General features: G+C 46.2%; 3 protein-coding genes across 7 annotated transcripts; 2 read left to right on the forward strand and 1 right to left on the reverse strand.

Moving 5' to 3' along the window:
• The first annotated feature begins 1,125 nt into the window (after positions 1-1,125).
• On the forward strand, positions 1,126-73,753 carry DLEC1 (DLEC1 cilia and flagella associated protein). Its single transcript, XM_014790604.2, has 37 exons — positions 1,126-1,608; positions 2,631-2,781; positions 14,945-15,055; positions 16,413-16,612; positions 16,835-17,055; positions 17,895-17,973; positions 33,175-33,262; positions 33,941-34,114; positions 34,867-35,003; positions 36,240-36,332; positions 39,325-39,415; positions 40,143-40,305; positions 41,505-41,697; positions 42,520-42,578; positions 43,189-43,357; positions 43,795-43,888; positions 44,122-44,252; positions 44,358-44,516; positions 47,318-47,457; positions 57,582-57,735; positions 58,383-58,493; positions 59,490-59,620; positions 60,106-60,297; positions 61,233-61,303; positions 61,772-61,923; positions 64,722-64,840; positions 65,379-65,449; positions 68,053-68,249; positions 68,344-68,454; positions 68,547-68,672; positions 68,774-68,868; positions 69,088-69,172; positions 69,355-69,573; positions 71,771-71,932; positions 72,786-72,939; positions 73,212-73,335; positions 73,419-73,753. The coding sequence occupies exons 1-37, from the start codon at positions 1,225-1,227 to the stop codon at positions 73,540-73,542; spliced, it is 5,235 nt and encodes a 1,744-aa protein (XP_014646090.2). The 5' UTR covers positions 1,126-1,224; the 3' UTR covers positions 73,543-73,753.
• A 54-nt stretch (positions 73,754-73,807) lies between these two features.
• On the reverse strand, positions 73,808-83,902 carry ACAA1 (acetyl-CoA acyltransferase 1). 3 transcript variants are annotated; one of them, XM_004419506.3, is made up of 12 exons: positions 83,629-83,902; positions 83,319-83,412; positions 82,247-82,304; positions 80,211-80,290; positions 79,877-79,919; positions 77,819-77,917; positions 76,793-76,873; positions 75,431-75,621; positions 75,126-75,305; positions 74,758-74,813; positions 74,504-74,649; positions 73,808-74,173 (listed from the first exon to the last, which is right to left on the reverse strand). In XM_004419506.3, the coding sequence occupies exons 1-12, from the start codon at positions 83,803-83,805 to the stop codon at positions 74,098-74,100; spliced, it is 1,281 nt and encodes a 426-aa protein (XP_004419563.2). In that variant the 5' UTR covers positions 83,806-83,902; the 3' UTR covers positions 73,808-74,097. The 3 variants fall into 3 exon arrangements, with proteins under 3 accessions (XP_004419563.2, XP_087286847.1, XP_014646080.2); XM_087430721.1 differs by lacking the exon at positions 83,319-83,412 and having other exon boundaries at positions 83,629-83,807; XM_014790594.2 differs by lacking the exon at positions 82,247-82,304 and having other exon boundaries at positions 83,629-83,807.
• A 1,426-nt stretch (positions 83,903-85,328) lies between these two features.
• Positions 85,329-90,512, forward strand: MYD88 (MYD88 innate immune signal transduction adaptor). 3 transcript variants are annotated; one of them, XM_087430722.1, is made up of 6 exons: positions 85,335-85,737; positions 86,624-86,758; positions 87,180-87,360; positions 87,549-87,640; positions 87,917-88,093; positions 89,244-90,512. In XM_087430722.1, the coding sequence occupies exons 1-5, from the start codon at positions 85,386-85,388 to the stop codon at positions 88,069-88,071; spliced, it is 915 nt and encodes a 304-aa protein (XP_087286848.1). In that variant the 5' UTR covers positions 85,335-85,385; the 3' UTR covers positions 88,072-88,093; positions 89,244-90,512. The 3 variants fall into 3 exon arrangements, with proteins under 3 accessions (XP_087286850.1, XP_087286849.1, XP_087286848.1); XM_087430724.1 differs by lacking the exon at positions 89,244-90,512 and having other exon boundaries at positions 85,329-85,737; positions 87,180-87,369; positions 87,598-87,640; positions 87,917-88,074; XM_087430723.1 differs by lacking the exon at positions 89,244-90,512 and having other exon boundaries at positions 85,332-85,737; positions 87,180-87,341; positions 87,917-88,074.
• The last annotated feature ends 23,933 nt before the right edge of the window (positions 90,513-114,445 follow it).

Raw genomic sequence — 114,445 nt, forward strand, 5'->3', positions numbered from 1 at the left:
TACCCTCACGCTCCTCTGGAGCCAACACTAGTTCCCATCACCAGCTCCTGGCAAACACTGATGTGTTTTCTGTTTTGCATTTTCTGAAATATCCAAGTGGAATCATTCAGCATTTGTGTAGCCTTTTGAGAATGGTTTCTTTTACCTAGCATAATGTATGTGATATTCATCTATGCTGCTGTATCAATAGTCTGTTTCCTCTTTATTGCTGAGAGTATTCCATTGTAGAGATGTACCACAATTTATTTGTCCTTTCACCAGTAGATAGCACACTTGGTTTTTTTCCAGTTTGGGGAGAATATGAATAAAGCCACTATAAACATTTGCATACAGAGTTTTGTGTGCAAATAAGTTTTCATTTCACTTGGGAAAATACCTAGGAGTGGGACTGCTATAATGTGTAACTTTATAAGAAACTGCCAAACTGTACTCCAGAACTGCTGTACTAGTTTGTATCCCCATCCCAATATAGGAGAATTCGAGTTGCTCCACCTTCTCTCCAGCACTCACTTGGTTTGTATGTGTGTGTGTATGTATGTATTTCATTTCTTGACATTCTACGAAGTGTGTGATGGTATTGTATTGTGGTTTTAATTTCCACTTCCTTGAGGAATAATGTTGATGAGTCTACTCATTCTTTTAAATCTCTGCTTGGTCTTCACTTCTTCCAAAAAGCCACTCTTCATGCTCACTCTGTAGACTAAGTTCCTGCCCTTTGTGGTTCCATGACAACCAACATTTATCTCCACCTTGGCCTTAAACCACTAAACGGCAACTGATTTCCTGTCCCCTCCCTGCTCACCACCCTGGAGACGCGCGCGCGCACACACACACACACACACACACACGAATGTGAGCTCCCTGAGGGCAGAAGCAGCATCTTACTTCTTTTGGCATTTCCAGCTTCCAGTACAGATCTGAAACATAATCTTTATACAATATATATTAAATGAGCGAATTAATAATGCCTGAAGAAATCAGAGAATGGACGCGTGAAGGTAAACAGTTAGGAACGAGGTTTTGCAATCAGACTGGTCTGGCTGTGCCAATTAACCCTTTCTTCATTGGTGCCTCACACTAAGCTCACTTTAGTAAGGGATATGCCGACGATCCGAATATTTACCACGACGCTTGTACAGAAGAGGCGTTCGAAGAGGTAGGCAAAGCGGAAGAGGCGGGGCCAGAAGCGGAAGTGCGGCAGGGAGCCAGCGCGTCTCAGTTGCCATGGAGACTGGACAGCCCAGAGAGCGGCGGTCCACAGAGTCTGGGTCCTACGCTTTCAGGGGGGCAACGTGGACGCCAACTTCGCGTCTGCGCCGGATCCGCAGCCCCAGCCAGTCCGCCGGGCTGTCCTCCCTCGCCTACTCCCAGGCCTTCCACTACGACTTCAGGGGCCGGCCCCGTCGCATCGCGCCGCCCCCCGAGCCGCACCTGCTGCGTCTGCGCCCCACCTCGTTATGCACCCAAGACATCTCGCACTTGCTCACCGGCGTCTTCCGCAACTTGTACACGGCCGAGGTGATCGGCAAAGACCTGAGCGCGAGCTTGATCAAGGCCCGCGGCAGCGAGGATGCCCTGCACGAGGAGTTCGTGGACGAGCTGCAGCAGGTAACGCGGCACCGGTCCCCTGCGCGCTTCCTGCCTGTCTCACGCGGGGCGCGGGGTCGTCGCGTCTGCGGACAGTGCGGGGGACCCAAGGCGCGCCCGCAGAAAGGCGGGCTCCCACAGGGCGCAGCTGCTCGGCAAATGCCAGCACCTGCCGGGTGCCAGGCGCTGTGCCAGGCACTGGGGATGCAGTTGGGAAAGAGCAGACCAAATTCATGCCGCAGTGTATCGGACATTCTAGTGGAAGGACACTCTATACACATGCTTCCATAAGCCGTATATCTGTAGCACCTATCTTTATTTCTCTACACACAATACACACATTATATGTTGCACATATAAATAAAATGACTGAGGCAGGTAGCTGAATAGTTGTTGTTCCATGAAGATGATAAAGCTAAAAGTCACTCCCACTTTGGGATGCCTGCCTTTGTATCACAAACCACAACAATCTTAACCGAGGCGTTCATGCCCAGATTTTAGGAAGCATGCCCAGCCTCTGGAACAGCAACTGTGCTTCCTCATCTGTACCAGGAAAGCAGCGGACTTGGATACTCTCTGCTGAGTCTGACTGCTGACAGCTCCCTTCAAGGGAGTCTCAGGTGAGCGCTTTCAAGCAGCTGAGGTAAACTTTGAAGGGGCTGACAGCTGGAGACTGTCTACTGGCTAGCTTTCTGCAGCTAGGTCTCCAGTCCTTCCTTGAAGGAGAGATCTGAGGGGCACAGCGCTTTGTCTACCACAGATGGTGTGCTCACTTGTATTTGGTATTTCGGAGTTTGTTTACCATGAAACCAGGAGTCAGAAGACAGGGTTTCAGGCTTGGCTCTGTTACTGACTTTACTATGAAACTGTTAAGCCATTTCCCTCTGTGGGTCTCAGTTTTCACCTCTGTTAGGTTGGACCAGATGGTCTCTATAGTTCTGTGACTGTTCCATGCTTCGTGGGAAGCCCTGATGCTGGAGTGAGGTTGAGTAAAGCTATGTGATCTCACCATATTCCTGTGCATTTGATCATCTACCTGCCAGATTCGGGAGCTCTATAAGCAGCGGCTGGATGAGGTCGAAATGTTGGAGAGACATATCATTCAGGCCCGCGCACGGGCCGTGGCAGAGAAAGAGCGGGTGATACGCCAGGCCGAAGTAACAGTCGATGAGGCCTTCATCAAGATGCCTCCAGGTGAGTATAAAGAACTCCCATATGCTCTTCACCCTCATTCCCCAGATGTTAATATATTATTGTATTTGCTTCATTGCCCACTCTCTAGTCTTCTTCTGAACAGTTGGAGAGCAAGTTACAGACGTGATGTTTTATTACCAAAAACACTCCAGTGTGTGTGTCCCCCAAACAGGAACACTCTTCTATATAACCAGCATACAACCCTCCAAGCCAAGAAATCAGCGTTGATACGACATTAACCACCAATTCACAGATCCCATTCAGTTTCACCAGCTGTTCCACAGTGGCTGTTTCTCCTCTTTGGTCCAAGATCCTGTCTAGGAAGTCATGTTGTGTGTAATCGTCACATGTCTTTTTTAGATTCTTTAGTCTGGGACAATTCCTTGATGTTTTCCTGTCTTTCATGTTCTTGACGGTTGGGGTTTTTTTTTTTTTTCCAATTTTCTTTTGTTGTAAAATGCACATAACAAAATTTACCATCTTCACCATTTTTAGGTGTACAGTTTAGTGGTATTAAATACATTCATAATGTTGTACAACCATCACCACCATCCATCTCCATAACTCTTTTCATCTTGTAAAACTGAAACTCTATACCCATTAAACAATAACTCCTCATGCCTCCTTACCTCAACCCCTAGAAACCACCATTCTACTTTTTGTCTTTATGATTTTGACTACGCTAAGTACCTTATATAAGTAGAATCATGCAGTATTTGTCTTTTTGCGACTGGCTTATTTCACTTAGCATAATATCCTCAAGGTTCGTCCATGTTGTAGCATATTGCAGAATTTCCTTCATCTTTAAGGCTGAATAATGTTCCATTGTATATATGTACACCACATTTTGCTTATCCGTTATTTGTTAATGGACGCTTGGGTAGCTTCCACATTTTGGCTATTGTGAATAATGCTGCTGTGAACACAGATGTAAAAGTACCTCTTTGAGACTCTACTTTCAAATCTTTTGGGTATATACCCAGAAGTGGAATGGCTGGATCATCTGGCAGTTATATTTTTAATTTTTTGAGGAACCACCGTACTGTTTTCCACAGTGGCTGTACCATTTTACATTCCCAGCAACAGTGCACAAGGATTCCCATTTCTCCACATTCTCACCGACACTTGTTTTCTGTTTGTTTGTTTTTTTTTATAGTAGCCATTCTCTTGAGTATGAGATGTTATCTTATTGTAGTTTTGATATGTATTTCCCTGCTAATTAGTGATGTTGAGCATTTTTTCGTGTGCTTATTGGCCTTTTGTATATCTTCTTTGGAGAAATGTCTATTCAAGCTCCCCCCTTTATTTTTTGTGAAGAAGATCAACCTGAGCTAACATCCATGCCAATCCTCCTCTTTTTGCTGAGGAAGACTGGCCCTGGGCTAACATCTGTGCCCATCTTCCTCTACTTTATATGGGACGCTGCCACAGTATGGCTGACAAGTGGTGTGTCGGTGCACACCCGGGATCCGAACCTGGGTCTCCAGAAGCAGAGCGCACGCACTTAACCGCTAAGCCAGGGGGCTGACCCCCAAGCCCATTTTTTTGTTGTTGTTGTTGAGTTTTAGGAATTATCTGTATATTCTGGATATTAGTTCCTTTTAGATATATGATTTGCAAATATATTCTCCCATTCTGTGGGTTGCCTTTTTACTCTGTCGGTAGTGTCTTTTTTTTTTTTTTTTAACTTTTTTTGGTGTGTGTGAGGAAGACCAGCCCTGAGCTAACATCTGTTGCCAATCCTCCTCTTTTTGCTGAGGGAGACTGGCCCTGGGCTAACATCCGTGCCCATCTTCCCCCGCTTTATAGGGGACGCCACCACAGCATGGCTTGAGAAGTGGTGTGTCCACGTGCGCCCGGGATCTGAAGCTCAAACCCCGGGCCGCTGCAGCGGAGTGCACAGCACTTAACTGCTACGCCACCAGGCTGGCCCCAGTAATGTCTTTTGATGCACAAAAATTTTTAATTTTCATGAAGCCCAGTTTGTCTATTTGTCTTTTCTTGCCTGTGCCTTTGGTGTCATATCCAAGAAATCATTGTCAAATCCAATATTGTGAAGCTTTTGCCTATGTTTTCTTCTAAGAGTTTTATTGTTTTAGGTCTTACATTCAGGTCTTGGATTAATTTTGAGTTAATTTTTTTTATATGGTGTTAGATAAGGGTCCAACTTCATTCTTGCATGAGCATATCCAGTTTTCCCAGCACTATTTGTTGAAAAGACTGTCCCTTCCTCATTGAATGGTCTTAGCACCCTTGTCAAAGGTCATTTGACCATATATGTGAGGGTTTATTTCTGGGCTTTTTATTCTATTTCATTGGTCTCTGTGTCTGTCTTTATGCCAGTACCATATTGTTTTGATTACTGTAGCTTTACAGTAAGTTTTGAAATCAGTAAGTGTGATTCCTCCAGCTTTGTTGGTTCTTTTTCGAGATTATTTTGGCTAGGGGAGATTCCTCAAGATTTCATATGAATTTTAGAATGGGTTTTTCTATTTCTGCAAAAAACATCATTGGGATTTTGATAGGGATTGCACTGAATCTCTGTGTTACTTTGGGTAGTATTGACATTTAAAAAATATTAAGTATTCCAATCCATGAATGTGGACTGTTTCCATTCATTTACGTCTTCTTTAGTTTCTTTCAACAATGTTTTGTATTTTTCATCGTACAAGTCTTTCACCTCCTCAGTTAACTTTTAAGTATTTTATTCTTTTTGATGCCATTATAAGTGGAATTGTTTTCATAATTTTCTTTTCAGATTGTTGTTAGTGTATAGAAATGCAACTGATTTTTGTTTGTTGACTTTGTGTCGTACTACTTTGCTGAATTCATTTATTAGTTCTAACAGTTTTTTTGTGGGATCTTTAGCGTTTTCTATGTATAAGACCATAGCATCTGCAAACAGAGATAATTTTATTTCTTCCTTTCCAATTTGGATGCCTTTAATTTTTTTTCTTGCCTAATTGCTCTGATTAGAACTTCCAGTATTATGTTGAATAGAAGTGATGAAAGCAGGCATTCTTGCTCCTGATCTTAGAGGAAAATCTTTCAGTTTTTCACCATTGAGTATGATGTTTGCTGTGGGTTTTTCATCTATGACTTTTATTATGTTGAGGTAGTTTTCTTCTATTCCTAGTTTTTTGAGTGTTTTTGTGATGAAAGGGTGTTGAATTTTGTCAGTTTTTCTGCATCAATTGAGATGATCATGTGATTTTTTTCCCCTTCACTCTGTTCTTGTGTTGTATTACATTGATCCATTTTCATATGTTGAACCATCCTTGCATTCCAGAAATAGATCTCATGTGGTGATGGTATATAATCCATTTAATGTGCTGCTGAATTTGATTTGCTAGTATTTTGTTGAGGATTTTTGCATCAATGTTCACGAGGGATATTGGTCTGTAGTTTTCTTTTCTTGTAATATCTTTGTCTGGCTTTGGTATCAGGGTAATTCTGGCTTCATAGAATGAGTTAGGAAGTGTTCCCTACTCCTGAATTTTTTGGAAAAATTTGAGAAGAATTGGTATTAGTTCTTTAAATGTTTAATAGAAGGCACCAGTGAAGCCATTGGGTCCAGAGCATTTCTTTGTCAGGAGATTTTTGACTCAATCTCCTTACTAGTTATAGGTCAATTCAGATTTTCTAATTCTTTATGATTTTGTCTTTGTAGGTTTTGTGTTTCTAGGAATTTGTCCATTTCATCTATGTTATCCAATTTGTTGGTGTAGAATTGTTTCTAGTACTCTCTTATAACACTCTTTATTTCTGTAGAATTGGTAGTGATGTCCCTACTTTCACGTCTGATTTGAGTCTTCTCTCTTTTTTTTTCAGTCAGTCTAGCTAAAGTTTTGTCAATTTTGTTGATCTCTTTGAAGAACCAACTTTTGGGTTCATTGATTTTTCTCTTTGTTTTTCTTTTCTTTCTTTTGTTTATGTATGCTTTAATTTTTATTATTTCCTTGCTTCTTCTAGTTTTATGTTTAGTTTGTTCTTTTTCTAGTTCCTTAATTTTTAAAGTTAGGTTGTTGATTTGAGATCTTTCTTGTTTTTTAATGTGTTTTTAGCTCTAAATTTCCTCCTTAGCACCACTTTCACTGTGTCCCATAAGTTTTGGTATATTGTGTTTTCATTTTCATTTGTCTCTAAGTATTTTCTAATTTCTCTTCTTCTTTGATCCATTCTTTTTTTAAAAGTATTTTGTTTAATTTCCACAATTTAGTGAATTTTCCAGTTTTCCTTATGTTGTTGACTGCTAACTTCATCCTGTTGTGGTTAGAGAAGATACTTTTATGATATCTATCTTTTTAAACCTATTGAGACTTAATTTGTGGCCTAACATATGGTCTGGGAAATGTCCCATGTGCACTTGAGAAGAATGTGTATGCTGCTGTTGTTGGGAGGTATTCTGTATAAGTCTGTTAGATCTAGTTGGTCTACTGTATTATTTAAGTCCTCTGTTTCCTTGCTTATCTTCTGTCTGGTTGTTCTATCCATTATTGTAAGTGGGGTATTGAAGTCTCCAACTATTATTGTAGAACTATCTATTTCTCCCCTCAATTCTGTCAATTTTTGCTTCATTATTTTGATGGTCTGTCATTAGGTGTGTAAATGTTTATAACTGTTATATCTTCTTGCTGTAGCAAACCTTTTATTAATATATAATGTCCTTGTTTGTATCTTATAACATTTTTGATTTAAAGTCTATTTTGTCTGAAATTAGTATCACCATCCCTGCTCTCTTTTGGTTACTATCTGTGTGGAATATCTTTTTTCATCCTTTCACTTTCAGTCTCTTTGTGTCTTTGGATCTAAAGTGAGTCTTTTGTACACAGCATATATTTGGATCCTGTCTTTTTATCTATTCTGCCAATCTCTGTCTTTTGATTGGAGAGTTTAATCCATTTACACTTAAACTAATTACTGATAAAGAAGGACTTCTGTCATTTTACTATTTTTTCTATTTACCTTTTAGCTCTTTTGTCTCTCATTTCCTGCATTACTATCTTCTTTTGTGTTTAATCAATTTTTTGTAGTGAAATGTTTAAATTCCTTTCTTATTTCCTTTTGTGTATATTCTATAGCTATTTTCTTTGTTATTACCATAGGGATTACATTTAACAGCCTAAAGTTATAACACTCTAATTTGAATTTATACCAGCTTAACTTCAATAACATGCTAAAACGGTGCTTCTTTACAGCTCCACACCCACCCCTTTCAGTTCTTGATGTCACAAAATTACATCTTTATACATTTTGTGCCCAGAAACATAAACTAATAATTCTTTTAAGTGCATTTTTCTCTTAAATTATATAGAAAACAAGGCCTGGAGTTACAAACTGAAGTTACTATAATACTAGCTTTTAGACTAATAGTTGTTTTTTTTTTTTCCTTTAAATATATTGGTCTCTTAAATCATGAAGAAAACTTTTATGATTTCCCACATATTTACCTTTATTGAGATCTTTATTTCTCTATACAGCTTCAAGTTACTGTCTAGTGACCTTTCATTTCACCTTACAGGACTCCCTTGAGCATTTCTTGCAGGGCAAGTCTTAGTGGTAATCAACTCCCTCAGCTTTTGTTTATCTGGGAATATCTTAATTTCTCCCTCACTTTTGAAGGACAGTTTTGCTGGATATAGGATTCTTGGTTGACAGTTTTTTCCTTTTAGCACTTTGAATACATTGGCCCACTGCCTTCTGGTCTCTAAAATTTCTGATGAGAAATCTGCTGATAATCTTATTAAGGATCCCTTGTGTGTAACGAGTTGCTTCTCTCTTACTGCTTTCAAGATTCTCTCTTTGTCTCTGGCTTTCAAAAATTTGATTATAATGTGTCTTGGTGTGAGTCTCTTTGACTTCATCTTATTTATAGTTTGTTGAGATTCTTGGATGTTTATATTCATGTATTTCATCAAATTTGGGAAGTTTTCAGCCATTATTTCAATATATTCAAATATTCTCTCTGCCCCTCTCTCTCTCCTTCTTCTGGGACTCTCACATGTGTATGTTGGTCCACTTAATGGTATCCCACAGGTCCCATAGGCTCTGTTCACTTTTCCTCAATCTTTTTCCTTTCTCTTTCTCAGACTCAAGAATTTCCATTGTCCTATCTTCAAGTTCATTGATTCTTCTGCTTGCTCAAATCTGACTTTGAATCTGTTTGGTAGTGAATTTTTCTTTTCAGTTATTGTAATTTTCAGCTCCAAAATTTCTTTTGATTTCTTTTTAGGTTTTCACTCTCTTTATTGATATTTACATTTTGTTCATACATTGTTTTCTTGACTTTATCCATATCTTCCTTTAGTTCTATGAGCATCTTTAAGACAGTTTTTTAAAGTCTTTGTCTAGTATATCTGCAATCAAGTTTTTTTCAGGGACAGTTACTGTTGATTTATTTTTTCCCTTTGAATGAGCCATACTTTCCTGTTTCTTTGTATGTCTTGTGATTTTTATTTGTAAACTGGATATTTGAATCTAATAATGTGATAACTCTAGAAATCAGATTCTCCCCCTCCCCCAGAGTTTGTTGGGTTTTGTTATTGTTTTTGTTTATTTAAATTTATTTAAATTGTAGGCCGTCTGTGCTGAGGGTCAGCCTGAGGTTTAAACTTAAGGTCTTCTCAGGTCTTTTCAGAGCCTTTCCCTGGGCGTGTGTGATCATGTTCTAATTTTCCCCATATATGCAGTTGTTTTTGAATGTCCTAGTCTTTAATGTCTGGTTCCCAAAAGGGGAAAAAGAGAAAGATGAATGGGGAAAAAAAGGTGTTGGCTTTAAATTCCCTGGAAGTCACTTTAGCTGGAGAGGGAGGGGCTTGCAACAATCAGGAAGGTGCAACAACAATGGCTGTTGGCCTCTTTGTCTTGGACTCCTGTGATCAGAAGCAGTAATCTGCAATCAGAGCATAGATCCCTGATATATGGAGACCAGAGTCCTTTTTGCTCACCCTGGCTCCCACAAACTGTGTGCAGGTTGCTCCAGGAACACGTGCACAGACGCCTGCCATGGGGCTGGGGATGGGGGAGAGGTAGCTGCTACTGTGCTAAGAGCTGAAGTTAATTGCAATTTACTGTCCAAGTCTTCCCCTAGAAGTTACAGGCCTTCAACAGACTCCAGAGTTCCAAAATAGTTACATTAGGCTGATTCTGTCAGTGCAATTGTTGTCTAGGTGGAGAGACAGATTTCTGATGCTTCCTACTCCACATCTTCCCAGAATCCTCTTTCTTTACAGTTCTTGACAGGCCTTTCATTCTGTAGGATGGTTCTAATGTTTCTTTATGACCAGACTCAGACTCATTCTTGGCAGCAACATCACATAAATTATGCTGTGGTCTTTTCACTGCAGCACATCAGAAGGCATAGGTAATGTTAACCTTGGTCAGCTGGTCAGATTGGTGTCTGCTGGGGTTCTCCACATTAAATTCTCCAAATTAAAATATAATTGATTAGTATTTTGTGGAGAGGTATTCTCAGATTTCACCACTATCTTGTTCCTCATCAAAGCTCCATCACCACACCACCAATATTCACTGAAAACTCTTTTCTCAATCAACTATCTCTATGGTGATACTTTCTTAAATCAATTTATTTGTTAAAGAAATTGGATTATTTTTCCTATAGACTTGTCTATAGTCTGGATTTTGCTGATTTCAATGTTGTGTGTCATTTAACCTGTTCTTATGATCCCTGTATTTCCTGCAATTCAGCAATTAGTTCTAGAGACTTCATGAGGTTTAGGTTCAATTTTGGGGGGGAAAGGGGCAAGACCACCTCATAGGTGGTCCTGTGTGCTTCCTTCAAGAGGTACATGATGTCTGATGTTTCTCTTTTTGTGATGCTGGCAGCCTTTGTCTGGATCTATTATTTCATTAGGGGTTGTAAATTATAATGAAAAGCTAATGGTACTGGAGAACTTCTATAAAGAGAAACTTTTCAGCCACTCCTTTGATTATCCCAAGGTATGGACAGAATTCATTCTTTCACCTTATTTGCCAGTTTTTAAAATAATGAGTTAGTTCCCCTGGCATCTTCCGAAGGTGACTAATGAGGTTTGTTTGGTTGATTTTTAGTATCATTGTGAACTCATGGATTTTATAACTACAGTTGTATTTATTATCTTTATTGATGTTCAAGTTCTCCCATCTTTGGCCAATTGGAGCCATTTAAAGTTGACTCCTAACTCTTTTGAAACCACATCGGTTGTCTTTGATAACATTCTTTGCTTTCTGGGATGGTCAGATGTTCCAGGCTCATCTAATGTTTTTATTGCCCCAGACCTAGAATCAGCAATTTCTCCAAGAAGCCTTGGTTCCTTTTATTCCCCACAAGACTTGGATCTGTCCTCCTGCATCCCTGAAAATCATCATTTTCTTTTTTTAAAGATTTATTTATCTATTTATTTTTCCCCCCAAAGCCCCAGTAGATAGTTGTATGTCATAGCTGCACATCCTTCTAGTTGCTGTATGTGGGACGGGGCCTCAGCATGGCCGGAGAAGCGGTGCGTCGGTGCGCGCCCGGGATCCAAACCCGGGCCGCCAGTAGCGGAGCGCGCACACTTAACCGCTAAGCCATGGGGCCGGCTCCCTGAAAATCATCATTTTCCAGTGCAATAGGCAGAAGACACAGTGCTTTTAGGGTTGGAAGACCTGACATATCTGTTGCCTAGAGGGAGGGAGAAGTGGAAGATATCGTGGCTCGGAAAGGCATTACACTTGTGGGGTCCTGCTACACTGGGGTCCATTACACTTATAGAGACCAGATGTTGTGTGAGATGCTTTGCATAGGTTATCCCACTGGATCCTTCCAACAACCCTGCGAGATAAGTTTTCTTTCTGTTTTATAGGTACAGGAGCTAAACTTAGAAGATAAAATAACTTCCCTAAATTCCCATAGCCCAGAAGGGCTGGGACCCAGGTTTGAACTTGAGTGTGTCTGCTGTCAGAGCCTAACTCTTTCTTCAGTCAGGAAGAGGAGGAAGGATTTTTGACCAGGCGCAGTGTCACACAGGAATAGATGACTTCCCTTAGGGTGTGGCTCTGAGAGTGAGGCCCTATCCTTTGTCAGGCCTGCCACCTTTGAGAGTCAGGTCCCATTATGGAGTGAACACTCAGCACAGGTTCCATATCTCCTCCTGTTTCCCCCTCCACTAAGCAGAGTCGTGTAACTGCTGGGACCCCTCCCTCAATTGTGAATTTAGGCAGACATTATTGGTAGCAGATTCTCAGGAGGTTTTATTGGTTGCCTGACATGTCCTGAGCCCTGGGAGTCAGATACTGTCCTGTCTTTGGTACGATTCTTTTGCCTGGAGATCAGGGGAGACTAAATAATTGTTTGTTTTTTAATGAAAATGAAATAAAACATTGAGAACTGGGAAACAAACATCAGTCAGGAGAGTTTTTCAATGACCTTCCTTTTATTTTTTACCCAAGATAATATTAAGTCATAATCAGACATTATCTGCCCTAGTTTCTTAACCTTCTGCTGGTAATGTTTCTTTTATTTCAAAAGTAGCGGAAGAAGAGACCTTAATCCAGTTCCATGGACACCCCTCTGGTTCCTGCTTTTCAGGGCGGGGCGAGGTGACCCATGAACCTTTTATAACTTAGATGATTCATGGTGAGGACGTGCCCCTGCAACTTTTCTTATTTGAGACACAGAGGCAGCCTTTCTGTTTGCTAATACAAATGTCACAAGGTGGAAAACCTACGTAAATTCTCCAGACAGAGGGAGAAAAATCAAAATTCTGCAAAACATCTTGTGCTTTCATTCCCTTCCCTTGCTGATAAGTGGTCCACATTATCTTTTGGGGAATGGAACAGCCAACTTCTTGCAGAGCTGTGCTCAGGAGCATAGGGTCAGTGTAGAAAGCCCACCCTTCCCAGGTGGAGGAGGATGGTCACAAGGCCAGTGCAGGGTTTTCCAAGACTCACCTGGTGCATAGTCCAGGCTTGACATGGAGAGTGACTTTCCAAAGATCCGATAAACAAACTGCCCCCTGCTTCTGCAGACATAACACCTAACCGCCCACACCCTGGGGGAGGACAGTGGAGAGAATGGTATCAGAAGAGAGAGGGTACATCTCCTTCCCACATGGCCTTTGCTGTTTGTGTGGAAGTTTTCTCTTTTGGTATTTCAAATAGGCCATCTCCAAAGTCCTTGGGAACTGGGCTGGATTGTGTCAACTTGGCATTTCTGCCACTCCCTGCTGAGGTCTCTGTATTGCAAAGGAGAGGCCAAGGACTGCATTTCCCAGAATGTACCTTTCCTCGATGGTTCCAGGATAGGTCACTGATGAGAGGCCCTTGGTGAATTTTGGAAGGGGAGGCCACTGTTCTCAAGAAGCAGTAGCAGGCAGATGACTGAGTAGCTGTGAGTTTCACAGCACCTTCCAGATAACTTCTTCAGAACCCTCTGCCTTGGTGCTGCTGGTTGAAGTTATTAATAAAGGCTTCCCTGACCTCCTCTCTCCCACTCCATAACCCACTGCATTCAACCCCTTTATATATGACATACATAGAGTGATTTCTGTTTTCCTTCTCGAAATCTGACTATTAAAATAACTAGGTCATGGGCCGGCCCCGTGGCTTAACGGTTAAGTGCGTGCGCTCGGCTGCTGGCGGCCCGGGTTCGGATCCCGGGTGTGAACCGACGCACCGCTCCTCCGGCCATGCTGAGGCTGCGTCCCACATACAGCAACTAGAAGGATGTGCAGCTATGACAGACAACTATCTATTGGGGCTTTGGGGGAAAAATAAATAAATAAAATCTTTAAAAAAAAAAATAACTAGGTCAACCTCAAAATTCCTAAATTAGCATATATGATGGGAGAAACATATATTCTTCACTTTTCTCACCAATACCCTTGGTTTTAGGGAACCTCCAAAGGGAAAGGCCGTTTCAAGATACCATGTTGGTTAATGGAGCAAGCAACAAGTTTGAAAACTTCCAAGTCTTCCATTCATCCTATCTATTCCTTAATTGTTATCAAAATATTAATATACGTGGTTTAAAAAAATCAGATAGTTTTAGAAAAGCTTCTAATGAAATATAAAAAGCCTCCACCCGTGCAGGTCATTATAAATTTGTCCAAACCCACAGAATGTACAACATCAAGAGTGAACTGTAATGTAAACTGCAGACTTTGGGTGATAATGATGTATCAATGTAGGATCATCAGTTGTAACAAATGTTACTCTGGTGAGGGATGTTGATAGTCGGGGAGGCTATGCATGTGTGGGGGCAGTGGGTATTTGGGAAATCTCTGTACCTTCTGCTCAATTTTGCTGCAAACCTAGAACTGCTCTAAAATGTAAAGTCTATTGAAAAAAAATCCTCTGTCTCACCTCTCCCAACCTCAGTCCACTTGCCAAAGGTGGCCATTTCTAGCTTTAATTCTTCTGTGAACTTCTAAGTAATATGTCTTTACTACTGTTTCTTGGCTCATCAACCACAGATATTAATGATCAACTTCCCGCTCTGTTAAATGAGATTTTCTCCCTCATGGGTCAGCAGGTCAGTTGGGGATTGGCTGATCTAAACTGGCTTGGGCTTGTCTGATGAAAGCGACTTCAAGCTGTGGGTCCAGCTGAACTTGGCTCTTTGCTGCAGGTTGGGCTCAGGTCTGCTCCATGTGGATTCATACTGGAGTCCAAGATGAAGAGGCAGGAGCTCCTCTCAGGGGCAGGGAAGCTCTTCTCATGATGATGGCAAGGGCACAAGAGGGAAAGCTCAGCTGCGCAAGCATATTTCACACTCCTGCCAACATTTCATTGGCCAGTCAAGGGTGAAGAAGTTCTCTGAGATTGTCATAGCAGGAACTGCAAAGTCACGTGGCAAAGGGCATGCTACAGAGAAGGGTGAAGATTTGGGGCCGTTTATTCAATCTACCAGACTTCTCTTAACTCTATAATGTTATAGACCTCTCCTCAAGTGACAATATTTTAGTTCAAATAATACTACAACACAGCCTTGTCCAAAGATTGGCTTCTTTTAAGTGGCTGGTAAACACTTGCTGATTAGTTTCTTAAATCTCACAATTACCACAGGGTTCTGAGAGAGAATTTTGTTAGATGGTTTAGGCTTGGAGGATGAAAAAGTTTGGGTGCAGATTCTTCAATGTCAACCTGGCTTGAAACACCTTTGTCCTCATTCCCTTTTATGTAGTGAAGACTATCTTCAGATGGTGTGTGGACAATGAGTTGCTGCAGAAACATCATTTGATCTGCCCAGACGATTACTACAGCGATACAGTGCCATTTTGCTCTGCACCTAAAGGTAATGCTTCTGTACATTCTTAGAGCCTCTGATATCATTGCAGAGAAGTTCTTTAGTAGCAAGACCACATCAGCCACCTTTGCTGCCATTTCCTTGTTCACAGATTTTTCCCCCCTTTTCTTTAATTTTGATAGTGACTATTGGGAGGGTCAAATCTGAATATGCCACTTCCTTACTAGTTCCCTAACACTACAAGACAAAAGTCTCAACTCCTCAACGTGGAATATGATGTTCTTGTCAGCTGCTCACTGCCAAGAGATATGAAAATGTCTAGAAATGTAGTTGAATGAACCAAGAGAGGGAGGGTCTGAAGACATCAATAAGCAAGGGAGCAAGTTCCTGATGGAGTCAGACATGGACCTAGGGGTTTTCCCGTACCCCATACAGGAAAAGCACAACTTTTGAAGGTTGGGTAGGGAGGCAGGGAAGGATGTGTATGTGTGTGTGATATTGGGCCAGTTTCTTGTCATATGGGAGGCAAGATCTTCTGAGAATGAGTTGGTGGAAGGCTAGGTTGTGGGCTTAAGCAGGGCGTTAGATTTTTGGAAGAGTCACTGTGTGGATGAGGAGAAGTCACTGTGTGGGTCCTGTGGCCAAACTTCAGGATGGCCTAGTGGTGCCAGGCTTGGAAGACAAGCTTGCCAGCAGCCCCCATTGGTGGGACTCTTTGATGATCTCTAGGGCTTTGGAGCTGAAAAGGTGTTTGGAGTGGAAGAATTGGGATCCAGAGAACTGAGGGTGCTGAAGAGGAAAGAGTTCCCCTGACAGCCCAAGCCACATCAAGAAGTTAGGCCAGAAAGAGGTAGCAGAATCAAGTGTCATGGGACACTAAGTTGCTTAGTATTTTAGTTAGTTGGAAACTCATTGTTTTACGCAGATAAATAAGGATGGAGTTACCGTGTATTGAGGATTTACCAGGCATTGTGCTAAGAAATGTGTGGTGGTACCAGTTTCATTGCATTCTTGCTAGCAATGAATGTTCTCATTTAACCTTTTGGGGATGGTCTTATAGATATAAAAAGCTAATAAAAACTTTGATTCCTTGTGTGAGCTTTTTAAAAAGCATGTTCACATATGGGATGTGAGTATATGCATGTGTGTGACAATGGTCTACTCACTTTCTTTGACCGTGTTCAACAACTGAACAAACACTCTAGTCCTAAGTCTCGAGTACATAGAATAAGTTCCAGGAGTAATTTGTATGCCTGAAGAGCAATTACATCTGGTGTAGTAAATATGACAGTTTAGGAAAAAATATCAAGCTAACTGTAGCTTTGGTGGTTTTATTTAGTCATATGAGAAACGTCCACCTCCTCACCTTCGAAGGGTAATTTAATTTGTTTCCTTGGTGCCGTAGGCATCTTCGTCCCTGGGTATTCAAAACTGACATTTAGTTGTGAGAAACGTTCCATCTCAAAGAAAGAGCTGACCAAGAAGCTTGAAGCTCCATGCAGGAAGAGAATCACTAAATTTGAAGATGAGTTAGACTATACTATGGACAGCCTGACATGGGACTCATCTTTAAAGGCCAAACACAAGACCAAAGAAACTGTCAAGGTTAGTGTTGAAGCCTGTGCGCAGTGGTGTGTGTGGGCAGTGAAGACAGGCAGATGATGAGGGGGAAGGAGTTCCAGATGATGCAAGAAATTGTGATGAATTCACAGCAAAATAGAGAGGAGAGTTTGCATTGGCCGTCTGTGGGTTATGCTGTTGGCCAAGATGTCAACACACACAGTCCCTCTGCCTGTCGTTGACTCTCTACTTTTTTGTGTTTCAAAGAAAGCAGGTCCACCGAAGAATAAAAACTGGATGAACCACTTACGTGTGCCACAGAGAGAACTGGAGCGGCTTCTGCTTGCCAGAATAGAGAGTCGTAACCGCTTCCTAAAAAACCCTCGGTTTTTCCCTCCTAACACTCCGCATGGAGGCAAGTCTCTTCTGTTTCCTCCCATGAAGCCAGCACTGAAAAGGGAATTCCCGAGTGGAGAGCTGGAACAGAGGTGTGTCTTTCTCTGACTTATATTCTCATAAAATCTGACCCTTTAGAGTATAACCCAGAAGGTCCTGGGTCTGGTCTGACTTATGGAGGATCCTAGACTTTTGGGGGGTGGGGTGTCAGTATCAGGACAGAGCAGGGCTTTGGGACTGGCCTGTGGACATTTCCCAGAGTCCTGGGTTTGTGCTTTCCTGACCTGCCAGGGTCTTGAGGAATAGGGGTTAGTGTTGGCCCTTTGTTTACATCTTAACAGTCTGGGTCAAACGGGAGGAATCGCTATAGCCATGTGCTCCTCTCGTTGGATTCATGTGTCTTGGAATATGAACTTAAACATAAAAATGTTTAAAATTTGATTAATTACAAATAATTAGTAGAAATTGTGATTTTTCTTTAAGAGAGTGCCTCTGGCTATATTTCAGTAATTGTCCTTATGAAGGGAAAGAGTTGCTTCATAGGTTCATAGTTTCAATGGACTTAAAACTTTACATTTCTTTATTAGACAAATAATATATTTTTATTAAGAAAAATTAGAAAAGACTAATATTTGCAAAGAAAAACAGCACCTGTATTAAAAACCCAGTTAACATATTGGTGTTTAAGCTTCCAGAGTTTTCCCTATGCATATTGAAATGAAATATGCGGCACATACAGTATCTTGACAAAGATTCGCTCATGCTATAAAATTATTTTGTGACCTGCTTGACAACAACAACAAAACCAAACAAATGACAAATTGCGAATATCTTGAGCTTAGATGTGTTTATTTTACATGAATCAGTGGCTATGTAATATCTCATCACATGGATGACATTAACAGCCTTTCTCCCCCTCCCCTTCCCACAGTTGTGCTGATGCGCCAGTATTTCTAGCTAAGCCATCAATCGGGTTTTTCACAGATTATGAAATTGGACCAGTTTATGAGGTAAAAATCTTGTTTCTTCACAGATCCTGCCTCATCAGCTTCCTTTAAAAAAAAAACTTTATTATGGAATTTTAAAACCATACATAAAACTAGAGACAAGACTATAATGAACCCTTGTGTGCCCATCACTGAGCTTCAATAGTTATCTACATTCTGCAAATCTAGTTTCGTCTGTTACCCCCACAACTTCTCCGTGTATGTGTCTATGTGCCGTGCATACACTGGGGTATTTTAAGGAAAAGCCTAGACGTCATGTCATTCTTCACTTTACACTTTAGTAAGTATCTCTAACAGATAAGGACTTTTGAAAATAACCATATCACACCCAGAAATATTAACTGATTCCTTAATATCAACTAATATCCATCCACATCCAATTTTCTTCCATTTGTTAAAAAAAAGAGTCAATTTACAATTGGTTTCTTTGAATCAGAATTCAAACATTGCATTTGGTTAAAATAGCTCTTATTTCTCCTTTAATTCATAATAATTCTTCCTCCACTCCCTGCTGTTTAAAAATGCCATTTATTTGGCGAGGAAACTGCTCTCTCTTACATCCTGGATTTGGCTAATTGCATTATTGTGGTGACATTAAACATGTTCCTTTATAACAAGTTTTCTATAAACTTGTAGTTAGATATAGATGTTTGATTAGATTCATGTTCAATTTTTTTTCTTCTTTTGGCAAGAATACTTCTTTGGTGGTGCTGTGTATTTCTCCTTGCCTCCCATCAGAAGGAGCATGATGTCTGCTTTTCCCATCATCAGATGAATGGCTTCAAGTGTTGTGAGCCTCACTCATCATTTATAAAATTCTGATCAACCTTTTATTTAATGGTTTTAGTAGCCTTAGATGATTGTTGCCTAGATCCACTTATTTTTTTAATTAGGGGTTACAAAATGGTGATTTCTAATTCAATTACTCCTTCTGCATTTATTAGCTGTGATTTTTTAAAAAAACTTTCCCTCTAACTTCTACTCTTTCCCCTCTTCCTTGTTCTCTCCTTACCCTACAGATAACTATTTCTATTAGTTTGGGTTCTTCCATTGTTTCTTTCTGGACTCGTGGGAGTATATGTAGATATATTTGAACCCCCTCTTCTTCTTACTGTCCTCTGCGCCTCGCTTGTTTCACTTAACAGTATATCTGGTGATTCCTCCGAGAACAGTATGTAGAGACTTGCTCCATTTTTTTTTCCAAGCCTCCTTAATTCTAGCCTCCTACCATCCAGGGGAATCAGATCAAGATCAAGCTAAGCAGTTCCCAACTCTGCTCACCAGGTGCAAAGACAACTAGGCCTAATGATGACAATCCCTTCACACACATGTGGATTGTACTTTACAGTTTAAAGAGCACTTGCCAATCCATAATTCCTTAGGAACTCTCAACCACCCATGGCAAAGGCAGACAAATATGTCAGTCCTATGTGCTAAATGTTAAAGAAAGCATTTTGTTTCCTTCTTGAACTTAACAGTTATGTATTCTCTTGTGGACTTCTGTGTCTGGCTATCACATTTCAAAGACAGTTGGAGAAGTTGGCAAGGACTCAGAGAAAGGGAGCTAAAATAATTTCAGTCGGGGAGTGGAATGGGGCAAAGGGAGAGCTGCCCAGGGACATATAAAGATATGTATAAGCAGGACTGGGAGGTGCCAGCTGTGAAAGCCTGCAGATGAGGCGAACACAGCCTGCATGGAACAATCTTCCCGCCCATCTTTGCCTACTTGTCTGCTGCTCATCCCTTTCCTCTTGCTTAGTTGTCACTTCTCTGGAAAATCACCCTGATTTTTTTTCCTGACTGGATTAAATGTCCTGAGGCAGGCTCTTTTTGTACCGTTTGCTCTTTTGTGGCACAATTTTATATTTATCTTTCCCACTAGACTGTAAGCCCAAGAGCAAGAATTATTTCTAGGTTTGTGTTATCATTTTAGTATCCAGCATATTGTAGGCCCTCAGGAAATATGTGCTGACTGAATTATATGAATACTTGATTATGGGTCTGCCTCTCACCCTTGCCTATCCTGATAAGGTAAATCAAGAACAAATGAAAGGTGCCCTGTTTCACACACACACACACACACACACACACACACTATATATATATATATATATATATATATATATATATATATATATATATAGTGTGTGTGTATACACATATATGTGTGTGTGTATATATGACTTCCCAAGGGGTTTTGATAAGTTGGTAAATAATAGCTCGCAAATGGATTAGTACAGCATTTATTCTTTTAGAAAGTTGCTAAACATGAGAAATGTTAAAATATATATGGGGAAGTATGTGTAAAATAATGGTAAAATTATACAAAGTACAACATAATGATTATGACTTTGTAAAATTGAGTACATATTGCTGGAAGAAGCTACTCATAGTGCACAGAGAATCATACATAATTTTAGGGAAGGACTTATGGGTATCATTTTTTTCATAAACTTGTATTGATATTGATGAAACATTTTACATTTAAAAAATATATGAATGAGAATTAGGTTTTTCACTGTTGTAGAAAGAAGTTACAATAAAGAAAGGGGGAATGCTAGAATGAAATTCATGGTGCTAGATTATAGTTGGAGGTATAAATATGGATTCATGATTTAAAAATATGTGTGTATATGTGTGTTACACATATTTATACAGATGGATAGATACAAGAATAAATATAGATGTATGTGAATGTGTAGGTTAGTACACTTGCGTATATTTCCTTGTTGTATCCACTGAGAGTGATGGAAATAGTGATATTCTAGTAGCAGATCTTGGTTTCTAAGTACCGTTCTCCAATAAAAGGAACCAGGTCTCCTTGGAAAACTAGTTGATTCCAGAGTTGAAGGAGGGAGAATAAAAGATGAACTAGAGCATCTTGTGGTGCCGGAAGGTAAGGAAGTGCTGAAAAAGAGAGAGAGAGATGAGGAAGAGCGTGTCAAAAGGACACAACTCCCAGTAGCCAAAGTTGGAACAACTCAAGCAACGAAATAAATAATAATGGTATTAGATTATAACCCAAAGAATAAAATAAATATCCATGAGTCCATAGGGATATGAGTAAATATCTGAATAAATAAATAGATGGGGAAGAAGCGACAACTCTTTGTTACAGAAGAATTCTAATTAATAATATAGAAAGAATGAGAGAAATAAAAGATCATTGTTAGATATCACACTAATCAAGCCTGCAGGTAAGATATACCAATAGATGCTAAAATTAGTGGGTAAAAGTTTAAGCAGAAACAGATAATTGCATAGTCTCTCCCCAAATATTTAGTAATTACAAAGGAAAAATAGTAACTCTAAGGGGGAGAATCCTGGCAGACACCACTTTAACCAGGTGATTAAGGTTATGTTCAGCTGTGATGTTCACCACTAAGATGACACATCAATAGCATATACCCCCGATATGACATGCTGAGAAGGGCACATCGCTTTTGTGGTATTCTTGCAAATATTGCATAACCTCAATCTAATCATGAGTAAACTTCGGACAAACCCAAACTGAAGGACATTCTAGAAGGGCATTCTACAAAATAACTGGCCAGTACTCTTTAAAAGCCTCAAGGTCATGGACAACAAGAAAAGATTGAGGAACTTTCACAGGTTGGAGGAGACTAGGAAGACATGACAACCTAATGCAACTTCAGATCCTAGATTGGATCCAGGAACAGAAAAAGGATGTTAGTGGACAAACTGGAAAAGTCCACATAAATTTGTGGGTTATTTAATATATTGTACCAAGCTTAATTTCTCAGTTTTGATCATTTTTCTATTGTTGTGTAAGATGTTAACATAAGGAGAAGCTGGGTGAAGAGTAGATGGGAACTCTCTGGATTATTTTTGTAACTCTCATAAGTCTAATATCTCAAAATAAAGCATTAAAAATATATGTGTATTGGGGAGACGTCCAGTTATGGTAATATTGTAACTAGATAACCTGAAAGAACAGGAATCTACAAAAAAATGAAAATTCTAGGACTGAAACTAAGTACTCACTAGAAGGGCTTAATAGCAAATTAGACAGATGAAGAGAAGGCTTGCAGATAGGTCAGTAGAAATGATCCAGAATAAAAAAGATGAAAAAATACAGAAGATAGCATTTTAAAATGTGGGACATAGTAAATAGGTCTATTGTGTAATTGAAGTCCCGGAAAGAGAGGAGAGAGAGAGAGAATGGGACAGAAGCAGTATTGGAAGAAATAATGGATGAGACTGATCTACAAGTAATGAAGATGTCAAGCCACAGAGTAAGCACTAACAACCCTAAGCAGAATGAAACAAAAGAAAACCATACCTAGGCACATGATAGTAAAATTCTGCTCAACCAAAAGGGGAAAAAAACCTTAAAGCATTTAGAGAAAAAAGACCCTCCATCTTCCAACAGAAATAAAATAAGCTAGAAAATATTAGAATGAAAGCTTCAAAGTGATGAAAGAAAATAACTTTCAATCTAGAATTCTAAACCTAGTGAAAATGCTCTTCAAAAATGAAGACATTCTCAACAAACAAAAACTGGTAATTCATTACCAGATAATAATAATTCATCACCAGAAGACCTGCACCAAAGGAATTCTTCAGAAAATGATAGAAGGAGTGAAAAGCAACAGTAGGGGTACGTTTGTGGAGAAATGTAAATTAATATTAAATATAAAGTAACCATAATACTGTAGTTGTTATAATAATAATATGTGCTATTTAAAATATATGTAGAATTAAAGGCATGACAACGGTACCCCATAAGTGGGAGGGTAAGTGGATTTAAAGTATTCTAAGATCCTTGGATCATCTTGGAAGTGTATAGGTGCTAATTTATATGAAAACTTTAATAATTCAGGGATGCTTGTTGTAACCTCTGGGCTAATCATTATTTGAATAGTAAAATAATATAAAAGTGACAGGCTATTCGAGGGGGAAATGTTCAAAAAATACTTGATTAATCTAATGGCAGGCAAGAAAGAGAAAAAGGAACATGACTGGTAGTACAAATAGAAAATAAAAAGATGGTAGATTTAAACCCAGATTTATCAGTAATTACATGACATGTAAATGGAATAAGTGCTCCAATTAAAAGAGAAGGATCATCAGCCTGGGTAAAAAAACAAAAACCAACTAAACACTGCTTATATGACATAACCTCAAAAAGATTGAAAATATAAGGATGGGAAAAGATATATCAGACAAACTTAAGCAAAAGAAAACTGGTATGGCTACACTAGTTTCAGGGCAAGTAGACTCTACGGCAAGAAGCATTAGTAGAAAGAAAGAAAGAAAAAGGACATTTCACACTGATCAAAGGTTAAAACAAAATCTATCCAAAAGGTACTATTTAAAATCTATATACACTAATGATTTAGCTTCAAAATTTTACAAGACTAAAAGAAAAACAGATACAATAACAAACATGTAGGAGATTTTAACATTTTTTCCTCAAAAAAACTTAAAGAGCAGATAGACAAAAAAATCAGTAAGGAAATAGAAGAATTGAACAGTATAATTAACAAACTATCTAACTGAGTTATATATAACACTATATCCAGCAATTGCAATATACATTTTCTTTTAAAAGTGCACATGAAACATTTACCAAAATTGTCTAAGTGCTGGGTCATAAAGCAATTATTAAAAAATTTCAAAGGACTAAAAACATACAGAATTTGAAGCCAGTGGACTTAATATAGAAACTAATAACAAGAATATAACTAGAAACTCTTCAAATATGGAATTTAAGCAACTCATTACTAAACCCATGCTTCCAAGAAGTCATAATGAAAATTAGAAAATAATGAATGGTCATTTTTAAATGGTACATCAAAGTTTGTGGGATGCAGCTAAAGCCATGCTTAGAGGAAAATGTATAGACTTATATTCACATGTTAGAAAAGAAATAGTTTGAAAATTAGTTATCTAGATATACATCTCAAAAATTAGAAAAGAATAGCAAATTAAGCCCAAAGAAAGCAGAAGGAAGGAAATAATGAAAACAAGGACAGGGCCGGCCCCATGGCTTAGCAGTTAAGTGCGCGCGCTCTGCTGCTGGCCACCCGGGTTTGGATCCTGGGCGTGCACCTGGGTTCGGATCCTGGGCGCGCACCGATGCACCGCTTCTCTGGCCATGCTGAGGCCGCGTCCCACGTACAGCAACTAGAAGGATGTGCATCTATGATATACAACTATCTACTAGGGCTTTGGGGGAAAAAAATTAAAAAAAATAAACAAGGACAAATTTTAATGAAATAGAAAACAAATATGCAATAGGATCAGCCAAGCCAAAAGTTAATTCTCTGAAGAGATTAATAAAATTGATAAATCCCTAGCAAAACTGATCAAAAAGAAAAGAAAGTACAAATTTACCAATATCAGGGAAAAAGAAGACATCATTATAGATCCAATAGACATTAGAAAGATAAGAGGTTTATGTAAAACTTTATGCCTAGAAATTTGAAAATGTAGATGAAATAGACAAATTTTCAGGAAAATACAGTTTACAAAACAGACACAAGAAGAAATAAAACATCTGGACAGTCCTATATTATGACATTGAATCTGTAATTTAAAACCTTCTCATAGTGTTCTAAAATTAAATTATGGTGATGGTTGCACAACTCTGTGAATATACTAAAACCATTGTATTAAACACTTTAAATGGGTGAATGGTTTGGCATGTGAATTATATCTCCATATAGCTGTTTAAATAAACAACAACAAAGAAACCTTCCCACAAATAAAAATTCTGGCCCTGATGGCTTCACCAGTGAATTCTTTCTAATATAAGGAAGAAATGCAACATCTTTTACAAACGCTTACAGAGAATGGAAAAAAGGAAACACAACCCAAGTTGTTTTATGAAACAAGTGTAATCTTGATACCAAAACCTGAAAAGAATTATTATAAGAAAGGCTAAACTTTGTCATGAAGAAAACTACAGAATTCCTAACAAAACATTAGCAGACTGAATTCAGCTTTACATAAAAATGATAAACATCACAACCAAGTTGGTTTGCTCTAGCAATGCAAAATTAGTTTAACCTTTGCAAAGCAATCAATATAACTTCCCACATTAACACAATAAGGGAGAGAACTCCTATAGTAATCTTTCAATAGATGCAGACAAAATTCAATATCTCATTGTAATTTTTTAAAAACTCTTAGCAAACTAGGAATAGAATAAAACTTTCATAATTTGACAAAAGATATCTACGAAAATAAAAATAAAACTGTTATTATTCACAGATGACGTGATTGTGTACCTAGAAATCCAAATGAATCTACAGATAAATTATTGGAATTAACAAGTGAATTCATTAAAAGTCTTGATGTAAAGTCAATATACGAAAACCAATTTTATTCCTATGTACCAGAGCAAACTATTATAAAATGAATTTAAAACAAGATACTATTTACAGTGCATTAAAAACAAATCAAATTTAGGGGGCCAGCCCGGTGGCGCAAGCGGTTAAGTGCGCGCGCTCTGCTGCGGTGGCCCGGGCCAGTTCGGATCCCGGGCGTGCACCGACGTGCCCCTTGTCAAGCCATGCTGTGGCGGTGTCTCATATAAAGTGGAGGAAGAAGGGCATGGATGTTAGCCCAGGGCCAGTCTTCCTCAGCAAAAAGAGGAAGATTGGCAGATGTTAGCTCAGGGCCGATCCTCCTCACACACACACACACAAAAATCAAATTTAGGAATACATTTAAATAAATATATACAAGACTTTGGCAGAAAACTAAAAATATAATTGAAAGAAATTAAAGGAGGGTCCAGCCCAGTGGCGCAAGCGGTTAAGTGCGCGCGCTCCGCTTCGGTGGCCCGGGGTTCGCCGGTTCAGATCCCGGGCGTGCACTGACGCACTGCTTGGCAAGCCATGCTGTGGCGGCGTCCCATATAAAGTGGAGGAAGATGGGCATGGATGTTAGCCCATGGCCAGTCTTCCTCAGCCAAAAAGAGGAGGATTGGCAGATGTTAGCTCAGGGCCGATTTTCCTCACAAAAAAAAAAAAAAAAGAAATTAAAGGAGACCCGAATAGATGAATAGATATACCCAGTAGTATGCTGGAGCCAGGTCGTATTAGCTCATGAGAGCTGACTGCACATCTCTTCCCAACTCCGTGTTCAGTGATGTCACATTGGTGTCTTGAAATCGACCATAATGAGAGTATTTACACCACAGACATCAGCAATCACTATCAAATCAGGGCTCTCCCCCACCCCCAAGAGTCAGTTGTTAAACATTTACCAGCACATTGTTGAATATGCTTTATTCATGGATTGGAAGACTCATTAATAGAGAGATGTTGTCAAAGAATAATTCAGAGGAATTAGTTATCTGCATGCTCATTTGTGGAGTAATAGTCAATACACTGTTGTCAGTGAACAAAGGCAAAAACAATTTATAACTGAGAGGAGAGAGAAAAAAATTGTAGTCTGGAAACAGTGAATCTTGTTTGCATATTTTTGGGGCAGCAAAGAGGCCAGTTGGGCAGTCTGTCCTTAAGCAGACAGAATAAGGATATCAAAACAATTCCAGGGTTTTTAAAATGAATTTTCCAGAAAACCTTGCAAAATTAATTGTGGAATATATGTGAAAGACTATCTTCCAGTGTCCTCCGTTAGTATCTCTGTCTTAGTCCAGGTCTGAACTATTTCCCTGATGAAAATTTCTCAACTCCCCCCATTTTGGTCAAAAGTTCCCAAAGGAGAGGATTTAACCATAAGGGCTTTAGTCTCTGATGCAGAATCATTATTGGATGTTAACTTGATATTGGCAGAATATAGCAACATTTAAACACCCGAATATCAAACAGTAGAGAGAACAAAATATAGGAGGGCAATGATAAATATTATAAGAAACATTTGGAACCTATTTTGTTTCCAGTTTTTTGGTCAGTGTAGGTCTAATCAGGAGACCTGAAAGATCAGTTTGGTCAATTTTAGTGAAGTACTTGGTTTTTTTCCCCTTGATTGATTGTTTCATCTTTTTCAAAATATGTATCCGGGTATTGTAAAATCTATTAGCTGTTGTATAGAGTTCATTCTGTTGGTTGATATTCAAACGCACATCTATTTAGACTCATTCTAGGTAATGAAGTTATTTACTCGAGCCTAAAATGACTTATTTCATTTAAAGTCAGTATTCATTTTGCTTCTGAAATTATCCCAGATTTGTCCAGTGGGAGCCTTGCAGGTTGTCTCCTGTGTTCTTTTGACATGTCCTAGCATTTTTTTGAGCACTTCCTTACATTCTGGCATTATAAGATGTTTCAGGTTCATCTTTTTTTTTTTTTTTTTTTTTTTTTTTTAATTTATTCACTTTTTTCCCCCCAAAGCCCCAGCAGACAGTTGCATGTCATAGGTTCACATCCTTCTAGTTGCTGTACGTGGGACTCAGCCTCGCGCTGGACGGAGAAGCGGTGCCCCGGGGCGCGCCCGGGATCCGAACCCGGGCCGCCAGCATCAGAGCGCGCGCACTTAACCGCTAAGCCACGGAGCCGGCCCTCAGGTTCATCTTGTACTGTATTTGTCCCAGTTCTGGAGTCAGTTTCTAAGATTGCCTGGTTTCTTTTAGTGGAGCATGGTATTTAGAAACCAAGATCTTAGCACTAGATCTGCATTTGCTACCAGGGTATCATCACTTCTAGGTCCTTTCAATGGACAGAGCTGGAGAAAAATAGCAGTTTCATAGGTCCAACCATATATGTGCATATGTATGTATACCCATATGCACTCATATCCATACACAGGTACATATATATTTAAAATCACGACTTCATACTGGTACCTCTAATTACAGTTAATTCCACAGTGCCTCCTTCCATTCCATGCTTTATAGCTCCCTTCTCCTGCCGTCATCTGAAGAATCTTGGAATAAAATTCTTCTGGAAGTCTCTGCATCTAGTGGTTTTTTAGTGAGCCTCAGGGTCAGATCTCTATGGTGACTGGATGTCCACTTGCAGGATTCTAAGTATTTATATGGTGGGAGGCATATATCCCAGATGTGTTATGTTCTGGAGCTTGGGAATAGTGTTTGTGGTTAAAAGCACTTGATAGAAAAAACAAAAAAAGTACTTGAAATGGTGTTTTCTGGCATGGTTTTAAGGGCAACTTTCATTGCTGTGTCTTTTAACATATTCAGTGTTTCAGTTACTATAACTATGTAACAAGTTGCCCCAAGACTTAGTGGTGTAAAACAGCCATTTGCTTGCTGATCAGATAGGACACAGCAAGGACAATTTATCTCTGCTCTGTAATGCCCAGGGTCTCAGCCAGAAGACTGGGGGCTAGAACTGTCTGAAGTCTCCTTCACTCACAGGTCTGGTGGTTGATGCTGGCTTTCAGCTCAGACCTCAGTTCCTCTCCCTGTGGGCCTCTCCCTAAGGTTTCTCCACGTCAGCTAGTTCCCTCCCTCCCCTCCCCTCCCCTCCCCTCCCCTCCCCTCCCCTCGCTTCCTCAGAACATAGTAGCTGGTTTCCCCAGAGCAAGCCTCTCAAAAAGAGAAATAGAATCTGGCACAGTCTATTATATAAATTGAATTGTATCCAGTGATGTCCCTTGGAAATGCACCTTGCCTCTATTGGGCATGTGACTGTACATAATAGTTATTTACCCAGCTAAACTGTAAGATTAATAAGGATAAAAACATTTTCAAATTTGCAAAGTCTTTAAACATTGATGTCCCATGCACCCTTTCTCAGGAAACTCCTAGGAAACATGCTCCCCTCATAGAAGTGCATAAACCAAGGAAGAGGAAGGCATGGCATGTGGGAAAGAAAAGTAGGAAAGAGGGGAAGGAAATCCCCAGGTTAATGGTGGAAGGGTTTTCTAGTTACTGTTGCTGCAAAGCAAGTTTCCCCAAAGCTTAGCAACTTAAAACAACCCTTGTATTATGCTTACGGATTCTTTGGATTTGAAATTCAGACAGGGCACAATGGGAATGGCTTGTTCCACAACGTTTGAGGCTGAAGCTGGTAAAAGTCAATGCCTAGGGGTGACTTGAAAGTTGGGTGCTGGAATTATCTGAGGCACTTTCACTCACATGGTAGTCAGTGCTTGGTGTCGGTAGCTGTCTACCGGAGCACCTACACGTGGCTTCTCCATGTGGCCTGGACTGCCTCGTAGAATGGCCGCCTCAGGGTAATCGGAATGTACATGGCAGCTAAAAGTGAGTATCAGAGCTTCTAAGTGAATATTCTAGCAAGGAAGATGGAGGTTGCATCACTGTTTATGACCTCACCTTGGAGGTTACACAGCACTGCTTCCTCTGCATGCTGTAGGTTACAAGTGAGTCACTAAGGTTGGCCCAGATCTGAGGGGAAGCTACATAGACCTCACCTCTCAATGGGAGCAGTGTCAAAGAACTTGTGGACGTGTCTTAAAACTGCTACGGGGGTTGTCCTGGATGATAGTTAGCAAGAGGTGTTGCAGGCAACCAGCCCAGATTGGAAGAGGTCAGAAGGCTCTAGGAGAGGTTCATTTATGAGGTAACATTGATAAGAGTCCCTGATACATCTGGACACCTTGGGAAGAGATTTGTAGGGTAGTGGAGAGGGATTAAATTATTCATAAGTACATAGCAAGCAAAATAATTAGTTGATTATTAACTCCAGGAAAAACAGAAATTGTATAAGGGAGAGAAAGGAATCATAGTTTACTTCATGCCCAGCTGTGAATAGCGTTTACATAGTAACAATAATGTAAACATTAGTTACAGATCTAACCAGTAATAGGATATAACTTTTAGTGGGAAGATGGGGGATAGGAAGGGCGTGTCATAGGGTGACTTTGATATGGGAGAGGAAAGAGAGAATATCCATATCATCCATCCATAATTAATGCCTAAAACTGAAAGAAAAAAAAACATGCTATTTGGAGACATGGAAGTAAATTCCAAAATAATCAGCTCAAGGAGGAAAGCATGTTTGCCTTGGAGGAATGGGAAATGGCAGGGGTGGGGTGCAGGGAAGAGGGCAGGATTTCTATTTTCAAAACCTCGTAGAACTCTTTGACTCTTTATGTGGCTGTCCAACTTTGAAGAAAATAACTTAAAAAAAAAAACAACTTTATATAAAAATATACTCAGGCCCAGGTATACAAGTGTATACCACCAAACATTAGAGCTAATCCCTCTTGTATATAAACTCTTTCAGAGACTAGAAAAAGAAGGAATGAACCCTCATTATTGGGTAATGAGCCTACTATGGTCTGAATGTTTGTGTCCCCCCCAAATTCATGTGTTGAAATCCTAACCCTTAACGATGATGGTATTAGAAGGTAGGGCCTTTGGGAGGCGCTTAGGTGATGAAGTGGAGCCTTCACGAATGGGATTACTGGCTTTATACCACTTGAGGACGTAGCAAGAAGGCACCGGCTATGAATCAGGAAATGTGCCCTCACCAAAACACGACCATGCTGGCACCTTGATCTTGGACCTTCCAGCCTCCGGAACTGTGAGAAATAAATTTCTGTTGTTCATAAGCCACCCTGTCTATGGTATTTTGTAGAGCAGTCTGAATGGACTAAGACAGAGCCTAGTGTCACCTTGACACCAAAGCCAGATAAGGAACGATGCAAATGAAAACCATTAAGCTGATCTTGCTTAAGAACAGAGGTACCCCACACTCCCCAGCCTTTTAGAGCTGCGAGAAAGCTGCCCTGTCCTGAGACAAGGAGCAGAATGGGACACGGACTGTGAATGCTGGAGGCTGAAGAGTTGTGGTAGCAATAGAGACCTGGACCTTGTAAACCAGGGGTTTATGTGTTTCATATACTTTCTATTTTGTTTTCTTTCAGTATTTTGGTAAATTTAAAAAGACATTTGAGGACAAAAGAACATAGGAGCAGAAATTCTAAGTAAAAAACAGCAAACCAAATTGAGCAAGAAGAAGCACACACACACACCAGAAGCAAATTGTGTATAACCCAGGAATGCAAGGAATGTCTTCACACAGGGCCTTGAGTTGGCAGTTGGCTGCCCTGAGCCTGTCATTTTTTCCTACAGGGCTTCCAGTGCTGCTAAGGAAAGCCAGCCCGCTCCACAATCCTTATAATTATCGCTGCCCCAGGCCTTGTAACCACCGTAGCTACCACATGTTTCCACGCCTGACCTCCACCTGTACCACATTTCAACGCATGACCTCCACCTGTACCGCACCTCAGTTGACCATGGGTGAAAGCCTTAGTAATTGTAATGCCACTGCATACCAGGAGTCATCACACCCTACTTTCCGCCAGCTAGAGTTCTTATTGCTGCCAGACTGGTGAGAAAGCCAGCTCCAGCATCTCGTCCAGGGTCTGCTGTTTTAGGACCCTCTGATGGCAACTGTCATAGCCTGAGTTCCCCATAAAGCAGAGTCTGAGGTGGTGAGATTATGTGCCATCATTTAGAATTCTAGGGAGGAATGAGGAAAGGGGATGGAAGAAGGGAGAGTCAATATGAGAATATATATTGAGCCGACAACCATTAAGTGCAATTGATTTTTTCTTCTTATGGGCTGTTCCCTAAGAAGCCATATAAACTGCAGGCTCCTGCCTTTCGTTGGTCAGAGGTTTGCTTTGTGTGGCTGGGAGCAAGGCTCTCTGAGGCATGCCTCAGTGGACATGAGGAGCAGCTGCTTCCGTGAACACCTGGATCTGCAGTGACAGCAGGGGCTGCAACTAGCTTTGTGTTTGAGAGAACATCAGTCTGACTGAGGGAACAGCACATGCTGTTGCTAGGGCTCTTTCATGTACATGTGAAGACCTAAGGAGACAAAACTGAGTTTAGTATCCTTGCCATATGGAAAATAATTTAATCCCTACTTCACTCCATATTCCAAACAAAATACTTTCCAGCAAATATCCCAAAGAAAAGAACGAAATTTTAAGAAGAAAATGTAGGAGATCTAGAAAGATTTCCTGAGACTGAAGCATAAACCATAAAAGGTTGATAAATTTTATATTGAAATTTTAGAAACTGTACATCAAAAGACAATACAAATTATAAAGTTAGAGATGTTTATAACATATAACTTACAAAGAAATTAGTACCCAGAATATATAAAGAGCTCCTATGAATCAATAAGAAAAAGATAAAGTGCAAAATGGTAAAAGGATATAAACAGACAACTCACACAAGAGAAAACCCAAATAGCAAATAAACATAGGAAAAGATGCTCATCCTAATTAGTAACAGAGAAATGAAAATTAAAACCATAATATGGGTCTCTCCACATTTGGATCTGGTTCACAGATGGATTGGTGTAATATGTTGTGCTGGCCAAAAATGGACTTAAATGTTGATTTAGGAATGCATATCTATGAATAAAAGTATGAAGACGTACTTCAAATTTATGTAGCTGTTATCTGGTGGGGGGCTGGGATAAGGCTGCATCTGTATTTTTAATGTTTTATTTCTTAAGCTGGATGATGGAAACATGGCTTTTGTCATGTTATAATTTACACATTTTTCTTCCAGTGTAATATTTTACAAAATAGAAGGAAAAGATGTGTACATGTATTGAGCTGCTCTTCTGTGCTAGGCCCTCTGCTGAGTGCTGGTGGGGGTTGGCACTGTGTGAGTTCCAGGCCTTGCCCTTAGGGGTCTCCCAGTCTGAGGGAAGGAGAAGGGAAGGCAGGGTTTAATAGAGGCTGGACAGGTTGGGTGATGGAGAGAGGCCCAGTCACAACCCTGGCATACAGGTGTCCAACCGTCTTTGGACTGGGCCCATATGAAAAAGTGGCCCAAAGGAATATGTGGAGAAGAAGACAGTAAGAGGCAAGGTGGGCAGAACTTTGGAACCAGATGTCCTGGGCTCACATCTCAACACTGGTACCGGTTCAGGAGCCTCTTTGAACTTCAGTTTCTTTGAACTTCAGTAAAATAGAGATAGTTCCTACCTTTCCTGGTCATTGTGGTGTTGAGGAGGCACACAGCAGATGCTCAACAAACAGTAGCTGTTATGTTAAACAGGACAAAGAGTAGGTCAGATCTATTCCCACCCTCATGTTCACTTGGTATGTTATTTTTTCCAAAAACAATCAAAAGTAGATAGAATAGCATAATGAATCCCCATGTACCCCTCACCCAGCTAAACGGTTACCAACATGTGGCCAAGCATATTTCGTTTATATCCCTCCCCTCTTCCCATATTATTAGTAAATCCCAGACCTCGTATCGTTCATCTGTACGTGTCGCTGTCTAAAAGAGCTTTAAACACCTTTAAACAGATGGTCATCTCGCTGCAGAACACCACCTCGACCAGCCGCTACCTGCGAGTCATCCCGCCGTCTACTCCGTACTTCGCTCTGGGGTTGGGTAAGCTCGGTGTAGCCGTTGTCGAGACTGCCTCAGAATCACATGTTGGGCTTGCTCCCAGTTACAGGCCCTCCTGGCCCTCGGATGACTCCTGTGTCTGCCCTGAGCGTGGGCCCACATGTCCCTTAGCAGTCCCCGGAGGCCCCGCATGCTGGGCGGGCAGCCTGCCTGCTCACCCTCCCAGTGAAATCTCTAAGCCTGGGCAGCTCCTTTCTCCATCCCCTCCCTCCAGGCTCTTGTTTTACTGTCTCCTCACCAATCACGCTGTCACTGCCCTCAGTCAGGCTGTCCTCGTTCCTCACTTAAACCATTGCAGTGGCTTCCCAGCCAGCCTTCCCGCTCAGAAATCTCAAATGTCTCTCTGCTGCCCACAAAATAAATTCTAAGCCATAGGGCCAGGCGTGGCCCCACCTAACTGTTCCAGATGGACCATATCACCCCCCTCCCTGGGCCTAGTATTTTTACGTGGAGTCCCTGCCCTTGCAGCCTGCTCCCTCGCATGCCCTGGTGGTTCTGCCTTCGGCATGGCCTTGGCCCAGAAGGCATTTCCTCACAGAGCCAGGCCCAGCTGTGGCGGGGTCTACCCGTGCCCTCTGGTTGCTGTCTGTAGCACTTGAGCCCAAGCCCTGGTGACTCATGGGTCCCCAGATCCTCATTTGTCGCTTTTGTCACACACAGGGATGTTCCCAGGAAAAGGTGGAATGGTGGCTCCTGGAATGACCTGCCAGTACCCTGTCCAGTTTTTGCCCGACTGCCTTGGGGATTTTGATGATTATATTTTAGTTGAGACCCAGTCAGCCGAAGCACTCCTGATTCCCCTGCAGGCCCGGAGGCCGCCCCCGGTGCTGACATGTGAGTGTGCGCTCTGCCTCCTCCAGGATTCAGTTAGGGTTGGCGAATCCCTATAACGACTGCCTGCTCTCAGGGGCCCTTTGTGGCAGCACCTAGCTTGATCCTCTTGGGCAGGGGCTTCTGGGTCCTGAGGAGGGACCTGCTAGCAGCTTCTACACAGTCTTCCACAGTGTCAGGCTCCAATTGTCCTGCTTCCCGGTGAGGGCTGACTCTGAATTACACACGTCAGGGGAGGAGGCCAGCAGCCCAGCTAACCCCAGATAGGCTTCGCTGGCTGTGGATACCCCTGAGTGGGCCTGTGCCTCACTGAGGCAAGGAAGGAGTGCCTGGAGCCCTCAGCGAATGTCACCTCTGTGGCTGTGGGGGTGGCTTCTTTGGGAAAGCTGGCTTTGGCTGGGCTCCTTCCTCCACAAGCCTCTTCAGCTGGGCACGGGCTGGAAGTTGAGACTCTGAACACAACCCCCACGATGCTGGCCATGCTGGGTCGCCCTGGCTGAGGCCTGAGTTCACGATGGGCACTGACTCCTGCTGCTCCAGCCAGGAGAGCATGGAGTCCCATGGTTCTGCTGCCATGTGGGAGCAGGGGTCAGGGCCTGTCCCCATTCTCCCTCTCTGCTCAGGGTGCTGGGCCGGGGCCCCATGCTCTTCCACAGCTACTCTGAGCTCTGGCTGGACCTCAGGAGAACAATGACAGTAGAGCCTATTCAGAGCAACGTGTTATTTCTCTTGCCGATCTCTTCCTGTGGTTGCAGTGTCACCAGTGTTGGACTGTGGTTACTGCCTCATTGGGGGAATGAAGTTGAGCAGATTCATCTGCAAAAATGTGGGCTTCAGTGTTGGCAAGTTCTGCATTATGCCGAAAAAGAGCTGGCCGCCGCCAAGCTTCAGGGTGAGTGATCACAGATTGCTACCTGGAAAAAGAGCAAGTCTGTCAAAGGAAATAACCCTGTGAGGGACTTGCTGGAGTGCACCTATGATTGGAAACACACAGAAAACAGAATTTATAACCTCTCTGTCCAACTGCCACAATCCAGACGAGAATCCATATGTGTGGAGACCAGTGCTATAGTTCTGGTTAGGCCGCTAATACCTGCGTGACCCTGGGCAGGTTGTATCACCTCTCTTATCCTTCAAGGCCTGCCTCAGATGTCACTGCATTTGTCCAATCATTCAGTCATTATTGCAGCAAATGTTTGAACTTATCAGAGGTCACAAAGTGGCAGCTCTTTGGCTGAATTCTGTGGGCATATTTATTTGGCACAGAGCTAACATTTACAAATAGGGAGATTTCACATAAAAATCTGCATTTCCAGTCTGTCTGAAAAATTGGCAGATGTGTAGCCCTGGGCCAGAATTCACTGTGGCCCTGTTGGCTGGAGTCAGGAAGCAGGGCATGAGCACATTCTCTCCTGTTTGCCCAGCCCCACCACTCTCCCTGGCAGCCGAACACTGACACCCTGGTCATCACTCTCACATTGTTATTCCTGTTATGGTAGAGAGATTTCTCTGTACCTGTGTCTCCAGAAAAGAAGCAGTAGGTCCAGAGGACTACATGTTCCAAGACACACATTTTACTCGTTTCTGATGCCTGCCAGGGTCTTGTAGGCATGGGTTTGTGTCCCTGGCGTGCTACATGGCTTCCTGCATGGACACCAGGGCTGCAGCTCTGCTGACAAGATGGCAGCTGCCCCCGACTCAGGAGCTTATAGGGTCGGGGATGGAGGCAGACACATAAGCTGGTATCAGCCACACAGGGGCCTCTAGTAGGGAAAGGACTTGCTTTGGGAGCCCACCTCCTGGGTGAGGCCTTCTCTCATGCCACCTGCTTTGTGTCTGAAGCAGTTGTCAATGGTATCCCTTGAACCTCCTACCAGCAGTCAGCTCTTTATGATGCTCTGTGACTTACTCATCTTTAACCTTCAGAACCTCATCTGGTGCCTGGTAAAGGTTGAGTAAGTGCTTGCTGAACAAATGAGCCTCAGTTTCTTCATTTACGGGGGACTGGATGATCCTTGAGATCCTTCGAATCGCAAAATAGATGTTTGGAGGAGAGAAGTTTGTAATCTGAGCACTAGATTTTACAAATTCTACCACACTGTTGTATAATCTTCTGCTTTTCTTTAAGGCTGTTGCAACCATTGGCTTTGTCAAGCAACCTCCCTTTGGAATCCTCCCTTCAGTGTTTCAGCTGGCTCCGGGGCAGGCCATATTAGTGGAGGTAGGCAATTAGACGTTGCTGTATATTTCTTCCTCCTTATGATTGGTCATGACTATTTCTCACCTGCTTGCGTGATTTCATTTGCCTCTGTATTTTCATGACCCAAATATCCCCTCCCATCCCAGGTCCCAGCCTTAGTGGTTTCTGTGTAGGAGCATGTTCTTGCATTTTGTGGGGTGATGTCATTTGACTGTCTTATGACCTGTCTCACAAAACAAGTGTAGAAGAGCCCTAGCAGTTCCATCATGATCCCTGAGCCTTGCTTTCCATACCATTAGCCTGGGAGTCACCTCCACCAACATCTAAGCTGCCCTCAGGATCTTCCCTTGGTTCTTCAGTCTCTCTCGGACAACCTCCCCACCCAGGCCTGCAGTCTCGTACCTGGGCGATGATAGTGGCCTTGTTCTGTCTTTCCTATCTCATCCTCAGTTATATAGTCAACAGAGTCTGCCTTCCTTAGGCCTTACTCTGAACCTCTGCAGAAGCTCCTAGAGTCTGATCCCCTGGCTCTGGGCTTCTCCCTTCCTAACTGGCCCCTTTCGGCGGTCCCTTCAGCTCATCACACCTCTAGGGGCTTACTGGCCCCCAGAAAAGCCTGTGAGAAATGGTGATGTCTTCCTGCCCCTGTTGCTCCACAGTTGCCTTCACCCTCCCTGACTCCCTGGTCCAGGACTCTGACTCTGTGCTGTCAAGTGGTTGGGTGTGATGCTGCCGCAAGCATGCACAGCCTTCCTCACTAGCCTGTGAGAGAGGCACCGACGTTCAAGAGTAAAAGCTGTCTGGTCTCTGGGGACGGGGATTTGGCCTGTACTGTGTCATTGGGTAGTGAAAGCCAAGAGCCATAGGTTCTCAAACCCAGCTGCACATTGCAATCCCCTGAGAGAATTGCAAACACACTGACGTCTGGGCCCCAGCCCTGAGGTTCTGAGTTAATTGGTCTGAGATGTGGCCTGGGTGCAGGACTTTTAAAGCTCTCCAGGTGATTGTGGTGTACAGCGAAGTTTGAGGCCCACTGCCATAGCTTCTTTGCCATGGTGTGAAGGAGGGCTTCCTTTATCAGCTGCTTTCCAGTCTCAACTGCCAGATGAAGTCTTGTTCTGGAGTGCTAGGGCGATGTTATCTTGTTCATGTCTGTGCTGATCTGATCTCTGATAAGAACCTGGCTCTCAGGGTTGAGATCAGGCCAATTCAGGGGTGTAGGAGAGCTTTATCAGTCCTAATCTGCTGCTGAGGGATGGGTTGGGTCCTCTTGGTGTAGCCCAGTCCTTGTCAGAACCTTGTTGTGGCTTTAAGGAGTTAGGGCTAGTTGCCCCTAACAAGGCAAGGATGCCCCCCTCATCCCCTCTTCCTATGAGCCCCAAGGAAAGGAAGAGGGTGGCAGCAGGAGTCTGTGGGGAGCAGTGGGGGAATCACGAGGAGGTTTTCCCCTTTGCATTCCTTATGTATTTTGTTTATTGATTGTTTGGGGTTTTGTTTGTTTAAAATTTTTACATATTTCCAAATAAATAAATTCACATTCAAAAATTCAAAAGATGCAGATAGATAAACAATGAAATGCTCTCTCTTACCCCAGTTCCTCAGCCACCCAGAGACCACAACCTTACCAGTTTTCTGAGTGCCCTCCCAGAGAAGTGTGATGCCTGAATAAGCAACTGTACATGTGTTTTCTTTCCTTTGTTTCCATTTTTCCTTCACACACATAGTTGCCTACTCTATACTCGGTTGTGAACCATGTGTTTTCCACTTACCACTATCTCTTTGAGCTCATTCTCATATTTTTTACAGCTGCATAGTATTCCACTGTGTAAATGAACCATAATTTAGTTCAGCTGTCCCCAGCTGATGGGCATGAAGATGTTTTTCTCTTCTCTGGCTATTTCAGCAAATAACTTATACATACAACTGTCTGTCCAAGCATGAGTCTACCCACAAGATGCAGTCCTTGAAGTGGATTTGCTGCCTCTGCTCTCATAATTGTGATATATGTTGCCCAAATCCCCACAAGTGGATTGTACCAGTTTATACTTCCAACAATATGTGAGGGTTCGTGTTTCCTCCACACTCTTGCCAATACAGTGTGTTATCGACCTTTTTATTTAAAAAAAACAAAACAAAATAAAACACTTATCTTGATGTTTTTAAACATATAGAAAAATAGATAGTTTAATGATCACCTATGTACTCATTACCCAGCTTCAACATGTATCAATTCGTGGCCATCCTTACTATGTCCACACCCCTCTGTCTCTTCCAACCAAACTCCACCTTGCCCCTCTAGATAATTTTTAAGAAAATCAGGGGGCCGGCCCCGTGGCTTAGCGGTTAAGTGTGCGCACTCTGCTACTGGCGGCCCAGGTTCGGATCCCGGGCGCGCACCAACGCACCGCTTGTCCGGCCATGCTGAGGCCACGTCCCACATACAGCAACTAGAAGGATGTGCAGCTATGACATACAACTATCTACTGGGGCTTTGGGGGAAAAAAAAGGAGGAAGATTGGCAATAGATGTTAGCTCAGAGCCGGTCTTCCTCAGCAAAAAAAAAAGAGGAGGATTAGCATGGATGTTAGCTCAGGGCTGATCTTCCTCAAAAAAAAAAAAAGAAAGAAAATCAAGATATCATATCATTGCATTTATGATATAGCTAACTTTCTACACTTTGCCAGTATAAAGAGTGAGAAACTTCTTCTGGGTGGTTTTTATTTACATTTCTTTTATTATGAATGAGGTTAAAAGTTGCTATTTGTTTAAGAGGCATTTGTATTTCGGTCTCCGTGAACTTTCTCTTCCTACCGTTTCAACATGCTCCCTGCATTACTCTGGGGTGGAGCCGAGGCTGCAACCCTTGGCCTTAAGTATAAGGTGGAGAGGTGGCAGGGAGGGGAGCGAAAAGTGGAGAGCGAAGGTAGGAGCATGTGTGTGAGAAGAGGAGGGTGGAAGGTGGGGGTGGAAGCAACTCAGTGGGAAGTAACAGGCCCGCTGTTCTCTCCCCCAGGTCTTGTTCCTCCCAACGAGCCTAGGAGAGGCAGAGCAGACCTTCATCATTGTGTGCGACAACTGCCAGATAAAGGAGCTGGTGACCGTAGGTGGGCTTGTGTGTGCTCCCAGGGGTGGGGCCGGAGTGGACACCCTGGCTCCAGAAGCTGCTGCACTAGTGTTGGCAGTGGCACAGCTGTGCCCGCTCTGTCAGGGGGTACACTGACACGGACCTTGGTCAGACCTTGGAGACCCAAGCCAGTGTGGCCTCAGGACAGTCCCAAGGAGCCTTCTAATGAGAGATGATGGAAACCTGGGGGGAAATCTTTCATCATTTCACTTTGAAGCTCATGTTGACCTCCTTTGGGGAATTGCCAGTGACTCACACATAAACAACCAGAGGCACCCTAGGTTTCTGTAGAGTTAGAAGGGGCATCCTGCTGATTTCCCCCAAGGTTGATTCCTTCCCTCCCTTCCTTCCTCCCTCAGAAGGGGCATCCTGCTGATTTCCCCCAAGGTCGATTGATTCCTTCATCCCTCCCTCCCTTCCCTTCCCTCCCTCCCTCCTTCCTCCCTCCCTTCCATCCAGTTTCACTCAGCAAGCATTAATTGAGTGCCCGCTGTGTGCTTGGTTATCAAAATCACCTCCTTTTGGTCTGTGAAGATGTGGGGACATGAATCTATGTGCTAATGGTCCCCTGTTCCCCTCTGGTGTGCACTTCCCGGGGTCATGATCAAGGCCAGTTGCAAGTAGATGGTGGCATGGTTCCTGTGACAGCCTTTGGCCACAGAGTCCTGATTTCAGCCCTAGTGAAACGAACTACCCTACTTTGTCAGGAATCGGGCAGCTGGTTGCTTTGGATCTGATCTATATTTCTGGTGAGAAAAGTCAGCCAGAGCCTGGAGAGCTCACAGACTTAACAGCCCAGCACTTCATACGCTTTGAGCCTGAAAACCTTCAGTCCACGGCTAGGAAACAGCTGGTTATTAGAAATGCTACGTGAGTGACCCCCATGCAGCACCCCCAACATACACCCTTTCTCCTTCCTCACCTGGCCCTGAGTTCCCAGTGAGGCAGGAGCTTCCTTCCAAGGGCCAGGGAGGAATCTGGGCACAGAATGGAAGGATCCGATTTGTACTGACATTCATGGTAGCCACTAGCCACATGTAGCTATTTAAATTGAAATCAATTAAAATTAAATAAAATTAAAAACCCACCTTTCCAGTGGTACCAGCCACATTTTAAGTACTCAATAGCCACATGTGCAGCTAGTGACCATCATGTGGGACAGAGCGGATGTATAAGATTTCCATCACTGCAGGAAGTTATATTGGGCAGTGTTGCTCTAGATCATCCTGGACCATCCTTAGCCAGGAACGGTTTTCCAGAGAGGTCCTGCCCTGCCCTGCCCTGCCCATGAGAGGAAGCCATCCAAGTCTCACGGTCAGACAGATTATGGCATGTAGGTTTCTTACTGCCATTTATTTCCTGACCATCCTCTGAGCACTGCCATTACACCAGGACAGACCTCAGGAAGCCTCCCAGCCAGGCTTCCCTGGTGACCCCAGGCCTTGCACAGGCTTCTGTTACCTGGCATGATGAACAGTACTCATCTGCCATCCATTCCCCCTGACCTCTGCCATCAGCAGCATGCCTGGAGCCCCACTCCTCCCACCACCATGGAGTTGTCGCTGCTCCTGTTGGCAGCTAGTGGGCACATGTCTTTCTGGACAGAGCTGTCCTGGGAAGCCATAGCTGGAGAGGTAGAGGGCAGGGAAGGTCTATATGGCAAACCTTTGAAACTCTCATGTGGTAGGAGACACTGCAGAAAACTTTCCTGATATCTGGGGGGATGCCTAGACCCCTCCAGTTTAGTAGTTGGAGCATGATTCCCTGTGTTTGCCATTTCCCCTGAGTCACTGTGGCCCTAACTACAGCTGCTGTGGGTGGGGAGTGGGGGCTTTCTTAGGAGGTCTCCAGCTTGGACTCCCTGACCCACGTGCTCTCCCTTACCCAGACTCCCCAGGCTCCTCCATGGGAAGGGCCTAAAGGCTGACCTGGCCACTTTCTTTTCCTGGGTCTTTTCCTGCTCCCTCCTGGAGCAAGGCCAGGCCAAGCAGGGGATGGGAGGACCTGGTCCTGGCAGAACTGGGACATGGCCTTGGGTCTGCTGCCTATTGCCAAGATTGTCCCCACAGGCACGTGGAGCTGGCCTTCTACTGGCAGATCATGAAGCCCAACCTGCAGTCCCTGATGCCTGGAGAAACCTACAGCGTGGACAGCATCAAGTACTACCCTGACAGGGAGACGGCCTTCTCCATCACGCCCAAGAGGGGGGTCCTCAACGCCCACGCAGACCACGAGTTCATCCTGAGCTTTTCTCCTCATGAGGTTAAAATGGTGCCATCTTGGTAGTCACACAGGATTGGGTCATGATATTTTCACTCTCCGTCCGTGTTCTTTAGTGACGTCAAAGCCACAGCTGGGCCTGACAAGATCCCCAGGTGCCGAGGCCAGCACTTAGCTAAGAGTGGGGCTGGAGGACGTGGTTGGTGTGCAGGATGAAGACGCTCGTTTTGCCTGGTCCTGATCCCACACACACCTCGTGTGCAGCCAGACCCTGGGCTTGTTTCCTCAGCTCTGGTGTCTTTTCTATTTCTACTACGTCAGAGATGTTAGCATCCCTATGCAGCCCACAGCAGCTCCCAGAGAAAGTGAGGTGCAGGTTCTCGAGGGTGAGGTTAACACCCCTGTCTGCCCCAGTGAGAAGCCCTGTGTGTAAGGGCAAGAGCTGGGTGTGAGGAGGGGTGCTCAGGGACCCTTGTTAGTAAGAGAGCAGGTCTGCCTCTCAGGCCAGCATCCAGCCGTCTCACTCTCTGTCCTGGGAGGGTGAGGTGCTTCAGACACACTGAGGGCACTGCCAAGGGGCAACATCGGGGTCTGGAGAGCCCTTCCTTCCAGGCCCAGCTGAGGTAGGCATGCCAGTCGTGAGACTGTAGTGGCCCCAGCCCCTGAGTCATGGCTCACGTCCCGGCAGCCACCCCTTTTACTGTAGGGGTGGGGACAGGTAGCAGGGAAGTGGCACTGTTTTTCAGAAGGCCTTTCTGGTGGTTAGGCCAAGGGGAGGAGGAATTTCTGCCACGGCTCCAGCCTTCTCCAGGGCAGCCTGGCTGGAATGCAATTTGCTTTAAGAGTGCTGTGTTTGTCTTGCAGCTGAGGAATTTTCACAGTGTGCTCCATATGGTGCTAGAGGAAGTCCCAGAACCCATGAGGTGAGCAGGGACTGGGCCCTGGAGGAGGCATGGGCAATGGGGCCTGCCCTTCCCTTGGGATGCTGGGGAGGGAGTGATTGAGCCACCTGGCCCCCAGCAGGCTCTGATGCATGGGAGCACTTTCAACTTTTCTGGCACCTCGGCCTGGAGTGGGCTCAGCATGCAGGGAGCAGGGCTCGCTGGACTCACTGTGAGAGCTGTAGGCCCCCCTGGAACCGTGGAGCTGTGCTCCAGGCTCATTGTTACCAGTGGGAAGCCAGGCTGATGGCCCCTGGGTGGTGGTGACTAATGCCCCACGGCAGGCACCTCCACCAGCTCTTCCCTAAGTACACTGTCGGGGTGGGTCTCCAGTCAGCCTCGGGTAGAGATCCCAGGCTGGGTGCAAGGGAGGTGCCCCTGTCTCAGGCCTTAAGTTGAGCTACTGTCACAGGCACAGACATTTGTCACTGTTTCAGGGCATTGGCTGATGCCTCTCATCTTAGGGTGCCTGGGAGCTGTGGGAGGGATGCTTTCTTTTCACAAGACCAAAGATACGGGACAGAGGCGAGGGTCATGCAGGGCCATGCTCCCAGGCTGTGTTGGCTCCTGGCTCATGGTGGGTTTGTTTCAGTTTGGAATTGGAAAACCTGAAAGATCCCTCATACTCTGTGGATGATGTGATTGTCCTGGAAATCGAGGTGAAAGGCTCAGTAGAACCATTCCAGGTTCTCTTAGAACCATATGCCCTCATCATTCCCGGGGAGAACTACATTGGGGTAAATGTGAAGAAAGATTTTAAGGTAAGTCATTGTCTCTTTCCAGCCAGGCTGGCCGAGATGGTGCTGAACTTGGGTATGAGTGTAGGGAGGATGGAGCTGGAGGGGTGGATGGCGGCGGCCATCATAGAGGATGCATAGAGGACGAGGCTGCTCCCAGGGCCTCTGAACTCTACTTGGTTTGCACAGATGCTGGGCTGGGCATGTCTGTCATTTTTTCAGCTTCCTAGTATCCTCTGAATGACAGGCTGTGGAACCCATTCCTGTGTTCATGGGTCTTTGGCAGGATAGGGGGCCCACAAACCCTGCAGTGGTGTTGGTGCTGTTGGATGGCCAGGAATTAGCTTGGATGGTGTCAAGAGGACCTTTTGTGAGCCCACAATCCCACAGTCCTTCAGTGGGTACAGATTCAATATGCAAGGGTACTTCCTCGGGAGCCCAGATTGGGGTGTGTCTTTCAGATGTGGAATAACAGCAAGTCACCCATCAGATACATGTGGGGGAAGATCAGCGACTGCCACATCATCGAAGTGGAACCCTGCACAGGGACCATCGGTACTGCGGGGACTGCGGGAGGGGGTCATGACCTGCCCGGGGCTGGCCGGCAAAGGAGACCTCAGAGTGAAAGGGGCCTGTGCAGGGGTTCATGGTTTCCTGTGACCACCTCCAGCTGCAGCCTGGCACTTGTGGTGGAGGGGACGTCAGCGAAGGCCAGACAGCTGGGCCCAGGCACAGAAGGAAACTGCCTCTGCTTGCTTTCTCCGCCTCTCACTTTTCCCGTCTTCCAGAGCCCAACGAGGTTGAGGATTTTGAATTGAACTTTACCGGGGGTGTCCCTGGCCCAACAAGCCAGGACCTGCTGTGTGAAATTGAAGACTCACCCTCGCCAGTTGTGTTACACATCGAGGCGGCCTTTAAGGTGCTGCTGGTGGGGCTGGGCAGCTGGGTGGGCCAGAAAGGAGGCAGGAGTAGGACACAGAGCCCATTCCCAGGTGGCCAGTGACAGGCCCTCTGGGTGTCTCAGGGGCCTGCCCTCGTCCTCAACGTCTCAGCTCTTCAGTTTGGTTTGCTGCGCCTGGGGCAGAGAGCTACATACTCCATTCAGATCCAGAACATCAGCCAGCTCCCAGCCGTGTGGTCCATGAAGGAGAGCCCCGTCTGCCTGGAAGAAAGGCGTGAGGCTGTAAGTCGGCTCTGCTGACTCCTGGGGTGCCACCCCTCCCCCTCAGGAGCCAGTGTTGTGAAACTTGTGCTGGTACATTCTGAGCCTTGAGCCTGAGAGAGGAAAAGCCTGCCGGGTGACTTTTGCCTCGAGGTGTTCCCAATTCTCCCCATCTCTGAGGCAGTTGGGGTCTTTTCTGCTGCAGAATTTAACCCCAAACTGGTTTTCCTGTTCCTTTCTAGACCATCTGATGCATAAATAGGACATGGGTTTCTCCTTCTGGCAGAGCAGAAAGAAAATAGGCAGCTGAGCTGAGCAGGAAGCTTCCAAGGCCTCTGGGGAGGGGCCGCCGGGCTCACCCCAAAGGTTCTGAACCTGCCAGGGATTGTGCTTGCAGTCTGAGTACCTGCCACCAGGCGGTGCTTGGACGTGGGCTTGTGGCCGAAACCAAAAGGCTCCCCCAAAAAATCCAAATTCATTTGCACTCAAATAGTACTTTTCTTTTTACGATAAAAATAGAAAATACTAAAAGTGGCTAGGTATTATCATCATCACATTAAATTATGGCATCACATTTAAATGTGATGTGAAATCTAGAATAAGGCTAAATCACACAAAGCATCAATTACCCCCTACTCACCAGCAGGTGGTTGTAAATCACCCACTCACACTCCCGCTCTTCACACTCGGTGGCTGAGCTCCCTGGGAACTGCCTTAGGTCATCATCGCACATGTGAGACTCTGGCCAGGTCTGTTTGGTGACAGCACCCTCCCTCTGACTGCTTCCTGCCAAGGTGCCCCATCCTCCTCACCCACTTGCCCTCCAAGTCAGAGCGCTGCACACTTTTCCTTCCACATTCAGAAGCCGAGGAAAGATAGTCGCAGCCACACTTACATCTTATCTGCCAACGTACCTTCTCTTTCTCCGGGACTATTCCTTTCTACTTCAAAGTCATTCTCCTTTACCTGACAGCCTCACTTCTCTAGCTGGGCACTCTGAAACTTAGACGTTATGACAATTTGCATCAATGGGGACCCACACCATTGCCAAGAACCATTGCCAAGTGTCTTGTTACACAGGCTTGAAGTTAGCGCTCTCCCTCCCAGGACTCATTGGGCTCCCTGCCTGGATTGTGAAACCACAGAAGGCTAGGACTGGGATGGGGACTGGGGGCAGGGTGGTAGCAGTACCTTTAGGCAGGAAGGTTTTCTTCAAATAAAACCTTAGACAGAAGCCCAAGATCTAGAATAAAGTATGACTACTCTGGCCACCCAGAGACCCCCTTGTTGGGCACCCCCTACCCCATCCTGCTTCTCCCCACGTCCCAGGCCCCTGCCCTAGGCACTTCTGAGGAATCCCTGGGATTTCCCAGAGCACAGCCGGAAACTTGCAGACCTCAGCCAACCTCCTCATTTGATAGAGAGGCAGAGAAGTACAGGGGCTTCCCAGGGTCACACAGTTGATGGGCCGTGGAATCAGTTCAGATCCATTTTCTAATTCCCAGTCTGTGTTTTTCTCCCACTGTGAAGAATAACTGCATTTTATAATTGAAATAATTGTCAATTTTGTAGTATATTAAGATTTATGTCATAATTGAGGCTCATAGGAATCTTCTGTCTACAGTTCTCTGCATCTATTCTTTTGAGCTCTTGGAGATAATGTTGGGATTTGGGGTTTATTAGATGAGCTCAGGTCAGGGGACCCAGAAACCCAGTCCCAGAGTACAGCCACACCCCTGGGGCTCCAAGGGAGATGCATGTGAGGAGCAAAGACCAAAGGAAGCACAGGGGCTCTTTCCTTACCAGTGGGGCTTGGGCCCCAAACTTCAGCGCCTCAGCTCTGGCGAGCCAGGCCAGAGGGCACAAGCCACTCTTCCAGCGAATTAGGCCAGCCCATCCCTCCCACCAGTGCCAGGGAGGTGAAACTTCAGAAGCAAGAGCACAGGGCCCAGGACTAGCACTCTCAACCCAACCGGGCCAGCAAGGGGGCCTGTGTGGGAGGTGGGGCTGGGAGAGGGCAGGCCAGGCGGCCCTCCAGGCAGATGCCTTGCACTCACTGTCTTGGTCTCATGGAAGGAAGAGACCAAAGGGGAATCACATCCCTCCTGGGTATGACCTTTGAATGTCCAGTGACACCCCTACTAGCCATGACGTCTGGGGCCATGAGGCCACACAGTCAGACTGCTAGTGCTTCTTATCGAAGTTGGAGACAGGAAGAGGCAGGTAGAGAGCCCTCCCCAGGTGCACTCTTCTTTCTAAGCCTTTTCCCTTCCCCTCTCCCTTTGTGTGCATGCCATTGGGGAGGGGGCGCACCTGCTGGGGTGAATAAGTACAAGCCTGCATTGGGGGATGGGGCGAGGGGGAGGGGAAGAGACCATGTAAGAGCAAAGGAGAAATCTGGCCACATGGAAGCTTCTCCCCTCCCCCAATCTGATGGCTTGGTAGCTTTCCTTACTTGAAGCCATCAGGGCCCTGACCGGTGCCTGCTCAGGGGGGCTGGGCAGAGCTCTCAGAGAGCCATCGTGGCTCCCCCAGCATAGCTTCCCACTCCCCCTGGGGCACCACCCTCTGCCTTGTACCTCTCAGATCCGGGCAAGTGCATCAGGACCTCCTCCTTTACTCAGTTTTTGTCCTTTTGATCCTGAGACTCTTGTTCAGCTGTGTTCCTCCATTTGTTTGCCTCCTTCTGCATCCTAGATGGTTCTTTGAAGAGCTGGGGGCAGCTGGGGAGGACCCTGGTTGGTCACAGCCAGCACCCCCACGTTCTTCTGCAATTCCAAGTGTCCTCACTCCTCATTCTTCTGAATTGGCCTCCCAATCAGGTGTCTCCCTTCAGCATTGAGCCTTCGAGCGGCCAGGTTCAACCTCTAGGGGAATGCAGAGTGAACATCACCTTTGAGGCCCTGCACTGTCAGCGTCTGCAGACCGTCCTGGAGCTGGAGGTGGTAAACGGGGCCTGGAGGTAAGGGGGAGTGGGGAGAGCCATTGCAACACGTGTTTTACATATTCACAGTATGTGTCATTATCTATAGACATTTCACAATTTAAAGGTACTGATACATGTTTATTCCATAAAATTTGGAAATTACAGAAATGAAAATCCATTACCTGGAGATAATTGACTAGTAATATTATGGGGTATATCCTTCAAGTGTGTGCATGCCAAAGGAATGTAAATTAGTACAATCACTTGCGACAATACTTTATTGTTACCTAGTAAGGTTAAATATGCACATACCGTGTGATCCAGGGTTAGACCTTCTAGCTGTATTCCCAGAGAAACTTACACATGTGCAGCGGGAGCCTGTGCTCATATGGGAATGCTAATCGCTGGACTGTTCATAATAGTGAAAAACTGGGAACAACCAACGTTCGTCAACGGGAGAACAGACACAAAATAGTTGTGGCATATTTAAATGAATGAATACCATTGTATTCTGGGAGGAACACACTGGAGGTTTCAAAGGTTATTAATAATATTCCTTTTCTTCCTTCCTCCCTCCCTCCCTCTCTTCCTTTTGGAAAACTTCTTACATATATAAAAATAGAAGAGCATAATGAGCCCCCATGTGCCCATCACCTACCTTTAATCACTGCAGATATTGTTTAACCCACATCCCTCATCCACTTCCCCCACCCTTTCCCAAATTATTTTGAAGCATAATATTCATTTTCTTAAAGTGTCTGGTGGTAATATTTTGTTTCTTCAACTGGGTGGGGGGTGGTACACAGGTGTTCTTTTTACTATTTTTCTTTAAACTGTATATATATTTACACTGTATATATATTTTATAGTAATTTCTGCATGTATTTTGTATTTCATTATAAAAATGTTTAAATGCTTGTTTTAAATCTTTATGTACTCTTGAATTATCCTCCAAAAAGACTGTGCCATTTTATCCACCTACAGTGTATGGGACTACCCATTACCCAACACTCTTGCAGTGACACATGTTATCTGACTTTTTATACTGTCACCATCTGATGGGGGGACAGTAGCACCAGTGTCTCATTGGAATGTGCTTTTCCACAATTAACAGTATGGGTCAAAGCATGAGTCTTTTCCTCACTGGTCCTACATGGTACCTTGAGGGCCTTAGATAGGAAGGTAAAGTCTGTCTGCTCCCCAGGGAGAGTGCCTTTTATTAAATCTTTGCTTCTTTCCTTTCCTTGCCTATCTCTGTTCTGTCTTCTTAAAGGACCTTGTGTTAATCAGAATGTTTACAGTTGCAGGTGATAGAAACACAAATGTAACCAACTTAGGCAAAAAAGAGAAACCATTGGCTCATGTAACGGGACATTCCCGCCCTGCTGCGTCCAGGGGCTCTAGCCTTTTCCTTTATCTGGCCTTCTACTTCTCTCGCCTTCTCTACCCTCCCTCCCTCTCCCCTACCCCACTCCCATCCCTGCCCAACCTTCAACGCTGCTTCTCTCTCTGTTGGCCTTTCCCTCCTCTATTGGTAAGGGCCCTTAGCTTCTCTGCCCTGGGGAAGGGGGCCACTTAGAGCTCCAGGCTCACACACTCCCCCCTTAACAACCTCAGCAAAAAATGAAACTGGCTTTCTCCAGAGACAGACTCTGATTGGTCCTCTTTGGGTCACATGCCCACCCTCCCTACCTAGTGTCATTGTCATCGTTGTCTATCCCTGTGTGTCCGTGTCCCCCCCGCCCCCCGGTGACAGTGGGGAGGGTCTGTCTCCAGAAGTGGGTAGGAAAGCTTGCTGGACAATAAAAACAAGAGCTACCACCGTCCCCGCAGACCTGCTGGGTCTGTACTGCATAAATTTCACCATTTTCCATCTCTCACTGTTTTTGCTCCTTGTTAAGGGAGACGTCTTTGGCCTTGCAGGTCACTAATTCAGTCTTTGGCAGATGCCCGTCTTTAAAATCATGTTTTTAAATTTCAAGCTTTTTTGTTCTGGATTGTTCCTTTTTGTAGTAATCTGTTATTGTCTTATGGATGCAGCATCCTCTCAAATTCCCCCAAGGAAATTAAGTTTTGTTTCCTCAGATTTTGGTTTGGAGTCTTTCTCCACTTGTTGGTTTTCTTCTACATCTAGTAAGCCTTGGCTGCCCATTCCTGTTTGGGGTTGGAAGAGGAAGTTGATTTGCATAAGGAATGATGGTGTAAGTTTCCTCTGAGTAAGTGGGTGTAGGTGTGGAGAGCATTCCTATTCCAAGGAGTGAAGTGTATGTGAGTACCCTCAGAGTGCACAGCCACCTGAATCCCGTAAGAGGATGGGGGCTTTGGGGAAAACAGCCCAAGACAAACAGGAGAGGAAACCCACACTGGCCAGCCACACAAATCATTCCATTCCTTCATTCATACATAGGAATGAAGGACTAGGATGTTTTTGGTTGTTTTCTCTCTGTGATAGGGGGAAGCGCAATGTTACTACAGGATCTGCCCTGACCTCTCTCCAGCCCCACACCCACATTCTTCAGCAGGGAGTGGGGGTGGGGGTAAATACTGCTGCAGCCCACTCGTCGGTGTTGCCTGAGCTCTGGGGTTGGGGCCCTGAACTGGCTACACTAATCTCCCGGCAGTCCTTTAGTTAACTCCCCTGCTCTTTTCCCCATAGCCTACTCCTGCCCTGTGATGCCTCTCATTCCGTTGTTAAGGAATCTCTGCAGGGCCTTCTCCTCCAGGGCTTTTTTTTTTTTTTTTTTTTGTGAGGAAGATGGGCCCTGAGCTAATATCCATGCTAATCCTCCTCTTTTTGCTGAGGAAGACCAGCCCTGAGCTGACATCTATTGCCAATCCTCCTCCTTTTTTCCCCCTTTGTACCCAAAGCTCCAGTAGATAGTTGTATGACATAGTTGCACATCCTTCTAGTTGCTGTATGTGGGACGCGGCCTCAGCATGGCCAGACAAGTGGTGCGTCGGTGCGTGCCTGGGATCTGAACCTGGGCCTCCAGTAGTGGAGCGCGCGCACTTAACCGCTAAGCCACGGGGCCGGCCCGTCCTCCAGGGCTTTTAAGTAGTAATTTTGTTCTCCTCTGTTTTATTAGTTAATCTGATCACATCCTTTCTTCTTTTATTTTTTTTCCCATTGGAATAGCATTATATTTACTTCTTTATTCTTTTATTTAAAATGTCTCACAAATAGTGTGTGATATAATATATTATCATATGATATAATGGTGCAGATGTAACAGTTGCCAGTCCTGACCACTCTCCATCCTTCTCCACCCTGCTCTCACATTTCTCCACATCCTCAACAGCACTTGTTTTTATCTGTCTTTTAATGCTAGTCATCCTAGTGTGTGTGAAGTGATATTTCATTGAGGATTTGATTTGCACTTTCCTGATGGCAAATGATGTTTAGCATCTTTCATGTGCTTATTGGCCATTTGTATATCCTCTTTGGAGAACTATCTATTGAGATCTTTATCTGTTTTTATTTTTTATTTTTTTAATTTTATTTATTTATTTTTCCCCCAAAGCACCAGTAGATAGTTGTATGTCACAGTTGCACATCCTTCTAGTTGCTGTATGTGGGACGCGGCCTCAGCATGGCCGGAGAAGCGGTGCGTTGATGCGCGCCCGGGATCCGAACCCGGGCCGCCAGCAGCAGAGCGCACGCACTTAACCGCTAAGCCACGGGCCGGCCCTTTATCCGTTTTTAAAAGTAGGGTTGTCGTTTTATTGTTGTAAGTGTTCTTTATATGATTCTAGATACAAATCTCTTATTAGATATATGATTTTCAAATATTTTCTCCCATTCTGAGGATTCTTTTCACTTTCTCGATCGTATACTTTAAAACACAAATGTTTTTAATTTTGATGAAGCCTGATTTATCTATTTTTCTCTTTTGTTGCTTGTGCTTTTAGTGTCATAGCTAAGAAACCATTGCCTAATCTAATATCACAAATGTTTATTTAGATGTTTTCTTCTGAGTTTTATAGTTTTAGCTCGTATATTTAGGTCTCTGATCCATTTTGAGTTAATTTTTGTGCATGATGTGAGAAAGGGCTCCAGCTTCATTCTTTTCCATGTAGATAACCAGTTGTCCTAGTGCCATTTCTTAAAAAGGCTGTTCTTTACCCATTGAATTGTCTTGGCAGCCTTGCCAAAATCAATTGACTATAAATGTGAGAGTTTATTTATGGGCTGTTAATTCTGTTCCATTGATCTATTTATCTATCCTTATGCCAGTATCACATTGTCTTGATTACTGTGGCTTTGTAGTAAGTTTTGAAATCAGGAAGTATGAATTCTCCAACTTTGTTTTTCTTTTTCAAGATTGTTTTGGCTATTCTGGGTCCTTTGAATTTCCATATGAATTTTAGGATCAGTTTATCAATTTTTGCAAAAAGCCAGCTGGGATTTTAATAGGGAGTGTATGGGATCTGTAGATCAATTTGGGAAGTATTGTCATCTTAACAATATTAAGTCTTCCCATCTGTGAATGTGAACATGAAATGTTTTTCCATTTATTTAGGTCTTTTAAAAATTTCTTTTGGTGATGTTTTGTCATTTTCAGTGTGTAAGTTTTATATTTCTTTTGTCAAAGTTATTCCTCAGTATTTTATTCTTTTTGATGCTTTTGGAAATAAATTTGTTTTCTTAATTTCATTTTATTCAGGTTCATTGCTAGTGTATAGAAATACAAATATTTTTGTATGTTGATCTTGTATCCTGCAACCTTGCTGAACTCATTATTACTTTATAGTTTTCTAAATAGATCATATCATCTGCATATAGAGATAATGTTACTTCTTAGTTTCCAATCTGGATGCCTTTTATTTCTTTGTTCTGCGTAATGGACCTAATACTCAAGAACAATGTTGAATAAAAGTGGCAGAAGTAGACATCATTGTCTTGTGCCCTGTCTTAAGAGGAAGGCATTCAGTCTTTCACCATTAAGTATGATATTAGCTGTAGGTTTTTTGTAGATGTCCTTTATCAGGTTGAGGAAGTTCCCAGGAATTCCTAGTGTGCTGATTTTTTTTTCTCATAGAAGAATTTTAGATTTCATTGAATGTTTTTTCTGCATCTATTGAAATGATCATGTCATTTTTGTACTCTTTTGTATTAATGTGGTGTTTTACATTGATTTTTGGATGTTAAACTAACCTTGCATTCTTGTAAAAAATCCCATTTGGTCACAGTGTATAATCCTTTTTATATGCTGCAGATTTGGGTTGCTGGTATTTTGTTGAGGATTTTTATATCTGTGTTCATAAGAAATATTGGTCTGTAGTTTTCTTGTGATATCTTTGTTTGTTTTTGGTACTAAGGTAATACTGGCATCTTAGAATGAGTTTGGAAGTGTTCCTCTTCTGTTTTATTAAAGAGTCTGTGAACGATTGGTGTGAATTCTTTAAATGTTTGGTAGAATTCACCAGTGAAGCCATCTGGGCGTGGGCTTTTCTCTGTGAAAACTTTTAAAATTACTAACTTAATCTCTTGTTATGGGTCTAGTCAGCTTTTCTATTTCTTCTTGACTCTGTTTTGGTAGCTCGTATTGCTTTAGGAATTTGTCCATTTCATCTAAGTTGTATAATTGGTTGGCACACAGTTGTTAATAATGTTCCCTTGTAATCCTTTTTTATTTCTGTATGATCAGTAGTGATGTTCCCTTTTTCATTCCTGATTTCTGTCATTTGAGTCTTCTCTTCTTTTCTCTTGGTCAGTTTAGCTAAAGGTTTGTCAATATTGATGTTTTCAAAGGACCAACTTTTGGTTTTGTTGATTTTCTCTATTGTTTTTCTATTTTCTATTTAATTTTTTTCTGCTCTCCAGTCTTTATTTCTTTCCTTCTGCTTGCTTTGGGTTTACTTTGCTCTTCTTTTTTCTAGTTTCTTAAGGTAGAAGCTTAGGCTTTTGATTTAGATCTTTCTTTTTTTTAATATTGGCATTTACAGATGTAAATTTCCCTGTAAGCACTGCTTTTGCTACATCCCATAAACTTTGATATGATATATTTTCATTTTCATTGATATAAAAGTATTTTCTAATTTCTCTTGTGAATTCTTATTTGACCCATTGTTTGTTTAGGAGTATGTTACTTAATTTAAACATATTTTTGTCTCCCCAATTTCTTTTTGTTGAATTCTAATTTGATTCTCTTGTTGTTGGAGAACACTCTTTGGGTATTTTCAGTCCTTTTAAATCTATTGAGGCTTGTTTTACGAGTTATCTTACAGTCTATTCTGGATAAAGTTCCATGTGCACTTAAGAAAAATGTGTATTCTGCTGTTGTTGGGTAGTATTGTATATATGGCTGTTAGGTCTGGTTGGTTTACAGTGTGGTTTAAGTCTTCTATTTCCATGTTCATCTTCTGCTTAGTTCTTCTGTCCATTATTTAAAATGGGGTATTGAAATATTCATTATTGTTGAATTGTCCATTTCTCTCATGAATCTTATCATTTTTTTAAAATTTTTATTTATTTATTTTTTCCCCAAAGCCCCAGTAGATAATTGTATGTCATAGCTGCACATCCTTCTAGTTGCTGTATGTGGGACGCGGCCTCAGCATGGCCGGAGAAGCGGTGCGTCAGTGTGCGCCCAGGATCCGAACCCGGGCTACCAGCAGTGGAGTGCGCGCACTTAACCGCTAAGCCATGGGGCCGGCCCATAATCTTATCATTTTTTGCTTCATATGTTTTGGGGCTCTGTGGCTAGGTACATGTGTGTTTATAATTGTAATGTTTTTCTGATAGATTTACCTTTTTATAATTATAAAATATCTTTCTTTGTCTCTAGTAACAATGTTTGTCTTAAAGCCTATTTCATTTTATTAATATAGCTACTACAGATCTCTTTGAGCACTGTTTGCGTGTAACCACTTTTAAATAAGTCCAGAGTGTTCTTCACAAGGCCTACCCGGCAAGGGAAAAAACTTCACTAGAGCCTTATCCAACCTGGGGGAAGGGAAGTTACCCAACCCCAGCCCCCTCTAGCCCTCCTATCTCACCTAAAGCGGGGAAAACTGAGAAGCACTTGTAAAGGTGACAGCCCAAAGGATTATGGAACACTTCCTCTCCCTCTACCCCTCACCACCACATCAACAGGGCTCTGTGTAATAACAGAGGATTACCGCTGAAAGAACTGCAGGGCTTCAGACTCTATTTAAGAAAGAGTTTCTGGGGAAACCCAAAGACAACAGGGGAGAGAAAAACAAGTACACTGGAGGAAAGTGAAGCCTCTGACACCTACAGCTCCAGCAAATAGTTAATGCAACCTAACTCCTAGATGGATAAACAGTAAACCTTACACTGAAGCTCTGTCTTCATCAGTTCCGATTTCCCAATACGTCATGTCCAACATTCAGCAGAAAATTACAAGACATGATAAAAGGCAAGGAAAAACCCCACAGGCTGAAGAGACAAAGCAAGCATCTGAACCAGACTCAGATATGTCATAGGCTTTGGAATTGTCAAACCAATTCTGTGCTCCATCTCTGTAACTTTTTTATTTTAAGAATGTTATGTAGCCGGCCCGGTGGCATAGTGGTTAAGTGTGCACGCTCTGCTTCAGTGGCCCGGGGTTCTCAGGTTTGGATCCCAGGCATGGACTGACGCACCACTTGTCAAGCCATGCTGTGGTGGCGTCCCATATAAAGTAAAGGAAGATGGGCATGGATGTTAGCCCACGGCCAATCTTCCTCAGCAAAAAGAGGAGTATTGGCAATGCATGTTAGCTCAGGGCTAGTCTTCCTCACAACAACAATAACAACAACAACAAAAACTTGTTCTATGAAATTTAAATGTTCATCCAGTTAAATAAAAGATTAAAAAAATGTTATGTAAATGGAATCATACACTATGTAACCTTTTTTTTCCACTCAGCATAATTCTGTTGAGATCTATGCAAGTTGCACATATTGATAGTCGATTCCTTTTTACTGCTTAGTAGTGTTCCATCATGTGAATATACCAGTTTAAGCAGCACCCTTTAAAGGACACTTGGGCTGTTTGCAGGTTTGGGCTGTTATGAATAAAGCTGCTATGAACATTTGTGTACAGGTTTTTGTGTGGACATATGTTTTCATTTCTCTGGGATAAATGTTCACGAGTAACATTGCTGGGTTGTATGGTAAGTACATTTTTAGTTTTGTAAGAAATTGCCAAAAGATTTTCAGAATGGCTGGACCATTCTACATTCTCACAGCAATGTGTGAGTGATATAGTTTCTCCCCATGCTTGCGAGCATTTGGTATCATCGCTTTTTTATTTGAGTCATTCTGATAGATGTGTAGTGATATTACCCTGTACTCATAGTGATTTTAATTTGCATTTTCCTAATGGCTAATTATTTGGAGCATATTTCATGTGTTTATTTGCCATCTGCATATCCTGTTTGGTGAAATTTTTATGTCATTTTCTAATTGGATTGTTTTATTTTATTGCTGAGTTTTAAGAGTTCTTTACATATTCTAGATACAAGTCTTTTGTCCAATATATAGTTTACAAATATTTCCTCCCAGTCTGTAATTTTCTTTTGAAAGAAAAAGGGTCTTTCACAGAGCAAAAGTTTTTAATTTTGATGAGATTCAGTTTATCAAATTTTTCTTTTATGAATTGTGCTTTTGGGTCCTAAAGATTTTCTTCTATTGTTTTCTAAAAGTTTTATAGTTTTATATTTAAGTTCATGATACATTTTGAGTTAGTTTTTGTGTAAGTTGTGAGGTTTAAGTAGAGCTTTATTTTATTTTTTTTTTTGCCTATGGATATCTAATCTCACCAGCATCATTTGTTGAAAGATTATTGTTTTTGCGCTTTTGTCAAAAATCAGTTGAGACAACTGAAATGTTCTTCAGCAGGTGAGTGGTTAAACAAACTATAGTACATTCATACCATGGAATACTATTCACCAATTTAAAAAGCTATTGATATACTCAACAACTTGGAGGGACCTCAAGAGAGTTATGCTGGGTGAAAAAAACAAATGTCAAAAGATTACATGCTGTATGATTCCATTTATATACTAGTCTTAAAATTATAGAGATGGAGAACAGATTAGTGGTTGCCAGGAGTTAGGAAGGGAGCAGGAGCGAGAGAAGTGACTGTGGGTCTGGCTGTAAAAAGGTAGCACAAGACATCCTTGTTATGGAACTGTTCTGTGTCTTGGCTGTGGTGGTGTCATACAATCTACACATGTCATGAAATTGCACAGAAGTAAATACACAAACACATACACAAACAAATGAGTGCATATAAACCTGGTGGGGTCTGAATAGAGTGCTGGATTGTATCAATGTGGCTCTCCGGTTGTGATATTGTGCTATAGTTATGCAAGATGTTTCCGTTGGGGAACTTAGTAAAGGGCATACAGGGTTCTTCTGTATTTTTTTTGTTATAGCTGCATGTGAGTCTACAATTATCTCAAAAAGTTAAAAGCAAAATACATATCCATTCCTCATGCAGAAAAAAAAAAGCCTCAGACATATTTGTGTGGGCCTATTTCTAGGTTGTTTGTATTGTTCCATTGATCTGTGTGTATATCCCTCCAACAATAGCACACTATATTGATTACTGTAGCTATATAGTAAGTCTTAACATCCAGGAGAGTGATTTCCTACTGTATTCTTCTTTTTAGAAATTGTTTTGGTTAGTCTGTGTCCTTTGTCTTTCCACATAAATGTTATAATCAGCTTGTCTATATCTGCAAAAATCCTTGCTGGGAGTTCGATAAGAATTATGTTAAACCTGTAGATCAGTTTGGGGAGAATGACATCTTTCCTATGTTGAGTCTTCTAATCCATGAACACAGTATGTCTCTCCATTTATTAAGTTTTCTTTGATTTCTTTCATCAGTGTATTATAGTTTTCAGCACACAAATCCTGTACATATTTTGTTAGATTTATACCTAATTACTTCAGGTTTTTTGAGCAATTATAACTAGTATTTTATTTTTAATTCTTGCCTCCACATGTTCATTGTTAGCATATAAAAATGTGATTGATTTTGTATGTTGATTTTGTACCCTGTAACTTTGCTGACTCATTAATTCTAAGAGTTTTAAAATATAGATTCCTTGGGATTTTCTACATAGACCATCATGTAATCTGCAAATAGGCACAGTTTTATTTCTTTTTTTCTCATCAGTATGCCTTTTATTTTCTTGTGTTCTAGCTATCTTCCTGTGTATGCCGAGGTACAGGAGCCTCACGTGTACCTGCAGAGCAGCCAGCTGGAGGTCAGCAACCTCTACCTGGGTGTGCCCACGAAGATGAACATCACACTCATCAATGGCACGCTCCTGCCCACCCAGTTCCACTGGGGCAAGGTGAGTGAGCCAGCACTGTTGGGTTCCAAGTCTGCAGCCCTCAGCACCAGGGGCCCATGGGGAGGGGAGCATTGCCCCCAAGACACACTCCAGAACAGATGCCCAGCCTCCCTCCCACAACCTGTCCCTCGCCCCACAAAGCCCAGAAAGGAGCAGCACATCTGGTTGGACTTTTCCTTGCCCTGCCCTCAGGGAATTTCAGTTCCCTGCCCAAGAAGGCGCTTCGAGTGCACACAGCTAGATCTCTTAGCCAGTGTAGCCCGAGATTGGTCCACACAGTTTTTGGGAGCCCAGCTGAGGCACTACCCCTGGGCTGACTGTGGAGCTTGCTCTTTGTGGCCTGGGAAATGGGGCCACGTCCCTATGCATCAGAGGCAGCTGCCCCCTGCTCCCCATCACCCTGAGCACCTTGTTTAGTCCAGGCAACCCCCGACAGGTGTGAGGTCCAGACAGGGTTGGGGAGGAGAGGGGAAGGGGCCTGTGGTTTATCCCCACCAGTGAGCACCCAGCCCTCGTGGTCTTGCTGTGGGCCCCTAGTCTGCCAGCCTCCAGCAGAGCATGCAGCAGTGCCGAGCACTCTGTCTGGACCCTGGGTCCATCCTGGGAGCCTAAGCATGTGATAACAGGCCCACCCATGTGTCTGCTAGCTGCTGGGGCACCAAGCAAACCTCTGCACAGCAAAAGTCTCCCCCAGACGTGGCACGCTGGGCCCCAGTGAGGAGCGCCAGCTCAAGCTGGAGTTGACTGCTCACACCCAGGTGAGGACGATGGTGAGGGGCTGGGGTGACTGGGAAGGCAGCCTGCAGCCGTCTGCGTCTGTGCCAGCAGGGAGGTCCACCCCAGACACCCTCCTGGTCTTTGTGAATGGGGAAGAGAGTTCTTGCCTTAGGGTCTGGGGGCCCCATTCCTATTAGGCCCGCTCTCTAGAGACACGAGGTCAGGCCTGGAGCGAGCCTGGCTGTGCCCCGAAACCCACTGGCCACGTCTGGCCTTTGGCATCAGCTTTAGTCCTCCCCAGGCCCTTCTCTGTGGCCACAGGTGGGCCCAGCTTTCGAGTTTGCCCAGAGATCCAGAGGAGAGCTGCCGCTCATGGCAGGCCCTGTGCTAGGTGCTGCTGGGTATCGCTAACTGGCTGCCTGCTTCCTCCCAAGAAGAGCACAGCTTCTCCCTGGTGCAGCCCACAGGAAGGCCATCGGGAGGAACATGCTCAGTATCTGGCCATTGCTGGCTATCGTTTATGGTTCTGGTGGGAAAAGAAACTTCTTTCTTACAGAGACTTGCAAACCCAGGTCCCAGTTCCTCACTGGCAAAGATGGGGACAGTGGGCTTTCCTACATAGCTGAGCCTGAGCTCTAGGGTGACAGGCAGATGGCCCCAGGCCTAGCATGGAGCAGCCCTCACTCAGGAAGTGTTTGATTTCTGTGGCAGCAGCTTCATTAGAATAAGTGTGCAGCTTCTCCAGAGGTCCTCTGAGGGGTCTCCCTTCATGTGGGCATGCCCAGATATTCGGAGCAGACTCACAGCCAGGAGCCCTGAGGAAGGGGCCAGGCCTCCTGGGGACAGAGTGTGGGCTGACAGGCTGGGCCTGTGGACGGTGGCTCACTGGCAGGACTGGGGAGACCTTCAACAGAGATGAGCCTGGACAGAAGTCAAGGCCTTCCTACTGAGCCCCCCACAGCAATCCCTGTGCTGGGGTTTGAGGCCAGCCCTGGGACTTACCTGTAGCGATGTGCCCCTGATGGGCTTTCTTACAGGAAGAGCTGACCGATCTGGCCCTCCCTTGTACCGTGTCAGGCATGAAGGAGCCACTGGTTCTGGGCATTTCTGGGAAACCCCAGGGACTGCAAGTGGCCATTGCCATCTCTATGGAGGGCTCTGACAGCAGGTGAGCCCAGGGCTGGGGCTGGGGCCTGAGGGCTGATGCAACCATACAAAGGACCAGCACTGCACTGTGGTGCCAGCGTACTCCCAGCCAAGTCCTGCAGCCAGGAAAGGACCACCGTGTTATTGTGGTCCCTCACCACCCTTGTGGGAACAGATCCCTCTTCCCCATCCCTGCCCTCTGTGTGGTCTTTCCCCACACTTGGAGGCATGGTGTCCAGGCAGGTAGGAGATGGCAGGGGACAGGGCTGTAGGTACCTTGGGCTTTCCTGCACAAGGCCCAGACCCCTGGCCAGGGGGAGTTTGTGAAATCCGAGGCCTTTCTTGGCATTGTGGGCTGACAAGGGTACGTGTGTGGGGTGGCAGCTGAACGAGAAGGGAGTCCAAGGATGAAGCCTGGTTTCTAGGCAGCTCTGGCATCGCCACCCAAGGTGGCTCACTGGGCAGGGCCAAGGGTGCGTGTAACCTGGTGCCCATGGGCATGGGCAGTGTTTCCAGCACAGAGCTGTGGCCAGGCCACCTGGAGGAGCTCCGCCTGGACTTTGGGTCAACAGTGCCATTGAGGACCCGCGTGAATTGCCAGCTCATCCTGACCAATCGCTCCCCGATCCAGACACCTTTCACCCTCAAGTTTGAGTACTTCGGGAGCCCTGAAAACAGCCTGAGCCAAAAATCCAGCCTGTAAGTCTGGTTTCTTTCAGAGGCAGTTCCTGGGGAGGATGTGGCCAGGTGGGGTTTGCCCCATTGGGCCTCTGTGTGTCTTAGGTGGCCAGAGGCTGACTGGTGTTAGGAGTGGGAGGATGTGTTTTCACAGGTAGACGTGGGGAAATGCAGAGAGGAAGCGGCTCCTGCTGCCCACCTTCCAGACCCTGAGAGGGCCTGTGGGAGAGGCTGGGACTGTGGCCCCTTCTCTTCAGCCTTGCCTGCTGAGGTGGAGGGCTTCTGATAGACCAGGCAGTATTCGAGCCAGTGGATGAGGGAGAAGTTACAGATGTGGCGGAGGTAACTGTGGGCAGAGATGTCGCAGTGAGGCATTTTGCAAAGCTGAAACTTGAAGTCAGTTACAGGGAAAGTATTCACACCAAGGAAATAGGCAGTTTTCCAGCACACCACTGCCAACACCTCACTGCGGAATCTCCTAGGGCAGAGGAGCCCATGGGTAGTGGGGAGCCACTAAGAGTTTCTAAGCCATTAATTTCCCGCTCCAGAAAAGTGAGTGTGCACGCAATGCTGGACAGATGTCAGCAGGAAAGACTGGAAACAGGGGCCTTTTGCAGAAGGCTGGGCAAGAGATGGGGAGTCTGGGCTGGGTTTGCATCCAGGGGTCACCAGGGCACAGAGCCTGGAGAGACGGGGTCCCTACCCCAGAGCCTTCCTGAGTTTCTTGGGGCTGGCGGGTGGCCTACAGCTGGGGTGCTTTGGGTGGTAGGGGTGCAGCAGGAGCAAAGGCCAGAGAAGAAGGTAAAGAAGAGACCCGATCAGCTCTCCACTGGGAGGAGCAGGAGGGCCACCTTTCTCTGCTGGGCATCTGGTATGCTAGTGGTCAGGGGAGGTGGCTCAGGTCTGGGGGAGGGCCCTGATGGCTTGATGCTATTTCTGTGTCCCATCTGGTAAAGCCCCGATGTGCCTCCTGCCCTGCTGAAGACGGCACGGATTCGAGAGCGCTTGGCCAAGCGAGAGCAGCTGGGTAAGAGTGCCAGGGCAAGCCCTGAGCCCAGGCCTGGCAAGAGCAGGATCTTGCGTGGCCTTCTGAGGAGGTGGGCCAGCTGCTGCAGGGAGGGAGACTGCTACCAGAGACCCATCTCAGTGTCTTTTCTAGGAAAATCTCTGAGGTGGCTGTGGCCCTCCACCTGACAGGGCCCCTCTTTTGAATGAAGCCATTTCCTTGCTAGAGCATAAGCCTTGTGCACAGGGCCTGGATTTGACTTGGGATGGGTGGCAGCTTAGAAGGGTGGGCTCCCATTGGGGCCTGGCCCCACAGGAGGTGAGAGAGGCTGGCCTCTAGACTCTGGGCTCCCAGGAGGAGGGTCTGTTTAGCCAGACCAAGGAGAGGCTATGGGGTGGCTTGTCTAGTACAGTGCTTTCCTAATGTCTAAGGGTTTGGACCTCATTCCTGCCCTGGGGTCCTGAATCCCCATTCCTGGTTCTCCCCTAGATTTCATGGAAGACATGTTGTCTCATGGGAAAGGAGCTGCCTTCTTTCCCCACATTTCCCAGGGCGTGCTGGGGGCTCACCAGCAGCTAAGCATTGACATCACAGGCTGTGCCAATATGTGGGGCGAGTACTGGGACAACCTCATCTGCAAGGTAAGGGTGGGCAGGTGGGTCATGGCCTGGGGGTGCATGGAACCTGACCCCGGCAGGCTCTCTCTCCTCCAACACCTGGCCCTCAGCCTCTCAAATCTCTCTAAGTTGAAAGACGATGCCCCCTGAGCTCGAGATGGACGTTTGCATCTGCAGCAACCACTGGGATTCAGGAGGGGTCCTTGTGAGCAGTGGAACCTTCCACGCCTTTTCCCATGAGGTCCCATGAGGCTGGGACCACACTGAGGAGCCAGAGGAATCAGATAGGCTGCCTCCCTGGGCCAGGACCCTAGACCTGGAGAGGGGACTAAGTGTGGAGAGACAGTAACAGCCTCCTCGGTACATTCATTCATTCTCCCATTGGTCCATTCATTTACTCACTCATTCAGTATGAATTGAGCACCTACTGTGTATGGGTTCTTTTTTTTTTTTTATAATTTTATTTATTTATTTATTTTTCCCCCAAAGCCCCAGTAGATAGTTGTATGTCATAGTTGCATATCCTTCCAGTTGCTGCATGTGGGACGCGGCCCCAGCATGGCCGGAGAAGTGGTGCGTTGGTGCGCACCCGGGATCCGAACCCGGGCCACCAGCAGCGGAGCGCACGCACTTAACCGCTAAGCCATGGGGCTGGCCCTGTGTGTATGGGTTCTTATGTGGTCCACTGGAATGTGGAGGATACCGGGATGAATAAGATAGACAATGCCAGCATCATCTCCTAGTTTAGTATGGAGAGGTGAAAGATGTACATTATTCTACACTGTTTTGTTATTGTGTAGAAGATTTTCTTGAACCATTTAGTATATTGGACGGGTTAATTATAGTAGATATTTTCTTTAAGTTGTTTGTATTATGTTTGACAAAGTGTTGATCACCTTAATATACAAAAAGTTCTTAACTAACTAACAATAAAGTGAAGCAAATCATCCCAAGTGGGCAAAGGGTTTGAATAGGCAATCCAAAAATGACAAATACAGATGGCCGATGAACATATAAAAATATGTCACCATCACTGGTAATTGAAGAAGTGAGAATTAAAGTAACACTGAAATACTTGTTTTTGTGAGATTAGCAAGGTTTAAAAGTTGTTGGGGGGCCAGCCCAGTGGCACAGCAGTTAAGTGTGTGCGCTCTGCTTCGGTGGCCCGGGGTTCGCAGGTTCGGATCCTGGGCGCGCACTGACACACTGCTTGTCAAGCCAGGCTGTGGCGGTGTCCCATATAAAGTAGAGGAAGATGGGCACAGATGTTAGCCCAGGGCCAATCTTCCTCAGCAAAAAAGAGGAGGATTGGCATCAGAGGTTTGTTCAAGGGTGATCTTCCCCACACACACAAAAAAAAACAAATAAAATAAAAGTTGTTGGTGAAGGCACAGGGGACAGAGTGTCCTCGGGCACTGTGGGCATGGGCGGGAAATGTGTGCTGCCCTTTGGAGGCACTTTGGGGATGTGCTGGGTTCGCACATTTAAAGTTTCCCTAGGGAGAGAAGGGGATGGGGAAGAAAATCACTTCATCCCAGGTTTCCTTTTCTTCTCAGATTGTTTATAACAGAGGAAAAAGAAAAGGAAACAACCTAAGCATACATATCCACCAGTAGAAGATTGGGTAAAAATATTGGGCTACAGCCGTACGGTGGAATTCTGTACAGCCTGTTAAATGATGCTGGAAACCTTCATTAGTAAAATTATCGTACGTTGTTAAAAGAGAAGATTACCAAAACAAAAGCGTGCCCAGTCTGCTCATTTATATCTGTGTTTGTGTTCACAAAAGGAGCCTGTCTAGACAGCTGTACACTAAAATGTTGACAGTCATGCCGAGGACTGGGGTAGGATAATGGGTGATTATCACTCTTTCTATTTTTTTTTAATGTACTTTCTTTTATATTAATCTCATTCATGTTTTTTTTTAATAATTTTATTTATTTATTTTCCCGCCCAAAACCCCAGTAGATAGTTGTATGTCATAGCTGCACATCCTTCCAGTTGCTGTATGTGGGACGTGGCCCCAGCATGGCCAGAGAAGCGGTGCGTTGGTGCGCGCCCGGGATCTGAACCTGGGTCGCCAGCAGCGGAGCACACGCACTTAACCGCCAAGCCATGGGGCCGGCCCATCACTCTCTCTGTTTTATTTATTTATTTATTTATTTTTTGTGAGGAAGATCAGCCCTGAGCTCACATCCATGCTAATCCTCCTCTTTTTGCTGAGGAAGACTGGCTCTGAGCTAACATCTATTGCCAATCCTCCTCCTTTTTTTTCCCCAAAGCCCCAGTAGATAGTTGTATGTCATGGTTGCACATCCTTCTAGTTGCTGCATGTGGGACGCGGCCTCAGCATGGCCACAGAAGCGTTGCATCGGTGCATGCCCAGGATCCGAACCTGGGCTGCCAGTAGTGGAGCGCGTGCACTTAACCGCTAAGCCACGGGGCTGGCCCACTGTCTATATTTTAAATTAAAAAAATAAACATGGGGGAGGGGAAAAAAAAGCAATTATTACTTTTTATTAGCAGAGAAAAATAATAAAGTTATTTCCACTTAAAAGATACAAAAATTTGATCAAAGGGGCCATAAGAGGCCAAAGACGGTCAGGCCAAGAGATCTGTCAGGTCGCGGGCCTGGGAAGTGAGGCAGCCCCAGGCCTTTGGGGGGTCTGGGTTGAGCATTGGAGAGTGGGGAATGAGTCTGGGCCCAGCTGGGACCAAGCTGTGCCTGGAGGAAGGAAGGCCTTGCACAGAGGGAATGGGGAGCCAAGGAATGCAGTGGCAGCTGGTGACAAGAGTGACAAGGGATCGGTGTGTGTTTGCAGGTAGGAGACCTGCCACCCGCAGTCATCCCGGTGCACATGGCAGTGGTGGGCTGCCCCATCAGCTCCCTGAGGACCACCTACTACACCACTCACCAGTTCCAGAAGGAGCCTACCATCAGGTGCCTCACCCCTGGCCTCATCCCCTGCCCCCCGGAAACCCTCTGGCCTCCAGCCTGGGCTGCCCACACCAACTTGTTGCTCTCCAGCTGGCCCAGGGCCACTTGGTGCTACCCAGCAGTAAAGTCCCAGGACAGGACTGCAAAGTCCCATGCCTCAGGAGCCACGGCCGTTATCTGTACAGTTCAAAGGGCTTCTGGGAGACAGAAGTAGCGAGTAGTCAGTGTGGCCCAAGGTCAGTGCCAGACCTGGGGCTTCTCACACCAACTGAGCTGGTATGTGTATGGTCAGTTGGTGCAGTCATAGGGTGGTGGGGGTGGGGGAATGGGAGTTATCTGGGCAGTGAGCAGCCCTGGGTCACAGTTCACCAGGCACTGCGTGGAGAAGGCCTCCTGCCATGGGTCTTGGTGACTCCAGGAGGAGGACAGACCACCGTGGGGCCTCCTCCCTGCCTGAGCCCCCATCCCTAGCCCTCCTCTCTGAAGTAACCCTGCCTCACTGTGTGCTGTGGCTGTGCTGAACCTGGTTTCCCGTCTCCAGGTTTGGCGTCCAGGTGTCTGGAGGAGACACAGTCACCCGGGTCCTTCGCCTGAATAACTCCAGCCCCTGTGGTGAGAGACTCACGAGAGAAATTGGGGCTCTCGCTACAGGCTGTGCCATATGGTGGGCCAGGCTGGGAGGGAAGATGGGGCTAGGGGAAGCTGATAGCCCGTGACCAGGACCCAGGAGTCCCGGTGAGCTGTGGTTACTGAGGGAGGCCCCTGAGGGCCAAGGTGAGGAATGACCAAGCCAGTCAGGAGTTGTCAGAGAGAGCCACTTCTTTCCTCGAGGACAAGACTTGCCATTGCCAACCTGAGGTCTTCTGTGTCCATGGGGCCACAGATGCCCTACTCTCGTCGGGTTCACTTTGCACAGGGACAGACACTTGCAGGGGACACTTTTTCTCATTCCATCAGCCAGCAGTACCTGAGCTGCATGCCAGGTGCTGTGCAAGGAGCTGGGGGTGCAGAGGGAACAGGACAACTGGGTCTCTACTGAGAGGCTTCCATCCTGATGGGCGAGACAGATGTGACTGTGGGCTGCTGGTGTGTTGAGTGCATTGAGTGTGACTAAAGGGGAAGGCCAGAGTGCTGGGGGACCATATCGAGGGGGTCCAGGCTCCCCTGTGGAGGGGCATTCAGGCTGAGTTCAGGGGGAAGGGTGAGCCAACTTGGCCTAGGGGGCACATACGGGAATGAAGAGTGGGCCAAAGGAAGAGCTGTGCCAGCTCAGAACCAGCCTGGCCGCAGTCAGTTCCTGGGGAGGATTTAAGGGATCCAGGGCTGGGCCACCCCACTGACTGAACCAGTCTCTAGGGACAGGGCCTGGGCACTGATTTTTAAGCTTCTCGGGTGAGTCCAAGGAATGTGCAGCTGGGGGGCAGAGAGCCGCCGCTCTGTGACCTTGCTTATTTTCGTCTACGAGATCTGTGCAATTTGGAAAGGGTGTGTTGAAGTTGACCACTGCAATCAGATCTTTATGAAGTTCTCCTGGCATTTCCAGTAGTTTTGCTTTATGTTTTTAGCTGGTATGTGTTTGATGCATTTGAGAACCAAATCTTCTTCATAAAGGATGCTTTTATGACCCCATAAGGTTCCTCTTGGCCCCCTCAGTGCTTAAATCCCACCTTGCCTTGTAGTAACATTGCTGCCCCTCATTGCATATGGCATTTGCCCGGTATCTCTTTGCCCGTCCCTCTGTTTTCACCCTTGATAACTTTGATGTGTGTTTCTTTGTAAACGACAGAGGGCTGAGCTTTTAAAAAACCCAACCTGACATTCTCTTTTAATAGGAAAAGTCAGTCAATCCCTGTGAGTCTTCCATCTTATTTTATGATTTTACTTTGTTATTTTTCTCCTTTCCTCTTTTTGTGACTTTCCTCTGTTTTCCCCTTGAATTTGAAATTTCTCTTCTCTCCTTTCCTTTAGTGGTTACCTTCCTCCTTGGGGCTCACCACCACACACACATTTCTCTAACTTTACTTGAAAGTGAGATTGCCCACTGAACTGCAGGGGTGGAGGTCACTGGTGGCCTTGGTGAGAGTGATTTGGTGGGTGTAAGAGGCAGATGCCAGGTAATGACCCAAAGAACTACAAGATCCAGAACCTTGGGCACGTGCTCACCAGGTATTCCCCGGGGCTGAGCCAGTGAGTCAGATGTTAACTGGGGGTGGGTGAGAGCTGCAGAGGGCAGGCGATGATGGACGGTTTGTCCTATATGCATGCTGTGGAGGGCAGGGGGAGGTCGTGGTACTGGAGAGGTCTTCTGGCAGAGGGAAACTTGTTCAAGGTGGGGAGACCTGATCTCGTTTAAGTGCTGCTGGGAAGCAGCTAGGAGAGAGGGGAGACTGGATATGGCTGGCCCCTGAGAAGGTGGGCGAAGGCAGGATTGAAGGCAGGAGGGGAGGGAGACGTGGGACAGATGCAGATAGATAGACATGGGGGGTTGGGATTTCCTGATTTGGGGGTTTGTGGGAGGTGAGGTGGGGCCAACAGCTGAATGTCAGGGAGGCAGTGGAGATGTCAGAGGAGAGCAGGAAAGGCGTGACAGTGGTTGGCAGGGAGAGCTGAGTAGGAAACAGAGTGATGGGCAGTGAGGACACCGCTTAGGTTGGGGATAGATTTATAGGGGTGGCAAGCTGTTCGGAAAGTGGGGGACTTTCTCCAGTGGGGCCGAGAGTCAGTTCATCCAGGATTAGGTTTTACAAGGTGGGTAGAAGGATGGGGGCAAAGAGAGATATGAGAATCCTGGCAAGACAAAAATTGACATGGTGGCCCCAAAGACTAGCCTGGCTGAGGAAGGAAGTGAATGGAGACGGGAACTGATGGATGGAGGGGGAGAAGATGGGGATACAGTGGTTGGGGGGCCCAGGGAAGTCAGCAAATAGGCCAGAAGGAGAGGAGGCTGTGGGGAGAACACAGAGTACCTGGATTCCTGCATTTGGATATGAAGACCTGGTCTTGTGATCCCGAGGGCTAGGGGTGATAGAGCCAGAGGGCACAATCCTATAGACTTTTTTAAAACAAAAATTGCCTGGAAGTGGCATTATACACGAAGCAAGGCCACCCCCCTACCCTGAGTATGGGAGAATGGGCAGCGTCTGAGGGGCTGCGGGAATGTGGGGCCCAGAGAAGATTCGCTTACTCCTTCCTCACCCCTCTCCCGTCTGCCCCAGACATCCGCCTGGACTGGGAGACCTATGCTCCGGAAGACAAGGAGGACCGGCTGGTGGAGCTGCTGGTGTTTTACGGGCCACGTTTCCCGCTGCAGGACCAAGCTGGGAATGACCTCACATGCCCTGAGAGCAGCAGCTCCTTCGGGTCCCCAAGTCCCTCCGGTGTGTCCGACTCCAGCCAGGAAGCTGCCCAATCTGTGAGCAGAGGTGGCGGGGCGGGGCAGGCTGGCTGCTGGGATGTGGCCAGTGGGCCTTGAGCCTGTGTGAGCCTCAGCGACTCCTTGACAACAGGCCGAGGGCAGCTCCAGTGACAAGGCCTCACAGAAGATCGTCTCAGTCGTCCTGCAGGGGCACGAGGGGGTGCCCTCTGACCACCTGTACTGTGTCAGCCCCAAACAGGTGGTGAGTCAGGGCAGGGCTGAGAGCTGCCTCACGGTCCCCACTGGCTGGCCAGTGGGCATGGGGCAGTGCTGAGACTGCTATGTCTGTGCCAGGTGGTCCCTGCTGGGGGCAGCAGCAGCATCTACATCTCCTTTACACCCATGGTCCTCGGCCCTGATATCCTGCACAAGGTGGAGTGTATTGGCTATGCTCTGGGCTTCATGAGCTTGGACAACGAGGTGAGCCCTCCTGGCCTGGGGTGGAGCCACTGCCTCTCTCCTGGGTAGCATGCTGCCTGCTCAGCTCTGGGACTGCCAGTGATCAGGCTTGGGCTTGGTAGGTGGAAAGAGAGCTTTCGGGGAGGAGGCATCGCCTGCAGGACTTTGCTGTGGGACCCCTGAGGCTGGATCTGCATGGCTACGTGAGGCCCGCACAGTGAGTTAGCTGCGGCTGCCCGGCCTCCCTCCACCGCCTGTGGGGAGCACCTATACCAGGCACTGGTAGGGACCAGAGAGGGTTCTGGGAGCAAGAGGACGGGAATGGGAGAGAGGAGATACCAGCAGGTGAACCCAGGGAAAGGCTGGCCAGGGCCAGATGAGCAGGGTAGGGATGGCCAGGAGGTCCCCGAGGCCCAGCGATGCCTGTCGCTGGTAGGCTAAGTGTGGAGTTGGACTACGGCAGTGGCATGGAATTCCGGCACCAGGCCAGCGACCTCATCCTCGAGCAGCCCTGTTCTCGGGTGAGTGTGCTGCACCCCCTGGCCCTGCCAATTTGCCTGGACCTCAGGTGTCCCTATAGGCCCTTCTGAGGCACAGGTCTTACAGTCTGAGGCCCCCTCCCCAGTGCCCCCCACCCCAGAGCCATGGGCTCCAGGAGGGGGGAGATGTATCCCCAGCCTCCCCCACCTCTGTGGCCTTCCAGGTGCTGAGTGAGCTGGTTACCACCCACCACCTGAAGCTGACCAACACCACAGAAATCCCACAGTACTTCCGGCTCCTGGTCTCCAAGCCCTTCTCTGTTTCTCAAGATGGGGCTGGCCGCAGCCACAGAGCTCCTGGCCCTGGCCGGGACCAGGAGTGTGAAGAGGAGACGGCAGCAGGGGGCCAGCAGCTGATGCTCCACCCGCAGGAGAACATGCTGGTCAGTGGAGAGTTCTGCGGTCCTCACCCTCGATGGGCACACGCACCTGGGCCAGAGGTCATCTTCCTCTCACATACACACGTGTACACACCACCCTCACACGTTTGCACAGACACAAACTGCACGTGCGACTCCGCCATGCCATGTGCTCACGGGCACTCAGGACACTCCTACTGCACACACCATTTCCAGCAAACAACCGGCCCGCTGTGCGGGTGGCTTATACATGCAGGTATGACCAGACGTATCAGTGGGAACAGACGCGAGTCCCAGACATACTAGACCCCTCTTCATCCCCTCTGCCCACGTCCTGGTCAAGGCTGAGGCATTCCATGAGCACCTCCACTTTGCACACAGACCCTCCCTTCCCATGTGGCCTCACGCAGGGTTTTGGCCTGGCTCAGGTGAGCTCGGGTTTGATTGCCATCTTTCCATAAATGTGAGGCACTCCAGGTCCTAGAGTGCTTTTCCCTCTTCTGATGGGGTGTCAGTGATAATAGGATCCTGGATTTGCAGAGTTGGGGGCGTGGGGGTCCTGGGAATGCCAGGGCCTCAGTGGGAACCATGAACATCTGCCTTCTTTGGTTTCTGAGGCATCTGAAGTGAGGACAGGTCACAGGCCATGTGGGAAGCTGGCTGTCCCACCCTCTCTCCTAACTAACTCCCCTCCCGCTTCAGAGGCCTCTCCTTCCTCTCCTCTGAGGGCTTTCCTTTATGCTGATGCTCCTTAGAGCTCCAGTGGGCCCTCGCCTCACTCTGCACACTCCTGGGTCATCTCATCCACGTGCAGAGCTTCAGTGGGCAGCCATATTCTCTCTTTCAAAGTGTATCCTTCAGTATAGGCGTACTGAGTGCCTGCCACGTGCTAGATGCTGTGCTAGGTGATGGAACTCCCCCAAGGCCCTCATCATGGAGGCAGGGGAGACAGCCCTGCAGAAGACAGAAGGAAGGGCACCCTTAATCTACTTAGCATTTTGCTCCCTTCTTCAAAGAGGTAAACTGAGGGGCAGCCCCAAAGCACAGCCAGAGAGCCCACTCCACCAGAGTGCCCATGAGACTATAGGTATTTAAAATCCTTTACTACATTCTCACCCTCCAGGGCTGACAGTTCCCCGGGCATGTGGCTCCTGACCAGAATTCTCCCCCAAACTCTAGACCCAAACTTGACCTGTCCAAACTGAATTTCCCCTCACTCTCCCCACCCCAGCCTGCCCACACCTGTGCCTCCTCTTTAGGTGGTCGCATTTTATCTCAGCAAATACCACCACCCTCCACACCCTTGCCCAAGCCAGAACTCTGGCACCCCTCATCCTAGACTCCTCTCTCTCTGACCAGCCAGCTATCAAGCCCTATTGTTGCCCCCTCCTCAATCTCTCAGCACATCTCCCTTCTCTTCATCCCACACCCATACTTGGTCTAGGACAATGGTTTCCAAGCCTGGCAACACATCTGTGGCCTTTAGAAAGCTTGTCTGAAATACAAGTTCCAGGCCCCACTTCCAGAGATGAGAAGATCTGGGCAGAGGCCCAGGAATCTGTACTTTTAACCAGTGCCTCATTTACTGATTCTAATGAGCTCATCCCAAGGAACTGTGTTTGGGAGCCACGCGTCCAGGCCCCATCCTGCTGAGCCGAAGTTATACTTTGGTCCCCTAACTGATGTCCTCATACCAACTCGTGCTCCCCAGCCCACCTCCGCACAGCAGCCAGTGACCTCTGAGGAAGGCAGGGCTGACTCAGAAGTCCCCCTGCTTAAGGCCTGTCAGAGGCTCCTCACCCTACTCAAGATAAAGACACAGGCCTTACCTGGGCCTATGGGCCTGCCCACAGGCAGGCCACGCCTGGTCACACTAAGGGGAAAAGGGCGGCTTGCTTGTTGTCTCCTCCCCTCCAGCCCCTCAGTTCCTCAGGGCGGGCACGACCTTGTCCCTAGTACTAATGAGTGTTGGGCACAGACAGCATCTGTGGAATGAATGCACTAGACAGAGGTGCTAGGTGGGGGTGAGGCGTGCCTCTCGGCTGTTTGCTGGGCAGGGCTGGATCAGTCTGGGCCCTGCAGGCCGTGCCGGGTCATGGCTGAGCTGGGACCTTGCCAGGTCTGCAGGGGCCGTGGGAGGGAAAGAAGATGGAGCTCCAGGTGGGGAAGCTGCCGCCTGCCTTCAGCAGGCTGAGGTGACGGCTCATCCACGTCTGCTCAGGTGAACGTGTCCTTCTCCCTGTCCCTGGAGCTGCTCTCCTATCAGAAGCTCCCAGCTGACCAGCTGCTGCCCGGAGTGGACATTCAGTGGAATGCAAGCGGAGAGAAAGAGATGGTGTTTACGCAGAATCTGCTCCTGGGCTACACCAACCAGACCACTCAGGTGAGTCCCAGGCCTGCCCCACACACTGAGGAGGGGGGAACCAGGCTGGACTCTGTTCTGGTGGGGTCAGAGGAGGACAACCCCCAACGGGGCCCTCAGAAATAAGAGGAGCCTGGGCCTTGTCCTGAGGGCCCAGGCTTCCCTGGAAGAGGCCTTGCACATGGAGAGATGGGGGTCATCCTCCTTTACCTGCCTTAGGAGCTCAGAGCCAAGTGAGGTGCTGTTAGGTGGAAAATCAGGGAAGGGTTCCTGGAGGAGGTGGCAGGTGAAACTTCCTGTTTAATCTACTATTTAATGAAGAGAGAAAGGAAACCACATTGAAAGTCAGGCCAAGGGAATAACCTGATGGGTAAGGACAGTGAGCAGCTGAGGGACAACTCTTGGGCTCTTGTGGATTTTGGGCTCATGTGGGACTGCGAGCACCACGGGCCTAGTTCTGTGGACTGTGACAGAGGGTCAATGGGCTGTCATGTGGAGCTGAGCTGGGGGGCCAAGGGGAAAGGTGAGATAGCCCAGAGCCCAGGAGGAGCAGAGGGCTAGACAAGAGGGGGAGGAAGGCAGGAGGGTGGCCCACCCAGAGAGCAGAGACCACAGAGCTTGATCAGGGCGTGGGTGGCAGGGGTGATGGGGAGCAGATGGCCCCTTCCTGGCCCTTTCCCTGCACAGAATCCACCAGCAGCCTCTGGTTGTTGTTGCCGGCGCCAGCCCCCTTCTACCCACCATGGTGCTGCCTGTGTGCTCCTCAGAAGCTTCAGTACTTGGGGTCAGCAGGCCCCCGTGTCCCTGGCTAGAGCCCAGCTGGCATGGGCAAGGTCGCCTGGTCCCCACCAAGTGCAAGGCTCTGTGCCCCTAGGTGGTGCCCCTGCGGGCCATCGTGGCCGTGCCTGAGCTGCAGCTCTCCACCAGCTGGGTGGACTTCGGCACCTGCTTTGTGAACCAGACGCAGGTCCACGAGGTCTACCTGAGGAACCCGAGCAGCTGCCGGAGCTACTGGGCCGTGCTGATGGGTATGTCAGGCCCTCCTGCCTGCCCACTGCTCCCCTGTGTGGCTGGGCCAAGAACCCCAGCAAGAGGCCTGTGTGCCCGGTCCCTGCAGGCTGGCTCCCCAGGGCTGGTACCACCTGGGAATTCCCACAGAGATGGCCAGTTCCCCAATCCCAAGTGATCCCCAGGGTTTCCTGCCCTGTGGTGCTGGGCAAGGCCAGAGGCGCACACCTGAGATGTGGGGCAGCGCATGGAGCCTCCTGTGTTCACGAGTGTGTCCCTTCCTTCGGTGCAGGCCAGCAGGAGCCGGACAAGGACCTTGTGGCCTTCAGGGTCTCCCCAAGCAGTGGGATGCTGGAGGCACGACCAGTCAACGCACCCCCATCATCCATCACCCTCCAGATTTTCTTCACTGCTAGGTATGGCCCCTCCCAACCTTCCCAGCACTGCCCACGGGCCTGGAGCCAGGGGCCCCTCCTAACCTCAGCCACTCCCCCAACAGGAGCAGTGAGCTGTATGAGTCCACGCTGGTGGTGGAAGGTGTGCTTGGCGAGAAGGCCTGCCCTCTGCAGCTCCGGGGCCGAGGCTCTTATGACGAGAGATATATGTCACTCCACCAGCTCTGATGCTCTGCCCTCAGCCCCCCAGCTTTGGAAATAAACATAGCCTAGAGCTAAGGAACAGGTTTGCTGGGCAGGGGCACACACTGGATGACCTCTGAGCAGGGATCCCCCTTCCAGGGCACTGGTCTCAGCTGCACCATCTGTCCTCAGAGCTAACATCAAGGATAGGCCACCCACTGTGGAGACCAGGGCAGTTAAGAATCAGTACTCAGACTGAGCAAAGGCATGACCAGCATGGCAAGAACTGATCCTTGGGAAAAAGCACAGCTACCAAGATAAGATAACATATATTTAGTAGGTTGACTGCACTCCTCATCCACAGGAATTTCCCCAGGAATCACATGGTGGCCTGGGTAACCCAGGCCGACTTTGTCTGGCCCAGCGAAAGGAGGCCTGCCAGAGGGCACCCCAATACCTCACGCACTCCTGTACTGTGTTGTCAGTGTTCACATTTTCCAAATTAGCTGCAGTGCCTTGATTTGCCCACACGGCGCCACTTCTGTAGTGTTGCTTTCTTGCCGCCAGAGCAGGACTGGGTAGCGCCTCTAGCCTGGGGCCTCAGTTGCCAGGGTATTCAAAGACAGCAGCGGCTCCCATTCCAGTCCCAATACACATGGACACCACCCCATACGCCCTGTGGAAGCAAAACTGTGTTGGTGGGTGAAGGCACAGAGGGCAGAGGCCCAACCACCAAGCTCTCCCCAGACCAGGCTGAGCTGATGGACCAAGGCCTTCATGGGCACAGAGGATGCCAGGTCTATGGGCACGTGGTTTCCTGACTGCCCGTCTAGGCAGGCAGACAGGGTGGCAGATGCTTGCTGCAGGCCAGGGTCCCCTTCACAGCTGACCCTCGGGGAAAACAGGGCTCACATCCCCATATCCTCAGTTCAGAGTATGTGCGTGCATGTAAACCTCCCCCTCAGATGCCCCAGCTTGGGCGACCCCAGTGGGGACCCAGCCTTACCTCTTCCCGCGCCGCTTCAGCTCATTGAGCAGTGTGATGACCTGTCGAGCCCCTGTGCAGCCCAGTGGGTGGCCCAAGGCCACGGCACCCCCCAGAGGGTTCACCTTCTCAGGGGGGAGTCCTAGCTTTTCCACACAGTAGACAGCCTGGATGGAGGCAGAGCATCAGCTATAGCTCCCTCCCCTGTCCCTTGTACCACTTGACCCCTGGCTGCAACTGGGGTGCCCGGGCAATGCTGAGAAACAAAGGCTCACCTGGCTTGCAAAGGCCTCATTGATCTCAAAGATGTCCACATCATTTACCGTCAGCCCTGCAGGCATGGGGGAAAGACCTGAGCTGACCCAGTGGCCCCTTAGCAGGCCTTTCAGTCTCCACAGGACCCCACACCATCCATGGCCTGTAGGCTGCCTGGTGTGTCTGTCTCTGTTCTAGGTAAGCGAGTGGGTCCCAGCTGTGAGGCCAAGAAGGGCTTGGAGTAGGGTGCTAGCCTGCCCCACCTTCACTCTGCAGCATCCACAGGACCACCCCCAGCAGGTGCTCCCCATCCCCCCAGGCAATAGCATGAGAGCAGGCATGGGATCCAGGTGGGATTCAGATCTAGGGTGTGAAGGAGCCCTCTTACCTGCTTTTTGCAAAGCTACAGGGATGGCATAGGCAGGTCCAATGCCCATGATGTCAGGCGGGACCCCAACCACTGCATAGGACCTCAGGACCCCAAGGATGGGAAGGCCCAACTCTTCTGCCTTGGACCTCCGGGCCAGCAGGATGGCAGCTGCCCCATCACTCACCTGGCTAGAGTTTCCTAGAGGGAAATCGTAGGGGTAAGGAGGCATCAGGGCATGGCTGAGGAGGTCCTGCCCTCCCATGTCCACCTTGCCTGGTGACTCCAAGGCTCCCAGACAATACCCTCCCCCAGCCCAGTCTCACCAGCCGTGGTAGAGCCACCCTTCTTGAAGGCAGGCTTCAGTTTTGCCAGACCCTCCATGGTGGTGTTGGGGCGGATACCCTCATCCTGGGCCACGATGATGCTCCTCTCGGTGCCCTTGTCGTCATGGACCGTGGTGGTCACAGGCACAATCTCAGCTTGGAAACAGCCCTTGCTCTGGGCTCTGGCTGCCCTGCCAGCACCATGGACAGCCAGGCTCAGGCTTCCTTGGGGTTCCCTTCCTTCCTGGGGTCCCTCCCCGCTGCCTCTACCCATTGTGGCAGACACGCAAGCTCAGGCTGCTAAATGTGGGGACACTCTCGCCTTGGGGGAGCTCTGAGGGACTGGTATATGTTCCCTGCTACTCCCACCTGACCCTGGGAGCAGGAGTCCCAAGGCCTTACAGGGCTGCCTTCATCAATCTCAAATCTTGAGATCCTGCCAATCCCAACCCTGAAGGGAAGGAGGGTGGGAGGTGGTGGTTCCCCCTTGAGCCATTTACCCAGGAGGGACAAAACCTGCTCCGTTCTCTGTGCCAAACTGAGGACGGAGCCCCAGGAATACTTGTGCTGGGTTCTGCCAACATTTGGTACCAAGGCTCAATTTCATCAGTTCCCCAGTTTCTACTTATTTAAAATGACATATGCTAAACTATTTGATGAATCTTAGTATTTAAACAGTGTAAAAGCACAAGGCATTTTAGGGTGATCCTTGCAATCATATGCAAAATGTAAGTGCCCAGGGGCATTCCCATGGGGAGGAATCCACAGTTTTCACCCAATTCTCAAATGGTTAATTGACCCCAAGTGGCTAAGAACCACTGCCTCAAGAAAAGCCCACCTGGCCAGATACCATTCCCTTCCTTTGCTGTCCCCTCTCTGGGCAGCTGGGCTTGCCAACTTCAGCCTGCCCCTGCCCAGAGGCCTGAGCCCTCAGGGTTCCTCTGATGTCATCTCCAGCCTTAGGATGCTACCCTAGACCCAGAAGTGGCCCAGAACCTGGGATGCTGGAGTCCCCAGCAGCACTGGCCCCACACGCCAGGCTATCCAGAGAAGCTTGTAGCTACTGTGTCTAATCACCAAACCACAGCCAGTTAGAGAAGAGTCCTGGCTCTCATTACACCCCCAATGAACAGATGGGGAAACAGGCCCAGTGAGGGAGAAGACACTCGGGGTTAAGAGACAGCAATAGGACACGGAAGTGCTAACAGTGCATAGTGGCCCTGGACCTCTCTCCCTCACGGGAGGCACGAGACTTGTGAACCACTCACTGCCCAGCTGGAACCTAAGGACAGCTTTACCCAAAGACGGCCTCAAAACCTCACTCTCCAGCCCTTTAAACATCCCACCCCAAATAGCACTCACTTTTGCTGGGAAGCCAGTGCAAAGGTATCCTGTTTCTCCCGTGAAATGCCAAACTTCTCAGCTACGTTCTCTGAGGTTATCCTAGAACACAAACAGCACATAGTGTGGGCGTCTGGCAGCCTGTAGGGCCCAAGGCTGTAGGCAGGGGAGAATAGGAGGGCCAGTCCAGGCCCCCGGGACAGTAGTGATGGCTCGGGGCAGAGTGTAAGGGCACAGACAGGGAGTCAGCAATGCTGGCCAGATCCTAAGAAGTTTGTACACCAGAGACCAGCATAAAAGAGACAAGGGGCAGATGAGGGTATGGGTGGGGGCACTGTCTACTCTTGGCTAGCTTCTCCTATGCCTCAAGGAAAACTGCTTTAATGTGGGGAGATGAGGATGCCCAAGGCCCCTCTGGGAAGACCACACCTGACTTTCTGCTCACTGTGGCTGGAGCTTACCCTCATCGTGGGAACCCACAGCCACAGCTGGGCCTTCCAGCTTGGGCTCCTGGCTTTACAGCCTTCTCTCGGAGACATAGTCACTGGATGTGGAGGCAGCCAGGGCACTGCCCCTCTCTGAGCCTCAGATCTCCTCATACATCCAGTGGAGCCAGCGCTCCCTGGGGATGGCCCAGAGCCCAGTGACGCTGGCTGCAGAGCTAAGGTGCTGTGCCCATGCAATGCGCTTTTGAGGTTGCATCTCACAGTTCCCTCACCAGCATGTCCGGGAATCAAAAGCCTCCCCCTTCCTCAACTTTCTAGGCCTCCAAAGCTTTGGGGTGCAGCTGCCATCGTCCCGCGTGTGATTGAGCCCTTCAGGGTGGGAGCGACAGGCTAGGCCAGAGAACTCCTGGGGTCCGAGGGAAGGTGCAGGTGCAGCATCAAGTCCTTCCCCAGAGTCCCTGCAGGACAGACCAAACCCGAAGGCAGGGGGCCAGGGCTTAGCACCGCCAGCACAAGACAGTCAAAGTTCTGTGGCCCTGGCTGCAGGCCAGGCAGGGAGCTGAGGGGACACAGGCACACAGAGCTACGGGCGGGCACTCACCCCATAGGAATCAGGCAATCTCTGGCCTTCTCCTTCTCCATCAAGCGCGAAGTGATATTTCCAGGGTTCCCTCTGTCAGCCAGGGACATGGACTCCACCCTGAGAAGGAGGGGGAAGGGGAGGTGGTGATCAGTAGGACTGCCCCAGGGGTAGCTGTGCATCTGGCACGTGCTGGGGGTGCAGGGCTGAGCTCCGCCTCCACCTCACCCCACCCCAGGACAGAGCACCGCACAGTCCATGCTCCCCGGCAGGGCCATGCTTCCCTAGCATGACTGCGCCTGCGGCCAATCAGCCCATCGGCAGTTCCCAAGGAAAGCCACCTAGTGTTGGCTACAGCGGGGAAACATCCAACTAGCCCAGGCCCTGCCCTCGGGGACCACAAATCCAGAGGGGAGAAGAGACAAATATTTAAAAAGCTGCAGATCCAGGAGCAATCTGACCTGCAGAGACGAGAAGCTGAGAGGAAGGTGAGATCTGTTTAGTGTGGTCAAAAAGTGCTTCGAGGAGGTGGGGGAATATGAGGCCTCAAGGGATGATAACACAGAACCTTGACTGAATGCTTGCACCTGCCCAGTGCTGTTTTAAAATCTTCTCAGGTATGAGAGTGCTTTGAACAGTGTCAGGCACATGATACATGCCCTAGAGTGTGAGCTGTTATTATTCCATTAATCTTATCAACTTCAACAAGGCTGGCGTAGTTATCCCCATTTTATAGATGAGGACACTGAGGCCCAGGAAGGCTGAGTAACTTGTCCATGGTCACTCAGCCAGGATCCAAATTTAGGTAGTCTGGCCCCAGAGCCCACTCCCAATTAGGAGGCCTTGGGCTACTCTTCATGATCAAAGCCTATGGGGGACAGTCTGGCCCAGACCCTTAGTACCCTAGTATTGCCGTCTTTGACCTGCTTGGGGACTCAGAGTCCCTCTAAGAAACTCATGAAGACTCCAGCCTTCTCCTCAAGTTACCCATACCCCTCCCTCCCCCCATAAGATAGAGGAACATGAGAGAAATTAGAGGGCAGACTGGGCAGTGGCCCTTGCCCAGCCAAAGTCCCTGAAGTGTGGTCTTTGGCCTTATTTACAACTGCAAACACAGGGCAATACAACCCAGTGCCAGTTGGCACAGCCTTGAGAGGCCCCAGCAATGCTCCAATCAAGAAACGCTATAGGGGACCCGTCCCATGGCCTAGTGGTGAAGTTTGGCGTGCTCCACTTCCGCAGCCCAGGTTCGGTTCCCAGGCACAGACCTATACCACTCAATGGCAGCCATGCTGTGGCAGCGACCCACATGCAAAAGAGAGGAAGATTGGCATAGATGTTAGCTTAGGGCGAATCTGCCTCAGCGGGGAAAAAAACAAAAAAAAAACAACGCTATGAAGAGGAACTGGGAGGCAGAGGGAGCATGTCAAAACCTTGGGGCTGCTCACCTCCCTGCACCTGCCAAGCCCACCCAAGCCTGGGCCCCAGTGCCCTTGCCCTCCCTGGAGGCACTGCCCAGTACCTCTGTGGCCCATACGCTGCAGCCAAAGATGGAGGCACAGCTGACAGTTACCAAACCACCACAGATCTGACTGGGTCCTTCAGAAGCCAGTAGGCAGCCAGAAGTTTCCACCTTGGTACCAGGGTGGGGGACAAGGGGACAACCTAATAAAACAAAGAACTAGTCTGTAGTAGGCAGCTGTCCCTGGCTTCAGGGAACCAAAACTGCAACTTCTCTCTCAGTAGCATCGTGAATCAACAAGGGCCACAGAAGGAAACTCAAGTACTCCATTTTCTCAAAATGCTTGCCCACATTTTCCAGCCTGACAGATTTCCAAGAAAGAAAACTTTTAAAAGCCAATTTCCATCCCCAGCCAGTGCTGAGACGTGTGAGCAATTCCTGAGCAGCCAGAGCTGTGGGCTACTTCTAAGCTGAATTTGTAGGAACCCACTCCCAGCCAGCTGCCTAACGGGGCTAGAGGAGAATCCTGAAATCATGGCCTCTGACAACTCAGGAGATGAAAATTAGTTTTATTGTTACAAGGTGGTTAATAAGCTCCGGCAGAAAGAGATTCTTACCCACAAGCCATGCCAATGTCATAAGACCCATTTCTGATGCCACCTGCAATAAAAGCATTTCATGAACATCCTTCACCAGAGTCCATCTGTTCTGGGAACAAGGGAGCCTCTTCCCCACCTGCTCTCAGCCCCAGCCTCAGAGATGAAAGGCATAAAAGTGTCTAGAAAAGGCTGGGGGCAGTGACAAGGGGCTCTCCTCCTCTCTTTCTGTGCTTCAAGTCCTCTCAGAAATCCTATTGCTTGCCTAGCAGACAGTGATGTTGCTGACCCAAACCCACATAGCCAGGACTGAGGCCAGGCCGTAGCAGTGGGTACCCACCCGGGCACAACTTACCAGCTATGCTGGCCACTGCCTGGAGCCCCGACGAACACTGTCTATTGACAGTGGACAAAGGCACAGTCTCTGGGATGTCACTGAAACAGAAGGTGAGACCACCGAGTCAGCCCACTCACCCCTGCCCAGCTCTCATGGAAACCAAGCCTGTGCTTCTGGCCAATACGACTGCCCCATCAAGGGGTGCAAAGACCAGGGGAACAAACCCAGCAGCCTCGTCTCCACTCTAGGCCAGACCCCCACCTCTGCAGGCAATTGCTCCCCAGGGCCCCACCATCACATGCCCTTCCATCCTGTGATTCTCCTCAACCAAGGCCAAGCAAAGCCCAAAGGCAAGGGAATGCTGGCTGGGCCACAGGGATCCTTCTTTCTCTCCCTTTAAAGATTCAAAAATGAAAACTACACATCTCTGTTTTCCTCAAAGAACAGAGAAGAGGGCCTATTGCTAGGACAGAGAACCAGAGCAGAAGAAATGTCTAAAGTATGCGGCCAGAAACCATCCCCACTCCTCAGCCTTACTAGTAACCATATGGTTAACCCTTTATGTTCTCATTCTCTCTGGAAAGCCTGTTCCCAGCTGGAAAAAGAACCCTGACAGGTACCAGGTGTTCTGACATCCCTTCTTCCCGTGGGTTCTCCAAAGCCCCCACACTAGCCCAGCCCTAGAAGCTGGTGGGGCTGCCCCTCCCGATGTCACCTGCCCTGGCCAAGGGTACAAAGCCCTAGGGAAAATACAAAGCCCAGGTCCTCCCCAGACCATGGACTCAGAACCTCAGGGGGTGAAAGCATTCTGGTGATTCTGGCATGCAGCCAGGGTTGGGAACCCCTGAGCAAGTGTCCAGGCCAGGCTCTGCTGAGACCCTCTCAGGTAGATAGCCTCCTAGGTCCATGCAGCCTGTTTAACCCTTCCCAGTTCCCCTAACTCCCTACTATCTAGTTACTACCCCTTCACCCAATCCACCAAATGTTCACTAAACACCTACTCAGTATGACGCACCACCTGAGGGATGCTGACATGCTTATAATACAGTGCCCTAGAGGATGCCCGACTAACACACAGAAAATGAATCAACTAGCAGAGACTGAAATAACAGAGCAAGATGGCAAAGCCCATCACAAGGAAGCACATGGCTAGCTATTGGAGAGGAAGAGGTCCTCATTTTAAGCCTGGGAGCTCGGGGAAGTCAGGCCAAAATGGTGGAAGTGTGGGGTTTGGGCAGGGTTTAGCTAGGGCAGAGAGAGGAGGTAGGGGCAGCACTCCAAGGGAAGAGAATAACCAGTGTAGGGAAGACAGTGGGAGACAGGCTGGCTGAAAGAGGGATAGTCAAGGCGAGTAAGCAGCTGGGAGATAAGGCTGGAAGGTAACGTCTGGAGCCAGACTGTCAGAGTCCTTGAACTCCAGGTTGGGCAGTCTGAACCCCCTCAACCCCAGACGTTTTGTCAGCTTTCCTGTTCCTTCACTGGCTGATGCTATTACTTCTTTTCCATGCAGCTGGCAGTACAAAGGTAAGGGGTTCTTAAATCTACAAGTAAAAATAATTTAAGCACTCCTTCCCTGTCTTAGGCCAGCAAGTGGTGCAGGGCAAGTTATCAAGTCCCCTCCGGGGCTACCCTTCACCCCAGGGTTCTGCCCCGTCCCCAAGTCTCTGCTGATGGGATGTGCCTTGGAGCTCCCAGCTTGCTCAACTAGCAAAAAAGCTCAAAGTCACTCTTCCATGTGCCTATCTGGTTATTTACCTAACAAAAGAGGACAGAGTCCACACTTACATACGGCAAAACAACAAGGTGACTTTGGCTAAAAATCAGGCCACAGAGAGCTTTTGCTCCAGTCTCAAAGGCCCTGTTGTCCTGGCTCAGTGCCGCTAACATACTCTCTTCAAGGTAGGGGAAAGGTAGCGTCCACAAGAGCAAGGTGCTGAGGGCCCTGGTTGCCTCCAGGTCTGGTATCCAACCTGATCCTCTCCTACACACAGGCTGAGTTCCCTGGGGCCTGAGAGTCAAAATGGCCAACCGAGAACTAGACTAGCAAAGTTTACCTCAGAAACTGGGCGATTCGGGCCATGACTGCCCCAGCCCCCGGCTGAAGCACATTTCCTGTGGACAACAAACAAATTCAGTGCCAGGCGGTGTTCTGACCACTAAGGTACAGCTGTGAATACCAGAGAGGGGACATTCCAGATCTTTCTTCAGAAACACGAGCCCTCAGCAGGCTCACCCGGGGCTCTATAATTTCAAGGTCTGGAGCAGGGGGAGCCAGCTATACAGCAGCTTGTCCTGGTCACACACTAGCCCCAGTCCCTGAGGGTCCCCAGCTCCCTTGCCCATGTACCCTGCTTTCCAAATCAGCACACACTAGGCAGGTTGCCTGCCTTTAAAGGTAACATGGAAAGCAAAGAATGCAATGCAAAGCTTGAAGTCTAACAAACCGGTCCTGTCAGTTATGGAAATGAGTTTCTGAAAATGTACAACTGCCCCAGAGTGTCCTCCACCATGCCCTGCTGGCACTCCAGAGGTGGAACAGTGATTCCCCACCTAGAGGTGACACCTATTTGATGAGACTCTCACCATCTTATGATATGTTTTGAGGCTAGAGGAGTAGGGCTGGGGGAAAAGGGTTGGACTGAAGGTCAAGAGGCCCTGGATTCAGGTCCCAGCTCTGCTGCAAATTCCCCAGGCCTCAGTCTCTCCATCTGTAAGTGAGGCGCTGGACTAGGTAGTTTTTGATGCTCCCTCTTTTCTGTCATGGCACAGACACGATGTCAGGATGGGTAAAGAACCCTAGTTTCGTGTCTCCTAGGGTGTCCTCAAACCCCTGTGCCAAGAGTCTCCGCGTTAGAATGTCTGTCACTTGAGATCCCTGCTTTCTATCCTACTTAATACACAGAATGTAGGGGGCGCAGAAAGTGCCTGGAGACCGGGTGGGAGGTGAGGGGTGGGGTGAAGTCTCGCCCTAAAGAGACGATTAAATTCAACTGCGTGGAGTCCGTCGCCATTCCTCTCAGTGAAAACAGCTGGAAAGTGCCTGGAGGGTGAGGAGGTGTTTGAGGAGGGCTTTGGTGGCATGGGAAGGCGAGGAGGTCGGAGCGCGGGGCCCGGTAGTGTGCTCACCCACGCAGATATCCCCCAGCTGCGCCGGGCTCAGCTTGACGTCCTGGAGAAGCGCGGTCATGACGGCCGAGAGAAGCTCGTCGGGGGTGGTGTCCTGCAGCGGGAAGCGCCGCCGCGGTGACCCCTCCCCGCCGGCGGTGCAGGGGGTTCCCGGGACCCCCGCTCCCCCATCCCCACCCCAGAAAGACGGAGCGGTCACAGCTCGGGCGCGGAGCCACCTCCGGCGCCGAGGGGAACCGAACAGAGGAGCCAGACCCCAGCCCGCCCCGAGCTGCCGTCTCACACCCGCGCCCCGACCCAGGGGCCTCACCTTGAAGCCGCCGCGGCCCGCTCGGCCAATGGCCGTACGCCGCCCGTGCACCACCACCACGTCGTCGGCCGCCGACGGCCGAGTGCTGCTCCAACATGGCGCGGCCTGCGGTGCCGGCTGCCGGCCCGAATCGGGCCGGTCCTTCAGGTGGCCCAGCACCACCTGCAGCCTCCGCATCGCGCAGCTCGAACCTGCAGACTCCCACCCGGCCTGGAACAGACGGCCGGAGCCGAAAGACCCTGCCTCTGGCCTGGGAGCCTCAACTCCGCCCACAGCCCTGCGGGACTGACGCGCTCTTTCCTCCAAGAGTCCTGCCCACCTCCCGCCTCAGCCAACCAGAAGGCGAGTCTGCCTGACGTCCCGTCCCCCGCCGCAAACCAAACCCCCTAAAGCAGGGCTCACAGTCTCTGCCAAGAGGGTCTTTCCAATCAAAGTCCCGCCTACCGTAGCCTACGGCCGCCAACCAGGAGTTGGACTTTCCTGAAGCCCCGCCCAGAAATGAAGACGGGAAACCTTTCCACTTGCAGCCCCGCCTACTGCCAAACCAGAGGCGGCACTCTAAGAGCCATTTGGGTATCCTGAAATAAACTCCGCCACTGCCAGGAGTCCCTTCCCGTACAACCCTGCCCACTGCCCGCCAGGTGCCCCGCCCACGGCTTCTAGCATGGGAAGGAGGCGGCCCAGACTCAAATTCCTCTTTTCCCTTCCTAGTCTTCTCCGCTGTCCCTTGGATCCCAGCACCCAGGTCGAGGGACCTAAATAATTCCGAGACGCCCCAGACTCCTACCCCGAGGTGCTTGGGCTCTCCTGGGAAGTCTTTCGAGAAGACTGAGGGAATTTGGGATTCTGGGGCGGCAGGAGAACGGATTGTACAAAGGTGGTGGGATGTGACAATCTTCCTCTCTGGAGAGAGTACCACACACTTGTTTTGTACCAATTTTAGTCATTTGGGATGATTTGACCTCCCCCATTAGGCTGAGGTCTCCACCAAGGCAGTGAGCGACCCTGTATCTGGGGTTTCTGCAACGTGCTTGACACTTAGTAGGTGATCTATAAATACCTACCTAATGAATGAATGAACCAGAGCTCACCAGGTCAAGACTATTTTCCTCTCCCACCCACCCCCAACCCTAAAGAGCAAGGCCAGGAGCCCCCTTGACTCCTAATGCAGTGTGTTTCTCTAGACCCTGGAGAGTAGTACTGGGTTTTTCCCAGACACCAAAGGCCAAGGCGCCAGGTTATCCCCAGCCCCGAAGGGTAGGGTCGTGTCCCGCACCTTCAAAGGGTAGAGCCGTGGCATGCCTCAGACTCCAGAAGGCAGTATGCCATTTCCCACCTCCAGCTCTGAGTGTACAGCCGGGACTCCCCATACTCCTACGGGCAAGATTGTGTGTTGCCAAGAAATCCAGGTAGGGGGCAGAGCCGATGCCTCCCGCCTTGCCCCCTCTCCGCCATCCTCGAGGCTGGGACCGTATGAACCCCTCAGATCCCCAATAGAAATGATGTGACTCCACCAGATCCCAAAGAGCAAGGCCTGAAGGAGGGTCGTCATCGCCCCCGCTCGAGGACAGGTCCTCGAGACCCCAAGGGCAAGGGTGGGGCGCCCCCACCTCCGCACATCTGCTGGGACTCCAGATTGTAGGGCAGGGCGGTGCTTCTCGGAAAGAGAAACCGGCGGGGCGGGGCAGGGCCGGGGGGAGTGGAGGATTGGCAGGAGGGGAAGGAGGAAGCGCGGTCCCGCGACGCGACTCGACAGCATGGAGGCTCCAGGACGGCCCGCCATGGCTGCAGGAGGCCCCAGCGCGGGGTCTGCGCCCCACATCCCCTCCGCGTCCTCCCTGCCTCTGGCTGCGCTCAACGTGCGAGTGCGGCGCCGCCTGTCGCTGTTCTTGAACGTGCGGACGCCGGTGGCAGCTGACTGGACCGCGCTGGCCGAGGAGATGGACTTCGAGTACTTGGAGATCCGGGGGCTGGAGACGCGCCCCGACCCCACCGGCAGCCTGCTGGACGAGTGGCAGGGACGCCCCGGCGCTTCCGTGGGCCGCCTGCTCGAGCTGCTCGCCAAGCTGGGCCGCGACGACGTGCTTGTGGAACTGGGGCCCAGCATTGGTGAGGACGCCCCCTTCCCGGCCTCATACCTGGGGTGGCGGTGGGGTGTGGGGCGTTGAGGGAGCCGACCTTCACTGACCTCAGCATCCAGTCTTCCCTGGAGAGGCTGTGGTTTCCTTCCTGGGGGGATGAGGGGAGTGCTGGAGGCAGCCCACAGAGGGGGCACCATGCGGGACCAATTCCCTCTCTCAGTACCCGGGATGACAGGAGAAAGGAGGTGAAGCCTGGAGAGGCAGAGAACGGAGGGAAACAGCTTAGGCAAAGGCTTTCATGTAGGGCCAGGAGTCAGAATCGTGGTCCTCTTGGGGGTGGGGGTGTCTGGGCTGCTTCAGGTAGAGCAACAGGGCAGGTGAGGGACTGAAAGCTAAGGGTCTTGGAAACCTCAGGTCCCTGGGACATGCACCCCTCCCTGCCACTCTCTGATATATAGTACACATTCACAGGCATGAGGACAGTGACCCACGGATGGCCACACCTTGCTTGGTTGGGGCCTCTGCCCTGACTGCACATAACCACTGCGTCTCCTGAGCTCTTCTTGCGTGCCCAGCCCCCTGCTCACATCAGACATGGATCCTAGCAGTAGATCTTGGGTTCTATTCTCAGGAGCCCTAGGAAGGGGGGCCAGGGCAAAGGGACAGAGAGAGACACAAGCCTGACCTTGATGACTTCCCAGGTGGCCAAAACACCACTGACATCCAGTTGGGATGATCAGAGCCAGGTGGGAGCTCAACTTTTCAGAGCTGTTGAACCGTGGATGGCACCGGTGGGCTGGAAAAGCCCTGGAGCACAACATGGCTAGGGAGGTGGGACAGGGGCTGGATCCTGACTGTGAGTAAAGGCGTGGAGCACCCCTGGGGAACCTACCACACTTACCTCTTTCCCACAGAGGAGGACTGCCAAAAGTATATCCTGAAGCAGCAGCAGCAGGAGTCTGAGAAGCCCTTACAGGTGGCCGCAGTAGACAGCAGCGTCCCACGGACGGCAGAGCTGGCAGGCATCACCACGCTAGATGACCCCCTGGGTAAGGGCCCAATACTGCTCCCCTGGGCCAGGTGGGACAGGTGGCCCATAGGACATTGTGGTGTTAAGAGTATAGATGGTGAAAGCAGATGGGCTATGGCACCTTGGGCAAGTCAATCTCTCTGAGCCACAGTTTCCTCACCTGAGAAATGGGAATAATGATAGTCCTATGTCTGGGCTGGTGTAAGACTCTCATGAAATGATGTGTCTGTCTCATGGTCAACCCAGGGCTTGGCCTGGGGCAGGAAGCGGGGTAGGCACTCATCTTTCTTCTCCCGGAAAGGGCACTTTCTCTGAATAGTGTCATCCCAGGATTGGTATAGGGTCCAGGACTTGGGTCGCCTAGGTTGGGGGCTCCTGGCTGGGGTCCACCCCAGTCTTTCCATAAAGCTCTGACCATCACCCTTGTGCTCTGCACCCAGGGCAAATGCCCGAGCGTTTTGATGCCTTCATCTGCTACTGCCCCAGCGATATCCAGTTTGTGCAGGAGATGATCCGGCAGCTGGAGCAGACAAACTATCGACTGAAGTTGTGTGTGTCTGACCGTGATGTCCTGCCTGGCACCTGTGTCTGGTCCATCGCCAGTGAACTCATTGAGAAGAGGTTGGCTAAGTGGCTAGGGGGTGAGTGGGTGGGTGCACAAAGCCTTGCCCAGGGATCCAAATGCTGGGATTCTCCCAGCTGGGCCCTGTCTAGCCTGGGCCCACTGGGCTCCTCCAGAGACCGTCTCCTGGGGGTATGCTGAACTAGGTCACCACAGTGCCTGCAGCCTGCCCACTCTTCTCCCCTAGGTGCCGCCGGATGGTGGTGGTTGTCTCTGATGATTACTTGCAAAGCAAGGAATGTGACTTCCAGACTAAGTTTGCGCTCAGCCTCTCTCCAGGTAAGCTCAGCCCTGCCCTTGCCACAGAGAAGTGGGTGGCTGGAGCGTCAGGATGTTAGCCTTCTCTCACCAAGGGCCATGGATACAGCACCAAGGAACTCCTTTGGATCTCTGCAGCCCTGAGGGTGTGTGCACATGAATGCCCTTTGTGTGGGTGAATGTGTGCTGGGGGTGTTCAGTTGGGGGAGGGCTGTTGTTAACCCCTGGGATAGGGACTGGTCCCACCCCACCGTGAGGCGAGGGCCTGGTGCCATCTCTGCACCCCTTGGCTTGCAGGTGCCCATGAGAAGCGACTGATCCCCATCAAGTACAAGGCAATGAAGAAAGAGTTCCCCAGCATCCTACGGTTCATCACTGTCTGTGACTATACCAACCCCTGCACCAAGTCCTGGTTCTGGACTCGCCTCGCCAAGGCTCTGTCCCTGCCCTGAAGACTGCCCTGGGACCCTGGGTGTGCGTGCGTCTGTCTGCCTGTACATGTACTTCTGCCCCTGCCTCCTCCTGCAGTTGTAGGGGAATCCGTGCTCCACTTACCTCTCGATTCCTGGAGATGCCAACTCCACAGACACATCTGCAGCCACTATACATATCTGGACATCACATCTCATGTCCTGCATGGAACCAGTGGCTGCAAGTGTCATGTCCACTTCCTGGGTTACCAGCCAGGACAGTGAAAACCAGAGCCAGCTGGGACTAAGAGGAGGACCAGCAGAGCCAGGTCTGACCTGTCCACACATCTTAGGCCTCAGTTTCTCCACCTGAGAACTAAGTAGGGTGGGGAGAACAGGCAGTAGCTGTGTTCGAATCACTGTAGGAAACGGTGAAGCATTGTTCTGGGTCTCCTGAGGGAGAGAAATCTTGGCTGAGAGAGAGCTGCCCACAGCACTGCCAGGGCAGCTGCTTCCACAATGGTGCCTACTGATACTTCAGGGCCTGGTTGCCCACCTCATATCCCACTTCCTCCGCCTGCCCCACAGGGCAGATGGGGAAGCAGCCTGGCCCAAAACATGGAGATCCCACCTTGAGCCTGATTCCCCAATAGGTCTACCTCTTATCTGCCTTTTTGACTTCTCCCAGCCTCTGCCCACCTTCAGTGTGACAAGTCCCCAAGATACCAGCCTGAGTGTCTGGGGCTGCTTTTCACTTCCACCTTTTGAAATACCTATGGTCACGCTCTCAACTCTGCCCAGCATGAGAAGGGATCCCAACCTCCAGCATATCCATCAAGTTTGGGTTCTGGGGCTGGGTCACCACGGCACTGTAAGCAGGAAACCTTCCTCCCTGGGCCACCCAGAGAGCTTTCCCACCAACCGTCTGTATCTTGATTGCCTTACAAAGTTGTTTGCTGGGACCAGTTTACAAACAGTGACCACACAACAGCCTCCTGCCCCAAAGCTTGTGGGCACATGGACACCTACAAACTCACAGAGACACATATCTGCATGCATACATACATACACGCAGGCACCTTCATGCACATATTTCCTTGGGTACAGCTTCCAGGAATGGCTGGGTGGGACAGTCCCCCCATCAAGGGGGCCTAATCCTGGACAAAGATGGGACACTCTTGTATTCCTTTTCTCTTTTTCTTCATTTAAACCAGACTCTGGAAAGGACCCAATATGCCAGCATTTACACCTTCAGTGGAGCACAGTGCAAGAAGAGAGCTGCTTGAATTCACACAGCAAGTTAGCTGCAGACACAGCTGTGTTTCCCTCCCCGGCGGATTTGTACATTAGTCACCCTCAAGCTCTCCTTTGAGAAGAAAATGTCATGGTCTCAGGTCTCTGTCCCAGGGGAGACCCAGACCCTAAATCTAATAGAAAATGGGTGTCTTCTCTGCTCCACCGCTAGTGGTACCTTGGTGGGGGCAAGGTACCTTTCCTCAGGGTCTCGGAGGGACTGGAGGCCCCTCTCTGCATGATCTTGATGAAGCACTTAGCTACTGTGTACCTATCCCCACTTTGATATTGGGAAGTATTTTAAAACAATTTCAGGAAAGTATCTTTCACACCTGTTTTGTATGCATTGTGAGAATTTCAAAAAGAGCTGAGAAATGCCTATGTCATTTCTCCTTCCATATCCTGGGTTAATAATAAAGAGTTCTCTACTTTGGGAACAGCACGTTTCATTTGCATCTGGGAGTCTGGAAGCAGTAAACTGGGATAAGGCTCTCCTGGGTAAGAGAAACTGGCCTACTGAGTAGGTTCCAGTGGATTTGGCAGGGGCTTCCTGAAGGCTGGGCCCCCTCCTCACAGGCTCCAGGCCTCACCAGGGCTGCAGGCAAAACCAGGAATAGCAGCCTCAGTTCCAGAGGCTGGGGAAACTGCTCGCCTCCGCCAAGCTTGGTCTTCCCTGGACTGTGCCATCCTCCTGGGTCTAGCCCGGACAGTGGGCATGGGCTGCTCTTCTAGGCCTCACCTCGTTCCAGCCTACAGATCTCTGGAGAACTCAGTTGTTATCAATAATGGTCATCCTTGGGCATGTCTGTGTTAATCCTATAGGTGTTGATCCATTTTTAAATAGATTGTATCACTTTTTCACTGTTCACTCAAGAAAATTTGGAAAATATAAAGAAAAAAATTCACCCATAGTCCTAATCCTAGGGATAACTCTAGTGATCTTTTAGAGTGCCCAGAAATTATTAGCAACCGTAGCTTTTCTCTCAATGGTCTGTTAGCATGTCTTGGCTCCTGAGCCTCCTGGAGGCTAGAAGCTCCCCAGCCTTACCCCTGTGCCCTCAAGGACTTCTAGGAAGGCTCCATGTAGTCAGGGCAGCCATGAGGCAGGACCTTCCTCTCCAGTGTCCCCTGGGGAGCAAAGCTGCAGTGTGGTCCCAGCAATGCCCCGCAGGATCTGCCCTGTGCCACCCATGGCTGGGGGGGATAGTCTTTGGATCTGCTCCTGCTCATGGGGGGGGGTCTCTGGGTAATGCCAGTTGCATCATGGGAAAAGCCTCTGTTCTCTCAGGCCAGGCTGCTGACCTGAATGTGTTCACCTTGCCCGCATCTGATCCTCACACCCCTCCCACCTCCCTCAGCGACACCCCCCCCCCCCAAGCAGGTTCCCAGATACTGAGAAAGGTTCCTCTTCTCATTTTTGGTTTAGTCCTCTAGGAACCTCTGATAGAGAAACCCTCATTTTTCAACATGGAAAATTTACTACTGAAATTACCGAAAGCAAAAGCAGGAAATTTTGGAGGGCAGCAGCAAAGTTAAAATACAAAACTACAAGTCTTCATGACAATGGACCTGGATCCTGCCACAAGTCAATGACAGTGGAAAGAAACAAGGAGAGAGATTAGTCAATAAAATATACTAATATAATGTGACTTTGTTGGATCCTGGTTCAAATAGACCAATTGTAAAAAGACATTCTTGGGTCATATATCTGATAGAGGTTAATATTCAGAATATATAGAGAACTCCTACAACTCAACAACAAGAAAACAAACAACCCAAACAAAAAATGGGCAAGGGACTTGAATAGACATTTCTCCAAAGAAGATATACAAATGACTAATAAGTGCATGAAAAGATACTCAACATCACTAATCATTAGGGAAATGCAAATTACAACCACAATGAGATATCACCTCACACCTGTCAGAATGGCTATTTTTAAAAAGATGGTAAGTGTTGGAGAGGATATGGAGAAAAGGGAACCCTTGTACATTCCTGCTGGGAATGTAAAATGGTGTCAACAGCATGGAGATTCCTCAAAAAATTAAGAATAGAACTACCATATGATCTACCTTTTCCACTTCTGAGTATTTACCCAAAGAATACAAAAACACTAATTCAAAAAGATACATGCACCTCTATGTTCATTGCAGCATTATTCACAATAGCCAAGACTTGGAAACAACATAAGTACCCATCAAAGGATGAATGGATAAAGAAGACGTGATATATATACATATATATACAAACACACACACACACACAATGGAATACTACTCAGCCATAAAAAGATGAACTCTCGCCATTAGTAACGTGGATGGACCTTGAGGGTATTATGCCAAGTGAAATAAGTCAGATGGAAAAAGCCAAACTGCATGATTGCACTCGTATGTGGAAGATAAAATAACAACAACAACAACAACAACAACACATAGATAAAGAGAATAGACTGGTAGTTACCAGAGGGGAGGTCAGGGGGGAAGGCAAAAGGGGTAACGGGGCACATTTGAACCATGACGGATGGCAACTAGACTTTCGGTGGTGAACACGATGTATACTATACAGAAGTCAAAATATAATGATGTACACATGAAATGAGGTAACCAATGTTACCTCAATTTAAAAAAATGAAAAAGAAAATAGTCTCAGCAAAGAAACAGAAGAGATGAGAAGAACTAAATTGAAATTTTAGAACTGAAAATAAAAAAACCAAAAGCTCACTGGATGGCTTCTATAGTAAAATGGAGAGGACAGAGGAAAGAATCAATAATCTTAAAGACAAAATAATAGAAATCACCCAATCTGAACAACAGAGAAAACAGACTGAAAAAAAAATTAACAAAGTCTCAGGATTTGTGAGACTATAAGAAAAGATCTAATATTTGTGTCATTGGAGTACCAAAAGGAGAGGAGGAAGAAGGTGGAGCTTAAAAAGTATTCAAATAAATATGGCTGAAAATTTTCCAAATATAGCAAAGACATAAACCTACAGATTCAAGAACCTGATCAAACCCCAAACAGAACAAACTCAAAGAAATCCATGCCAAAATACATCACAGTCAAACTTCTGAAAACTAAAGACAAAGAAAATATCTTGAAAGCAGCTAGAAAAAAATGACACCTTCCCTATAATGGAAAAAACAATTTGAATGGTATCAGATTTTTCATCAGAAGCCATGGAGGTCACAAGGAAGTGGCACAACATTTTTCACGTGCTGAAAGAACTGTCAACTCAAAATCCTATAACCAGTGAAAATCAGGAATGAAGAGGAAATCAAGACATTCTCAGATGAAGAAAACCTACAAGAATTTGTCAACAGCAGACCTACCCTAAAAAATAGCTAAAGGAGGTTTTTGAAACAGAAAATAAATGATTAAAAAAGGAATATGGAACATTAAGAAGGAAGAACAAAAGAGTAAAAACATGGGTTAATACAATATGCTTTCCTTCTCCTCTTGAGTTTTCTAAATTATATCTGATGGTTTAAGCAAAAGATTAGTGGTTGTGTGCAGGATAGATTAGGGAAGTTGATAAGTGCAGTGGTAATTTCTGCTTCAAGCAACTGCACAAATGAAAAGGAGAAATGAAGTTTGCTGGCTGGGAAGAGAGACTCTGTGGTCTCCACGATTTCCTCTTTCCTCAAAAGATCAAAGCCCACCAGGTCCAGTCCAGTGTCCTCTGCCCTAAGCACTCATGCATTGTCTGATATGGTTCTCAATTTATGTAGAGGAAATATTTAAGACAGTTTTATTATAAATGGGGGACACTAAAGGGTCTTAAGGGGAAGAAAGGTTTCTATACCTCACTGAAACTGGTAATGTCAACACAAGTAGAATTGAGATAAGATGTACATACAATGTTATATCTAGAGCACCTACTAAATATCTATACAAAGAGATACTCTCCACACACTATAAACAAATCAAAATGAAATTCTACTCAAAATGACTAAAATTACAAAGATGGACAAGAGGTCAGTGGTTGTCAGGGTTAGGGTTAGGGATGGCTGGGGTGGGAAGGGCAGTGGGTGTGCTATAAAGAGGTAGCCCAGGGAGATCTTTAAGGTGTTCTAATAGTTCTCCATCTTGATAGCAGTGGTGGTTACACGGATCTACACATGTGATAAAATGGCAGAGAACTGTAGACACACTCTCTACCAATGTCAAGTTCCTGGTTTTGATATAGTATGACAGTAACATAAGATGTATCCATTTCGGGAAATTGTGTGAAAGATCCAGGAACTTCTCTGTGCTATTCTTGCAACTTCCTGTGAATCTATAATTATCTCAAGATAAAGTTCTTCAAAAATTTAATATGAAAATGAAGTAAAAGAAAATCCCCTGGGTGCTTATGCAATAACTAAAGCTTAATTTTCCGTCTTTTTTCCCTCCAGCTTTATTGAGATATAAACTGGCATACAGCACTAAGTAAGTTTAAGGTGTACAGCATAATGACCTGACTTACATATATTGTAAAATGATTACCACAGTAAGCATAGTTAACACCTGTCATCTCATATAGATACAAAAAAAAGAAAAAAATTTTTTTCCCTTATGATTAGAACTCTTAGCATCTACTCTCTTAACAACTTTCAAATACACCATACAGCAGTGTTAACTATAGTCATCAAGTCATACGTTACATCTCCATTACTTATTTCTCTTATAACTGGAAGTTTGTACCTTTTGACCACCTTCATCCAATTCCCCTACCCCGACCCCCCCACCTCTGATAATCACAAATCTGATCTCTTTTTCTACAAGTTTGATTGTTTAGATTCCACATGTAAGTGAGATCATATGGTATTTGTCTTTCTCTGTCTGACTTATTTCACTTAGCATAATGCCCTCAAGGTCCATCTATGTTGTCAAAAATGGCAGAATTTCCTTTTTTTAACAGCTGAATAATATTCCATTGTACATGTATATACCACAATTTCTTTATCCATACATCCATAGATGGATACTTAGGTTGTTTCCATGTCTTGGCTATTGTAAATGATGCTGCAGTGAATGTGGGGGTGCGGATATCTCTTTGACATAGTGTTTTTGTTTCCTTTGGATATATATCCAGAAGGGGAATTGCTGGATCATATGGTAGTTCTATTTTAAATTTTTTGAGGAACTCCATAATGTTTTCCATAGTGGCTGTACCAATTTACAACTCAACAACAGTGAACAAGTTTTCCCTTTTTTCCACACCCTCGCCAGCATTTATCTACCATCTTGTTTTTTAAAAGGATAATTTTCATTATAAAAATGATCACTAATAAGATATATTCATGTATATATAAAGGTCTAGGTATTTTCAACCAGCATGACATTTATGTTGGGAAAACAAACCTAATTACATTTTCTGAAGACCTACTTATTATTTTGGTCCAGGTCAAAACCAAAATATAAACATAAACTAAGCAGGGCTCTGTCCTCAAGGAACTTAAAGCCTAGATGAAGAATCAAGGCACAAATACAGGGAAAACCTGAATAACTCAAGAGTTAGACAACACAGCCCTCCATAGCAGATATGCTGGCTTGTGCCAAAGGCACTGTGTCCTACCACATCTGAAGCCCGGCCTCTGTGGGCCAGAAGTCTTGAAAAGGCCTCTGGAGGCCCATAACCTTTGAAAGGTGGCAGAATTGGTGGAGTAGAGACTAGGAGGTGGAGGAGTCCCTTCAAGCAGTAAGGGACTAACTTAGAGAGAGGGGGAAAGTGAGAGGCACATTCGGGGGCTGGTAGACTGGTAGGACAAGACCCTCTGGGTTCAGTAGGGAGCACCTGGAACGCAGGCTGCAACTGGGTGCATGTGTCTGGGCAGGAAAGGACTGGTAAAACCAGAGTGTGAAGTAGATTAGTTTAGTGGTTGAGTGCAGGATAGATTAGGGAAGTTGAAACCCACGTGGTAATTTCTGCTTCAGGCAACTACATAAACAAGAATGAGAAATGAAGTGACTGCTGGCTGGGAGGAGGGACTCTGGGATCCTGGAACTTCCTCTTTCCTCACATCAAACCTCTCCAGGCCCATTCCAGTGTCCCTTATCCTAAGCATTCCTGCATCAATTCAACCTGCAATTACTTAACCCTGAGGTCATGAGATCCTAAGGGTGGGCCAAGTCCAAGGACCCGGGAAGTAAGTCTCATGTGGTCTCTGCTATATTAGGCTCTTTTTTTTAATTTTTTAAAATTTTATTGCAGTAACATTGGTTTATAACATTGTTATAGACATTGTAAATTTCAGGTGTACATCATTATATTTCTATTTCTGCATAGATTACATCATGTTCACCACCCAAATACTAATTATAATCCATCACCACACACATGTGCCTAATCATCCCTTTCACCCTCCTCCCTACCCTCTTCCCCTCTGGTAACCAGCAATCCAATCTCTGTCTCTATGTGTTTGTTTGTTGTTGTTTTCATCTTCTACTTATGAGTGAGATCACATGGTATTTGACCTTGTCCCTCTGACTTATTTAGCTTAGCATGATGCCCTCAATGTCCATCCATGTTGTCACAAATGGCTGGATTTCATCATTTCTTATGGCTGAGTAGTATTCCATCGTGTATATATACCACATCTTCTTTATCCATTCGTCCCTTGATGGGCACTTAGGTTGCTTCCAAGTCTTGGCTATCGTGAATAACGCTGCAATGAACACAGGGGTGCATGTATCTTTATGCATTGGTGTTTTCATGTTCTTTGGATAAATACCCACCAGTGGAATAGCTGGATCGTATGGTAGTTCTATCCTTAATTTTTTGAGAATCTCCATACTGTTTTCCATAGTGGATGCACAAGTTTGCACTCCCACCAGCAGTGTACGAGTGTTCCCCTTCTCTCCACATCCTCTCCAACACTTGTTGTTTCCTGTCTTGTTAATTATAGCCATTCTGAGGGGCATGAGGTGATATCTCATTGTAGTTTTGATTTGCATTTCCCTGATAGTTACTGATGTCGAACATCTTTTCATGTGCCTGTTGGCCATCTGTGTATCTTCTTTGGAGAAATGTCTGTTAAGGTCTTTTGCCCATTTTTTAATTGGGTTGTTAGTTTTTTTGTTGTTGAGATGCATTAATTCTTTATATATTTTGGAGATTAACCCCTTATCAGATGTACGGTTTGCAAATATCTTCTTCCAATTATTAGGCTGTCTTTTCATTTTGTTGATGGTTTCCTTTGCTGTGCAGATTTTTCGTTTGACATAGTCCCATTCATTTATTTTTTCTATTGTTTCTCTTGCCTGGTCAGACATGGTACTTGAAAATATGCTGTTAAGACCAATATTGAAAAGCATACTTCCTATGTTTTCTTCTAGAAGTTTCATGGTTTCAGGTCTTACATTCAAGTCTTTAATCCATTTTGAGTTAATTTTTGTGTATGGTGTAAGGTAAGGGTCTACTTTCATTTTTTTGCACGTGGCTGTCCAGTTTTCCCAACACCATTTGTTGAAGAGACTTTCCTTTCTTCATTGTACGTTCTTCGCTCCGTTGTCAAAAATTAGCTGTTCATAGATGTGTGGCTTTATTTCTGGGCTCTTGATTCTATTCCATTGATCTGTGTGTCTGTTTTTATGCCAGTACCATGTGGTTTTGCTTACTATAGCTTTGTAGTATATTTTGAAATCAGGGAGTGTGATACCTCCAGCTTTGTTCTTTTTTCTCAGGATTCCTTTGGCTGTTTGGGGTCTGTTGTTGTTCCATGTAATTTTAGGATTCTTTGTTCTATTTCTGTGAAAAATGTTGTTGGAACTTTGAAAGGGATTGCATTGAATCTATAGATTGCTCTTGGAGGTATGGACATGTTAACTATGTTAATTCTTCCAATCCAAGAGCATGGAATATCTTTCCATTTTTTTGTATCTTCTTCAATTTCTTCCAGCAATGTTTTATAGTTTTCAGTGTACAGATCTTTCACCTCTTCGGTTAAGTTTATTCCTAGGTATTTTATTCTTTTTGTGCAATTGCGAACGGGATTGTATTCTTAATTTCTCTTTCTGCTACATCCTTGTTAGTGTATAGAAATGCAACTGATTTTTGTATGTTGACTTCGTATCCTGCAACTTTACCGTATTCACCTTTTACTTCTAAAAGTTTTTTTGTGGATTCTTTAGGGTTTTCTATATGTAAAATCATGTCCTCTGCAAATAGTGACAGTTTCACTTCTTCCTTTCCAATTCAGATCCCTTTTATTTCTTTTTCTTGCCTGATTGCTCTGGCTAAGACTTCAAATACTATGTTAAATAGGAGTGGTGAGGGGCCAGTCCAGTGGCACAAAGGGTAAATAGGAGTGGTGAGAGTGGGCATCCTTGTTTGATTCCTGTTCTTAGAGGGATAGCTTTCAGTTTTTCACCATTGAGGATGATATTAGCAGTGGGTTTGTCACATATGGCCTTTACTATGTTGAGATACTTTCCTTCTATAGCCATCTTATTCAGAGTTTTTATCATAAATAGATGCTGTATCTTGTCAAATGCTTTCTCTGCATCTATTGAGATGATCATGTGATTTTTACTCTTCATTTTATTAATGTGGTGTATCATGCTGATTGATTTGCAGATGTGGAACCATCCCTCCATCCCTGGAATAAATCCCGCCTGATCATGGTGTATCATCTTTTTAATATATTGTTGTTTGCAATTTGCTAGTATTTTGTTGAGGATTTTTACATCAATGTTCATCAGTGATATTGGCCTGTAATTTCCTTTTTTTGTGTTGTCCTTGTCTGGTTTTGGTATCAGGGTAATGTTGGCTTCATAGAATGAGTTAGGAAGCTTCATGTTTGGTAGAATTCACCAGGGAAGCCGTCTGGTCCTGGACTTTTATTTTTGGGGAGGTTTTTGATTACTGTTTCGATCTCCTTACTGCCAGCACCACCAGTCTATGGACCTGCAAAATGCCTTATCCACTGCCATGATAAGTCATATAACACTGCTTTCATCTAAGGGACACATGTTATGGCAAATAAAGTGACAGTGGTCTCACACTCTCAGAATTCCTGGTCTTTCAACACGCCCTATCATCCAGAAAGAGCTAGTTTGGCAGAACAGTGGATTGCCTTGTTTAAGTCTCAGTTTAAAGCTTTAAATCAGAAGCCAGTATATGGTGCCATCTCCCCCATGACCAGAATTGAGGGCTTTGGAAAATAAGGGGTAAAGGAAAGGGTGACTCTCCTCACTGTTACACCAAATGAACTACAAAGGAATTTTTGTGCTTCCCATCTCTGCAAACTTGGGCTCAGTGGGCTTGGAAGTCCTAGTGCCAAAGGGAAGCATGCTTCCATTGGGAACACAACGATGGTTCCATTCCAAACTGGAAGTGGAAACTGCCTCCTGACTGATACACATTGGGGCAGGGACTAGCTTCACTTTCTTTTTTTAGGAATAGAACGCCAGAGTTTTTTTTTTTTTTTTATGAGGAAGATCAACCCTGAGCTAACATCCATGCTAATCCTCCTCTTTTTGCTGAGGAAGACCAGCTCTGAGTTAACATCTATTGCCAATCCTCCTCCTTTTTTCCCCCCAAAGCCCCAGTAGATAGTGTATGTCATAGTAGCACATCCTGCTAGCTGCTGTATGTGGGACGCGGCCTCAGCATGGCCAGACAAGCGGTGCGTTGGTGCGCGCCTGGGACCCGAACCCGGGCCGCCAGTAGCGGAGTGCGCGTACTTAACTGCTAAGCCACGGGGCCGGCCCTAGAACTCCAGAGTTTTAACTGGGCATATGGCCACCCTGCTAAAGACCATATTTCCCCAGAGTCCTGTGTAGATAGCGTTGGTGGATTAGATTATTGTTTATAAGACATTTACTCCTTCTCTCATCTCCTCCCTTCATGGGAGGAATATACTTCCTGCCCATTGATGTTGGGCTTGGGTATGACTTGTGTTGGCCAATGTAACATTAGCAGACAGGATCCAAGCAAAGGCATTAAATGTACTCGTGCAGTTAGGTGGGCTCAGGCTTTCACCTTGCCATTCTGACCCTGGATAGGTAAGTACAAAAGCGAGGGCTCAGGCCTGTGCCAGGTCACCAACCTTGCTCTAAGGCCACCTTCTCCACAGAGTTCCTAGTCTACATATGTGATTTACCAAGGCATATGTAGGTGGCTATTACCATGAAAGTCATTACCATGAAGAAAACATGCCCTGGTGGCAGGAGGATGAGAGATACACGGAACATATCTGAACCCAAGCTGCAGCCTGGAACCAAGCCCAGCTGAGGCCAACACAGACCAGCCAAACATCAACTCATCTGTAGACACATGAACAAGAAATAAATGCTTACTGTTGTCTGCCAGTGATATTTTGTGGTTGGTTGTTACACAGCATTTTTGTGGCAATAGCTGAGACGCTGGGTATGACCATGGGTTTAAGTTATGGGTAATAGGATGTAAGAGGAAGTGATATGTGCAACTTTCAGTTCATGACCTTAAAAGAAAGGTGTGTGCCCTCTACTTTCCCTACCCATTTCATGCTGCAGGAATATGGGGGTGCTGGTGGGAGCTAGAAGCTGCAGGTTGAGGATGGTAGATATGGGATGGGAAGGGCCCGGGACCTTGACACTATGGAGCTGAACTATCAGCCCAGGATTGCTTACATTCAGACTTTTATGTCAGGGAGATACAAATTTCTATTTTGGCTATTGTTACAGCAGGAATGCTACCATCCTAAGACAGTTTGGGTTTTCTGTCACTTGCAACCAAGAGGTTCTAACTGACAAAATGGGTTTGTTGCAAGCCCCCTGCAGTCCTCATCCAACCATAGCCCCACCATGTCCACTGATGGTCTCCTCCTTGCTCTGCCATGGGTCCTGCCCACTTTGCTGCTGAACACTGGGCCCATGGTCTGCCTTGGCTCACTAATGCTCCTGTTACAAAGGCCCCCCTTTCCTACTCCACTGCTAACTTTGAGGGTGTATCTGGCTTCACTGGAGGGCTAGCTGTAACTGGACACTTTAGATGCCTGCCCTATAGTTTAAAGCACAAAATAGTGCAAGGATGCACATTTACTCACCCTATAACTCAGAGATGCAAAGACAACGTAGCTTCTTTGTTTTCTATAATCTAATCTTTCCCATAAGTCCCTGTCCTGCTCGGTGGAAAGAAGAGATTTTGGCTTGCCAGTAAACAATATATTACATTCTCTCAGTTCTAATAGTGTCTTTGGGAGTAACTTGGTCTCTCTTAAGTAAATGTTGCTTCTCAGGTCTTGTTCCCTTACCACTTTATCTTGTCAAGATGGTGTCTGGGAGTGTGGGAAAGGAGAGGCTCAAATGTGACCTCATGGTAGCCCTCGTACCGTCCTCTGATTCTGCCATGAAATACCTGGCCTGATTCCTGAGTTCCTATAATTACCTGCTGAGATGCAGTGGGCCTTATCTGGCCTTTGGAGTGTAATGCCAGCACCCAGAGCTGAAGTGCATGGGTCTTAACCATTTGCCTTCTGCCACAAAGTTCTACCTCTGCAGCCTTTTCATCCTAACGCTCTGTACAAGCCTCTACGATACCTTCTCATACCTTTGGGGCACAGGGAAGCTTCTGAACTCCTGTAGACCAAGTATAGGCTATGAAGGACTGGGCATGGTACCCCGGTTTTCATTGGCCTAGACTCTGCCCTCCATCATTGCTACATTACTGTTCCTACAGTATGTTGGACATGATGCAAAGCCAAGTGCAAGGCTTCTCCTAGTGGCTTGTAGCCTCCACCATGCCATACTTGGGGAAACAGTCCACAAGGCTCTGATGTTCTAGTGTTCTGCAGCGTTTCGCATCTGTCTTGGATGTTTCTATAGTTTCCCCCAGTCAAGATGTGGATGGGTTGGGGAGGATGGACAGGGGGATATGAGGACCCTGGAGCCTGCCAGCCTTCCCTGCTTTCCCTGGTTTCTCCTGTCGGCACGCCTGCAGGTAGGAAAACACAAGTGTTACTTTTATTTCCTCTTCCTTTTTTCCAAGGCAGTGACACAGTCTGAACATTACAGGTATACAGTATAGAAGTAACACCACAATCTGAGTGAGTAAGGCATGGCTTTTGATATGAAGGCTGCAGGACAACTGTGAAATAGGGCCCTCCAAGGACAATCATAACAATGTTCAATCCCTTGAATTTTATTCTTGTTAAAAAGTTAAGACACTTCACTGGGGTGCTTTGTGCAAACATCCCAGTTGCTGGTTCTACTCTTCTGCCCTCAGGTCTGCCCACTTCTCATCTTCAAATCTTCATGGTGCAAATTCCTTCCCTACCTTTTCTATATCCAGGGGTTGTGGCCCTCAAGATCCATTCTTTTCTCCCAGGCAATTTGTGGGCACATTCATCTCCTGGCAGTACATTTTCTACAGCTTGGTTACTTAATCTAGAAGAATGCCATGTCCATGCATACACACATACTTCACCCTCCAAGGGGTCCTTGGCACTACAAATTTGCTTCCTTCCAAGGTCTTCCTGCCAGGTGAAATATTAATAACACACCATATACACCTTATGCACACATGTTAACAGGTGAAACTACCCAAGTCCACATTGACAAGACAAAGGTTTTTTCCAGCTGTGACAGTCTGTACAGCTTTAAGTTCTGTATACTGACTAAGCGCTTGTGCAATATGCAGAGTTACTTCCTCTGTTTTCCTGCTTTCGGGCTGTCCGAAGGCTTATGAGGTGCATAAGGAGACCCGTTACAGCACCAACTATACTAGTTACCACAATGCTATCAAAACTTTAATTATTTTTCTCTCTAGGATTTGGGCAGCTTAAATTCATGGGCAGGGCACTCTGTAGGACACTTTTACCTAATTCTATGTAAGTGGCCAATGTGCGCTTTACTATCCTCATGTCCAACAAATGCTCTGTGGGAGGATGGCATGGGGACATGGTGGGGGGCTAAGTGGGTTAGCACTTACCTAAGACAGACCAAGTTACCCTCAAAAGACTGAACCAGAAGAATATGATAATAGGATAACAACTTCTCCGTCTGCTGGATGGCGTGGCCACAGCTTAGACTCTGCTTGAAGGTCATGGTCCGCTGCCACTCACCAGGAAAGTAATACCAGTTCTGGGGCCCAGGTCCCTTTTGCCAATGGAAGACAATCTCCTCTTTAGGTAGACTGCCCACAGCTGTGCACATGGAGAATCGTTCATAATGTCTGTGCACTGCGTTTGATAGGGCACTTTTGTCCCCATTTCTTGGTGTCCTGAAATTTCCAACTCAATGCCCAGGGAGGCAGGGGCCTCTCTAATTTTGGTAGACCTGAAATCTGAATTCACTTGTTCAGGTGGGGTGCTAAAGGCAAACAAGGCTTCACAACCCACTGAGAATCAAAGTGAAAGCCCTCATTTCCTTAATCAGATTTTGCAATAAGAAATTAGGCAGTGCTATTGGCAGCAATGATGCAGCAGCAGTATGTGTGAATGATATCATGCAGATGGTAGCTGAAACCTGTTTGTCCTGAGTAAGCAGACCTGAGTCAGAGAGACAGCAGGTACTGTTGCTCAACCTCCATTTCCATAATGCTTTCTTACTCTATTCCCATCAACTAATAAATAACAGCTATCATTTATTCAGCACTTATAACAAGCCAGGTACTGTGCTAAGCATTTCCAGGAATTTCTGCAGGCAAGTTTCTTAGCCTTTCTGAGTGTGTTTTCTCATCTGTAAAACTGGCATAAAAACCTCACAAGACTATTTCACTGGCTACATGAGGTATTTATATCCCTTAGAACATTGCCTGGCACATTATAAGCACTTAAATCTAATTGTCGCTATGAAGATTTTATTGGGCTTTTTATCTTAATTTATATTATGAAACCAGGTGTTAAATTCCATGCTGTCTGAATCTATTTGGTTCCTGAATTCAGAGAGTGAGGGATACCAGGTTATCAGAAGATAAATATCGAGTATTCAGTTCTCGAGTTTAGATAGTGTGAAATATCTGTATTTTTGAATGTTTTTATAAACTACACCCACCCCTTAGAGATTCTGATACTCCTGCCTAAGGTTGAGAATTAAATGGTATATACATTTTTGCAAATTTTCCTAAAAAGGAGAAAAGTGCAGCTCTTTATAAATTTCAAGATCATCATCATGCTGGCAGGGCTTAAGGTGGGTAAAACAAAAACCTAAATCCAAACCCAAAACTCCACAAAAATCCTTTACTTCCCTTCTAGTGATAGGGCATCCCCTACTCCTTCCTCATGGGTGACCCACAACCTAATTTGAAACACAGAAGATTCAGAAAAAGAGAAGCATGGGTACGTGGTAGCACAAGCTAAGCGCCCGGAAATGGTCTGGGTGAGGTGCTAAGTGTACATGACTTCCCTCAGGGCCGGAACAATCTCAGAAAAAGCATTCTGAGATGGGGGAGGGGAGGGTGGACCATCAGCTGAACCTGGCAAAGCCAGTAAGACTTGGACAGGTGGAGCAGAAGAAAAGTGGCATTCCTGGAAGAAGGAACAGCCTGAACAAAGGGGCAAAGGGAGGCACAGTGAAACCAGGTTCAAGAGAGTGTTGGAAGTCCTCTCAGTTTGAATGAAGGGGAGGGCAGATTGTGGGGTACCATAAACAATAGTACTGCCTGAGACATGAGAAACCAAACTTTAAATTATGAAATATACTTTAAAACAGCACATAAACATATAGGGACTTGTGCACCCATCATCAGGTTAAGAAACAGAACATGACCTGAATCATATAATAAGTCTTCCATATTATAAGTCTTCCATTTGCCCTACCCTGGTTGCATCCCTTTCCTTTCCCCTAGAGCTCGTGACCAAATTGAATTTTTTTGTTTCCTCGCTCTTCTTAAGTATCTAACACAGAAGAGTTTATTCAATCGTGCCTACTTTTGACCTTTGTGAGTGCAGTCATACTGTATATATTCTTCTGTTACTTTGTTTCTATCGCATTGTTTTGAGATGCGAGTTATTTTACATAGCTGTAATAGGTACATTTCCACTGCTGTATAATATCCATTGTATGAATATTTTTACACTCTATTTGGGCGATATCCTTTATTTATTTAGCTATTACAAAACATGCTGATACAGGCATTCCTGTATATATTACTTGGAATATATGTATAAGAGTTTATTTAGGGTATATACTTAGGAGTGGAATTGCTGGGCTATAGCGAAAGCACAGGTTCTACTTTACTAGGTAATACCAACCTGCTTTCCAAAGAGGTTGCATCAACTGACATTTCAACTGGCAGAACATGAGAGTTTCTGTTGCTCTTTGGCCAAAACAGTATTCTCTGGCTTTTAAATTCTGCCTATCTGTTGAAAGTGAAATGGTATCTCATTATAGATTTAATTTGCATTTTTTGTTTATAGGCCCCCAAAATATGTTTGTGGAACTGATCTCAACAAATTGCTTTAAAAATTTATATTGGGGGGGGAAGTCAAGATGGCGGCGTAGGCAGACTCTGAACTCACCTCCTCCTGTGGACACAGCCAATTTAAACTACTCGTGGAAAAATTACCCCTGAAACAGAACTGAAAACTGGATAAGAGGACCTCGGGCAACAAAGGACAATCCTAATTGAGGTAGAAGAGGCAGAAACTCCCCTCTGGAAGGGAAAAATGCAGCCTTCACAAGCTGCCAGCTTCATGGCCTCCTGGGAGCAGCCCAAAAGTACGCAGCCCTCCCTGAAGGAGCCGGGCCCCGAGCTGGGGAGCGCCCCCGCTGTGAGCATTTTGTGGAACCAGCACAATCGAGACGAGTGGTATAATATCTGGCTTTGCCTGCTACTAAAACATTGGGGAGTACCCCCAGAAAAGCTGGTTCACAAAGAAATTAAAACCGGCTCTTAAAGGGCCCACGCGCAAACTCACCCGTTTCAGAAAGCAAACTAAAATCACCAGAGAGAAAGGTGCACACTGCTTTGGTGAAAAGAGACTCACCTAACAGGCCCTGAGTGCATCTCGGTGAGAGGTGAGACCTCTCCAGGGACTGGGACATTGGCAGCGGCCACTGTTGTGGCCTGGTGTGGGCGTGCTGACACAGACGCCATTGGAGTTCTCCCTGAGGCCTGCTAGCCCAGGGTCTGCCCCACCCCCTAGAGCACTTGATTTAATCCAGCTCAGCCAGGGCAGGCAGCCCACCCGAGACTGGCCCCACCCAACAATAAGCCCTCAGGTAACTTGTGGGCCTGCATAGATTGGTGACTGGATTCTCTGCAGCCTGGCAACTGAGCCGACTTCAGTGGGGCAGGACGTGCACAAGGAGCCGGTGGAGAGTGTGGGGTGGTGGTGGAGTGTGTGGTGCTCCCGCAGTGGAAAGACTAGGTCCCCTTCGGGAGGTCAGGGCACATACATGGGGCAGGACTGCATTGACTGTGTGTGTGGACCTGTGGGCGGCAGGGCTTGTCAGCTGCAGAAGACTTGTGCTTCTCAAAGACCCACATGGGGGTTTGCCCCACCTTCCAAAGCCTGAAACAATTGGGTGCTCCTGTGCCTGAGGCCAGCCCCACCCAGCTGCAATCCTCAGACAGCTGAAAAGAGACCTAAAGGCTGGAGGCTTATAGCAATTGTAAGCCCCTGAGTCTAACAACCTGCCACGATGGAGGCCTACTCACTTAAAAGAAATACTGCAACACAAATGTGGTATTAGAACTTGCAGCCAACTGTGCTGGGGCTCCCCACACCTGATGAAGAGACTGAAGGGCCCACAACAACTACAAGCAGCTGAGCATTACAACAGCTGGACAGGAGCACAACTCAGCCTCCCTGGGCGCCTACAGGGAGAGCAAACAGGCCACAACAGAAGGACACACGTAGCCCACCTAGGGGTCACCCCTGGAACATTGAGAACTGAGGGAAGCACACTGCAGGACTCCTAAGACATCACATACATAAGGTCACCTATCCAAGAGCAGGAGACGTAGCTGACCTATCTAATACGTACACACAAGCACAGGGAAAGAAGCAAAATGAAGAGGCAAAGGAATACATTCCATGTAAGGGAACAGGACAAAACCCCAGAAAAGGAACTAAGTGAAACAGAAATGAGCAACCTACCTGGCAGAGAGTTCAAACAAAGAGTGTTAAGGATGCTCACTGATCTGGGGAGAAGAATAGATGAACTCAGTGAGAACGTCAACAAAGAAAAGGAAGATATAAAAAAAGAACCAATCAGAAATGAAGACTACAATACTGGAAATGAAAAATTCACTAGAGGGACTCAAAAGCAGAGTAGAGGATACAGAAGAATGGATCTGTGAGCTGGACAAAAGACTAGAAGAAATTACCCAAGCTGAACAGGTAAAAGGGAAAAGAATTGAAAAGAGTGAGGACAGTCTAAGGGACCTCTGGGACAATATCAAGTGCACTAACATCCGTGTTATAGGTGTCCTGGAAGGAGAAGAGCGAGACAAAGGGGCAGAGAATCTATTTCAAGAAATAATAGATGAAAACTTCCCTAACCTAAGGAAGGAAACAGACATCCAGGTACAGGAATCACAGAGAGCCCCAAACAAGATAAACCCAAAGAGGCCCACACCAAGACACATCATAATCAAAATGTCCAGAGTTAAAGATAAAGAGAGAATCCTAAAAGCAGCAAGAGAAAGTCAAGTTACGTACAAAGGAAACCCCATAAGGCTATCAGCTGACTTCTCAGCAGAAACCTTACAGGCTAGAAGAGAGTGGCACGATATATTTAAAGTGCTAAAAGGAAAAAACTTACAGCCAAGAATACTCTACCCAGTAAGGTTATCATTCAAAATGGAAGGAGAGATCAAAAAGTTCCCAGACAAGCAAAAATTAAAGGAGTTTTTCACCAAGAAACCAGTGCTACAAGAAATGTTAAAGGGACTGATTTAAGGGGAAAAGGGAAAAGAGAAGACCACAAGTAGGAAAAATTATCTATTTCCATGATAAGAGGGTAATGGGTACAAATGCACAAAAAAGAGGTTAGATATGATATCAAAAACATAAAAGGAGGGAGGAGGGGGGTTAAAGAATAGAGCTTTCAGACAGAGGTCAAACTAAAGAGACCATCAATTCTGTATAGAAGAAGAAAGGAACAGAGGAGGACTACTAAAACACTGAGAAAAAAAAAAAGTTAAAAAATGGCAGTAAGTACATACTTATCAATAGCTAATTTAAACGTCAATGGACTAAATGCTCCAATTAAAAGGCATAGGGTGGCTGACTGGATAAAACACCAAGACCCATATATATGCTGCATACAAGAGACACACTTCAGACCTACAGACACTCACAAACTGAAAGTGAAGGGATGGAAAAAGATACTCCATGCAAATAGCAATGAAAAGAAAGCTGGGGTAGCAGTACTCACATCAGACAAAATAGACTTTAAAACAAAAACTGTAAAAAGAGACAAAGGAGGGCATTACATAATGATCAAGGGAACGATCCAACAAGAGGATATAACACTTGTAAATATCTACGCACCCAATGTAGGTGCACCTAAACATATAAAGCAATTATTAACAAACATAAAAACAGAAATAGACAGTAACACAATAATAGTAGGGGACTTTAACACTCCACTCACACCAACGGATAGATCATCCAAACAGAAGATCAATAAGGAAATATTGGCCTTAAATGACACACTAGAACAGATGGACCTAGTAGATGTACACAGAGCATTCCATCCAAAAACTGAAGAATACATGTTCTTTTCAAATGCACATGGAACATTCTCCAGGATTGATCACATATTAGCCCACAAAACAAGTCTCCATAAATTTAAGAAGATTGAAATAATACCAAGCATCTTTTCTGACCACAACGGTATGAAACTAGAAATCAGCTATAGGAAGAAAATCAGAAAAACCACAAATACGTGGAGATTAAACAAAATGCTACTGAACGACTGGGTCAACAAGGAAATCAAAGAAGAAATAAAAAAATACCTGGAGACAAATGAAAATGAAAATACGACATGCCAGAATTTATGGGATACAGCAAAAGCGGTTCTAAGAGGGAAGTTTATAGCCATACAGGCCTATCTCAACAAACAAGAAAAATCTCAAATAAACAATCTAACAAGGCACCTAAAGGAACTGGAAAAAGAAGAACAAACAAAGCCCAAAATCAGTAGAAGAAGGGAAATAATAAAAATCAGAGCAGAAATAAATGAAATAGAGATCAAAACAACAATAGAAAAATTAATAAAACCAAGAGTTAGGGCCGGCCCTGTGGCTTGGTGGTTAAGTGCGCGCGCTGCGATGCTGGTGGCCCGGGTTCGGATCCCGGGTGCGCATCGAGGCACCGCTTCTCCGTTCATCCTGAGGCCGAGTCCCACATACAGCAACTAGAAGGATGTGCAGCTACGACATACAACTATCCACTGGGGCTTTGGGGGGAAAAAAATAAAATAAATAAAATCTTTAAAAAATAAAAAATAAAAAAAAAATAAAACCAAGAGTTAGTTCTTTGAAAAGATATACAAAATTGACAAACCTTTAGCTAGACTCATCAAGAAAAAAAGAGAGAAGGCACAAATAAGTAAAATCAGAAATGAAAGAGGAGACATTACAACAGACACCTCAGAAAAACGAAAGATTATAGAGAATACTATGAAAAGCTATATGCGAACCAATTCGATAATCTGGAAGAAATAATATCTGGAAGATAAATTCTTAGAATCATACAACATTCCAAAACCAGATCAAGAAGAAGTAGAGAATCTGAACAGACTAATCACCACTAAGGAGATTGAAACAGCAATCAAAAACCTCCCCCAAAATAAAAATTCAGGACCAGACGGCTTCCCTCGTGAATTCTACCAAACATTCAAAGAAGACTTAATACCTATCCTTCTCAAACTTAATACCTATCCTTCTCAAACTCTTCCAAAAAATTGAGGAGGGGGGAAGCTCCCTAACTCATTCTACGAAGCCGACATTACCCTGATACCAAAACCAGACGAGGACAACACAAAAAAAGAAAATTTCAGGCCAATATCACTGATGAACATCAATGCAAAAATCCTCAACAAAATACTAGCGAATCACATACAACAATACGTGAAAAAGATTATACACTATGATCAAGTGGGATTTATTCCAGGTATGCATTCGCAAATCAATCAACGTAATACACCGCATTAATAAAATGAAGACTAAAAATCACATGATCAGCTCAATAGATGGAGAGAAAGTATTTGACAAGATACTGCATCCATTTATGATAAAAACTCTGAATAAGATGGCTATAGAAGGAAAGTATCTCAACATAGTAAAGGCCATATGTGACAAACCCACAGCTAATTATCATCCTCAATGGTGAAAAACTGAAAGCTATCCCTCTAACAGGAACCAGACAAGGATGCCCACTGTCACCACTCCTATTTAACATAGTACTGAAAGTCCTAGCCAGAGCAATCAGGCAAGAGAAAGAAATAAAAGGGATCCAAATTGGAAAGGAAGAAGTGAAACTGTCACTATTTGCAGATGACATGATTTTATATATAGAAAACCCTAAAGAATCCACCAGAAAGCTTTTAGAAGTAATAAACGAATATGGTAATGTTGCAGGATACAAAATCAACATACAAAAATCAGTTGCATTTCTATACACTAACAACAAAGTAGCAGAAAGAGAAATTAAGAATACCATCCCATTTACAATTGCAACAAAAAGAATAAAATACCTAGGAATAAACTTAACCAAAGAGGTGAAAGAGCTGTACATGGAAAACTATAAAACATTGCTGACAAGACACAAAGAAATGGAAAGATATTCCGTGCTCTTGGATTGGAAGAATTAACATAGTTAAGATGTTCATACTTCCTAAAGCAATCTATAGATTCAATGCAATCCCTATCAAAGTTCCAACAACATTTTTCACAGAAATAGAACAAAGAATCCTAAAATTTATATGGAACAACAAAAAACCCTGAATAGCTAAAGGAATCCTGAGAAAAAAGAACAAAGCTGGAGGTATCACACTCCCTAATTTCAAAATATACTACAAAGCTATAGTAACCAAAACAGCATGGTACTGGCACAAAAACAGACACACAGATCAATGGAATAGAATCAAGAGCCCAGAAATAAACCCCCACATCTATGGACAGCTAATCTTCAACAAAGGAGCCAAGAACATACAATGGAGAAAAGAAAGTCTCTTCAACAAATGGTGTTGGGAAAACTGGATAGCCACGTGCAAAAAAAGGAAAGTAGACCCTTACCTTACACCATACACAAAAATTAACTCCAAATGGATTAAAGACTTGAATGTAAGACCTGAAACTATGAAACTTCTAGAAGAAAACATAGGCAGTACGCTCTTCGACATCGGTCTTAGCAACATATTTTCAAGCACCATGTCTCACCGGGCAAGAGAAACAATAGAAAAAATAAACAAATGGGACTACATCAAACTAAAAAGCTTCTCCACAGCAAAGGAAACCATCAACAAAATGAAAAGACAACCTAACAACTGGGAGAAGATATTTGCAAACCATACATCTAATAAGGGCGTAATCTCCAAAATATATAAAGAACTCATGCATCTCAACAACAATAAACTAACCCAATTAAAAAATGGGCAAAAGACCTGAACAGACATTTCTCCAAAGAAGATATACAGATGGCCAACAGACACATGAAAAGATGTTCAAAATCATTAACTATCAGGGAAATGCAAATCAAAACTACAATGAGATATCACCTCACGCCCCTCAGAAGGGCTATAATTAACAAGACAGAAAAAAACAAGTGTTGGAGAGGATGTGGAGAGAGGGGAACACTCGTACACTGCTGGTGGGAGTGCAAACTGGTGCAGCCACTATGAAAAACAGTACGGAGATTCCTCAAAAAATCAAGGATAGAACTACCATATGATCCAGCTGGGTATTTATCCAAAGAACTTGAAAACACCAATGCATAAAGATACATGCACCCCTGTGTTCATTGCAGCATTATTCACGATAGCCAAGACTTGGAAGCAACCTAAGTGCCCATCAACGGACGAATGGATAAAGAAGATGTGGTACATATACACAATGGAATACTACTCAGCCATAAGAAATGATGAAATCCAGGCATTTGTGACAACATGGATGGACATTGAGGGTATCATGCAAAGTGAAATAAGTCAGAGGGAGAAGGTCAAATACCGTATGATTTCCTTCATTAAGTAGTAGATAATAATAATAAACAAACAAATAGAGACAGAGATTGGATTGGTGGTTACCAGAGGGGAAGGGGGGAGGGAGGAGGGCGAAAGGGATGATTAGGCACATGTGTGTGGTGATGGGTTGTAATTAGTATTTGGGTGGTGAACATGATGTAACCTATGCAGAAATAGAAGTATAATGATGTTCACTGAAATTTATACAATGTTATAAACCAATTTTACTGCAATAAACAAAAAATTAAAAAAAATTTATAGTTAGTGTTATACAGTATTGGAATATTTTCTCCTTATAGTTCAAACAATACACATGAAGCTAATACGTATTGCACCTCCATGCATTTCCCAGATCTTATTCTATACATTTACATATATGTATGTTATGAACTGAATGTTTGTGCCTCCTCCAAATTCATATGTTGAAATCCTAACCCCTAACGTGATACTATTTGGAGGTAGGGCCTTTGAGAGGTAATTAGGTAATGAGGATGGAGCCGTCATGAATGGGATTAGTGCTCTTATAAAGTCTCTGTCCTCTGCCATATGAGGATGCAATGAGAAGATGGCTGTCTACAAGCCAGGAAGCAGACCGTCACCAGATACCAGACCTGCCAGCACCTTGATCTTGGACTTCCCAGACTCCAGAACTGTGAGAAAAAATGTTTGTTGTTTAAGCCACCCAGTCTATGGTAATTTGTTATAGTAGCCTGAACTAAGTCAATGTAGAAATCTAATTTATCTACAACTTGCTTGTTCACCTTTATTATAGATCATTCCGTTTCAGTATGTACAGATCTACTTCATTCTTTCTGACTGCTGTGTAACATTCCATAGTACAAATGAACCATAACAGTCCCCCTCCCCCTTGTAATTAATTTTTTTGAACAGGTAATATTTGAATTGAGAAAATCCAAAATGTACAAGAGTATATCCCTCCTCTTCCTCTTCCTCAACAAGTCAGTAGGTCTGGCCTGGAGGCAATCAAGGTTAGCAGTTGCGGCAGAGTGGCTACATGCTCACCAATCCCATTTATTCTTCCTGAGCATATAGCAAGCCATGTCCCAGTTTCTTTGACTTAGGTTGGGGTCAGGCAACTGGGTCTGACCAATACAACATGGGAAGAAGTAACAGACAACTTCCAGTGTTGGCCAGCTTTCATGGTATTCTCTCTCTTTTAGCTAACCAGCTGGCTGAATGCAGAGGGTCCAGTGGAGGACTCCAAGGAGGCCCTAGAAGATGGTAGTGCTACTAGACGAAAGGACCCAAAATCTGATTCTCTGCTTGGAGAAGAAGGACCAGAGACATCTGCACTGGACTTTAGGTGTATGAGAAAGAAGCTTCTGGGTTAAACTAGCCAGATTGTTGAGTTGTTACTTCAGCTAGCATTAATTACACCAACACACATTTCTTATGTGTCCTAAGATGTTTCACGTAATATATACAAGCAATTACCAGTGCTCTATTTTGGACACATAGGTTGTTTCCAGTTTTTCCCTATTACAATAATGCTACAATAAACATCCTAATGAAGTAGGTTTTTAGAAATATTAAACCTTTAAGAGATGGTGTTTGAAACATAGCAGGCATCTAGGAACCTGCTCCACCTCAGTCAGGTATTTCCCACCTTTTACTCAATCCAGCTTGAGCTCATCAAGTTGGCATGGTGCCAGCCTGAAGCTACTCTCTGGCTCAGAATCCAGCTTGATGCTGAGACTCTACTTTCTGCATGGATTGATTTCTTTTCCTACAATAACCTTTGCACCTACCTCTTTCTTACAGGCTCCGAGCGCCTGTCTCCTTGGACATTCATTTTCTGGGTTTGCCAAGACGTCAGCTTCTCCCCAGGCTCCAGACTCCTAACTTGTGCATGTCTCCTCTACTCTCACACTCCATCTACTTAATCAACACCGTGCCTGAATATGTACCTGTGCATGGCACTATTTCAGGCACAAGTATGTGAGGTATGGGTGTTGTCCCCTCTTACAAGTGACATTACACTACATGCAACATTGATAAGGGATGGATGGGAGAACAGATTCTAGCAGTCTATAGTTGGTCCTAGCATTGACATGAAACTGCTGAGAAAATCAGCTTACTACAGAGACACAAAATTGTGCTTTTCTTTATATTCAGGTTTCTCACATAGGGTACACATTCAAAAACTCTCTTTTATTAAAGGAGCCTAAAAAACTTGAATCATTACAGCTGTAATTTCCACTTCAAGGGATCGCTAGTCTTGAAATCAGGCCTTTTTCCTCTACCCTGCAGGTGATCAAAGCAAAGCACAATGCAGCTAAACTGCTTGACAGCAACAAAGAAAGAAGGGGAAGCATGAATTTACTTTCCCTCCTGGTTTTTCAGTCCAGACAGTGATTCTCAACTTTTGGGTTTACACACTACGGATGCTGTCTACACGTGGCTCATACTCTTTGGGCCTACTCGGAAGTTTGCTTTCAGAGTGTCCTAGTACATGAGGACCGCCTGTGTCTCTTCCCTGAGTGCATTCTCTGACTTGAAGAGCATGCTTTTCCTAGCACTGAGCTGGGAAGAAGTGCAGGGGCATTAACATCCTAAAGAGGGAAAGGAGTTGGTGGGTAAACACCTCAGCTTCCTTGGTCTTAGTGGGACAACTCTGAGGAGTGTTCCAGTTTCTCAGATGGTTCATGGCAGGACTGAGCCCACAGAGTAACCCCTCATCAATACACCCTTTAATGACTTTCCTTCCTTTCCTGTCTCACTTCTCCACTCCTTTAGAGTGCCTCTTGGGGTCACCTCGTAAATAAATGATTTGCATCCAAATCCTGGTTTCAGAGCCTGATTTTGGGAGAAACCCAAACTAAGACAAGGACTCCTTTTAAAATGTGAGGAAAAACAAAGTCCCTCTCCCCAGGAAAATATGTCATACTTTCAAGAAACCTAGGTAGGATTTGGTGAAATTTTGATATTAGGGCGAGGGTTCCAGAATCACCCTAACTTCCCTTTTCCCTTCAACTCCCAGAAGATTACTGAGGGAGCCATATAC

This window comes from Ceratotherium simum, chromosome 5, assembly GCF_057802395.1.
Source record: "Ceratotherium simum simum isolate JZ-2026a chromosome 5, ASM5780239v1, whole genome shotgun sequence".
Taxonomy (NCBI): domain Eukaryota; kingdom Metazoa; phylum Chordata; class Mammalia; order Perissodactyla; family Rhinocerotidae; genus Ceratotherium; species Ceratotherium simum.

What these genes read in the sequence shown, in the direction of transcription:
- DLEC1 (XM_014790604.2), top strand. Translation starts at nt 1,225, where the DNA reads ATGGAGACTGGACAGCCCAGAGAGCGGCGGTCCACAGAGTCTGGGTCC. An exon ending in AGACCAAAGAAACTGTCAAG is followed by an intron (nt 16,613 to 16,834) that starts GTTAGTGTTGAA and finishes TGTGTTTCAAAG; the next exon opens with AAAGCAGGTCCACCGAAGAA. An exon ending in GTGTCAGCCCCAAACAGGTG is followed by an intron (nt 68,455 to 68,546) that starts GTGAGTCAGGGC and finishes TGTCTGTGCCAG; the next exon opens with GTGGTCCCTGCTGGGGGCAG.
- ACAA1 (XM_004419506.3), bottom strand. Translation starts at nt 83,805, where the DNA reads ATGCGGAGGCTGCAGGTGGTGCTGGGCCACCTGAAGGACCGGCCCGAT. An exon ending in CGAATCGCCCAGTTTCTGAG is followed by an intron (nt 80,291 to 82,246) that starts GTAAACTTTGCT and finishes CTTCTGTTTCAG; the next exon opens with TGACATCCCAGAGACTGTGC. An exon ending in GATTGCCTGATTCCTATGGG is followed by an intron (nt 76,874 to 77,818) that starts GTGAGTGCCCGC and finishes TTTGTGTTCTAG; the next exon opens with GATAACCTCAGAGAACGTAG.
- MYD88 (XM_087430722.1), top strand. Translation starts at nt 85,386, where the DNA reads ATGGAGGCTCCAGGACGGCCCGCCATGGCTGCAGGAGGCCCCAGCGCG. An exon ending in GGAACTGGGGCCCAGCATTG is followed by an intron (nt 85,738 to 86,623) that starts GTGAGGACGCCC and finishes TCTTTCCCACAG; the next exon opens with AGGAGGACTGCCAAAAGTAT. An exon ending in TGCGCTCAGCCTCTCTCCAG is followed by an intron (nt 87,641 to 87,916) that starts GTAAGCTCAGCC and finishes CTTGGCTTGCAG; the next exon opens with GTGCCCATGAGAAGCGACTG.